This window comes from Aquarana catesbeiana, linkage group LG02 (genome assembly GCF_042186555.1).
Source record: "Aquarana catesbeiana isolate 2022-GZ linkage group LG02, ASM4218655v1, whole genome shotgun sequence".
NCBI classification, from domain to species: domain Eukaryota; kingdom Metazoa; phylum Chordata; class Amphibia; order Anura; family Ranidae; genus Aquarana; species Aquarana catesbeiana.
The window spans coordinates 802,832,107-802,976,285 of record NC_133325.1 but is presented as its reverse complement, the minus strand read 5'-3'; positions in this window follow the sequence as shown (position 1 = coordinate 802,976,285).

The following is a 144,179-nucleotide window of genomic DNA, read 5'->3' as shown; positions in this document are numbered from 1 at the left end:
ATACTCTGCAATACTCTGCAATACCCTGCCATACTCTTCAATACTCTGCAATACCCTGCCATACCCTGCCATACTCTGCAATACTCTGCCATACCCTGCCATACTCTTCAATACTCTGCAATACTCTGCGATACCCTACCATATGCTGCAATATCCTGCCATACTCTGCCATACTCTGCAATACCCTGCCATAATCTGCCATACTCTGCAATACCCTGCCATACTCTGCCATACTCTGCAATATCCTGCCATACCCTGCCATAGTCTGCCATACCCTGCAATACCCTTCCACACTCTGCCATATTCTGCAATAGCCTGCCATACTCTGCAATACTCTGCCATACTCTGCAATACCCTTCCATTCTCTGCAATACTCTGCAATATCCTGCCATGCTGTGTATTACTCTGCAATACCCTGCCATACTCTGCCATACTCTGCAATACCCTGCCATACCATGCCATACTCTGCAATACCCTGCCGTACTCTGCCATACCCTGCCATACTCTGCCATACCCTGCCATACTCTGCAGTACTCTCCAATACTCTGCAGTACCCTGCCATACTCTGCAATACCCTGCAATACTCTGCAATACTCTGCAATATCCTGCCATACTCTGCCATACCCTGCCATACCCTGCCATACTCTGCAATACTCTGCTATACTCTACAATACCCTGCCATAAGCTGCAATACCCTGCAATAATCTGCAATACCTTTCCATACTCTGCAATACTCTGCCAATACCCTGCCATACTCTGCCATACTCTTTAAAATCTGAAATACTCTGCAATACCCTGCCATACTCTGCAATACCTTGCCATACTCTGCTATACTCTGCAATACCTTGCCATACTCTGCAAAACCCTGCCATGCACTGCCATACTCTGCAATACCCTGCCATACTTTTCAATACCCTGCCATATTCTTCAATACCCTGCCATACACTGCCATACTCTCCAATACTCTGCAATACCCTGCCATACTCTGCAATACCCTGCAATACTCTGCAATATTCTGCCATACTCTACCATACCCTGCCAAACTCTGCCATACCCTGCCATACTCTGCCAATACCCTCCCATACTCTGCAATATTCTGCCATACTCTTCAATAACCTGCAATACTCTGCAATACCTTTCCATACTCTGCAATATTCTGCCAATACCCTGCCATACTCTGCAATACTCTGCCATACTCTTCAATACTCTGCCATACTCTGCAATATCCTGCCATACTCTGCTATACCCTGCAATACTCTGCAATACCCTGCATTACTCTGCAATACTCTGCCATACTCTGCAATACCCGGCCATACCCTGCCATACTCTGCAATACCCTGCTATACTCGGCAATACCCTGCAATACTCTGCCATACCCTGCCATACTCTGCAATACTCTGCAATATCCTGCCATACTCTGCAATACCCTGCAATACTCTGCCATACCCTGCCATACCCTGCTATACTCTGCAATACTCTACAATACCCTGCCATACTCTGCAATACCCTGCAATACTCTGCAATACCTTTCCATACTCTGCAATACTCTACAAATACCCTGCCATACTCTGCAATATTCTGCCATACTCTACAATACTCTGCAATACCCTGCCATACTCCGCCATACTCTGCAATACCCTGCCATACCCTGCCATACTCTGCAAAACTCTGCAATACCCTGCCATACTCTGCAATACTCTACATTATCCTGCCATACTCTGCAATACCCTGCCATACTCAGCCATACCCTGCCATACCCCACCACACTCTGCAATACTCTGCAATACCCTGCCATACTCTGCCATACCCTGTCATACCCTAAAATACCCTGCCATACTCTGCCATACTCTGCAATACTCTGCAATACTCTGAAATACTCTGCAATACCCTGCCATACTCTGCTATACTCTGCTATACCCTGCCATACTCTGCAATACCCTGCCATACTCTGCAATACTCTGCAATACCCTGCCATACTCTTCAATACTCTGCAATACCCTGCCATACCCTGCCATACTCTGCAATACTCTGCCATACCCTGCCATACTCTTCAATACTCTGCAATACTCTGCGATACCCTACCATATGGTGCAATATCCTGCCATACTCTGCCATACTCTGCAATACCCTGCCATAATCTGCCATACTCTGCAATACCCTGCCATACTCTGCCATACTCTGCAATATCCTGCCATACCCTGCCATAGTCTGCCATACCCTGCAATACCCTTCCACACTCTGCCATATTCTGCAATACCCTGCCATACTCTGCAATACTCTGCCATACTCTGCAATACCCTTCCATTCTCTGCAATACTCTGCAATATCCTGCCATGCTGTGTATTACTCTGCAATACCCTGCCATACTCTGCCATACTCTGCAATACCCTGCCATACCATGCCATACTCTGCAATACCCTGCCGTACTCTGCCATACCCTGCCATACTCTGCCATACCCTGCCATACTCTGCAGTACTCTCCAATACTCTGCAGTACCCTGCCATACTCTGCAATACCCTGCAATACTCTGCAATACTCTGCAATACTCTGCAATATCCTGCCATACTCTGCCATACCCTGCCATACCCTGCCATACTCTGCAATACTCTGCTATACTCTACAATACCCTGCCATAAGCTGCAATACCCTACAATAATCTGCAATACCTTTCCATACTCTGCAATACTCTGCCAATACCCTGCCATACTCTGCCATACTCTTTAAAATCTGAAATACTCTGCAATACCCTGCCATACTCTGCAATACCTTGCCATACTCTGCTATACTCTGCAATACCTTGCCATACTCTGCAAAACCCTGCCATACACTGCCATACTCTGCAATACCCTGCCATACTTTTCAATACCCTGCCATATTCTTCAATACCCTGCCATACCCTGCCATACACTGCCATACTCTCCAATACTCTGCAATACCCTGCCATACTCTGCAATACCCTGCAATACTCTGCAATATTCTGCCATACTCTACCATACCCTGTCAAACTCTGCCATACCCTGCCATACTCTGCCAATACCCTCCCATACTCTGCAATATTCTGCCATACTCTTCAATAACCTGCAATACTCTGCAATACCTTTCCATACTCTGCAATATTCTGCCAATACCCTGCCATACTCTTCAATACTCTGCCATACTCTGCAATATCCTGCCATACTCTGCTATACCCTGCAATACTCTGCAATACCCTGCATTACTCTGCAATACTCTGCCATACTCTGCAATACCCGGCCATACCCTGCCATACTCTGCAATACCCTGCTATACTCGGCAATACCCTGCAATACTCTGCCATACCCTGCCATACTCTGCAATACTCTGCAATATCCTGCCATACTCTGCAATACCCTGCAATACTCTGCCATACCCTGCCATACCCTGCTATACTCTGCAATACTCTACAATACCCTGCCATACTCTGCAATACCCTGCAATACTCTGCAATACCTTTCCATACTCTGCAATACTCTACAAATACCCTGCCATACTCTGCAATATTCTGCCATACTCTACAATACTCTGCAATACCCTGCCATACTCCGCCATACTCTGCAATACCCTGCCATACCCTGCCATACTCTGCAAAACTCTGCAATACCCTGCCATACTCTGCAATACTCTACATTATCCTGCCATACTCTGCAATACCCTGCCATACTCAGCCATACCCTGCCATACCCCACCACACTCTGCAATACTCTGCAATACCCTGCCATACTCTGCCATACCCTGTCATACCCTAAAATACCCTGCCATACTCTGCAATACTCTGCCATACTCTGCAATACTCTGAAATACTCTGCAATACCCTGCCATACTCTGCTATACTCTGCTATACCCTGCCATACTCTGCAATACCCTGCCATACTCTGCAATACTCTGCAATACCCTGCCATACTCTTCAATACTCTGCAATACCCTGCCATACCCTGCCATACTCTGCAATACTCTGCCATACCCTGCCATACTCTTCAATACTCTGCAATACTCTGCGATACCCTACCATATGCTGCAATATCCTGCCATACTCTGCCATACTCTGCAATACCCTGCCATAATCTGCCATACTCTGCAATACCCTGCCATACTCTGCCATACTCTGCAATACCCTGCCATAGTCTGCCATACCCTGACATAACCTGCCATACTCTGCCATACTCTGCAATACCCTGCCATACTCTGCAATACCCTTCTGTCACGGAACGCCCCACACTCCGCTTGAGTGCTTCCGTCATATACCACTTCCTCCAGTCTGTATACAGATAACAGATATTCCAAGCCCTCTGAGCATCAAGACAAGGCGACACTTGCTTCACTGCTACCATGAACTCACTTTATTCAGAACCAGAATACAGTCTTATATACACAGGCGAAGATTACTCTAACAATACAAACGTAACCTAATTAACCTAATTAACATGAGCTCCAATAGGAGTCGTTCCGTCTCCTACATTGTATAGAGGACAATGTGATCAGCTCATTCAATTAACACACATTACCATAAACATCAACACAGGGTTAATTAGAACAAACAACAATGAGTTGAATACCTTTAGAACCTAGACTAAACTTATTTACAGTAAACCCATTATAGCTGACATCAGACAGGTGAGTGGAGATGATGACATTAGCATCTCCTCACAGGATGTGTCCCAACAGTATAATTCAGTCTTATCATTCTAATATGGCATATAACGGGTTCCAGAGTCTGTGTGTTTTGGGGGGACATGGAGCTGAATCCAAAGTAACACCAACCCCAGGGTCCCCAGGCATACAGCTCACAGAGAGCACCATTCCCCCAAATGCTAGGGCCCATAATCAGTGGGCAACAGGCTTGCATACAGTCCTCTCCAACAGCCTCCGTCCCGGCCAGGTCCGTGACATTTCTCCCCTTTCGGCAGGAGACTAACACAGGAGGAGACCCCAGACGGGTTGACTCCGAAGTTAGTAAACAGCTCCAGTCCTCTACTGCCTGTACCCACACCGTACCCCAAATAAATTATTCCAAACAGAGTATCACTCACCCAGCCAACCTCTCTGTCATGCTGTTGGGGATCTGGGCCCACTGCCCAGCATCCCTGGAGTATACAGGTGGAGACTGAAGTCCCATCCACCTTCACAGGAAATCCATCCTCTGTTAGTTGAGGGCAGAGTCCAGCAGTCCTTGGCCCTGTTGCCAGCCCTTCTGCTGGAAACCCCACACCATCTGTTCCGGCTAACTGTTGGAGAGGGAGGCCGACTGCCCCGCCTCCCTGGAACTCTGTAGTTGTTGCCGGTGCTGGGCAGAGGTTGGTAGCACTCTGCCCTGTTGCCAGCACTTCTGCTGGGGACTCCGCATCCTCTGCTCTGGCTAACTGTTGGGGCAGGAGGCTGGCTTCCTCCACTCCAAACTGTGTAGCTGCCATTGGGGAGGTGAGCCGGCTGCTTCCTTTTCCATTCCCTCATCTGGCTGCTGGGACGACATGTCGATGGTACTGTCTCCCAGGTACACGGATCTTTGCTGGGGAGGAAAGCCCACTTCCTCCACCCTGGCCAACTGTTGGGGAGGGACAACACACACCTCCTCTCCCTTCTCCCCCTGTATCTGCTGCTGGGAAGTGATTGCCATCTTCTCAGCCTGAGCCTCCACAATTGCTGCAGGTGTGGGGCAGAGGTCTTGGACCCTCTGTCCAGTTGCCAGCACTTCTGCTGGGGGTTTGCCAGGTGGTTCTTCCTCTACAGAAACGTCTATTAAATCCCCAGTCTCTGGAATTGGTAAAAGTGTGGGACAGAGGTCTTGGACCCTCTGTTCAGTTACCAGATCTTCAGTTGGTATTTCCTGATAGTCCCAGGCAAAGGGAGCCCAGCCCTGGCACTGAGCAATGTCTAGCAGCCGTCTGTAGGCGATCTCTAGCTCCCATTCCTGAACGGCCAGAAACTCCAAATCTTCCTGTGCCCAGTGCACTTCCGAAATGTTCAGTAGCCCATCTCTGAAATCCATGATTTCGTCCACCCGCCGCTCCAAATCACTCCCAAAGTTAGGGTCCCCTGTCAGCTTCACAAACAACAGTCCCAAGCCGCCGTAGCTTAAGCCTTCCGTTGGCCTGTCATCCGCTATCCAGGGACATGCTTGGGATACATGCCACCGGAGGGCTCTTTAGCTCTCATCCAGCTTTATCTCTGCCCAGACCAGCCTGCTTAATTCAGCTGTCTGCTTCTTGTGTGGTTTTTCTCCCAAAAACCGCACCCGCAGTCCGTACTGCGACCAGTACCTTTCCTCGATGGAGGGGAGAACTTTTCCCTGGTGTCGCTGCTCACGGGCTAGCGCTTCCTTCCAGAGTTTGCAGCGAATAGAATCACACCATCCCAGCAGGACCTGCTCCGATACTGGTCCTCTGTGCTGTATCTGCATCTCTCGCAACCTCCTTCTGAATTCCTCATCCATGGCGGCTGGTATCTGTACCTCTCCTCTCCTGCTATCTGGACCTTGGATCCAGATGGAAGTTTGGATGTCCCAGACTGTAGAAAGCTTTCCCGCTGCTTGCCACCAATGTCACGGAACGCCCCACACTCCGCTTGAGTGCTTCCGTCATATACCACTTCCTCCAGTCTGTATACAGATAACAGATATTCCAAGCCCTCTGAGCATCAAGACAAGGCGACACTTGCTTCACTGCTACCATGAACTCACTTTATTCAGAACCAGAATACAGTCTTATATACACAGGCGAAGATTACTCTAACAATACAAACGTAACCTAATTAACCTAATTAACATGAGCTCCAATAGGAGTCGTTCCGTCTCCTACATTGTATAGAGGACAATGTGATCAGCTCATTCAATTAACACACATTACCATAAACATCAACACAGGGTTAATTAGAACAAACAACAATGAGTTGAATACCTTTAGAACCTAGACTAAACTTATTTACAGTAAACCCATTATAGCTGACATCAGACAGGTGAGTGGAGATGATGACATTAGCATCTCCTCACAGGATGTGTCCCAACAGTATAATTCAGTCTTATCATTCTAATATGGCATATAACGGGTTCCAGAGTCTGTGTGTTTTGGGGGGACATGGAGCTGAATCCAAAGTAACACCAACCCCAGGGTCCCCAGGCATACAGCTCACAGAGAGCACCATTCCCCCAAATGCTAGGGCCCATAATCAGTGGGCAACAGGCTTGCATACAGTCCTCTCTAACAGCCTCCGTCCCGGCCAGGTCTGTGACACCTTCTATACTCTGCAATACTCTGCAATAACTTTCCATACTCTGCAATACTCTGCCAATATCCTGCCATACTCTGAAATACTCTGCCATACTCTGCAATACTGTGCAATACTCTGCAATACCCTGCCATACTCTGCAATACCTTGCCATACTCTACTATACTCTGCAATACCCTGCCATACTCTGCAATACTCTGCAATACCCTGCCATACTCTGAAATACCCTGCCATACTCTGCCATACTCTGCAATACCCTGCCATACTTTGCAATACTCTGCAAAACCCTGCAATACTCTGCAATACACTGCCATACCCAGCCATACTCTGCAAAACCCTGCCATACTTTGCAATACTCTGCAATACTCTGCAATACCCTGCAATACTCTGCAATACCCTGCCATACTCAGCCATACTCTGCAATACTCTGCAATACCCTGCCATACTCTGCAATACCCTGCCATACTCTGAAATACCCTGCCATACTCTGCCATACTCTGCAATACTCTGCAATATCCTGCCATACTCTGCCATACCCTGCCATACCCTGCCATACTCTGCAATACTCTGCTATACTCTACAATACCCTGCCATAAGCTGCAATACCCTGCAATACTCTGCAATACCTTTCCATACTCTGCAGTACTCTGCCAATACCCTGCCATACTCTGCCATACTCTGTAATACTCTGAAATACTCTGCAATACCCTGCCATACTCTGCAATACCTTGCCATACTCTGCTATACTCTGCAATACCCTGCCATACTCTGCAAAACCCTGCCATACACTGCCATACTCTGCAATACCCTGCCATACTTTTCAATACCCTGCCATATTCGTCAATACCCTGCCATACCCTGCCATACCCTGCCATACTCTCCAATACTCTGCAATACCCTGCCATACTCTGCAATACCCTGCAATACTCTGCAATACTCTGCCATACTCTACCATACCCTGCCATACTCTGCCATACCCTTCCATACCCTGCCAATACCCTCCCATACTCTGCAATACTCTGCCATACTCTTCAATACCCTGCAATACTCTGCAATACCTTTCCATACTCTGCAATACTCTGCCAATACCCTGCCATACTCTGCAATACTCTGCCATACTCTTCAATACTCTGCCATACTCTGCAATATCCTGCCATACTCTGCTATTCCCTGCCATACTCTGCGATACCTTGCCATACTCTGCTATACTCTGCAATACCCTGCCATACTCTGCAAAACCCTGCCATACACTGCCATACTCTGCAATACTCTGCCATACTTTTCAATACCCTGCCATATTCTTCAATTCCCTGCCATATCCTGCCATACCCTGCCATACTCTCCAATACTCTGCAATACCCTGTCATATTCTGCAATACCCTGCAATACTCTGCAATACTCTGCCATACTCTACCATACCCTGCCATACTCTGCCATACCCTTCCATACTCTGCCAATACCCTCCCATACTCTGCAATACTCTGCCATACTCTTCAATACCCTGCAATACTCTGCAATACCTTTCCATACTCTGCAATACTCTGCCAATACCCTGCCATACTCTGCAATACTCTGCCATACTCTTTAATACTCTGCCATACTCTGCAATATCCTGCCATACTCTGCTATACCCTGCCATACTCTGCAAAACCCTGCATTACTCTGCAATACTCTGCCATACTCTGCAATACCCTGCCATACCCTGCCATACTCTGCAATACCCTGCTATACTCGGCAATACCCTGCAATACTCTGCCATACCCTGCCATACTCTGCAATACTCTGCAATACCCTGCCATACTCTGCAATACCCTGCAATAATCTGCCATACCCTGCCATACCCTGCTATACACTGCAATACTCTACAATACCCTGCCATACTCTGCAATACCCTGCAATACTCTGCAATACCTTTCCATACTCTGCAATACTCTGCAAATACCCTGCCATACTCTGCAATATTCTGCCATACTCTGCAATACTCTGCAATACCCTGCCATACTCCGCCATACACTGCTATACCCTGCCATACCCTGCCATACTCTGCAAAACTCTGCAATACCCTGCCATACTCTGCAATACTCTACATTATCCTGCCATACTCTGCAATACCCTGCCATACTCAGCCATACTCTGCCATACTCTGCAATGTTCTGCAAAACCCTGTCATACTCTGCCATACCCTGCCATACCCCACCACACTCTGCAATACTCTGCAATACCCTGCCATACTCTGCCATACCCTGTCATACCCTAAAATACCCTGCCATATTCTGCAATACTCTGCCATACTCTGCAATACTCTGAAATACTCTGCAATACCCTGCCATACTCTGCTATACTCTGCTATACCCTGCCATACTCTGCAATACCCTGCCATACTCTGCAATACTCTGCAATACACTGCCATACTCTTCGATACTCTGCAATACCCTGCCATACCCTGCCATATTCTGCAATACTCTGCCATACCCTGCCATACTATTCAATACTCTGCAATACTCTGCAATATCCTGCCATACTCTGCAATACCTTGCCATGCTCTGCTATTCTCTGCAATACCCTGCCATACTCTGCAATACCATGCCATACTCTGCGATACCCTACCATATGCTGCAATATCCTGCCATACTCTGCCATACTCTGCAATACCCTGCCATAATCTGCCATACTCTGCAATACCCTGCCATACTCTGCCATACTCTGCAATATCCTGCCATACCCTGACATAACCTGCCATACTCTGCAATACTCTGCAATACCCTGCCATACTCTGTAATACCCTGCCATACTCTGCCATACTCTGCAATACCCTGCAATATCCTGCCATACTCTGCCATACTCTGCAATACCCTGCCATACTCTGCCATACTCTGCAATACCTTGCCATACTCTGCCATACCCTGCCATACACTGCCATACTCTGCAATACTCTGCAATATCCTGTCATACTCTGCAATATTCTGCCATACTCTGCCATACTCTGCAATAACCTGCCATACTCTGCAATACCCTTCTATACTCTGCAGTACTCTGCAATACCATTCCATACTCTGCAATACTCTGCCAATATCCTGCCATACTCTGAAATACTCTGCCATACTCTGCAATACTGTGCAATACTCTGCAATACCCTGCCATACTCTGCAATACCTTGCCATACTCTACTATACTCTGCAATACCCTGCCATACTCTGAAATACCCTGCCATACCCTGCCATACTCTGCAATACCCTGCCATACTTTGCAATACTCTGCAAAACCCTGCAATAGCCTGCAATACTCTGCAATACCCTGCCATACTCAGCCATACTCTGCAATACTCTGCAATACCCTGCCATACTCTGCAATACCCTGCCATACTCTGAAATACCCTGCCATACTCTGCCATACTCTGCAATACTCTGCAATATCCTGCCATACTCTGCCATATCCTGCCATACCCTGCCATACTCTGCAATACTCTGCTATACTCTACAATACCCTGCCATAAGCTGCAATACCCTGCAATACTCTGCAATACCTTTCCATACTCTGCAATACTCTGCCAATACCCTGCCATACTCTGCCATACTCTGTAATACTCTGAAATACTCTGCAATACCCTGCCATACTCTGCAATACCTTGCCATACTCTGCTATACTCTGCAATACCCTGCCATACTCTGCAAAACCCTGCCATACACTGCCATACTCTGCAATACCCTGTGTCACGGACCTGGCCGGGACGGAGGCTGTTGGAGAGGACTGTATGCAAGCCTGTTGCCCACCGATTATGGGCCCTAGCATTTGGGGGAATGGTGCTCTCTGTGAGCTGTATGCCTGGGGACCCTGGGGTTGGTGTTACTTTGGATTCAGCTCCATGTCCCCCCAAAACACACAGACTCTGGAACCCGTTATATGCCATATTAGAATGATAAGACTGAATTATACTGTTGGGACACATCCTGTGAGGAGATGCTAATGTCATCATCTCCACTCACCTGTCTGATGTCAGCTATAATGGGTTTACTGTAAATAAGTTTAGTCTAGGTTCTAAAGGTATTCAACTCATTGTTGTTTGTTCTAATTAACCCTGTGTTGATGTTTATGGTAATGTGTGTTAATTGAATGAGCTGATCACATTGTCCTCTATACAATGTAGGAGACGGGACGACTCCTATTGGAGCTCATGTTAATTAGGTTAATTAGGTTATGTTTGTATTGTTAATTGTAATTAGCTCCAGCTATTGTGTTTATATTCCTGTGACCACAAGTCTGGGCAAAAGGTCATGTCTCAGCCACCTAGGCTGTATAAAGGATGAGATAATTAGCTCATGTTAATTAGGTTACGTTTGTATTGTTAGAGTAATCTTCTCCTGTGTATATAAGACTGTATTCTGGTTCCGAATAAAGTGAGTTCATGGTAGCAGTGAAGCAAGTGTCGCCTTGTCTTGATGCTCAGAGAGCTTGGAATATCTGTTATCTGTATACAGACTGGAGGAAGTGGTATATGACGGAAGCACTCAAGCGGAGTGTGGGACGTTCCGTGACACCCTGCCATACTTTTCAATACCCTGCCATATTCTTCAATACCCTGCCATACCCTGCCATACCCTGCCATACTCTCCAATACTCTGCAATACCCTGCCATACTCTGCAATACCCTGCCATACTCTGCAATACCCTGCAATACTCTGCAATACTCTGCATTACTCTACCATACCCTGCCATACTCTGCCATACCCTTCCATACTCTGCCAATACCCTCCCATACTCTGCAATACTCTGCCATACACTTCAATACCCTGCAATACTCTGCAATACCTTTCCATACTCTGCAATACTCTGCCAATACCCTGCCATACTCTGCAATACTCTGCCTTACTCTTCAATACTCTGCCATACTCTGCAATATCCTGCCATACTCTGCTATACCCTGCCATACTCTGCGATACCTTGCCATACTCTGCTATACTCTGCAATACCCTGCCATACTCTGCAAAACCCTGCCATACACTGCCATACTCTGCAATACCCTGCCATACTTTTCAATACCCTGCCATATTCTTCAATACCCTGCCATATCCTGCCATACCCTGCCATACTCTCCAATACTCTGCAATACCCTGCCATACGCTGCAATACCCTGCAATACTCAGCAATACTCTGCCATACTCTACCATACCCTGCCATACTCTGCCATACCCTTCCATACTCTGCCAATACCCTCCCATACTATGCAATACTCTGCCATACTCTTCAATACCCTGCAATACACTGCAATACCTTTCCATACTTTGCAATACTCTGCCAATACTCTGCCATACTCTTCAATACTCTGCCATACTCTGCAATATCCTGCCATACTCTGCTATACCCTGCCATACTCTGCAATACCCTGCATTACTCTGCAATACTCTGCCATACTCTGCAATACCCTGCCATACCCTGCCATACTCTGCAATACCCTGCTATACTCGGCAATACCCTGCAATACTCTGCCATACCCTGCCATACTCTGCAATACTCTGCAATACCCTGCCATACTCTGCAATACCCTGCAATACTCTGCCATACCCTGCCATACCCTGCTATACACTGCAATACTCTACAATACCCTGCCATACTCTGCAATACCCTGCAATACCTTTCCATACTCTGCAATACTCTGCAAATACCCTGCCATACTCTGCAATATTCTGCCATACTCTGCAATACTCTGCAATACCCTGCCATACTCCGCCATACTCTGCAATACCCTGCCATACCCTGCCATACTCTGCAAAACTCTGCAATACTCTGCCATACTCTTCAATACTCTACATTATCCTGCCATACTCTGCAATACCCTGCCATACTCAGCCATACTCTGCCATACTCTGCAATGTTCTGCAAAACCCTGTCATACTTTGCCATACCCTGCCATACCCCACCACACTCTGCAATACTCTGCAATACCCTGCCATACTCTGCCATACCCTGTCATACCCTAAAATACCCTGCCATATTCTGCAATACTCTGCCATACTCTGCAATACTCTGAAATACTCTGCAATACCCTGCCATACTCTGCTATACTCTGCTATACCCTGCCATACTCTGCAATACCCTGCCATACTCTGCAATACTCTGCAATACCCTGCCATACTCTTCGATACTCTGCAATACCCTGCCATACCCTGCCATATTCTGCAATACTCTGCCATACCCTGCCATACTCTTCAATACTCTGCAATACTCTGCAATATCCTGCCATACTCTGCAATACCTTGCCATGCTCTGCTATTCTCTGCAATACCCTGCCATAGTCTGCAATACCATGCCATACTCTGCGATACCCTACCATATGCTGCAATATCCTGCCATACTCTGCCATACTCTGCAATACCCTGCCATAATCTGCCATACTCTGCAATACCCTGCCATACTCTGCCATACTCTGCAATATCCTGCCATACCCTGACATAACCTGCCATACTCTGCAATACTCTGCAATACCCTGCCATACTCTGTAATACCCTGACATACTCTGCCATACTCTGCAATACCCTGCCATACTCTGCCATACTCTGCAATACCCTGCCATACTCTGCCATACCCTGCCATACACTGCCATACTCTGCAATACTCTGCAATACCCTGTCATACTCTGCAATATTCTGCCATACTCTGCCATACTCTGCAATAACCTGCCATACTCTGCAATACCCTTCTATACTCTGCAATACTCTGCAATACCTTTCCATACTCTGCAATACTCTGCCAATATCCTGCCATACTCTGAAATACTCTGCCATACTCTGCAATACTGTGCAATACTCTGCAATACCCTGCCATACTCTGCAATACCTTGCCATACTCTACTATACTCTGCAATACCCTGCCATACTCTGAAATACCCTGCCATACTCTGCCATACTCTGCAATACCCTGCCATACTTTGCAATACTCTGCAAAACCCTGCAATACTCTGCAATACACTGCCATACCCAGCCATACTCTGCAATACTCTGCAATACCCTGCCATACTCTGCAATACCCGGCCATACTTTGCAATACTCTGCAATACTCTGCAATACCCTGCAATACTCTGCAATACCCTGCCATACTCAGCCATACTCTGCAATACTTTGCAATACCCTGCCATACTCTGCAATACCCTGCCATACTCTGAAATACCCTGCCATACTCTGCCATACTCTGCAATACCCTGCCATACTCTGCAATGCTCTGCAATACTCTGCCATACTCTGCAATACTCTGCAATACTCTGCCATACTCTGCAATACCCTGCCATTCTCTGCCACACTCTGCAATTCCCTTCCATACTCTGCCATACCTTGCCATCCCCTGCCATACTCTACAATACCCTGCCATGTTTTGCAATACCCTGCCATACCATGCCATACTCTGCAATACTCTGCCATACTATGCAATACCCTGCCATACTCTGCAATACTCTGCCATACTATGCAATACCCTGCCGTACTCTGCAATACCATGCAATAACCTGCCATACTCTGCAATACCCTGCCATACTCTGCAATACCCTGCAATACTCTACAATACTCTGCCATACTCTGCCATACTCTGCCATATTCTGCAATACCCTGGCATACTCTGCAATATCCTGCCATATTCTTCATTACTGCTCTGTCATATTGTGCAATACCCTGCCATACCATGCCATACTCTGCCATATTGTGCAATACCCTGCCATACCATGCCATACTCTGCAATACTCTGCCATACTATGCAATACCCTGCCATACTCTGCTATACTCTGCTATACCCTGCCATACTCTGCAATACCCTGCCATACTCTGCAATACTCTGCAATACCCTGCCATACTCTTCGATACTCTGCAATACCCTGCCATATTCTGCAATACTCTGCCATACCCTGCCATACTCTTCAATACTCTGCAATACTCTGCAATATCCTGCCATACTCTGCAATACCTTGCCATGCTCTGCTATTCTCTGCAATACCCTGCCATAGTCTGCAATACCATGCCATACTCTGCGATACCCTACCATACGCTGTAATATCCTGCCATACTCTGCCATACTCTGCAATACCCTGCCATAATCTGCCATACTCTGCAATACCCTGCCATACTCTGCCATACTCTGCAATATCCTGCCATACCCTGACATAACCTGCCATACTCTGCAATACTCTGCAATACCCTGCCATACTCTGTAATACCCTGACATACTCTGCCATATTCTGCAATACCCTGCAATATCCTGCCATACTCTGCCATACTCTGCAATACCCTGCCATACTCTGCCATACTCTGCAATACCCTGCCATACTCTGCCATACCCTGCCATACACTGCCATACTCTGCAATACTCTGCAATACCCTGTCATACTCTGCAATATTCTGCCATACTCTGCCATACTCTGCAATAACCTGCCATACTCTGCAATACCCTTCTATACTCTGCAATACTCTGCAATAACTTTCCATACTCTGCAATACTCTGCCAATATCCTGCCATACTCTGAAATACTCTGCCATACTCTGCAATACTGTGCAATACTCTGCAATACCCTGCCATACTCTGCAATACCTTGCCATACTCTACTATACTCTGCAATACCCTGCCATACTCTGAAATACCCTGCCATACTCTGCCATACTCTGCAATACCCTGCCATACTTTGCAATACTCTGCAAAACCCTGCAATACTCTGCAATACACTGCCATACCCAGCCATACTCTGCAATACTCTGCAATACCCTGCCATACTCTGCAATACCCTGCCATACTTTGCAATACTCTGCAATACTCTGCAATACCCTGCAATACTCTGCAATACCCTGCCATACTCAGCCATACTCTGCAATACTTTGCAATACCCTGCCATACTCTGCAATACCCTGCCATACTCTGAAATACCCTGCCATACTCTGCCATACTCTGCAATACCCTGCCATACTCTGCAATGCTCTGCAATACTCTGCCATACTCTGCAATACTCTGCAATACTCTGCCATACTCTGCAATACCCTGCCATTCTCTGCCACACTCTGCAATTCCCTTCCATACTCTGCCATACCCTGCCATCCCCTGCCATACTCTACAATACCCTGCCATATTTTGCAATACCCTGCCATACCATGCCATACTCTGCAATACTCTGCCATACTATGCAATACCCTGCCATACTCTGCAATACTCTGCCATACTATGCAATAACCTGCCGTACTCTGCAATACCATGCAATAACCTGCCATACTCTGCAATACCCTGCCATACTCTGCAATACCCTGCAATACTCTACAATACTCTGCCATACTCTGCCATACTCTGCCATATTCTGCAATACCCTGGCATACTCTGCAATATCCTGCCATATTCTTCATTACTGCTCTGTCATATTGTGCAATACCCTGCCATACCATGCCATACTCTGCCATATTGTGCAATACCCTGCCATACCATGCCATACTCTGCAATACTCTGCCATACTATGCAATACCCTGCCATACTCTGCAATACTCTGCAATACCCTGCAATACTCTGCAATACCCTGCCATAATCTGCAATACTCTGCCATAATCTGCAATACTATGCAATACCTTGCAATATCCTGCCATACTCTGCCATAATCTGCAATACCCTACCATACCCTGACATACTCTGCAATACCCTGCCACACTCTGCCATATTCTGCAATACCCTGCCAAACTCTGCAATACTCTGCCATACTCTGCAATACCCTTCCATACTCTGCAATACCCTGCAATACTCTGCAATACCCTGCCATGCTCTGCCATACTCTGCAATACCCTGCCATTCTCTGCCATACTCTGCAATACCCTGCCATACCATGCCATACTCTGCTATACCCTGCCATAGTCTGCCATACTTTGCAATACACTGCCATACCCTGCCATACTCTGCAATACCCTGCCATACTCTGCAATACTCTGCCATACACTGCCATACTCTCCAATACTCGGCAATACCCTGCCATACTCTGCAATACTCTGCTATACTCTACAATACCCTGCCATAAGCTGCAATACCCTGCAATACTCTGCAATACCTTTCCATACTCTGCAATACTCTGCCAATATCCTGCCATACTCTGCAATACTCTGCCAATACCCTGCCATACTCTGCAATACTCTACCATACTCTTCAATACTCTGCAATACTCTGCAATATCCTGCCATACTCTGCAATACCCCACCATACTCTGCAATACCCTGCAGTACTCTGCAATACTCTGCCATACTCTGCAATACCCTGCCATACTTTTCAATACCCTGCCATATTCTTCAATACCCTGCCATACAGTGCCATACCCTGCCATACTCTGCAATACCCTGCCATACTCTGCAATACCCTGCAATACTCTTCAATACTCTGCCATACTCTACCATACCCTGCCATATCCTGCCATACTCTGCCAATACCCTGCCAATACCCTGCCATACTCTGCAATACTTTGCCATACTCTTCAATACCCTGCAATACCTTTCCATAGTCTGCAATACTCTGCCAATACTCTGCCATACTCTTCAATACTCTGCAATACTCTGCAATATCCTGCCATACTCTGCAATACCCTGCCATACTCTGCAATACCCTGCAGTACTCTGCAATACCCTGCCATACTCTGCAATATCCTGCCATGCTCTGCCATACTCTGCAATACCCTGCCATACTCGGCAATACTCTGCAATACTCTGCCATACCCTGCCATACTCTGCAATACTCTGCAATACCCTGCCATACTCTGCAATACCTTGCAATACTCTGCCATACCCTGCCATACTCTGCAATGCTCTACAATACCCTGCCATACTCTGCAATACCCTGCAATACTGTGCAATACCTTTCCATACTCTGCAATACTCTGCAAATACCCTGCCATAATCTGCAATACCCTGCTATACTCTGCAATACTCTGCAATACCCTGCCATACTTTTCAATACTCTGCAATACCCTGAATTACTCTGCCATACCCTACCATACCCTGCCATACTCTGCAATACTCTGCAATACCCTGACATACTCTCCAATACTCTCCAATACCCTGCCATACTCTGCAATACCCTGCCATACTCTGCAATACTCTGACATACTCTGCAATACCCTGCCATACTCTGCAATACACTGCAATACCCTGCCATATTTTTAAAACTCTGCAATACCCTGCATTACTCTGCAATACCCTGCCATACCCTGCCATACTCTGCCGTACTCTGCAATACTCTGCAATACTCTGCAATACCCTGACATATTCTGCAATACTCTGCAATACCCTGCCATACTCTGCAATACCCTGCCATACTCTACCATATTCTGCCATACTCTGCAATACTCTGCAATACCCTGCCATACACTTCAACACTCTGCCATACCCTGCCATACCCTGCCATACTCTGCCATACTCTGAAATACCCTGCCATACTCTGCAATACCCTGCCATACTCTGCTATACCCTGCCATACCCTGCAATATCCTGCCATACTCTGCAATACTCTGAAATGCTCTGCCATACTCTGCAATACCCTGCCATACTCTGCAATACCTTGCCATGATCTGCAGTACCCTGTAATACTCTGCCATACCCTGCCATATTCTGCAATACCCTGCAATACTCTGCAATACCTTTCCATACTCTGCAATACTCTGCCAATACCCTGCAATACTCTGCCATACTCTTTAATACTCTGCAATACTCTGCAATATCCTGCCATACTCTGCAATACCCTGCCATACTCTGCAATACTCTGCAGTACTCTGCAATACCCTGCAATACTCTGCCATACCCTGCCATACTCTGCAATACCCTGCCATACTCTGCAATACCCTGCAATACTCTGCCATACCCTGCCATACCCTGCCATACTCTGCAAAAGGGATGAGCCGAACACCCCTCTGTTCGGTTCGCACCAGAACATGCGAACAGGAAAAAAGTTTGTTCGAACACGCGAACATCGTTAAAGTCTATGGGACACGAACATGAATAATCAAAAGTGCTAATTTTAAAGGCTTATAGGAAAGTTATTGTCATAAAAAGTGTTTGGGGACCTGGGTCCTGCCCCAGGGGACATGGATCAATGCAAAAAAAAGTTTTAAAAAAGGCCATTTTTTCAGGAGCAGTGATTTTAATAATGCTTAAAGTCAAACAATAAAAGTGTAATATCCCTTTAAATTTCGTAGCTGAGGGGTGCCTATAGTATGCCTGTAAAGGGGCACATGTTTCCCGTCTTTAGAGCAGTCTGACAGCAAAATGACATTTCGAAGGAAAAAACCCATTTAAAACTACTCGTGGCTATTGCATTGCCGACAATACACATAGAAGTTCATTGATAAAAACGGCATGGGAATTCCCCACAGGGGAACTCTGAACGAAAAATTTAAAAAAATACACTGCCATGCTCTCCAATACTCTGCAATACCCTGCCATACTCTGCAATACCCTGACATACTCTGCAATACTCTGCAATACCCTGCCATACTCTGCAATACTCTGCCACACCCTGCCATACTCTTCAATACTCTGCAATACTCTGCAATATCCTGCCATACTCTGCAATACCTTGCCATACTCTGCTATACTCTGCAATACCCTGCCATACTCTGCAATACCCTGCCATACCCTGCCATACTTTTCAATACTGTGCAATACCCTGCATTACTCTGCCATACCCTGCCATACCCTGCCATACCCTGCCATACTCTGCAATACTCTGAAATACTCTGCAATACCTTGACATACTCTGCAATACTCTACAATACCCTGCCATACTCTGCAATACCCTGCCATACTCTGCAATACTCTGCAATTCCCTGCCATACTTTTCAATACTCTGCAATACCCTGCATTATTCTGCCATACCCTGCCATACTCTGCCATACTCTGCCATACTCTGCAATACCCTGCGATACTCTGCAATACCCTGCCATATTCTGCTATACCCTGCCATACCCTACAATATCCTGCCATACTCTGCCATACTCTGCAATACCCTGCCATAATATGCCATACTCTGCAATTCCCTGCCATGCTCTGCAATACTCTGCAATACCCTGCCATACTCTGCAATGCTCTGCAATACCCTGCTATACTCTGCAATACCCTGCCATGCTCTGCAATACCCTGCCATACTCTGCAATACCCTGCCATACTCTGCCATACCCTGCCATACCCTACAATACCCTGCCATACTCTGCAATACTCTGCAATACCTTTCCATACTCTCCAATACTCTGAAAATACCCTGCCATACTCTGCAATACTCTGCCATACTCTGCAATACTCTGAAATACTCTGCAATACCCTGCCATACTCTGCTATACTCTGCCATACTCTGCTATACCCTGCCATACTCTGCAATACCCTGCCATACTCTGCAATACTCTGCAGTACCCTGCCATACTCTTCAATAACCTGCAATACCCTGCCATACCCTGCCATACCCTGTCATACTCTGCCATACACTGCAATACCCTGCCATACTCTGCAATATTGTGCCATACTCTGCCATACTCTGCAATACCCTGCCATAATCTGCCATACTCTGCACTACCCTGCCATGCTCTGCAATACTCTGCAATACCCTGCCATACTCTGCAATACCCTGCAATACCATGCAATACTCTGCAATACCCTGCCATACCCTGCCATACTCTGCAATACTCTGCCATACTCTGCAATACCCTGCCATACTCTAACATACTCTGCAATACTCAGCAATACCCTGCCATACTTTGCAATACCCTGCCATACTCTGCAATACCCTGCCATGCTCTGCATTACCCTGCCATACTCTGCCATACTCTGCAATACCCTGCCATACTCTGCAATACCCTGCCATACTCTGCCATACTCTGTAATACTCTGCCATACTCTGCAATACCCTGCCATGCTCTGCAATACCCTGCCATACTCTGCCATACTCTGCAATACCCTGCCATACTCTGCCATACTCTGTAATACTCTGCCATACTCTGCAATACCCTGCCATACTCTGCAATACCCTGCCATACTCTGCAATGCTCTGCCATACTCTGCAATACTCTGCAATACCCTGCCATACTCTTCAATACTCTGCAATACTCTGCCATACTCTGCCATACTCTGCAATACCCTGCCATACTCTGCCATACTCTGCTATACCCTGCCATAATCTGCCATACTCTGCACTACCCTGCCATGCTCTGCAATACTCTGCAATACCCTGCCATACTCTGCAATACCCTGCAATACCATGCAATACTCTGCAATACCCTGCCATACCCTGCAATACCCTGCCATACTCTGACATACTCTGCCATACTCTGCAATACCCTGCAATACCCTGCCATACTCTGCAACACCCTGCCATACTCTGCCATACTCTGCAATATTCTGCAATACCCTGCCATACTCTGCAATACCCTGCAATACTCTGCAATACCCTGCCATACCCTGCCATACTGTGCAATATTCTGCCATAACCTGCCATACTCTGCAATACTCTGCCATACTCTGCAATACTATGCAATATCCTGCCATACTCTGCAATACCCTGCCATACTCTGCAATACACTGCCATACTCTGCCATACTCTACAATACCCTGCCATACTCTGCCATTCTCTGTAATACTCTTCCACACTCTGCAATACCCTGCCATACTCTGCAATAACCTGCAATACTCTTCCACACTATGAAATACCCTGCCATACTCTGCAATAACCTGCAATACTCTGCCATACCCTGCCATACTCTGCAATACCCTGCAATACTCTGCAATACCTTTCCATTCTCTGCAAAACTCTGCAATACTCTGCAATATACTGCCATACTCTGCAATACCTTGCCATACTCTGCTATACTGTGCAATACCCTCCCATACTCTGCGATTCCCTGACATACTCTGCAATACTCTGCAATACCCTGCCATACTCTGCAATACCCTGCCATACTCTACCATATTCTTTCATACTCTGCAATACTCTGCAATACCCTGCCATACTCCACCATATTCTGCAATACCCTGCCATACCCTGCCATACTCTGCAATACCCTGCCATACTCTGCAATACTCTACAGTATCCTGCCATACTCTGCAATTCTCTGCCATATTCTGCCATACTCTGCAATGTTCTGCAAAACCCTGTCATACTCTGCAATACCCTGCCATACTCTGCAATACCTTGCCATACTCTGCTATACTCTGCCATACTCTACCATACTCTACAATACCCTGCCATACTCTGCCATACTCTGCAATACCCTGCCATACTCTGCCATACTCTGCAATACCCTGCCTTACTTTTCAATTCTCTGCAATACCCTGCCATACTCTGCAATACCCTGCAATACTCTGCAATACCCTGCCATACCCTGCCATACTGTGCAATACTCTGCCATAACCTGCCATACTCTGCAATACTATGCAATATCCTGCCATACTCTGCAATTGTTTGCAGAGGCATTCGATCCTCAGTCCTCTGAGTCACTAAGGATTACATGATCCTCAACCACCTCCTCCCAGCCATGTACAACTCCAAGGGTTTCTGGGGACCGAAAACAATCCCTTGAAGACTGCTGCTGATGCTGAGTGTTATCCTCCACCGCCATGCTGACACAATCCTCCTCCTCTTCTTCTTCATATGTGATCGGCCGGCCCGCAGGAATACTATCTGGATAAAGGGGGCCTTGAGAGGTAAGGAAGTCCTCCTCTTCGTCCTGCTGTTCTGCCTCAAGTTCCCTGTCCATTATTCCATGAAGCATATGCTCCAACAGGAAGACAAGAGGGACAGTATCACTGATGCATGCACTGTCACTGCTCAACATCCTCGTGGCCTCCTCAAATGGGGAAAGGACAGTGCATGCATCCTTGATCTGTAGCCACTGGCTTGGGGAAAAAAAACAAGCTCACCTGACCCTGTCCTGGTGCCATAGTCGCATAGGTACTCATTGTTGGCCCTCTGCTGCCTGTGCAGCCACTGCAGCATGCCAATGTTGAGTTCCACCTGGTGGGCATGTCACAGATTAGGCGGTTCTTGGGCAGGTTAAATTCCTTTTGGATTCAGACAATAAATGGGATAGATGGCGCTCCCTACAGGTGGTTATGCCGGACGTAGACAGGTAAAACAAGGGGAGGGGGGAAAGAAAGGGGGAGCCAGAGTGCTGACCCAACAATGAGTATACCCCACCTATATGCAGAATATATAATCCCACCTTCAAGAAGAGTTACCAGTGTTGCAAAGCCTATGTACAATAATCTAATAGAAGTGCAGTGCAGCTTTATACAATCCCAGCTACCATTAAACTCCGTTAGTATAAAAAATATATAAAATAAAAAATTAGTGATGTAGAACCATAAAATGTGCCGTAAAGTGGCTATTAGGCTTGTGATCAGCGTCAGATAATCAGTGTTTGATAAAGTGCAATATGCGTAATAGCTTTATGGTGATGCTCCTAGTGGTTAGCTGGTAGTATTACCTCCAGATACCAGAAATAAACCAATAAATTGCAAACGATAAATAATTCCCACAGATATAATAAATCACCATATATAACCAACTTAAATGAGCCGCTTAAAGAACCGCACTCTGCGGACAAGCTAAAAAGTCCATAAACATTATATAAAAGCAAGCGTCACATATAAGTTTTCATGTAGCAGTCCATAAGTTGTGCATTAAGTGTTCTTCAAAAACTGTGATGTGTACACCGATCACGTGTACACATCACTTTGAGAGGCTGAACATTTTGGAAAGCCTAATAGCCACTTTACGGCACATTTTATGGTTCTACATCACTAATTTTTTATTTTATATATTTTTTATACTAACGGAGTTTAATAGTAGTTGGGATTGTATAAAGCTGCACTTCTATTAGATTATTGTACATAGGCTTTGCAACACTGGTAACTCTTCTTGGAGGCGGGATTATATATTCTGCATATAGGTGGGGTATACTTATTGTTGGGTTAACACTTTGGCTCCCCCTTTCTTTCCCCCCTCCCCTTGTTTTTCCTGTCTACGTCCGACATAACCACCTGTAGGGAGCGCCATCTATCCCATTTATTGTCTGTATCCTGTCTGGAGAACCCCTAGGGGAGCTCCATTAAGGGAGGCAGCATACCTACTCACTGTCCCAAGAGCAGTCATCACATATATTTTAGTAAATTCCTTTTGGAGGTCAGCGAGCCGAGCACTGGCATTATATAACCTGCGGAAATGCACACAGACTTTCCTGGCCTGCCTCAGGACATCCTGTAAGCCCGGGTACCTGCCCAAGAACCGCTGCACCACCAAATTAGGGACGTGACCCAAACAGGGCACATGGGTCAGTTGTCCCTGTCAGAGGGCGGAGAGGGGGTTGGTGCTCTTATCGCAAACCACCTTTCCTGGCTTAAGCTGGGGTGGCATCAACTACCTCTGAACCTGCCCCTGCAGAGCTGACAGAATCTCTGCCTCAGTGTGGCTCCTGTCCCCCAAGCACACCAGCTCAAGCACCACATGGCATCTTTTTGCCTGCGTGCTTGCTTAGCCCCTTGAACACATTCAGAGCACCGCTGGTTAAGAGGACAAATCAGCACAGGAAGAGGCCATGGAGGAGGAAGAAAATGAGGGGGTGGAGGAGAGAGGTGTGTCAGAATTACCAGTAGTAGAATTTTGGAGGCGTGGTGGCGGAACAACCTCCAACACTACTGAGCCCTGTCCTGCATCCTTCCCAGCTGCCAGAAGAGTCACCCAGTGCGCGGTGAAAAATAGGTAATGTCCCTGTCCATGCCTGCTGGACCATGAGTCAGCGGTAATATGCACCTTACCGCTGACCGCCCTGTCCAGTGAGGCCAAGACATTGCCTTCCACATGCCGGTAGAGAGCCGGAATCACCTTCCATGAGAAAAAGTGGCGTTTGGGATCTTGCCACTGAGGAACTGCACATTCCACAAACTCATGGAAGGGGGCAGAGTCTACCAACTGAAAAGGCAGCAGTTGAAGTGCTAGCAATTTAACCAAGCTGGTATTCAACCGCTGGGCATGTGGATGGCTGGGAGCGAACTTCTTTCGCCGGTGCAGCAGCTGGGGCAGGGAAATTTGCCTGGTACAATCTGACGTTGGTGTACTGATAGTAGATTGCCCGCAAGTACTTGGCCGTGACACACCTAATTCTACACCTTCATTCCTCTCAGTGTAGGTTTCAGAGAGGACTGAAGGTATAGTGGGGTTGGAGATCCCAGCTGATGAGGAGCAAGGAGAGGTCCTCTTTGTACTTTGGTGTGGGTCTTTTAGGTATGCTTGCCAATGGACTGCATGGGAGTTCGACATATGTCTGGTCAAGCATGTGGTGCCCAAACGGCTGCTGTTTTGGTCACGCTTGATATGCTTCAGACATATTTTGCAAACAGCAACGGTGCGATCTGCTGCACACATCTCAAAAAAGGCCCACACCAAAGAACTTTTGAAAAACACAGTCAGCAGTGCCCTTACAGTTTTGTGGCACCAGCATCACCACCACCACCACTGCCTAAGGCCCAATTTTTCTGCCCCTGTTTAAAAGTGGCAAGTAATTACAATTCTTGATATAATATTTCACAGCAGGGCCTGTTCCTGCACCCACCAAGAGTAACTGTGAGGGCTTACATTGTTCTGGGCAGGTCGTATAGTATATACAGGCGGTCCCCTATTTTCAAACATCCGACTTGCAAACAACTCCTACTTACAAACGGAGGGAGACAACAGGAAGTGAGAGGAAATCTACCTCTAGGAAGAGAAATTCTCTCCTGTAAGAATTAATATGGGAAAACGGTGTCTCCACTGATGCTTTATCAGTAATCCTTGTTTCCCTAATAACCCAAAATTTTCAAAATCCATTTGTCATTGGGACAGAAAGTGAGGTGAAATCTTCTGAACAAGGGCACTGACAGCAAAACAAACATTACAGGGGTGATAACCCTTCCCTATGTTATCCAAAAAAGCTTAAAGATAGATTTTTTGGCTGGAGCTACACTTAAAAAATGTACCTGTTCCGACTTACAAACAGATTCAACTTAAGAACAAACCTACAGTCCCTGTCTTGTTTGTAACCCGGGGACCGCCTGTATACTTCTGTTCAGAGTATATAGGGCCTGGGGCCCCACGCCTTTTTTTTGTTATTTGGGTTCCCCTTAACCACTTAAGGACCGCCTAACGCCGATTTACGTCGGCAAAGCGGCACGGGCAGGCAAAATCACGTACATGTACGTGATTTGCCTCCCACGGGTGGGGGGTCCGATCGGACCCCCCCCCGGTGCCCGAGGCGGTCCCGTTCTGTTCCCCGGCCATCCGAGATGAGGGGGAGGCCATCCGTTCATGGCCCCCCCCTCGTGATCGCCGCCGGCCAATGGGAACATTCCTTTGCTGCTGTATGCTAAACAGCAGCAAAGGAAATGATGTCATCTCCCCTCGGCTCGGTAGTTTCCGTTCCAGCGCCGAGGGGAGAAGACATCAATGTGAGTGCACAACACACTACACACACAGTAGAACATGCCAGGCATACAAAACACCCCGATCCCCCCCCCGATCACCCCCCGATCCCCCCCCAATCACCCCCCCGTCACAAACTGACACCAGCAGGTTTTTTTTTTTTTTTTTTTTTCTGATTACTGCATAGTGTCAGTTTGTGACAGTTACAGTGTTGGGACAGTTAGTATTAGCCCCCTTTAGGTCTAGGGTACCCCCCTAACCCCCCCTAATAAAGTTTTAACCCCTTGATCACCCCCTGTCACCAGTGTCGCTAAGCGATAATTTTTCTGATCGCTGTATTAGTGTCGCTGGTGACACTAGTTAGTGAGGTAAATATTTAGGTTCGCCGTCAGCGTTTTATAGCGTCTGGGACCCCCATATACTACCTAATAAATGTTTTAACCCCTTGATTGCCCCCTAGTTAACCCTTTCACCACTGATCACCGTATAACTGTTACGGGTGACGCTGGTTAGTTCGTTTATTTTTTATAGTGTCAGGGCACCTGCCGTTTATTACCGAATAAAGGTTTAGCCCCCTGATCGCCCGGCGGTGATATGCGTCGCCCCAGGCAGCGTCAGATTAGCGCCAGTACCGCTAACACCCACGCACGCAGCATGCGCCTCCCTTAGTGGTATAGTATCTGATCGGATCAATATCTGATCCGATCAGATCTATACTAGCGTCCCCAGCAGTTTAGGGTTCCCAAAAACGCAGTGTTAGCGGGATCAGCCCAGATACCCGCTAGCACCTGCGTTTTGCCCCTCTGCCCGGCCCACCCAAGTGCAGTATCGATCGATCGCTGTCACTTACAAAACACTAAACGCATAACTGCAGCGTTCGCAGAGTCAGGCCTGATCCCTGCGATCGCTAACAGTTTTTTTGGTAGCATTTTGGTGAACTGGCAAGCAAGCACCAGGCAGCGTCAGGTAAGCGCCAGTAGCGCTAACATCCACGCACGCACCGTACACCTCCCTTGGTGGTATAGTATCTGATCGGATCAATATCTGATCGGATCAGATCTATACTAGCGTCCCCAGCAGTTTAGGGTTCCCAGAAACGCAGTGTTAGCGGGATCAGCCCGGATACCTGCTAGCACCTGCGTTTTGCCCCTCCGCCCGGCCCGGCCCACCCAAGTGCAGTATCGATCGATCACTGTCCCTTACAAAACACTAAACGCATAACTGCAGCGTTCGCAGAGTCAGGCCTGATCCCTGCGATCGCTAACAGTTTTTTTGGTAGCGTTTTGGTGAACTGGCAAGCACCAGCCCCAGGCAGCGTCAGGTTAGCACCAGTACCGCTAACACCCACGCACGCAGCATACACCTCCCTTAGTGGTATAGTATCTGAACGGATCAATATCTGATCCGATCAGATCTATACTAGCGTCCCCAGCAGTTTAGGGTTCCCAAAAACGCAGTGTTAGCGGGATCAGCCCAGATACCTGCTAGCACCTGCGTTTTGCCCCTCCGCCCGGCCCAGCCCAGCCCACCCAAGTGCAGTATCGATCGATCACTGTCACTTACAAAACGCTAAACACATAACTGCAGCGTTCGCAGAGTCAGGCCTTGATCCCTGCGATCGCTAATGCCGCGTACACACGAGCGGACTTTCTATCCTACTTGGTCCGGCACACTTTCCGACGGACTTTGTCCGCCAGGTGCGCCGGACTTTAAAACGAACGGACTTGCCCACACACGCCGGGATTTTCCGGCCACGCCCCCTAAAACGTCACAGTCCCAACATGCCCAGGGACTGTGACATCATATGGGGGCGGGGTCTCCGCCTATATAAGTCACAACGCAGCCCTCAGAAACCAGTCCAGCCGGAGAGAGCGTCGTGTCAACATCTGGGGGAAGAGAAGAGAAGCCAAGCCAAGCCAAGAAGCCAAGAAGCCAAGAAGCCCAGAAGTCCGGACCTCCGCTCGCAATAGAGCTACATGAAGAGAGCGGAGGGGCCGGCCGAAGACCTGCGACACCGGGAGAAGAGGCCGGAGAGCGGAGAAGAACCAACCGGACGCCGAGAGAAGATGAAGCGGAGGGACCCCCGAAGCCGGAAGAAGACCCCCGAAGCCGGAGGAAGATCCCCCCCCGGAGCTGTTTAATAAAATATTTTAAAAACCTGTGTGGTGTGTTTTATTACTTACACTTTTTTCCTAGGTAAATGGGTAGGGGTACCATGTACCCCATACTCATTTACATAGGGTGGGGGGCCGGGATCTGGGGGCCCCCTTATTAAAGGGGGCTCCCAGATTCCGATAAGCCCCCGCCCGCAGACCCCGACAACCAACGGCCAGGGTTGTCGGGAAGAGGCCCTTGTCCTCATCAACATGGGGACAAGGTGCTTTGGGGGGGGGCGCAGGGCGCCCCCCTCCCCCAAAGCACCCACCCCCCATGTTGAGGGCATGCGGCCTGGTACAGTTCAGGAGGGGGGGGCGCTCGCTCGTCCCCACCCCCTTTCCTGACCGGCCAGGCTGCGTGCTCGGATCGGGGTCTGGTATGGATTTTAGGGGGGGCCCCACGCCGTTTTTTCGGCGTAGCGGGGTTCCCCTTTATAATCCATACCAGACCTAAGGGCCTGGTATGCCCCGCGCTCGCCGCAATAGGAAGATTTGTTTTTCCTATTGCAGCGAGCGCGAGATGCAACACCATGCCCTCGTGTTGTATTTGGTCTGTCGGACCAGCCTACACACGAGCGGGCTTTCCGTCGGACCAGCACACACACAAGCGGACTTTCCGCCCGAAACTGAGTCCGACGGAAAGATTTAAAACATGTTTCAAATCTTGGTCCGGCGGGCTTTTGGGAAAAAGTCCGCCGGAAAAGTCCGCCGCCGCCCACACACGGGCGGATTGTCCGGCACACTCTGGTCCGCCGGACCAAGTATGCCGGAAAGTCCGACCGTGTGTACGCGGCATAACAGTTTTTTTGGTAGCGTTTTGGTGAACTGGCAAGCACCAGTGGCCTAGTACACCCCGGTCATAGTCAAACCAGCACTGCAGTAACACTTGGTGACGTGGCGAGTCCCATAAGTGCAGTTCAAGCTGGTGAGGTGGCAAGCACAAGTAGTGTCCCGCTGCCACCAAAAAGACAAACACAGGCCCGTCGTGCCCATAATGCCCTTCCTGCTGCATTCGCCAATCCTAATTGGGAACCCACCGCTTCTGCAGCGCCCGTACTTCCCCCATTCACATCCCCAACCAAATGCAGTCGGCTGCATGAGAGGCATTTTCTTTATGTCCTCCCGAGTACCCCTACCCAACGAACCCCCCCAAAAAAGATGTCGTGTCTGCAGCAAGCGCGGATATAGGCGTGACACCCGCTATTATTGTCCCTCCTGTCCTGAAAATCCTGGTCTTTGCATTGGTGAATGTTTTGAACGCTACCATTCACTAGTTGAGTATTAGCGTAGGGTACAGCATTGCACAGACTAGGCACACTTTCACAGGGTCTTCCAAGATGCCATCGCATTTTGTGAGACCCGAACCTGGAACCGGTTACAGTTACAAAAGTTAGTTACAAAAAAAGTGTCAAAAAAAATATATATATATAAAATAAAAAAAAATAGTACACACGAGCGGACTTTCTATCCTACTTGGTCCGGCACACTTTCCGACGGACTTTGTCCGCCAGGTGCGCCGGACTTTAAAACGAACGGACTTGCCCACACACGCCGGGATTTTCCGGCCACGCCCCCTAAAACGTCACAGTCCCAACATGCCCAGGGACTGTGACATCATATGGGGGCGGGGTCTCCGCCTATATAAGTCACAACGCAGCCCTCAGAAACCAGTCCAGCCGGAGAGAGCGTCGTGTCAACATCTGGGGGAAGAGAAGAGAAGCCAAGCCAAGCCAAGAAGCCAAGAAGCCAAGAAGCCCAGAAGTCCGGACCTCCGCTCGCAATAGAGCTACATGAAGAGAGCGGAGGGGCCGGCCGAAGACCTGCGACACCGGGAGAAGAGGCCGGAGAGCGGAGAAGAACCAACCGGACGCCGGGAGAAGATGAAGCGGAGGGACCCCCGAAGCCGGAAGAAGACCCCCGAAGCCGGAGGAAGATCCCCCCCCCGGAGCTGTTTAATAAAATATTTTAAAAACCTGTGTGGTGTGTTTTATTACTTACACTTTTTTCCTAGGTAAATGGGTAGGGGTACCATGTACCCCATACTCATTTACATAGGGTGGGGGGCCGGGATCTGGGGGCCCCCTTATTAAAGGGGGCTCCCAGATTCCGATAAGCCCCCGCCCGCAGACCCCGACAACCAACGGCCAGGGTTGTCGGGAAGAGGCCCTTGTCCTCATCAACATGGGGACAAGGTGCTTTGGGGGGGGGGCGCAGGGCGCCCCCCTCCCCCAAAGCACCCACCCCCCATGTTGAGGGCATGCGGCCTGGTACAGTTCAGGAGGGGGGGGCGCTCGCTCGTCCCCACCCCCTTTCCTGACCGGCCAGGCTGCGTGCTCGGATCGGGGTCTGGTATGGATTTTAGGGGGGGCCCCACGCCGTTTTTTCGGCGTAGCGGGGTTCCCCTTTATAATCCATACCAGACCTAAGGGCCTGGTATGCCCCGCGCTCGCCGCAATAGGAAGATTTGTTTTTCCTATTGCAGCGAGCGCGAGATGCAACACCATGCCCTCGTGTTGTATTTGGTCTGTCGGACCAGCCTACACACGAGCGGGCTTTCCGTCGGACCAGCACACACACAAGCGGACTTTCCGCCCGAAACTGAGTCCGACGGAAAGATTTAAAACATGTTTCAAATCTTGGTCCGGCGGGCTTTTGGGAAAAAGTCCGCCGGAAAAGTCCGCCGCGCCCACACACGGGCGGATTGTCCGGCACACTCTGGTCCGCCGGACCAAGTATGCCGGAAAGTCCGACCGTGTGTACGCGGCATAACAGTTTTTTTGGTAGCGTTTTGGTGAACTGGCAAGCACCAGTGGCCTAGTACACCCCGGTCATAGTCAAACCAGCACTGCAGTAACACTTGGTGACGTGGCGAGTCCCATAAGTGCAGTTCAAGCTGGTGAGGTGGCAAGCACAAGTAGTGTCCCGCTGCCACCAAAAAGACAAACACAGGCCCGTCGTGCCCATAATGCCCTTCCTGCTGCATTCGCCAATCCTAATTGGGAACCCACCGCTTCTGCAGCGCCCGTACTTCCCCCATTCACATCCCCAACCAAATGCAGTCGGCTGCATGAGAGGCATTTTCTTTATGTCCTCCCGAGTACCCCTACCCAACGAACCCCCCCAAAAAAGATGTCGTGTCTGCAGCAAGCGCGGATATAGGCGTGACACCCGCTATTATTGTCCCTCCTGTCCTGAAAATCCTGGTCTTTGCATTGGTGAATGTTTTGAACGCTACCATTCACTAGTTGAGTATTAGCGTAGGGTACAGCATTGCACAGACTAGGCACACTTTCACAGGGTCTTCCAAGATGCCATCGCATTTTGTGAGACCCGAACCTGGAACCGGTTACAGTTACAAAAGTTAGTTACAAAAAAAGTGTCAAAAAAAAAATATATATATAAAATAAAAAAAAATAGTTGTCGTTTTATTGTTCTCTCTCTCTCTATTCTCTCTCTATTGTTCTGCTCTTTTTTACTGTATTCTATTCTGCAATGTTTTATTGTTATTATGTTTTATCATGTTTGCTTTTCAGGTATGCAATTTTTTATACTTTACCGTTTACTGTGCTTTATTGTTAACTATTTTTTAGTCTTCAGGTACGCCATTCACGACTTTGAGTGGTTATACCAGAATGATGCCTGCAGATTTAGGTATCATCTTGGTATCATTTTTTTCAGCCAGCGGTCGGCTTTCATGTAAAAGCAATCCTAGTGGCTAATTAGCCTCTAGACTGCTTTTACAAGCCGTGGGAGGGAATGCCCCCCCCACCGTCTTCCGTGTTTTTCTCTGGCTCTCCTGTCTCAACAGGGAACCTGAGAATGCAGCCGGTGATTCAGCCAGCTGACCATAGAGCTGATCAGAGACCAGAGTGGCTCCAAACATCTCTATGGCCTAAGAAACCGGAAGCTACGAGCATTTTATGACTTAGATTTCGCCGGATGTAAATAGCGCCATTGGGAAATTGGGGAAGCATTTTATCACACCGATCTTGGTGTGGTCAGATGCTTTGAGGGCAGAGGAGAGATCTAGGGTCTAATAGACCCCAATTTTTTCAAAAAAGAGTACCTGTCACTACCTATTGCTATCATAGGGGATATTTACATTCCCCGAGATAACAATAAAAATGATTAAAAAAAAAAAATATGAAAGGAACAGTTTAAAAATAAGATAAAAAAAGCAGAAAAATAATAAAGAAAAAAAAAAAAAAGCACCCCTGTCGCCCCCTGCTCTCGCGCTAAGGCGAACGCAATCGGCGGTCTGTCGTCAAACGTAAACAGCAATTGCACCATGCATGTGAGGTATCACCGCGAAGGTCAGATAGAGGGCAGTAATTTTTGCAGTAGACCTCCTCTGTAGATCTAAAGTGGTAACCTGTAAAGGCTTTTAAAGGCTTTTAAAAATGTATTTATTTTGTTGCCACTGCACGTTTGTGCGCAATTTTAAAGCATGTCATGTTTGGTATCCATGTACTCGGCCTAAGATCATCTTTTTTATTTCATCAAACATTTGGGCAATATAGTGTGTTTTAGTGCATTAAAATTTAAAAAAGTGTGTTTTTTCCCCAAAAAATGCGTTTGAAAAATCGCTGCGCAAATACTGTGTGAAAAAAAAAAATGAAGCACCCACCATTTTAATCTGTAGGGCATTTGCTTTAAAAAAATATATAATGTTTGGGGGTTCAAAGTAATTTTTTTGCAAAAAAAAATAACTTTTTCATGTAAACAATAAGTGTCAGAAAGGGCTTTGTCTTCAAGTGGTTAGAAGAGTGGGTGATGTGTGACATAAGCTTCTAAATGTTGTGCATAAAATGCCAGGACAGTTCAAAACCCCCCCAAATGACCCCATTTTGGAAAGTAGACACCCCAAGCTATTTGCTGAGAGGCATGTCGAGTCCATGGAATATTTTATATTGCGACACAAGTTGCGGGAAAGAGACACATTTTTTTTTGCACAAAGTTGTCACTAAATGATATATTGCTCAAACATGCCATGGAAATATGTGAAATTACACCCCAAAATACATTCTGCTGCTTCTCCTGAGTACGGGGATACCACATGTGTGAGACTTTTTGGGAGCCTAGCCGCGTACGGGACCCCGAAAACCAAGCACCGCCTTCAGGCTTTCTAAGGGCGTAAATTTTTTATTTCACTCTTCACTGCCTATCACAGTTTCGGAGACCATGGAATGCCCAGATGGCACAAAACCCCCCCAAATGACCCCATTTTGGAAAGTAGACACCCCAAGCTATTTGCTGAGAGGTATAGTGAGTATTTTGCAGACCTCACTTTTTGTCACAAAGTTTTGAAAATTGAAAAAAGAAAAAAAAAAATGTTTTTTCTTGCCTTTCTTCATTTTCAAAAACAAATGAGAGCTGCAAAATACTCACCATGCCTCTCAGCAAATAGCTTGGGGTGTCTACTTTCCAAAATGGGGTCATTTGGGGGGGTTTTGTGCCACCTGGGCATTCCATGGCCTCCGAAACTGTGATAGGCAGTGAAGAGTGAAATCAAAAATTTTCACCCTTAGAAATCCTGAAGGCGGTGATTGGTTTTCGGGGCCCCGTACGCGGCTAGGCTCCCAAAAAGTCCCACACATGTGGTATCCCCATACTCAGGAGAAGCAGCTAAATGTATTTTGGGGTGCAATTCCACATTGGCCCATGGCCTGTGTGAGCAATATATCATTTAGTGACAACTTTATGCAAAAAAAAAAAAAAAAAGTGTCACTTTCCCACAACTTGTGTCAAAATATAAAATATTCCATGGACTCAATATGCCTCTCAGCAAATAGCTTGGGGTGTCTACTTTCCAAAATGGGGTCATTTTGGGGGGTTTTGTGCCACCTGGGCATTCCATGGCCTCCGAAACTGTGATAGGTAGTGAGGAGTAAAATCAAAAATTTACACCCTTAGAAATCCTGAAGGCGGTGATTGGTTTTCGGGGCCCCGTACGCGGCTAGGCTCCCAAAAAGTCCCACACATGTGGTATCCCCATACTCAGGAGAAGCAGCTAAATGTATTTTGGGGTGCAATTCCACATAGGCCCATGGCCTGTGTGAGCAATATATCATTTAGTGACAACTTTATGCAAAAAAAAAAAAAAAAAAAGTGTCACTTTCCCACAACTTGTGTCAAAATATAAAATATTCCATGGACTCAATATGCCTCTCAGCAAATAGCTTGGGGTGTCTAATTTCCAAAATGGGGTCATTTTGGGGGGTTTTGTGCCACCTGGGCATTCCATGGCCTCCGAAACTGTGATAGGTAGTGAGGAGTAAAATCAAAAATTTACACCCTTAGAAATCCTGAAGGCGGTGATTGGTTTTCGGGGCCCCGTACGCGGCTAGGCTCCCAAAAAGTCCCACACATGTGGTATCCCCATACTCAGGAGAAGCAGCTGAATGTATTTTGGGGTGCAATTCCACATAGGCCCATGGCCTGTGTGAGCAATATATCATTTAGTGACAACTTTTTGTCAATATTTTTTTTTTTTTTTTTGTCATTATTTAATCACTTGGGACAAAAAAAATAAATATTCAATGGGTTCAACATGCCTCTCAGCAATTTCCTTGGGGTGTCTACTTTCCAAAATGGGGTCACTTGGGGGGGTTTTGTACTGTCCTGTCATTTTAGCACCTCAAGAAATGACATAGGCAGTCATAAACTAAAAGCTGTGTAAATTACAGAAAATGTACCCTAGTTTGTAGACGCTATAACTTTTGCGTAAACCAATAAATATACGCTTATTGACATTTTTTTTACCAAAGACATGTGGCCGAATACATTTTGGCCTAAATGTATGACTAAAATTTAGTTTATTGGATTTTTTTTATAACAAAAAGTAGAAAATATCATTTTTTTTCAAAATTTTCGGTCTTTTTCCGTTTATATCGCAAAAAATAAAAACCGCAGAGGTGATCAAATACCATCAAAAGAAAGCTCTTCCGGTTCCGGCGCCGCATGGAGTAGCTGCACCCTTTATCAGCTCCCGCTCTGAGGACGCCCAAACCAGCCTACAAAACCGGCCCAGAAGCCAGAAACCCCCCTCAACCACCTCGGGCACCTGTACCCGCTCTATGGACCGATTCGTGGAGGTCCGCGGCTCCCGCTCCAACACGGCCCTGACGGCGCCGCCGGCCCTGCCGCAAATCGAGGCCCCGGCTTCGGCCTGCACGGAAGTCTACACAGGCGCGCAGCAGCAGCATCAGTACACGGCGGAGATGGAAGTAAGTGGAAGCACAGCTCCACACACATCCCTACAGGCATCCCCTGCCCAGCCACATTCTCAGGCCTCCTCTCCTCAAGTACTCTCTCCACAAGCCTTCTCCATGCCAGCTACATCCCCACAGCTCGCCGGGGACCACAAAACTGAACGCATTGCACAGGCAGTGGCAGCACTTCTGTCCCCCATGATATCTGCCTCGGTAGAAAAGGCTGTTAATGCGGGGATGAAACAGATAAAGGCCCAGCTAGGAGAACACAACACTAGGCTAAACGAGCTAGAACATCGCCAATCAAGCATAGAAGAAGAGTTGTATCAAGCTCAAGCCACGGAACAAGCACAAGACAAAACCAACCAATACATTATCCAAAAACTCGACGATTTGGAGAATAGGTCCAGAAGGAGCAACCTGCGATTCGTGGGGATTCCCGAATCTCTCCAAGCATCTGCCCTAATGGACTTTTGCTCCCAACGCATACCTGAGGCGCTAGGCCTAACAGGCCCTTGCACGGTGGAACGCGCTCACAGGATGGGGTCATATAGTGAAGAACGCAAGAACCCCCGGCCCATCATAGCCAAATATCTGAACTACTCTGACAAGGCTCTAATTCTTCAAAAATTCCGACAATCCCGCTCGCTTCAAATCGACGGGGTGAGGGTCCTGATTTTTGCTGACTACTCCATCGAAGTCTCAAAAAAGCGCAAGGCCTTCCAACAGATATGCTCTGAACTCTTTAAACAACAGATCAAATTTACTCTGGCATTCCCGGCTATCCTACGCCTCAAGACACCCAACGGGGACCAGCTATCTTTCCAGGAACCCTCAGAAGCAGAAGCCTACATGCGGTCTTTGCTCCCCAACGCCCAACAACACACCCCGTCGAAAGGCACTTCAATCAACCGCTCCCTGGATCAACGCAGCCCGCGCAAAGACTCCCCCAAGCGATTCAGACCCTCGGTTCCGGACCAGCATCGCTACACCCACCGCTGAACAGAAACCAGAAACCTACCTTCACCTGGTTTCCACCATCTTCTTTTTTGGACAGTAAATTTTCTGTCCCCCCACAGGTTCCACATATCCTCTGTTCCTCACCAACACGTAATGTATAATGTCTCTTATACATATGTTTGTTCTTCCATTTTAAACGTTTTTCTCCTTTTAGGATTCATCCTAGCAAGTTACAATTTTTAAGTGTTTTTCTCTACATCCTCCTGGCTTCACTGTGTGCGGACAACCACTCCCCTCTCCCCCTCCCCCATGTATGCGACCCCTTGGTGTCCATATAAACATCTGTCTCACGGCCAAGGGCTCTCTGGGGCTTTATCATTACTGTCCCGAAATGGGAGTTGACCCTCACAGTGACTCCATGCGGAAAAAAGCGAAGTTTCCATGTTCATTTGTTTTATTGGTGATACTCTCCCCTATGTTGACTCTCCTACAGATTAACCCCTCTCCCCATCTCCCCTCTCTCCCACACAGCCCTAGCCAACTCAAATCCACCTCCTTTTTTCTATCCCTCCCATACAACAACATCAAGCCCCTGGACACAACTGGCACTCTATCACACCTACCTCACAATAGTAAACCATACTTAACAGCACATACCCCCTTTCGACCCCCCTGATATGAAAATAACTTCATGGAATGTAAAGGGTCTAAGATCCCCCCAAAAGAGAATGAAAATCCTAAGGCATCTCAAACGTCTCAAAACTGATATAGCACTAATACAAGAATCACACCTACCAGCTTCAGATTTTCATCGCATGCAGAAACTATGGGTAGGCACTGTGCTAGGCTCAGAGGCAGCAGGACGCAAAGCTGGCGTTCTCCTGCTCATACACAAGAACCTCCCGTGCACAGTCCTGTCTGTGAAAAACGACGCTCAGGGGCGTCTGATCACGGTCCACATCAAAATAGGCTCCAAAGAACTACTCATAACTAATGTATATGCACCCAATAACCCAGGCAGACAATTTTACACTGAATTATCCAGTTGGATACTAAATAACCCACATCTCCCTCATCTAATCGGAGGAGACTTCAATGACATCATCCATCAGACAGACGACAGATCTTCACAAAAACGTCCAAAACAGGGCACTAACCCACCACCTCCTTCCCTCCTGGCCAGCACTATGGAATCCACACATTTCCAAGATCTTTGGCGTCTTTCCCACCCAACAGACAGGGAGTTCACTTTCTACTCCAACCCTCACAAAACATTCACCAGGATAGACTACCTCTTTGGCTCTGACAACATTCTCCCCTACCTCCAGAACTCCACCGTCCACGACATAACTATCACAGACCATGCCCCTATTGAGGTGACACTGGACAATCTAGACCTACCCCCACACCCCAACTTATGGCGGTTCCCATCTTATCTACACAACAACACTGACTTCCAAAACTACATCTCTGACGCATGGGCTGAATATTCCTCCAATAACGCCCCACACATACACAACCCCAACCTATTCTGGGACGCTGGTAAAGCTTTCTTAAGGGGCCGTATCATATCGTATGCAACCTCTTTTAAACGTAACACCCTAACTAAATACAAAGAGGCCAGCTCACGCTTACACCAAGCACAACGAGAAATGTACATTAATGATTCCCCAACAACACGCTCTGAATGGCAGACAGCGAAGAGGGAATTTGACACTTGGGTAAACACCTTAGAAAACACCAAGAAGGCCCATTTAGATGCCACATTCCATAAATTTGGAAACAAAGCAGGAAAACTCCTATCTAGATTATGCAAAGGTCCATATCGCCCCACTCACATCACATCCCTACGTGACAAATCAGGCGCCCTACACGCCACTCCACTTTCGATTAACAAAGTCATGCAAAAATTCTACTCCACTCTTTATGCCCCAGACCCCATAGACAAACCTACTGCGCACGCTTTTCTAGATAAAATAACCTTACCCAAACTATCCCCAACACAATTAGAAACCTTAAACGCACCTATCACCATCCCTGAAATATCGACAACCATTCGCAACTTAACCCTGTCCAAAGCCCCAGGCCCAGATGGATTCACCAGCGAATTCTTCAAAACCCTACAACCCCTACTAGAACCTACTCTCCTCCAAGTATATCAACATATATGGACAGGGGGTGCATACCTACATTCGGGGAACCAAGCCATCATAAAACTACTGGCAAAAAAGGGTAAAGACCCCCTAGAACCGGGTTCATACAGACCCATATCACTTCTTAACCTAGATGTGAAAATCCTCTCAAAAATCGTTGCCACTAGACTAGCAGATATTATGCCCTCCCTTATCCACCCCGCCCAGTCAGGTTTTATTAAAGGACGTACGGCCACCCTTAACATCCGCAAAGTCATGCTGGCCCTAGAACATGCAATGCATTACCCGAACACCGATCATGCCATTATCACGCTAGACGCGGAAAAAGCTTTCGATAACGTCAGTTTCGATTGGTTATCCATGACAATGACGGCAATAGGATTCACTGGCCCCTTCAAACATCTAATTACTGCCATGTACACAGCTCCGACAGCAAGGTTAGTGGCAGCAGGCCTGCTATCAGAAGAAATTCACCTCCATAAGGGCACGCGCCAGGGCTGCCCCCTATCGCCACTCCTCTTCAATATAGCACTAGAACCACTCTCCAGATATCTAACGACAGTAGCCCCACTACATGGCTTAAAGATAGGCCCACATAACCTACACACCTCACTTTTTGCAGATGACGTCCTTATATTTTCAGCCAACCCTACATCAGATATGCTAACCATAAAAAACGTATTCGATGAATTTCGCTTATGCTCGGGCCTCCGTATCAATTACAGCAAAAGCGAAATTCTTCCCATCGGCACTCACTCCACACCAAAATGGACCCAGCAATCAATCTTCCCTGTTGCTAAATCTCACATCACCTACTTAGGAATAAAAATAGGAAAACTCCCTTCTTCACTATACCACCTCAATTACCCTCCTTTATTGTCAAAAATAACTCAGGAACTAAATACCTGGATGGATCTGCCCCTTTCGCTTTTGGGAAGATGTCATTTAGTGAAAATGGTCAGTTTTGCAAGATTACTCTACCCAATGCAAACCATCCCATTACTCCTCCACCATAAAGATGTGACCTCCCTTAACAACGCTATATCTAAATTTCTATGGCAGAACAAAAGACCACGCATTGCTTTTAAAAAACTTTATCTTTCCAGACGCGAAGGGGGCATTAGTCTCCCTCATGTTAGAATGTATAATCTTGCATGTTTGCTAAGAACAAGTCTAGACTGGATAACCCAGTCCTCTCGTTACTCAAACTTCTCTCTGGAATCTGCCATGGCCCATCCCTACTCACTAGTAGCCCTCCTACACTGCAGATGGAAGTCGGTCCCCCATCCCCACCAACATAATCTCCTATTAAGAGATACAGCAATAGCCTGGAGAGAAACACGAAAGATCCTCAAGCTATCCCCTTTTGTGTCAATACACCTCCCGATCCAAGGAAATCCAGCATTCCCGCCGAGTTTAGAACATAAATCTTTCAAAACATGGGAACAAAAAGGTTTAACGAAATTCTCCCTCCTCTGCAACACCCAGACGGGTCAACCATTACCCTTTGCTGATATCGCTGAATCCTTCACTCTACCCTCCACACATATCTTCCACTATGGGCAATGTATCAGCTTCCTAAAGGAGGCGTGCAATCACAACGAAAAAAGGTTCCAACCAAACGTCACGGATCTAATGATAATGAGCAATGCTTACAAAATCTCAGACATATACAAACCACTCCTCAACAAGTCCTCTCCACCTCTCTCTTCATCCTCAATCAAAAACTGGAACAAAGACTTCCCCGATCCAAACCTAGTAGAAAAAATCATCCAAGGGCTCAACGCTGTACAAAAGCTAACACCCAATGAAATATGGAGAGAAACACAACTGAAAATAGCCCACAGAGCATACATGCCTTTCTCAACCTCGAAAACTGACAAAAACAAAGCTCTTTGCCCACATTGCAACCATCAGAAACCATCCCTAGCTCATCGTTTCTGGCACTGCTCCTACATTTCCGCCTTCTGGGACCAAGTTCTTGCCTACATATTTGAAGTGACCCTAATCAAACTACCCAAGGATCCTCTGCTTCTTATCTTCGGCCACTGGGACTCAATTCTACTACCCTGGTCCAAAACCGCCACCACCAGGGACGGCTCCCCAAAAAACCCGAAAGAAATCACATCACATAAAGGGTGGTCCTTGACTTGCCTATTAATCGCAAGGAGAACCATTTTGAAAAACTGGATTACACCAATAAGCCCCAATATCTCTCAAGTCAAACGGGACCTCATGCATCTTCTATACAAGGACCGCCTAAACACGGACTTCAAGCACAAACAAAAAATCTTCAGAACATTTCTACTTCAAATGGCTCGCCTTCATGCGATCATCTCTCTCACAAGCGGAAATAGCAAACATCTCCTCGTCCTCCTTTTCCTACTACGATCCCTCCCATCCGCTGCCATCTCAAGACCACAACCGATGCCACACTCCTATCCCTGGCACCAACCGACCCTTTGCCAATGCAAATGTAAATGGGATTACTGGATAATTCTGCATGGCTTTACAACTTACCATAACAACTCTCTTACTCTTTCCAGGGCTCCCCCCCCCCCTACACTCAACCAACCAACCCCCCCCCCCCAGTTTTCGTATTTTCTTTATTATTTTTCAAGTTCAATTATAATATGTACTCAGGGTTTTCAAACAGATCCATCCAGGTATCCAGGTACCCACTAACTGTTATCATTTATTGAAATGCTATGTACAGGTACACACGCTCCAAGCAGCCTCCCTACATGGGTATATATACCGGAAACCCTCCCACGTCTTAAAAATTTAGTTTACAAATAAGTAACCCTTTTATTTTGTTACTTCCGTTTATGTCACAATTACATACTGTACACTATACTGTATATTTTTTTTGTATTCTCTGAAAATTCAAATAAAAACTTTTTGAAAAAAAAAAAAAAAAAAAGAAAGCTCTATTTGTGGGAAGAAAAGGACGCAAATTTCGTTTGAGTACAGCATTGCATGACCGCGCAATTAGCAGTTAAAGCGACACAGTGCCAAATTGGAAAAAGACCTCTGGTCCTTAGGCAGCATAATGGTCCGGGGCTCAAGTGGTTAATATCCATACCAGACCCAATGGTCTGGTAACGGGCTGGTGGGGTTACCTATGTCGTATTTCTCAATGATCTTCATCTATATTGCCGGGACCCGACATTACATTACAGCCGCAAGCAGTTTTAAATGACTTTTATTCCTTTAGAGTTGTCATTATGTGCAGGGACTGTTCTAAACATGGGAAAACTGTGCCACTTTGCAAGTATACTATAAACACCCCCAGGCACGATATTTAAAGGAATATTTCACTTTTATTGTTTCACTTCAAGCATTATTAAAATCACTGCTCCCGAAAAAACTGCAGTTTTAAAACTTTTTTTGCATTGATACATGTCCCCTGGGACAGGACCCAGGTCCCCAAACACTTGCAGAATCCAAAAACCGAAAGATCTGACATAAACAAATGCTTTATTTTCATTTTCGTTGTGACAACAGTTTGATATAGATAGGAGATTCGACATGATGCTGACAATAGCGATCTGTGTCCATCGAACCTGTGGTCGAATGTGCCTAACCTTAACTCTATTAGTTCAAGATTATTCTACATAGAGAGAAAAGATTCAACATTATAGAGACAATAGCAAAAAAGGTCGAATGTGCCTAACCTAACTCTATTAGTCCAAGATTATTCCACATAGAGAGAAAAGATTTGACATGTAGATTGGATGAAGCAGTCGCCGTGAGCGAACATTTATGGTCAAATGCTCCGCCCATAGGCTATAGCTGAATTCTAATGTTGGTTGACTAGTAATAATAATTAATAAATATAATTATTACTAGTGTCATACAATATTAGAATTCTACTATAGCTTGTAGGCGGAACATTCGACCGGAAATGTACGATTGCGGCGTCGTACAGTTTAGCTGCTCCGTCGAATCTTCTTAGAACATTCGACAGACACCATAAGCCTTCAATGACAGATTCGATCTTAATTATTTTGGATTTTTGGACGAACACATTTTTTAAAGAAACAAAATAAATTAAAAACGAATTTCGGGAGTAACTAAATAAATGTATTTTTCGGACGAAAACAAAATTCGTAAAACGAAATATTTCGGTGTGCACATGTCTAGCGCGTACCCCTTTGCCTGAGCACAAGCGCTCACATGCATTGGTGACAGGTGTTTGCACCATAAGGGCTATTTAAACTGGGCCAGTGCTCAGGATCAGAGCTGCATTATCTTCAGCCTCCTGTGTATCCTCTGAACCTGAGATTATGTATCCTGATTCCAGTTTCTGACCCGGCTTGTCTTGACTACTCTTTGAACTCTGCCTGCAGTGACCTCGGCTTGTCCCCTGACCTCCGCTTCTGTCTGCTTCATTAGCTCCTGCTTCACTGATTGGTTCCAGACCCGGCTTGTTTCCCGACCACGCTCCTGTCTGTGCCCTCTTATCATTCCATTGTGTCTGTGTATGACCTGACCTGCCTGACTCTGCCATTCTGCCTGCTGTCACCGGTACCTGCCTACCACCCTGCTGTTCTGGCTCGCCTACAGTCTTCTACAAGCAACTGCTGCCTTTGAGCTGCCTCCCGGCTCACTCGCTTACTGAAGCCTTCTGATGACTTCACCTGCCTAGCATAGACACCTACCCTGCTGCTACAGGCACTTGTGCCACTCTGTACTCCTGCACCTCTTGTCTACACTATCAGGGCCCCCCCGCCGAGTCAGAGGTGTAAGAGAGGCATTACTCATCATATCAGGCTATGCTACCAGGCATGTAATCATCACAAGAAGATCTGAGATGTTTAGAGCTGTGAAAAGCTGGAAACTCCGCTCACAGATCTCACCGTTAATATGCCCGATATATAAATTACTTTCTGCTGGTTCACCACTTTGAAATCCACGAAGCTTAATAAAAGAGGAAACACAAGTTTTGCAATGTAGAATCTTTTTCCTGTTTGTGTTCTCTATAATGCTATAACTTCTCATTATTTCACAAACAGACCGCACACCATGACTGCAGTGATGTGTCCCCTCTGTGTTCTCCTGTGGGCTCTTCTCTGTCCAGCCAGAGGTATGTAAGAACATAAAGAGGTGATAATCATAGGTGTGCGCAGCCTATTGCATTAGGGTGTGGACCTCAAAGCTCCAACACATATGCGTTTGACATATTTACCGGCCTCTTCCCCGCTCTCCATCCTGAAACAATGGGAGGAAGGGGGAGCAAGGGAGCACATAGGAGACCCAGGCAACAGAAGGAAGAGGAACAGGGAAATGGGGGTGGCGGGGGTGGCATATATTAGTTCCAATCCCATATATTTTCCTCCTGTGGCAGCTGAATGTTGACAAAAGGGAGAGGAGAAGCCTACTTTCAGCTGCTGCAGGAGGAAAATACAGATCGGTTCCACTAAATTCCACCCACGCCACCTCTCCTGTCCAGGTTCTGAGGGTCAGCAAGGAAGGGTTGTGGTTGTAAACCCCAGAATTGTAAACCCCAGAATTAGGGTGTGCCCAGGCACACCTGGCACACCCCTTGCGCACGCCTATGGTGATAATACAGTATATTATTATCAGACAGAGTACAAATCATAGATACTCCTGTTATATAGAAGGGATACATAAGTGATAATTGTTTGAAAATTCAATGGTTTATTTCCAGCCCCAGTCCCAGCACAGAACAGTTCACAAGGTACTTGCAACAGATGACAAAATCCAGCAGAATATGTGTAAATATTACAATTAACAGCAGCCGTCAGAGTCCAATTTGTCATTCATGTCATAGCAAGTGAAGAGGCACTACACCATCCAGTATAATACATCCAAACTATAATATTCATCTAGGTAGCTTCCATGTATGCAATAATGTATAACATGTTCTAGGCCTGTGCTTCCTTACTACTGTGTGTCAGCAATCAACATCTTTCTTTATATACAGCTTCTTTATTGATTGGTTTTACTAGCACCTTTGATCTAATGTGTGACAAGTTATTGCCTCCTGGCCTCGGACAGCTGCAGGTGTAAGTTTCAATTAAATTTGATCAGAGATATCCTGTATTGTTTAAAGTGGAGTTCCAGCCTTTTTTTGTTTATTAACCACTTCAGCCCCAGAAGGATTTACCCCCTTCCTGACCAGAGCACTTTTTCCAATTTGGCACTGCGTCGCTTTAACTGCTAATTGCGCGGTCATGCAATGCTGTACCCAAACAAAATTTGCGTCCTTTTCTTCCCACAAATAGAGCTTTCTTTTGATGGTATTTGATCACTTCTGCATTTTTTATTTTTTGCGCTATAAACGGAAAAAGACAGAAAATGTTGAAAAAAAATGATATTTTCTACTTTTTGTTATAAAAAAAATCCAATAAACTCAATTTTAGTCATACATTTAGGCCAAAATGTATTCGGCCACATGTCTTTGGTAAAAAAAATGTCAATAAGCGTATATTTATTGGTTTGCGCAAAAGTTATAGCGTCTACAAACTAGGGTACATTTTCTGGAATTTACACAGCTTTTAGTTTATGACTACCTATCTCATTTCTTGAGGTGCTAAAATGGCAGGGCGGTACAAACCCCCCCCACCCCAACTGACCCCATTTTGGAAAGTAGACACCCCAAGGAAATTGCTGAGAGGCATATTGAGCCCATAAAATATAACAATTTTTTGTCATATAAAAGTGATTGAATAATGATAAAAAAAAATTACTATAAGTGTGGGACTTTTTGGGAGCCTAGCCACGTACAGGGCCCCGAAAACCAAGCACCACCTTCAGGATTTCTAAGGGCATAAAATTTTGATTTCACTCCTCACTACCTATCACAGTTTTGAAGGCCATAAAATGCCCAGATGGCACAAAACCCCCCAAATGACCCCATTTTGGAAAGTAGGCATGTCGAGTCCATGGAATATTTTATATTTTGACGCAAGTTGCGGGAAAGTGACAATTTTTTTTTTTTGCACAAAGTTGACACTAAATGATATATTGCTCAAACATGCCATGGGCATATGTGGAATTACACTCCAAAATACATTTTGCTGCTTCTCCTGAGTACGGGGATACCACATGTGTGGGAGTTTTTGGGAGCCTAGCTGCTTACGTGGCCCTGAAAACCAATCACCGCCTTCAGGCTTTCTAAGGGCGTGAATTTTTGATTTCACTCTTCACTACCTATCACAGTTTGGAGACCATGGAATGCCCAGGTGGCACAAAACCCCCCCAAATGACCCCATTTTGGAAAGCAGACACCCCAAGCTATTTGCTGAGAGGCATGGTGAGTATTTTGCAGCTCTCATTTGTTTTTGAAAATGAAGAAAGACAAGAACAATTTTTTTTTCTTTTTTCAATTTTCAAAACTTTGTGACAAAAAGTGAGGTCTGCAAAATACTCACTATACCTCTCAGCAAATATCTTGGGGTGTCTACTTTCCAAAATGGGGTCATTTGGGGGGGTTTTGTGCCATCTGGGCATTCCATGGTCTCCGAAACTGTGATAGGCAGTGAAGAGTGAAATAAAAAATTTACGCCCTTAGAAAGCCTGAAGGCGGTGCTTGGTTTTCGGGGTCCCGTACGTGGCTAGGCTCCCTAAAAGTCTCACACATGTGGTATCCCCATACTCAGGAGAAGCAGCAGAATGTATTTTGGGGTGTAATTTCACATATTCCCATGGCATGTTTGAGCAATATATCATTTAGTGACAACTTTGTGCAAGAAAAAAAAAATGTGTCTTTTTCTTATTCGTCTTATTTGTCTTATTCCATGGACTCGACATGCCTCTCAGGAAATAGCTTGGGGTGTCTACTTTCCAAAATGGGGTCATTTGGGGGGGTTTTGAACTGTCCTGGCATCGGTGTGATAAAATGCTTTCCCAATTTCCCAATGGCGCTGTTTACATCCGGCGAAATCTAAGTCACGAAATGCTCATAGCTTCTGGTTTCTTAGGCCATAGAGATGATTGGAGCCATTCTGGTCTCTGATCAGCTCTACGGTCAGCTGGCCGAATCACCGGCTGCATTCTCGAGTTCCCTGTTGGGACAGGAGAGCCAGAGAAAACCATGGAAGACGGTGGGAGGAGGGGGGGACATTCCCTCCCACTGCTTGTAAAAGCAGTCTAGAGGCTAATTAGCCGCTAGGATTGCTTTTAGATGAAAGCCGACCGCTGGCTGAAAAGAATAAAACCAAGATGATACCTAAACCTGCAGGCATCATTCTGGTATAACCACTCAAAGTTCAGCAACATACCAGTACGTTGCTGGTCCTTGTTGGGCATATATTGTAATCTTTTTTTTCATGCAGCCTGTGGGCTGAGCGGAAAAAAGAGATTGATCTGTGGGTATGCCCACCATTAGAATACCTCCCTTCATCCACCCACTTCTAATGATGGGCATACATGCACCGTTTATATATGCCGAAGCATGGGGGCATCCGCCCCAAAAGTTAGGAGCAAATCGCTCCTCCGCCCCTGCTGCCCCCACGCTTCAGCATATATGCTCTTTTTTTAACTGTGGTGGTGAAATCACCTCCTACAGCACTGGAATCACGGCTTTATGTATCGTGGGAGCAAATGCTGTTGCTGTCAAAATAAATAAATCCACGCTGCAACTGAATGGCGTACCTGCTAAGCAAATGATGATTAACAATAAAACAAAGTAACATTACAGTATAACAGTAAGACTTACCATACCTGCAAAGCAAATACAAAAAAACAAAACATTTTTTAACGCAACCTGTGCCTAAAATATATATATATGCCGAAGCATGGGGGCATCCTCCCGCAAAAGGTAGGAGCAAATCGTTCCTCCGCCCCTGCTTCCCCCCATGCTTCGGCATATATATAAGTATGTAACTGTGGTGGTGAAATCACCTCCGACAGCGCTGGAGTCATGGCTTTATGTATCGTGAGAGCAAACGCTGTTGCTGTCAAGATAAATAAATCCGCTCTGCAGCTGAATGGCGTACCTAAAAACAAAAAAAATGGTCAACAATAAAACACAGTAAACGGTAAAGTATCAAAAATTGCATATCTGAAAAGCAAACATGATAAAAAATAATAACAATAAAACATTGCAGAATAGAATACAGTAAAAAAGAGCAGAACAATAGAGAGATAATAGAGAGAGAGAGAGAGAACAATAAAACGACAACTATTTTTTTTTTTTTATATATATATATTTTTTTTTTACTTTTTTTTTTTACACTTTTTTTTATAACTTTAACTTTTCTAACTGGTACCAGGTTCGGGTCTCTCAAAATGCGATGGCATCTTGGGAGACCCCGTAAAAGTGTGTCCTAGTCTGTGCAATGCTGTACCCTACGCTAATACTCTGGTGTATGGTAGCATTCAAAACATTCACCAATGCAAAGACCAGGATTGTCAGGACAGGAGGCACAATAATAGCGGGTGTCACGTCTATATCCGCGCTTGCTGCAGACACAACATCTTTTTTGGGGGGCTCGTAGGGTAGGGGTACTCGGGAGAACATAAGGAAAATGCCTCTCATGCAGCCGGCTTACTGCATTTGGATTGGGAAGGGGAGGTGAAGCACTGTCTGGAAACAGAAGGGCTCTGACGATCTCTTCCTGGAATTTAAGGAAGGATCCAGTCCATCCTGAAGCTCTGTATAGCACATAAGCGTTCAGCAAAGCCAATTGAAATAAATAGATAGACACTTTTTTATACCAGCGTCTGGCCTTACGGGCAACTAGGTACGGTGCCAACAACTGGTCGTTGAGGTCCACCCCTCCCATATTTTGGTTATATTCGTGGACACAGAGGGGTTTCTCCACAACACCAGTCGCTGTAGTAATTTGGACCGTCGTGTCTGCATGAAGGGAGGTAAGAACAAAAACATTCTTATTATCCCTCCACTTCATAGCGAACAAATGATTACACTGCAAGTAGGCTCTCTCCCCCAGCCTAAGACGGGAATCTACAAGCTGATGGGGAAAGCCCTGGGGATTAGGTCGCACGATGCCACATGCTCCAATCTGATGATCAAAAAGGTGACTAAAAAGTGGCACGCTCATGTAATAATTGTCCACATATAAGTTGTACCCCTTTCCGAATTAGGGTGACACCAAGTCCCACACAATCTTGCCAGCGCTTCCTATTTAGTCAGGGCAGTTTGTCGGCTCTACGTGACTATCCTTTATCTCGTAAACCATAAAACTACATGTATAGCCATTGGCCCTGTCACAGAGCTTATACATCTTGACCCCATATCTGGCACGCTTGCTGGGAAGATACTGTTTGAATGACAAGTGGCCAGAAAACTTAATCAGGGACTCATCAACGCAGACAACTTGATGGGGAGTAAACAAGTCTGCAAAACATTGGTTAAAGTGGTTTACGAGGGGCCAGATTTTGTAGAGCCGATCGCATCCAGGATCTCCACAAGGACGACAGAGTTCATTGTTGTTGAAGTGCATGAACTGCAAAATCTGCTCATATCGCGCCCTGGTCATGGAGGCAGAGAACACGGGCATATGGTGAATTGGGTCAGTGGACCAATATAACTGCAACTCACTCTTTTTGGTTATGCCCATGTTGAGGGAAAGGCCCAGAAAGATCTTAAATTTGGAGACCGTAATTGGTTTCCAATCTCTGGCAAGGGAGGACTGGGGAATAGTGGCGATGTGTTGACCAGCGTACAAATTGCTTTGGTCCACAATAGATCTATAGAGATCTTCTGTGAAAAACAGCGAATAAAAATCAAGTGACGTAAAATCAACTGTTTCCACCTGAATGCTGGGTTGGCCAGCGAATGGGGGAAGTACGGGTGCTGCAGAAGTGGTGGGTTCCCAATTCGGTTTGGCGAATGCAGCAGGAAGGGCACTATGGGCACGATGGGCCTGCGTTCATCTTCTTGGTGGCAGCGGGACACTAATTGTGCTTGCCACCTCGCCAGGTGGAACTGCACTTATGGGACTCGCCACTTCACCAAGTGTTACTGCAGTGCTGGATGTACAACCAGGGTGTACTAGGCCGCTGGTGCTTGCCAGTTCACCAGAAGGAATCGCGGTGCACGTACTTCTCTGCTCCATACGAGAGCCCTGCTGTTCTTGCACCTCAACAGCAGAAGAAGAAGATCGGGGTCTGGTACGCCTGACCTTGGCAGGGACCACAACTCCGTCATCAGAGCTATCTGTCATGGAGCCGCTGTCCTCTACAGGATCATATTCTGAGCCTGAATCTGACAGATGAGTGACTTCCTCTTCACTATCTGTCATGCTCAGAAACGTGTGAGCTTCTTCACTAGTGTACCTTCGATTTTACATTTTGGGCTCTAAATTTAGTCGTACACTAGTGAGATTCCCAGGTAAAAAAGCTCCTGACTGTCAGCGACTGTAGCAAAACGCTACTAAAAAAACTGTTAGCGATCGCAGGGCTGGGCCAAGGGGCAAAACGCAGGTGCTAGCAAGTATCTGGGCTGATCCCACTAACACTGCGTTTTTGGGGACCCTAAACTGCTGGGGACGCTAGTATAGATCGGATCAGATATTGATCCGTTCAGATACTATGCCACTAAGGGAGGTGTATGCTGCGTGCGTGGGTGTTAGCGGTACGGGAACTAACCTGACGCTGCCTGGGGAGACGCAGACCCTATTTGACCCTAAAACTTAACTTATATCACCGCCGGGCGATCAGGGGGTTAAACCTTTATTAGGTAATAAACGGCGGGTGCCCTGAAACTATAATAAACAAACTAACTAACCAGCGTCACCCATAACACTTATACGGTGATCACTGGTGAAAGGGTTAACTAGGGGGCAATCAGGGGGTTAAAACCTTTTTTAGGTAGTATATGGGGGTCTCTGACGCTATAAAACGCTGACGGTGAACCTATATACTTACCTCCCTAACTAGCGTCACCTGTGACACTAATACAGCGATCAGAAAAACGATCGCTTAGTGACACTGGCAACAGGGGGTGATCACGGGGTTAAAACTTTATTAGGGGGGGTTAGGGGGGTACCCTAGACCTAAAGGGGCCTAACACTAACTGCCCTACCACTTATAACTGTCACAAACTGACACCAATGCAATAATCAGAAAAAAAAACTGCTATTGGTGTCACTGTGACAGGGGGTGCAGGGAGGTGATCGGGGGGTGATGGGGGGTGAAAAGTGTGCCTGCGTGTTCTACTGGAAGTGTAGTGTTGGTGCAACTCACATTGATGTCTTCTCTCCTCGGCGCCGGAACGAAAATACCAACACGAGCAGAGATGACATCACTTCCTCCGCTTCTGTTTACATTACAGAAGCCAAGGAAGCATTTCATTCGCCAGGAGCGATCGCAAGCAGGTGGCCATGAATGAGTGGCCTCCCCCTCACCCCTGATCGCTCCTGACTAGAATCCGACCACCGCAGGCACTGGGAGGAGGTCCAATCGGACCCCCCGCCCGCGGGCAGGCAGGGACGTACAGGTAAGTCCTTATGCCTGCCTGTGCTATTGTGCCGATGTACATTGGCATGCAGCGGTCAGCAACTGGTTAAAAGTCAGCAGCTACAAAAAGTGTAGCTGCTGACTTTTATTAAACAGATACTTACCTGTCCCACGGTCCAGCAATGCAGCCGCACAGAGTCTCTCTCCTCTCCCCCTCCTCTCCTCCATTGACACTGTGGGCACCAGGCCTTGACAGCTTGTGGCTTTACGGCCGGGCGCGCACTGCGAAATGCGCAGGTCATGCTGCGCTCTCCCAGTGGACAGGCAATCTTCTGGGACTTGTCACGTGTCCCAGAAGATTGGCAAGAGGGAGGGGCCGCCTATAAGGAGAGGAGGAGTCGCCTAGGTGGCCCATAGGTGGAAGCAGGAAATGGGACAGGAAGTTCCACTTAAAACCAAGCACCCACTCCCCCCCCAAAAAAATTACATGCCAAATGTGGCATGTAAGGGGCGAGGAGTGCTTAAAGCGGAAGCTCAACTTTTGGGTGGAACTCCGCTTTAAGACAAAATCACATTCCTAAAGCGGAGTTCCGCCAATTTTTTTTTTTTTTAAAGTCAGCAGCTACAAATACTGCAGCTGCTACCTTTTAAAATAAGGACAGTTACCTGTCCAGGGCGCACGCGATGTCGGCACCCAAAGCCGATCTATCACTCGGCTCTCGGGTGCTGCCGCCGCCATCTTCAGTAAGGGAATCAGGAAGTGAAGTCTTGCGGCTTCACTTCCCGGTTCCCTACTGCGCATTCGCGACTCGCACTGTGTGTACCCACTGGTCCCTGCTGTCTTCTGGGACCTGTGTGTCTCTCAGAAGCCAGCAGGGGGGGCAGAGAAGGTGCCGGAAGTGGCATAGATACCCATGGGTGGCTCGGGTATCTATGCCCAGAAGTGGGAGCAAAATACCTGTATTAGATAGATAAATGCTCCCCCCTCCCCACTGAAAGGTGCCAAATGTGACACCGGAGGAGGGAGGAACTGGAAAAGCGGAAGTAAAATTTTTGGGTGGAACTCTGCTTTAACTACCCTTGAGTGGGTAAACAAGCTCCCCTTTGAAAAAATGCTATTTACCTTTAAACAAATACTCAATAAATACAGTGCCTTGGAAAAAGTATTCATACCCTTTGAATTTTTCCACATTTTGTCATGTTACAACCAAAAACATAAATGTATTTTATTGGGATCTTATGTGATAGACCAACTCAAAGTGGCACATAATTGTGAAGTGGAAGGAAAGTGATAAATGGTTTTCAAAAGTGTTTACAAAAAAAATCTGAAAGTGTGGTGTGCATTTGTATTCAGCCCCCTTTACTCTGATACCCCTGACTAATAGCGGCGCCATTTCCAGAGGACAGAGACACTGGCAATGCATCATGGAACATGTAGTCCGGGATGAGGAAGTGACAACATTGGCCAGGCCAATCTGGACCACAGGACACAGAATGCTGTGTGCACAGAACAGCCTGCTGGGAGAGGAAATAAAAGGGTGGGTGTGGCCTATTGTCGCTCTCTCTGGACGCCATTCTGACCCTGCCAGCAGGAGGTCTGTATGACAAGGAGTGAAAGTCTGCGGCCTACACAGCAGAGAGCCAGATCATCAGCCTCAGAGGGACCTCAGAGGACAGCATCGCTATTCTAGCAAAGTGGACCGGCCTGCGTTCCAGATCACCTGGGTACACCTGCATTCCAGTCCACCGGGAGTTGCAGCGCGGCGTGGCAGCACCATTTCCACAGGACAGAGACACCAGGGAATTCCAGCTGGAACCCTCCATCCATCTGATGTCCGTAGTGGTGAGCGGGCACAGCCCATTGTGATAGTGATAACAGTGTTTTCTGAGTAATTCTTTTACAGACTGGCTGGTGATACTTGTAGTTCCACAAATGTGAATCTACTACTTCACAGACCTCACACAGCAGGCACTTTGGGCCTATTCTTCCCCATTGTGCTCTAAAGTCAGTACTGTAATCAACTTCTTAATGCAGTTAAAGAGGAACATACATGTGATAATACTTCTTCCGACAAAGCACCAATTAGTTCATCTTTGTTCTCCTTTTTTTTTCCCTACTTTGGATTATAAATTACACTGCAGTATAAACAGGCTAGCTGAAAATATCCTGAATTGAAGGAACACTTATCATTTCCTCTTTGCTATACACCACTACTTTGCATTCTATTGCTAAGTCATTGAATTGCAAACCTAGGGGGAGCCAATCTGTAGGATATTGTCCAATTTACATTGTGGTTAATATATGCGTATGTCTATCACTGTTTGCTGGTCTATGTGTTGAGGTCTCAGAGGGAAGGTATCCAGTACATGTGTTGCAGGTGTTGGATATTTGTTTCTCTGTCTACCTGTCCACATAGGTTTAGTAGTGGATTTATGTTAAGCACCTTTGTATATCAGTTATGAGAAATATTTTCTGGTAAACTCAAGCTGTGTTTTACTCATGCCATTCTTTGTGTTCATTTTATCTCAGTAAACATATCTGAGTGGTTCAGTGATTCTGTGTGAGTTTCTCAGTACTAACGCAACATTGCAAGATGGAACCCAAGGTATCAGAGGTAAGAGAGGATTTTCAGAGTCGAAGTAACCAGTGGGGTATAGAGTCTATTAGCAGTCCCCACAGGGGTTCCGCTACATTTGGAGGTCCCACCAAGATACCACATCTGGGACACCCGAGCAGATCAGTTGACATTTCCAGGGTGGAAGAAAAACATAGACCCAGCCACTGCTGTCGAGTGGAGTCGGGAGTATGGAAGTCGTTTGGAGCAAAACACAGTTCTGAGGCTACCAGGAGTCCGGTGGTTTGACAGGGGAAGTGCGACAGTTGATGAGGAAGGCTGCCCCAGAACAAGGGTCCTACCTCTTAGACCTGAAACATGAATTTGATGAGGACTGCACATATGTCCTGTTGGAATAAAAGGAGAGTATTCCGGCGGAGTTTCAGAAGAGTGTTGTGAGCCTAACAGAAGGCCTGGATGGTCAAGTGATCCCAGTGCAGTTGCTGGAGGAAGAGGATGAGGATTCCCTTCCATCGCTACCAGTAAGTATTGTTGCAAACGGCCCAGTTGCAGGCAGTCCAGTCGCAACCGGCCCAGCTGTAGGAAGCCCGATGGCAGGAATGCCTCCTGCCTCTTTTTATACTGACATAAGTCGTTTAGTCGAGAGCCTGATAAAAAATCATGCCATCTCTGCTAATCAAGGGTATAGGAGACTACAGATCTTTTCAGATCGTGTCCCTAGACCCAAAGGGGAAGAAGTTTGACAGCTGGATGTATCAGGCCATGCAGGCAATGGAGGAGTGGAATGTGTCAGAAACGGTGAAGAGACAGCAAATTAGTAAAAGCCTCCGCAGTCCAGCAGCAGATGTTATTCGAAGCCTAAAAAGGGGAAAACTGGATTGTGAGGCTATGGATTATATAGAGGCTTTATATGCAGTTTACGGAAGGGTAGAGAAGCTACCGGATTTATTGTACAAGTTTGAACATACCCACCAGTAGAGAGGAGAGAAGTTGTCCGATTATGTTGTCCGGGTGGATCGGATCCTGCATCAGATTATCTTGAAGAAGGGGATTGACCCTCGGGAGGCGGACAGAGTCAGGTTAGATCGGATCCTACAAGGGGCTAGGCCAAATCATCTAATTGTGCTCCGGTTACTATTGAAGGGCACACGGGCGGCCCCTTCCGACCTAGAGCCGATGGGGCTGGTGAGAGAAGAGGAATCCCTCCTGGATGAATAGAATCAGGAAGCTCGGCTCATGGTGAAGGGTGAGACCCACCCCAGAAGGCAGCACAAACAACCCAAGTGGATACCAGTGTGGTGGAAAGTGATTACACACCAAGTACTTGATGTCTTTTTTTGGTGCATCTCTTTTTAGAACAAGCATCATCACATTTCCTCACTCCAGCTTTTATCTTTTCTTCTTGTCTTCAGGAATCTCATCACCTTTTCTCCATTCTTATTATATGGACATTTCATTATCTTTTTGATCCTTTCATTCTTTTCACCCTGGATACATGTTCTATATCACATTCATACTGTGGTTATGTGTTCACTCTATATTACATCTCCCTCTTCTTTACACTATTATGGTTACACACCACTAATTTTATTTTACAATATAGAAACCCCATCAACAATTTTATGAAGATTTTTTCACCCATACACATCCCTTTGGGGACTGCGTTTGTTCTCCTGGTTCTTGCTTGGGTCCTTTCCTCAGCTCCCATGCTAGACATACCTATCTGGCCGACCCCCGGCGGTTGACATTGCACGGTCCAAGTATCGGCTCTTATGTGAGTATTTTCAGTTACGGCTGGTTGTCTGTTTATTTCACTATTTTTCCACCCCCCCAGTTGGCAGATACATCAAATTATATTTGCGATTTTTATCCCCCTTTAGAACATCGATGCACTTGCTCCTGATGAATGGATAGAAGTCCATGAAACGCGTCAAGCTAATTTTTGATGCATCCATTTCATATTAATGATTTTAGATGGTTTTACTGTTGTACCAACTTTGGTAAAATGTCAAAGCCTACCCCATCTGGGGGATTTTTATGTACAATATTTATTCTCTGTGTCGTGTTGGTTATAATATGTATATTGATATTTCATATGCTCATATGCTATCATGCATGTCATATGGGTTGATTCATGCCATTATTTGGTCCAATAATTATAAAAATATTTATATATATATATATATATATATATATATATATATATATATATATATGGATTTATTTGGCTCCACCACACGCACCTCATTTAAAGTCCCACCCCCCATTTTTGCTTCGCAACCAGGGATGGAGGCGCAAACCTTCCCTTGCGTCTCATTTAAAGTCCCAATTATTCCCTCCTTTGTGAGTTCAAGTTCAAGGTACAGGTACAGCAAGCTTTGTTGCATGTTATGGAGGCTCAGGCAAAAGCACAGGCTGAGCAGACGGGCATCCGGAAGTACTACAAGTGTGGGACCCAGGACACTTCAAAGCTCAGTGTCCACAGAAGGAAGTAAGTGCTGAGCTGTTGGTGGAATTGGTGAAGATATTACAGAAATTATTCAAAGATCAGCAGGCGGGAGACTTCAGGGGGTCTCATTGAGGGAGGCAACTGAGAACCCCAATCAGAAACAGAGCTCCAGAATGGAAAGGAGGAAAAGGGCCAGAAGGAGGCCACAGAAGAAGAGTGTGACACACTTACCCTCCCCGTATTTACAGTCAAGTAAGCCGGCACCGGGGTTAGGGATCTGGTCACAGAGGGTCAATCCTTTGTCATCACCTAGGGCCACGGTTAGGTCCTATCAGAACACACCTAAGAAAGATTGCAAGCTTAGTTCAACCAGAGACAACCCAGTATCACCACCTAGGGTCACGGTTAGGTCCCCACAGAGTACGCCCAAGAGGGATTGCAAGTCCAACCCCACCCAGGACAATGCTGCAAGCTTCCCAGAAAACTAGTGGGGCCGTCCCCAATTGTGCCTGTATAAATAGAGGGTGTCTATACCAGAGCCTTACTAGACACTGGGGCCCAGGTCACGCTGTTGTATCGAGACTTCTACGACAAACATCTGAGTCACATACCTCTATGTAAGCTTGAAGAACTGGAGATCTGGGGAATTGGGACTGCTAAATGCACATATGACGGCTACATCCCTAGCCAAATATCATTCGGGCCAGAAGTTGTCAGGAAAGAGGAGGCTTTCGACACCTTGGCCGTCGTGCGCCCCAGACCACCCGGGGGCCGGGCGAAACTCAATACTGGTAGAAACCAATACTGACTTGGTAAGAAGACTGTTATCATCAGTACTGGGAGAAGACGGGTCCACTAGGAACAAAATCCACCCTCAGCTACTGAAGGCCTCTCGGCGAGTGGCAAGGGAAAAGAATGCTTCTGAAGGGGGAGTGGGGCACTTGTGGAAATTGGAGGCCAAGGAGAGGGTGTTACAGCCTGAGGAAGTTGCCCATGTGAAGGCCACCGTCAGGCTGACTTGGGACCAACCAGGCCCCTTTGTGGTGTTGGAAACAGATGAACGACCCAGAGATGCTGGACTGGAAATGGTCCCTGAGGGATCTGTCTAGAACAGGGAAAAGAGTGCCTATTAGCTTGAGGAATGTGACAGATCAACCAATCACGCTGGGGGCTTGTATGCTAGTGGGACAGGTGAGTGCAGCCACTCCTGTATTCCCTGAAGAAGCCAAGGATTCGAAGAGTGGTCAGCAGTTGCAGAGGGAGTTCCAGCGCTGTGCTGAAGTTTTATCTCCTGCTTGGCAGAAAAGGATGAGGTCCCAATTGATGAGATGGGAGAAGATCTTTTCCAAGGACGATTTTGATGTGGGATGTACTAGGAGTGCTCAACATAGAATCCGGCTGCAGGAGGACAAACCTTTTCTAGAGCGAGCCAGAAGGATACCTCTCAGTGATTTGGAAGATTTACAAGAGCAGTTGGCGGAGTTGAAGAGGTCAGTAGTCATTCAGGAGTCCAGGGGTCCTTATGCATCCCCCACTGTAGTGGTGAGGAAGAAGAATGGGGCGCTACATTTGTGTATCGAATACCGGACTTTGAACCAGCGTACCATCCCGGATTAGTACACAACACCCTGCATTGAGGATGCCCTGCAGTGCCTTACTGGAGCTAAGTAGTTTACTGTGCTTGATTTGAAGAGCGGGTATTATATCCCCATGCACCCGGAAGACCAAGAGAAGACGGCATTCATTTGCCCTTTGGGATTCTACAAATTCAGCCGAATGCCTCAAGTTTTGTTGGAGGCCCCCTCGACCTTTCAATGGCTAATGGAAACTAAATGGAAACAGTAGGGGATATGAATCTTGTGAAGGTGCTGGTGTATCTGGATGACATCATTGTGTTCGGAAGAACGCTAGAAGAGCATGAAACTCGGCTGGAAAAGGTGTTCTCCCGCCTCCATGAAGAAGGATTGAAGCTGTTGTTGGAAAAATGCCAGTTTCATAGAACCTCGGTCGCCTATTTGATTCATGTTGTCTCTGCCGGAGGGGTTGCTACAGATCCACAGAAGTTGGAGGCTGTTACCACCTGGCCTAGGCCAAGGACTGTAACTGAGCTAAGATCTTTCCTGGGATTTTGTTCCTACTATCGACGGTTCGTGGCTAACTTTGCCAAGATTGCCCGGCCTCTCAATGAGCTGTTGCAAGTGGCCATGGGAGAGGGAGAAGATGGAGTAAAAACTAAGAAGGGTGGTGTTCGCAAGAAGGGAGAGTCAGTCCATGGACAATGGACCCCTCAATGTGAAAGAGCATTTTGGCAGCTGAAGAAGAGTCTTACAGAAGCCCCGGTCCTAGCTTATGCTGTCCCTGGCCTGCCCTATGAACTTCATGTGGATGCCAGTAGAGAAGGGTTAGGTGGCTAGCAGCCTTGGCAGGGTCCAGTTCAGTTTGAAGTATCGGCCTGGTGTTTGAAACCAAGATGCAGATGCTTTGTCCTGCAGGCCTCATCGGAAGGAAGAAGAGCTGGAAGGATGGGCCTATGTAACTGAAGAAGGTGTGTGGGCTTTGTGTCAGGGCATGGCCGAGAAGATGAAGGGAGGTGTGGTTGCTGAATATATTGGGGTTCATCCCTCTGAAATACCAAGGCGCTACTGTGTTTTGACACAAGTGAGAGGAGAAGGCCTACCCCAGTTGACAAAGAGAGATTTGAGGAAAGACCAAGAACAGGATCCATTAAGCCATCTGGCTATCCAGGCCCTGAACAAGCAGAATCCCGGATTATTGCTGAAAAGCCTTATAAAGGGAGCAAAGACCCTACACAGGGAATGGAACCAACTGCAACTAAAAGATGGAGTGTTGTATAGGCGCGGCCCTTCGGGGGGATAAAGAGAAGAAATGGCAATTGTTCCTTCCGGAGAAGCATCGCCCCACTGTTCTGATGTCCCTGCATGATGATCACGGTCATTTAGGAACAGAAAGGACATTTTGCTTGATAAAAGATAGGTTCTACTAGAGAGGGGAGGTAGAAAGCTATTACCACTCCTGTTTCACTTGTATTTAACGTAAGACTTTGCCAGTTAGGGCTTCCCCAATGGGTCACTTGCAGAGTCAGGACAGGAGCCATTAGACCTGGTTTGCATTGACTTTCTGTGCCTGGAACCTGATACAGGTGGAAGAAACAGCATCTTGGTAGTGACCGATTACTTTACCCGCTACGCACAGGCCTATCCTACCAAAGATCAAAAAGCAAGCACTGTGGCTAAAGTTCTTGTGGAAAAGTTTTTCGTCCTCTCTGACCAGGGAAGAGATTTTGAGAGTCCACTAATTCATCAGTTGTGTACTTTACTACATATACTACACCATATCACCCTCAGGGGGATCCCCAGCCTGAACGATTCAATCAAACTTTGTTAAATATGTTGGGAACTTTGCCTTTAGAGAAGAAGCAGCATCCCACAAGTCCCTAGACCTGTGTCATCACCAGGAAAAAGGAGGATTGAAAGGGAGGAAGAAGTGGAGGCTGTAGTGACTGTGCCTTTTTGGTTGTGGCCAGGGCGGGACTGGCCGACCAGGATATCGGGAAATTTCCCAGTAGGCCGCCTGCCCTGAGGGCCGCTTTGAGTGGTGAGTGCAGCGCTCTCCTCCTTCTGTCCGCTCATAATAGTATGTCACAGAGCTGGGTCTGTGTGCAAAGTCCCGCCCCCCAGACCAGCTCGTGTGATAGTCTTCTATATGGAACACTGATTGAATCAGTGTTTCGCCTATCACACGAGCCGGTCTAGGGGGGCGGAACCTTGCACACAGACCCAGCTCCGTGACATACGAGCAGAGGGAGCAAAGGGAGGAGAGCGCTGTGTTATCCAGAAAATGGTGAGGCTAACATTAGTGGGCACAGAGGCTGCAATTGGTAGGCACAGAGGCTGCAATTAGTGGGCACAGAGGCTGCAATTGGTGGGCACACAGAGGCTGCAATTGGTGGGCACATTGAGGCTGCAATTGGTGGGCACAGAGAGGCTGCAATTGGTGGGCACAGAGGCTGCAGCAGTGGGCACACAGAGGCTGCAATTGGTGGGCACAGATAGGCTGCAATTGGTGGGCACAGAGAGGCTGCAATTGGTGGGCAAAGAGAGGCTGCAATCATGGGCACAGTGAGGCTGCATTGGTGGGCACAGAGAAGCTGCATTGGTGGGCACAGAGAGGCTGCCTTGGTGGCCACAGTGAGGCTGCATTGATGGGCACAGTGAGGCTGCATTGGTGGGCAAAGAGAGTCTGCCTTGGTGGCCACAGTGAGGCTGCATTGATGGGCACAGTGAGGCTGCAATGAAGTGAAGCTGCATTGGTGGGCACAGTGAAGCTGCATTGGTGGGCACAGAGAGGCTGCATTGGTGGGCACAGAGAGGCTGCATTGGTGGGCACAGTGAGGCTGCAATCATGGGCACAGTGAGGCTGCATTGGTGGGCACAGAGAAGCTGCATTGGTGGGCACAGAGAGGCTGCCTTGGTGGTCACAGTGAGGCTGCATTGATGGGCACAGTGAGGCTGCATTGGTGGGTACAGAGAGGCTGCCTTGGTGGCCACAGTGAGGCTGCATTGATGGGCACAGTGAGGCTGCAACGATGGGCACAAAGAGGCTTCAAAGATGGGCACAGAAAGGCTGCATTGATGGGCACCATGAAGCTACAATGATGGGCACAGTGAGGCTGCACTGATGGGCACAGTGAGGCTGCACTGATGGGCACAGGGAGGCTGCATTGATGGGCACAGGGAGGCTGCATTGGTGGGCACAGGGAGGCTGCATTGGTGGGCACAGTGAGATTGCATTCATGGGGGCACTGTAAAGCTGCATTTGATGGGCAGAGTGAGGCTGCAATGATGGGCATGGCAAGGCTGCATTGATGGGCACCGCAAGGCTGCATTGATGGGCACGGCGAGAGTGCATTGATGGGCACAGTGAGGCTGCATTGATGGGTACCATAAAGCTGCATTTGATGGGCACAGTGAGGCTGCAATGATGGACACAGTGAGGCTGCATTGATGGGTACCATAAAGCTGCATTTGATGGGCACAGTGAGGCTGCAATGATGGGCACAGTGAGGCTGCAATGATGGTTACAGTGAGGCTGCATTTCATGGGCACTGATGAGGCTGCATTGATCTCTTGTATCATGTTTGCAGTCTCTGACCATTTTTAGTATGATGTCCTCAGTCTCTAACTATCTCCTGTACCATGCCCACAGCCTCTGACACCTCCTGCATCATGTCTGCAGCCTCTGACATCTACTGTATCATGCCTGCAGCCTCTGACCATCTCTTGTGTCATGTCCGCAGCCTCTGACCATCTCTTGTATCATGTTCCCAGTCTCTACCCATCTCTTGTATCCTGTCCTCAGTCTCTAGCCATCTCTTGTATCATGTTCTCTGTCTCTAGCCATCTCTTGTATCATGTCCTCAGTCTCTAGCCATCTCTTGTATCATGTCCACAGTCTCTAGCCATCTCTTGTATCATGTCCTTAGTCTCTACCCATCTCTTGTATCATGTCCACAGTCTCTAGCCATCTCTTGTATCATGTCCTCAGTCTCTAACCATCTCTTGTATCATGTTCAGTCTCTAGCCATCTCTTATATCATGTCCACAGTCTCTAGCCATCTCTTGTATCATGTCCTCAGTCACTAGCCATCTCTTGTATTCTGTCCTCAGTCTCTTAACATCACTTGTATCATGGCCTAAGTCTCCAATCATCTTTTGTACCATTTCCGTAACCTCTGACCATCTCTTGTCTTATATCATGTCTGCAGTCTCTGAGGGGGAGTCTGGAGAGGAGTTAAGAGTGGCATGCCGCCAGGATGAGAGTCATGCGAGAAGTTAGACGTGTGTGGACTGTAGAGAGGAGACTATAGGATAAAACCAGACGCACCAACCTGGAGCTGTCTAACTGAGCCCTGCACAATGCACCTGAGAGGAGGTCAGTGACAGCGCCGCCAGGCAAGTCTAAGGGGGGTCCCCCCCCCCACGTTCCTGGGGTGCCCCTTGAAGATTGACCAATTTTACCACTTTTAACTTGATTTTGCATATATATATATATATATATATATATATATATATATATATATATATATATATATATATATCTATGTGCTTTCATATCTGCCTTCTATGTATATATATATATATATATATATATATATATATAAAATACACTCTTCAAATGTGCTTTAAAATGCATGGTTTTCCCTTTTTAATGAACAAGGAAATAATGACATTATGATGGTTATGATGTTGGGCTGGTATAATAATGCTATGGGCTGGTATGACATTTTTTCCAGGGCTGGTTTTTATTTCCAGTCCGGTCCTGGTTGTGGCTTGCAGAGAATGATCCAGAGTCTAGCATTTTAAAAGAGAAGGAGAAAGGAGAGTGTCACCAAGAAAGACAATCAAAATAACTAGGACGGTAGACCGGTCTCTTGGCCCAGAACTGGAAAAGCTGCCACCCTTCAAATGAACTGATGGGATCAAAACTGAAAGAGTTACCCCTGAGCAAGAAACTGGGGATTTGATAGACTTCTCTGGTGAACTTTTACCAGTTCCTGAAACAAGTTGCTCTACTGAAGTAGAAGGCCTCTGCCCAGAAAGGGAGACTATAGATTGTCAAGAGAACTCCTCTATACCTCTGGAGGGGGTTAATGTTTCATGCCCCACATTGAGTCCCAAACCTGTAAGTGTGGATCTTTCAATGGAGCCTGATGTTCAAAACAGTGCCAATGAAACAGCAGAAGACTCTATACAGACTGCTGGAAAATATTCCCCAGTGTGGCTGAGACAAAATGTGCATCCTCCCAAAAGACTCACCAATGACACGTTGGGAGAGAGCTCTGAAGAACTTATTCATACCATTCACAGTCCAGCTCCTAATTCTACACCCCCTACTGTTAATTGGGTGGGGGGCGACTCTGCTCTAACCTCTGACACCAATGGGTGGGACACAGCAATTGCCCTGGCCTGTTCAAAAAATGAGTTTGAATTAACTGAAAATGTGTATAGATGGTTCCAGAGGAATCCAGAAGTGTGTCAATATTTGTTAAATCTAGATTGTGGTTGGTGTTGTTATAAAAATCACTAATGATCCCCTTTTTCCCTCTCACTAAGTTTAAAATGGATTTCTCCATATCTTTGGGGACCAAAGACTTCAAGTGGGGGGAGTGTGCAGCCAAGGTTTGCTACTGTTGTTATCATTAAGGGACATTTTGATGGTTTCACGTATGAGTTTGGCTCCCTCTAGTGCAGGGGTCGTCAACCCCCAGGCCGTGGCCCACTACCGGGTCATAGCGTGTCTGCAGCCGGGCCGTGGCGGGTGGCATGACTTTGTAAGATGGGCGGACGGGTGAGAGAGAGCCTGGTGGGTCTGCTGGGTCAGGAAATAAAAGGGTGGGTGTGGCCTATTGTTGCTCTCTCTGGACGCCATTCTGACCCTGCCAGCAGGAGGTCTGTGTAACAGGGAGTGAGAGTCTGCGGCCTACACAGCAGAGAGCCAGATTGTCAGCCTCAGAGGGACCTCAGAGGACAGCATCGCTATTCCAGGAAAGTGGACCGGCCTACGTTCCAGATCACCTGGGTACACCTGCATTCCAGTCCACCGGGAGTTGCAGCGCGGCGTGGCGGCGCAATTTCCACAGGACAGAGACACCAAGGAATTCCAGCTGGAACCCTCCATCCATCTGATGTCCGTAGTGGTGAGCGGGCAAAGCCCATTGTGATAGTGATAACAGTGTTGCTAAGTAATTCTTTTACAGACTGGCTGGTGATACTTGTAGTTCCACAAATGTGAATCTACTTCTTCACAGACCTCACACAGCAGGCACTTGGGGCCTATTCTTCCCCATTGTGCTCTAAAGTCAGTACTGTAATCAACTTCTAAATGCAGTTAAAGAGGAACATACATGTGATAATATTTCTTCCGACAAAGCACCAATTAGTTCATCTTTGTTCTCCTTTTTTCCCCCCTACTTTGGATTACAAATTACACTGCAGTTTTAACAACAGGCTAGCTGAAGATATCTGGAATTGAAGGAACACTTATCATTTCCTCTTTGCTATGCACCACTACTTTGCATTCTATTGCTAAGTCATTGAATTGCAAACCTAGGGGGAGCCAATCTGTAGGATATTGTCCAATTTACATTGTGGTTAATATATGCGTATGTCTATCACTGTTTGCTGGTCTGTGTGTTGAGGTCTCAGAGGGAAGGTATTCAATATATGTGTTGCAGGTGTTGGATATTTGTTTCTCTGTCTACCTGTTCACATAGGTCTTGTAGTGGATTTATGTTAAAACGGAGTTCCACCGAAAAATGGAACTTCCGCTTTTCGGAATTCTCCCCCCTCCGGTGTCACATTTGGCACGTTTCAGGGAGGAGCAGATACCTGTATAATACAGGTATTTGCTCCCACTTCCGGGCATAGATAGCTGAGCCACCAGCGGCTATCTACGCCACGTCCGGCGCCTCCTCCGTCCCCCCCGCTGCCTTCTGGGAGACACACATGTCCCAGAAGACAGCAGGGACCAGTGGGATTGAGCAACGCGATTCGTGCATGCGCAGTAGGGAACCAGGAAGTGAAGCCGCAAGGCTTCACTTCCTGATTCCCTCACCGAAGGACAGATTGGCTTCGGGTGCCGACATTGCAGGCGCCCTGGACAGGTAAATGTCCTTATTTTAAAAGTTAGCAGCTGCAGTATGTGTAGCTGCTGACTTAAAAAAAAAAAAAATCAGCCAAACTCCTCTTTAAGCACCTTTTGTATATCAGTTATGAGAAATATTTTCTGCTAAACTCAAGCTGTGTTTTACTCATGCCATTCTTTGTGTTCATTTTATCTCAGTAAATATATCTAAGTAATTCAGTACTACTGTGTGAGTTTCTCATTACTAACGAAGCATTGCAGGATGGAACCCAAGGTGTCAGAGGTAAGAGGGGATTTGCAGAGTTGAGGTAACCAATGGGGTATAGAGTCTATTAGCAGCCCCCACGGGGGTACTGCTATATGTAATTTAATATCAGTATAAATACAGCTGTTCTGTAAAGCCCTCAGAGGTTTGTTAGAAAACCTTAGTGAACAAACAGCATCATGAAGGCCAACACACCAGACAGGTCAGGGATAAAGCTGTGGAGAAGTATAAAGCAGGGTTAGGTTATAAGAAAATCTCCCAAGCTTTGATCATCTCACGGAGCTCTGTTCAATCCATCATCCCAAAATAGTAAGAGTATGGCACAACTGCAAACCTACCAAGACATGGCCGTCCACCTAAACTGACCAGCCGGGCAAGGAGAACATTCATCAGAGAAGAGCCAAGAGGTCCATGGTAACTCTGGAGGAGCTGCAGAGATCCACAGCTCAGGTGGGAGAATCTGTCCACAGGACAACTATTAGACTGCTTTCACAGTGGGGCATGGGAGGCGTCGGCAGTAAAGTGCCGCTATTTTTAGTGGTGCTTTACCGTCGCTTTTGAAGAGGTATTCGGTTGCGCTTTTAACCCCCCGCTAGCGGCCAAAAAAGGGTTAAAACCACCCGCAAAGCACCACTGCAGCGGTGGTTCAGCCGCGCTGCCCATTCATTTCAATGGGCAGGAGAGGTGGAGGAGCAGTGAACACACCACTTCTTCACTTCTCCAAAGATGCTGCTTGCAGGAGTTTTTTTTAATGTCCTGCCAGTGCATTGCCTCAGTGTGAAAGCCCTGAAAGACTGCAGGGGAGCCGTTTTTTTGACCCCAGATCTCACATTAAAGAGGACCTGTCATGCTTTTTTTCTATTACAAGGATTTTTACATTCCTTGTGTTAGGAATAAAAGTGACCCAAAATATTTTTTTTTTTTAAAAACAGTGTCAAAATAAAAAAATTAAAAGTAAAATAAATAAGAATTTTTATTTTTTTTTAAAGCGCCCCGTCCCGACGAGCTTGCGCGCAGAAGCGAACGCATACGTGAGCAGCCCCCGCATATGAAAACAATGTTCAAACCACACATGTGAGGTATCACCGCGATCGTTAGAGCGAGAGCAATCATTTCAAGCACTAGACCTCTTTTGTAACTCAAAACATGCAACCTGTAGAATTTTTTAAACGTCGCCTATGGAGATTTTTAAGGGTAAAAGTTTGTCGCCATTCCACGAGCGAGCGCAACTTTGAAGCGCGACATGTTGGCTATGAATTTGTCGGTGTGACATTATCTTTCACAATATAAAAAAAAAATTGGGCTAACTTTACTGTTGTCTTATTTTTTAATTAAAAAAAGTGATTTTTTTTTTCCCAAAAAAGTATGCTTGTAAGTGCGCAAATACGGTGTGACAAAAACAGTGTAAACTCTATTTTATTCTCTAGGGTGTTAGAAAAAAAATATATATATAATGTTTGGGGGTTCTAAGTAATTTTTTTAACTTGTAAACACCAAATCTCAGAAAGAGGCTCGGTCTCTCACACATGCAATAGGAACAGTCTTGCCATTCCAGTAGGCAGGTGTTGTACCCTTATTTTGGGTGCGTTGCTTCAGGAACCATTCCTCTGCGGCACTTTCACAGGCTGGGTAACACTGCAGCCTTCTTAAACTCTTCAACAATTCCTGTAGGCAAAACAGCTTTTCTGTAGCCGGCGGTAACAGCCAACAATTTTGCACTGGAAACTGAGCTTACAGATACAGGCTTTTCCTCACAACCATTTTATTCAGCTGTAGTCCAGAATCTAGGGCATTTAAAAATACAATGTCCAACTGACCACATTCCAGGCATGTCGAACTTCTACTCCCATCTTTTATTGGTAAGCAGAGCCACTTCTATGCACTTCTTTCAGGCTAAACCATTCTTCTCGTTGCCAGGGGGGGACCACACTCCCTCAGCGAAAATTTTCCAGAGCTCTCCATCTGGTTGCACAAGTTCCTCTTGAAGGCATCTGTCATGACTCTCATCAGGAACACTTCACCATGATCCACAGATCTCATGGTTGAGCTTAGCTTTGTTGCTACGGGCAATAACATCCATCTGCTCACTCCTTACACTGAGCTATGGGTTGCTTTTCCCTTTTCCATTTGCTCTAATGCAGCCAAATGCATTTTGCACCTGTCCACAGCAGACTAACACACTGGCAGACTCTCTGGCTTGTGTAGGACTGGCTCAGGCAAAATCCCCTCCATCCATAACAGTCTTTCTTGCACCTCAACAAACCTTGCTTCCATTTTGCGTTTTGACCACCCCATCCCTGCAGTCAGGCACACCACAACTTTTTAACACAGGTCCTTTGCACAAATCAGGAATATTTTGGTTTACAATCTAATGCCCCGTACACACGGTCGGATTTTCCGACGGAAAATGTGTGATAGGACCTTGTTGTCGGAAATTCCGACCGTGTGTGGGCTCCATCACACATTTTTCATCGAATTTTCCGACACATAAAGTTTGAGAGCTTGCTATAAAATTTTCCAACAACAAAATCCGTTGTCGGAATTTCCGATCGTGTGTACACAAATCCGATGCACAAAGTGCCACGCATGCTCAGAATAAATAAAGAGATGAAAGCTATTGGCTACTACCCCGTTTATAGTCCCGACATACGTGTTTTACGTCACCGCGTTCAGAATGATCAGATTTTCCGACAACTTTGTGTGACTGTGTTTATGCAAAACAAGTTTGAGTCAACATCCGTCAGAAAAAATCCTAGGATTTTCTTGTCGGAATGTCCGATCAATATCTGACCGTGTGTACGGGGCATTAGATTGCAAGACAATGCACTTCTCCATGCAGATATCACTGCAATCACATCAGCTGCTGCACATGGCAGAACACACAGTTTCTGGCAACTCATGGTTTTTTGTGTGTGAGGATCTGGAACTCTGCCATCTTTCTATGCATCAATTCCTCCACCACCAACTGACATGTTGCGGTTTTATAGCACAGTGGTAGTGCCAAAACAATGAATTTACTCCACGCCAAAACTAGTATTTAGGCATTTTCTGCCCACTTTTATTTAAAAGAGCATCAAAAGTTCATACAGGTATGTTTTCCTTTGCAGAGCGTTCTCACCATCAGTACGAACAAAACATAACATTCAGCCACTTGGCTCTCTTGGCAGCTTTACTGCTCAGATCGGTACTTCTTGGTCTCCCTGACCATCAAACACATCCCAGTGTTTGTGCACAGATGCTGTACCTCAGCTCTGCATCTTTACTTGCAGCTCCCTAGCTGCTTTGTCCCTCATAGACTCTCTCAAGCTCGGGCCTTGGTCTGTCCTGACCTGGACACCATGGTGCATTTGAGCACCTCTCATGGCTCACTTCACACACTGACCACCTCGGGAAGGTGGGGCTCTGAGCTCTAACTCTGGCTCTTATATGAAGCCAGCACACACCTGTGCCATTAGTGTGCTTGCTTTTTACAAAATCTGGTGTAAACCTCCATTTAAACAGTGGCACGGGCTCACCCTGCCACAATATCTAGATTATATTTAGGGGCTTATTTTTGTGTGTGTCCTACATTGTTATTCAGATCGATTTTTGTGTGATTAGTTATTAGTTTTTCTCTTTAAGGATCTTTTTTCTGTTCAGTTTTATGGTACAGTGTTGATCATAACTTCTCAGTGTCCTGCTTACTACAATTTTTGGGACCACCTGTTTACCTAGGGGGGTATAAAAGAGGGGATGTGTTGGATGGTAATCTACTATAACTTAAAGGCATTGCTCACCTTTAGTACCTTTACTAAATAGTAATATTGATATAATATCAAAGGCATTTACTACATTTGTAAACTGAGGCCATGCAGATTATTGTAACCACCAGTAGAACATTGCGGGTACAATACACAGGATCTTGGAAATCTTCCCCCAGCCTCAGGTCTATATGGAGGTATGGACCTAGCTGGATGAAGTTTTGCCAAACTAGGGATCACCCGTGCACTCTCTACAAGTCCCACCTGCTGTGTGCTTGGAGGAAGCCTCCCAAAATTCAGGTAAGGAGGGGGTAGGGTGGGCTTGCTGGCCAATCACTTCCACACACTGGAATGTGCCACCTCCACCATGTATTTTGGGCTCCGCTGGCCTTGGATGTCAGTGGATGGAGTGGAGGGAGATCAGCAAATGTCTGTTCATTGATCCTCTACTGCGGTGTTTCTCAACTCCAGTCCTCAAGGCGCCCCAACAGGTCATGTTTTCAGGATTTCCCTCAGACGAAACAGCTATGGTAATTATTAAGGCAGTGAAACTGATCAAATCACCTGTGCAAAATAATGGAGAGCCTGAAAACATAACCTGTTGTGGAGCCTTGAGGACTGGAGTTGAGAAACACTGCTCTAGTGAATGAACCCGGAAGTAATGAACATTTAGTCTCTTCCTGATTCAGCTCTAACACAATCTGTGCTTAATTAGCTTCAGTGGGTTGCAGAGGTAAGATTGGGGGTATAATAACCCCCTGATGTCCCATTAGAGAGAACCGGTCACTTCCATTATGCTATCATGTATAATACTTGTTAGCCCCCTATGTGATAGTAAAAACATTATAGTAGTATTAATAGTGTTTATTTGTTGGGTTTTTTATTCATTAGTCTCATGGGATTCCATATGGTTGTACATCAATGTGCTCTATATGAGGGGAGAGGGGAGAGTACACTGTGACCTGACTGGGATCTGTATTCTGTCTATGCAGGAGATGATGTTCAGGAAAAAATATTTACCCGACTGGGATCTGACCTTCTCCTCCCCATCAGACGTCATCTCACCCTCAACCATACAAAGATGAGATGTGACCAGTTTACCTGGAACTATAAGAGATCTCCAGGACACCCGGAAGGGGGAATAGCTGAACACACGTATTGTATGCTGTCTGAGTTCAAATATCTCACCAATACAAGGATATCAGTGAATGGAAGTCTGATCATATCCAATGTGACTCTGGAGAATGACGGGATATACAGTTTGAATATATACAACTCTAGAGGGGACCATATACAGACAGTTGATTACATCATCCATGTAGAAGGTAAGTCCATCCAATCCCCACCTCCAGTCCTATCAGTGTCCTCCCCGCTCGGTGTTTATATATCCATACATTATATAGTCGAAGATCTGGGAGAGACATATGTACATGAAAACACAGACGGTGTGTGCAGATCTCATCCTTCACCTGAGCGAGGAAATCTTCACCCCCTCCCCCTGTACATATGTTGGAGAATTCCCAGCATAGGACAATTACAGCTCCGGAGACTCTTTATCTCAGGGGACTCCACCCAGAACCATTGGGGGAGGTCTCCTTTAGAATATGTCCCTGCAATGGTCAGGAGTACATTTGTTTTTGGATTTCATATGTCCAGCTATACCAAGAGGCAGAAATTAGGTAAAATTACATTGCCTGTACCTCCCAGAACTGACAGAGGCTTGACTGGTTGATTTGATTTGAACTGTTTTTTTTATTTAACCACTTCAGCCCCAGAAGATTTTATCCCTTCCTGACCAGAGCACTTTTACAATTTGGCACTGCGTCGCTTTAACTGACAATTGTGCGGTCATGCAATGCTGTACCCAAACAAAATTTGTGTCCTTTTTTTCCCACAAATAGAGCTTTCTTTTGGTGCTATTAAATCACCTCTGCGGATTTAATTTTTTGCGCTATGAACAAAAAAAAGCGTCAATTTTGTAGAAAAAACTATATTTTTTACCTTTTGCTATAATAAATATCCCCAAACCAAACTCTGGTGTGACGTCACGTCCTGGCCCCAAATTCTGCTTATCTCACACTATACCAGCAGATTTTAGCCCTCAGAAGAAAGGGAATTTGTGACTGGAGATGGAAGAGCTAAATGGGTAAATAATGTGCAGGGTACCAGGTACACAGCATCTGGCATTTATTTAAGTATTTCTGAGATCAGGGCCATTACCAGTAATAGGGTCAGCAAATGTTATAAGGCGACAGTGGTTCCCTAACCTTCCTCCTTAAAAGAGGGTTCATATACTATTTGAAGGTCTTGTTGAGGTCATGCCTGGTGACTCTCTCATATGGTCATGTCCTCACCTGGCCCGCTGTCATTGTGTGATGATAATCTGAGCTTCTTCTATTTTCCATATTTACTGGACGAGTTATTAAATGGCTGTGACTGTCCTGTTATACTGACACTGCTCTACTGAAGATCTGACTGGGTTTGATATATAATATTATTATTCTGTACAACTCTCTCTTTGTATCCCATTATCTCCATTTAGGAGAAAGTCGGTCTGAGATGTGGTCAGGTTGGGGTCACTTCCTGTCACCCAGTGCGGTCTTTGTCCTCTACACTGCGCTCTTCATCTTTGTAGTCAATGACCTGAGGAAAATGAAGAATGAGAAGAATCAGAGTGAGAGGAGGATGAGGAGAAGGGATCAGATGGAGGTGGAAATGGAACCAACATTTTAACTACAAAAATTGAAACATCTACTGTGCTGGGTTTGTAGATTTGCAACCTTTTCCCAGCTCATATAGGTCATTTCTCTTTTTAACACTTGTTCAGCCAGTAACTTATGTAACTAATGGGCCTTTTACCTTCTTTGGACATTAGTGAAAGCCACAAAATGGTGTCAACCCAGGATAAAATTCTTGAGAAGAAATGAGTAACTGCTTAGCTTCTGGACTCTACCTCCTATAGGGAATTCCATGTATAATGCTCTCAGTCTCCTCCCAGTCTGGGATGGGATCTTATTACCTATGCTGATTTACTTTACTTATAAACCTCTGAATTCAACGTAAGGATCCGAACATTTTGCTCTTTTCATTGTTTTCACACATGTGTTAAATAAAGCTTTGTTCACCATAACAAGGAGTCTTTTGTTCCTGGAGATGGGTTTGGTCCTCACTGTCAAAACACTAAATGGTGCCCCATGTGAGGATAGCCTGACTCATGGGCGTAGCATCAGAGGTCTCAGGGGTTGTAATTGTGACCTCACCCCTTGCTCCAGGGGGCCCACCGCTTCGCTCCCTGCTGTCATATTACATTTGATTTCCTTCGCAAAATCCCATAGCTGGAGTCCAGCTCCAATCCGCCTTGTGTCCCCCAATGCCCCAGCCACTTCTATAATCCAGTAATCAGCTTCCAGTTGTTTACCTTTATCCCCAGTTCACACCCTTCCTCTGCTCTTTTTGGCTGGGGACATGTCATTTCTAGGAGGGGGGTGAGGGGGAGAGGTCATGTCATTACTAGGATGGGGGGAGGTCATGTCATTACTAGGATGAGGGGAGAGACAAGGTCATGCCATTACCAGGATAGGGGAAAGGGGCAAGATCATGTGATTACTAGGATGGTTACTACAAAATATTTTGAATTACCCTCTCAATATGTACACAATCTCTGAAATAACTCTTTAGCCACATGGAGTATATTGGCACGTAATGGTAGTATCTTCGAGCCTAATTGGAGTATTTGGCATGCAGTGGAAGGGGCGGGTAGTAGTGGGGGGCCCCAGGACAACTTTTGCATCGGGGCCCACAAGCTTCAATCTACGCCTCTGGAATGACTACTTGGATGACCAGTGATTCAGATGTGGAGAGCAAGGACAAACCAGGCTACAGGTGCCAATTGTGAGCATTACTTTCTTATTTTTGTTTGTTTTCACCTCTGTCCTCCTCATCTGGTCTGAACGCCTAAAGCCGGCAATACAATTATGCAAATTTGTCTGGTTTAGCAGGGACCGGCTGAATTTTGTATGGGCAGGCTAGTTGCACAAAAGTATCGATTGACTTGTGTATAACCACCCTGCCTGGAGTTCCCGAACAATCATTTGGCAACACTGATCATTGTGTTCTGATGGAAACTGAGGCTCCCCACCATAAGAACACAATAGCACAGCAGGAGTGATTCCTTCATCCACCTCAAATGTGTGGATGAACGAATCGGATTATTGTATTTCGCTCAACCCGATGGTTGAATGAATTTTTTTTTATCAATGTATGGGCTGCCTAAGTCTGTTCTGAACTAGGGATGAGCCGAACTGCCCTGGGTTTGGTTCAAGCAGCGTTCATAGAACTTCAGATGCCAAAGCTGAACCTTATTGAAATCCAAATCTGTCAAATCAAAATCGCCCATTTTCTGGAAAAATAGGCAAATAGCTGTAAAAAATAACATGGGAGGTGGGCACTGCCCTGGGGAACCTGTACTAATCCAAATAGGAATTTTAAAAAATTCCATTCAGTCAGTAGCAGTGAAGCCCATCTGCCTTCTAATTTAAATAAAGGCCCACAGACCCCTCCAAATAACCCCTAAAGTACAATTTGTGAGGCCCTCGGAGGGGTTTATGTGTTTTTTTTTTTTAGAATCCATCAATGACATTTCATTTGCCAAGATTTTAAACTGTATTATTTTTCCTTGTATATGTCACTTTTGTAGAATACCCCCAAATTCACACCAGACCCTTTGAATCTGATATGGATTTTAAGAAAGTACTCCACGCCAAAATAAATGAAATGTATGAGGTCCCCCAGACATCCATCTGAAGCTTCTAAGCATGTAAACTGGCCCCCATGGCAAAAAAAAACTCAATTTTGATGAGGCCAGGGGCATGGGTGGGGAACCCCAAATACCAGCCCCCCACATTAATGAGTAACATGAAAGTACATTGGCATATTCTCCATGGATGCATTGTGTGCTGGCAATATGGGCCCCAAGAAGATGGGACCCACTGTGCCCTCACATACTGCACAGCAATAATTATGGGGAAATTCTGTTTGGTTCTGTGCCTTTGCTGCAGCTGGAATTGTTACTTGCAGGAGAGCCCACGCTAAGGATAAAAAGAACCACCATGAGGAAGGTGACATCTTTAGACCTGATGAAGTGTTTGGGTAGGGCCACCAGGTGGGTAAGGCCACCTTAAGTATGGCTATTATAGCAGCTAACTGTCAAGGGTGTTTTCTGAAAGCAGTGTGACTTTGGGCAAACTCATAAGCTGGGCGCTCCTGCCTAAGAAAAAAAAACTGTGGTGCACTTTGTATACAGTGCCTTGAAAAAGTATTTATACCCCTTGACATTTTCCACATTTTGTCACGTTGCAACCAAAAACGTAAATGTATTTTATTGGGACTTTATGTGATAGACCAACACAAAGTGGCACATAATTGTGAAGTGGAAGTAAAATGATAAATGATACAAATAATATGTGAAAAGTTTTGGGGGGGGGCATTTGTATTCAGCCCCCTTTACTCTGATACCCCTAACTAAAATCTAGTGGAACCAATTGCCTTCAGAAGTCACCTAATTAGTAAATAGAGTCCATCTGTGTGTAATTTGATCTCAGTATAAATACAGCTGTTCTGTGAAGCCCTCAGAGGTTTGTTAAAGAAACTTAGTGAACACACCTGTAACGCTGTTGTCCGTGGATGTTATGCAAATTATCATGCTGTCAGATTTTATTGGAGCTTGTCATGGGGATAGGTAATAAAGGATAAAAACAAAATTATATTATCTGGAGCTTCTTTCTTTATCTGAGTACCTATTGGAGATGAGATACAACCCTGACCATCTCCACCATGTGGATGACGGCCATTTAAAACATCTTAAGGCTTGATGTTTTTTACTGTCTGGTGAGTGAGAACCCATAAGGAGAGTTTGACGCACGGCTTGAGGATTTTGGTGTGAGATGCACTTCTACAATTCCACATTAGGATCACTACCTGTGTCTTTTGGACTTGTTATCACCATCTGTCATTCACCCTTCTCATATGTTATTACTGTATAAAAGCTAGTCATAATAATTCATGACAGTAGCGCTGCTATAGTATTTAGAGGTACTCACTGAGGTACCTGCAGACATTTTACTATTTTGTGTGTAAAGAATATTGGCATGCATTAAAAAGGGGATAAAATGATAATTCTCCCGCTCTACAAGACTCTGGTCCAGCCACACCTGGAATATTCTGTCCAGTTCTGGGCACCAGTCCTCAGGAAGGATGTACTGGAAATGGAGCGAGTACAAAGAAGGGCAACAAAGCTAATAAAGGGTCTGGAGGGTATTAGTTATGAGGAAAGGTTGCAAGCACTGAACTTATTCTCTCTGGAGAAGAGACGCTTGAGAGGGGATATGATTTCAATATACAAATACTGTACTGGTGACCCCACAATAGAGATAAAACTTTTTCTTGGAAGGGAGTTTAACAAGACTCGTGGCCACTCATTAAAATTAGAAGAAAAGAGGTTTAACCTTAAACTACGTAGAGGGTTCTTTACTGTAAGAGCGGCAAGGATGTGGAATTCCCTTCCACAGGCAGTGGTCTCAGCAGGGAGCATCGATAGCTTCAAGAAACTATTAGATAAGAACCTGAATGACTGCAACATACAGGGATATACAATGTAATACTGACATATAATCACACACATAGGTTGGACTTGTGTCTTTTTCAACCTCACCTACTATGTAACTATGTAATACAAATGCCCCCCCCCAACTTTTCACATATTTATTTGTAAAGAATTTGGAAAACCATGTATCATTTTCCTTCCACTTCACAATTATGTGCCACTTTGTGTTGGTCTATCACATAAAATCCCAGAAAATACATTTACATTTTTGGTTGTAACATGACAAAATGTGGAAAATTTAAAAGGGTACGAATACTTTTTCAAGACACTGTATCTAGAATGAGCAATACTCTGAGGACATTGGAGCCATTGGGAGATCATTATCTCCGCTCTGTAGAATCGGTATCTGGCCCTTCCCAGATGTCATTCCCGGTTGGACGGCACGCTCTCTCCCATTTCTTTTTTCTCCTTTTTTCCTTCATTCCTTTTCAGTGTTTCACTTTCATGATGAGTTGGAAGTTCTCATTCTTTGTCCTTGCTGCTTTTTTCAGCCCTGAACACCAAAATAGTTCATACTCCTCCTTCTGGTGTATAGCCAGGACTCTACCGTTACATTGCTGACTATATGGCATTGGCCCTGTGCCCAGAGGACTCTTCTTCAGAACTGATTGTATCCTCCTATGTCCTCAATTTCCAGAACACTGTTGAAAAATTACTGCAATACTGAATGCTTTGTCCTTCTCAAAAGAATTATCACTCACAATGTTCTTCAAGCTGGGCTTGAAGTGTCTAATTTTTTTTATTTTTTATTTTTTTTACTTGAATGTCTCACTGTATTTTACTTTGTCATCGATTGCGAAAACCTGATAAAAAGACAGTTACATAAAGAATTTTTAACCTTCAATTATGTTAGAATTTTTAAAGGCATTGTACAATTTCAGGTGTGTTAGTCATATAATTCGGTATTAGTGAAGTTCTGTTTGCTGTCTTGTTTGTTTCCTTACCTTGTAATGATGGATCACGTGTTGTGTCTGCAGTTTGTGAACATCACCCCAGATCTGATCAAAATACTCACTCCCCTAGAGTATGAGGTGTGAACAGAATGGTACTGAGTTTGAAAACCACCCCATCCCAGTTGGGGTATTGAGACCTTAGTGAGATTGTGTCTCCTACAGGCAGAGCAATCCCACCCCATACATTTTTGCTACCGAGAAAACTGCATTTTTTTTGCATTGGGTCTCCCAAACCCCGAACATTCCAGGAGCATATAGTTAACTTTTTACCTGCATACTATTAACCAAAAAAAAAACAAAATTAATTGTGTAATTTCTATAAACATTGAGTAATCTTTTTGGTGTCCATTACCTCTTTTTCTTTCATCTTTCATTTTTGTTTCATCCAAAAGATGTAAATGAAGAAAAAAAATACCAAAAGAAAACAGTGCTAAAAAAAAAAAAAGATGCCAAATAATAGTCCCAGAAAATAAAGTGTCCTTATTTGATAATAGAAAACGGTGAATGAACAAGTGTTGGAATCCCTCTGATATTCTGTGCAAATACAGCAATGTAAACGGTGACTTTTCTTCCGTGCAAGTATAGCATCTTAGTATAGTATCTTCAGTGTAATAACACCTCAATGAGAGATGGCCCCTTACCTTTCCACTGTAAGGTAACAGCGTGTACATAAAGCAAATGCAGATTCTTGCAGTGGATCCCTCTGCCGGCTTCCGATCAATGGCGCGGCGTGGCGCGGGGTTCATCTAAACAGCCTTGTGTCCTGGTCAGTAGTTTGGGATGATGTATATACATCTCTCAGAGGTAAAATATATGGCATGGGAAGTTCTCCCAGATAGGTGCATAAATCATATGGAGAAAGAAGAAGGGGTCCTAGATAGTGTAGTATATAAAAATATAGATTTTTTATTCAATAAATCCAACTGCGGTACTCACATTTAAAAACAAGGTGAATACTAAACACCATGAGCAGCGAGCTCGCATACTGACGTCACTTTCGGTGCCTGTCTGTTCCGACGCGTAGCGTCACGATCACATGACTTCATCAGGGAACAAAGGCAGGCAATGGAAGTGTCTTTAAATAGCCTTAGTATGTAATTCAATCAGCAGCCATTTTCTAGTAGTCCAATGTTAATTAGTATGGCGCCCATTTTCCTATGGATGTATGTTATAGTCTACTTATAAGTGGACATTTTCTTGTAGCTTAATGTTAAATGGATGGTGACATGGCCATTTTCCTATAGATATTTCTTAATACCCACATACGGCCAAACTCGTGTAGTTCACCATTCCTAACATGCTAATGGACATTGATAAATGATCTGAGACAAAGCAGCTATCTAGGGATATAAACAGTATCTAATCTTAAGGCTAAATACATTAAAAATATATAAAAGAAAATGATCTGTGAACACAGCCCAATAAAGATGAAAATAAAACACATAACTAAAAGAAGTGTGTATATATTTTGTTGTTATCCTATCTCAGCCCACCCATTCCTGTAGCCACCATGGAGGTGTTTCCTTCATGGAAAAAAGACAAGTAAATTTAAATGAAGTTTTTAATGCTTCGAACACCAATACCTAAAATGGCAATCTGGAAAGCCTAATGAGGAAACTAGGCCACAATTTGGAAAAGAAAGTGAGTCTATGGTGGGATACGACCACTTTTGAACAATACCTTAAGGACAGTATATTTCCTAGATGCCTGAGGTGGGACATCCAACCCAAGGATGGGCTGGTAGATCAAAAATCCATTGACAAATAGTTTAAGTTCTTTAATGAGAAGGGCCTAGAGCTACTGACATTTTTATTGAAAAGGAAGCAAAAAATGTTAAGAAAGATTGATCAAATCATAGGAGAAGTAAAGGGAGAAATAGAGGTCCATAAAGAGACAGCTGATTTTACTGCACTCATGGCCCAATTAAACAAGGATCGTATGAAGAAAGATAAAGAAGTGCAGCTAAGAAAAAGTAAAAAATACACAAGCGATATCAACGATTTTAAAACAGACTAAGTCTTCAAATGGCAAAGCCAGCTGGGGAACCTGGACCCCATCTCTACCCACTCTACACCAGAAAAATCAGTGAGAGTCCATCCACAGCATACCAATACGGTATCTGACCAAAACATGACAAATAGACCCTACCAGGAACAGTATCCAAGAAATAGGAATAGAGTTGAAACTCCAAGGCATCAGAGACATGATGAGAGATCTGGTAATTACAGCCATCAGACTCTACATCATGCATATAGAAGACCTCCGTATAACGACCAAACTCCCCAAAATAGATGGAAGAAGCCACAGCACTGGAAAAACAACAGAAAGCCAAACAATGGAAACAATAACTAGAATAGACCATAGATACAAGGGGACCACCATATGAGACATATGGACAATGAGGAAGAAGCCCTATATCCAACTATGACTACGGGAATAGGGACAGAAGCCGCCCACCTCAGGGTCCCCATTGTCTCCATGAATGCAGTGAGATACCAACGTATAATTATTATGCCCCCCTGAGGAACCGACATGAAGAAGTAAGAGATGATAGATATTTCCAATCACAATATTCGGATTCTAAGTATAATAGGTCTTTTTTAGGACGGGGTACAGAAAACTATCCATCAAGGAGATTGGATGAAATGAGAGGAATGAGAAGAAGTCCAGAAAGAAGAGGGGACAGCGATCAGGGAAGAGACAAGTGAAAAAAAAAAGAGTAAAAGGAGAGGGTTTTTAAAAATTGAGTGGTCAACCACTGTCACAAGAAGACATTGGAGTGCTGGATAAAGGGTTAAAATATGCACCTACAAAAAACCTTGATGAATTTCAAACCTATATAGGGATCCAGAAATGCATTAGAAAGTTGAATATCAAGAAATACATGGTTGGTAATCCAGCTAAATCTAAACCTCCATTGATAAATGATGAAACCCTACACAGAAAATGAAGGTATAAATCAATATTTAATCCCCCAATTAGCAACAATAAACATATTGAAGTGTTCAAGAAAGTAGTTTTACAAGATCTAAAGGATCTGAAAATCGAGAAGAAGGAAGAGCCGAACTACATCAAAAGTGGAATTCGGAAACTTAAAAAAAGGAAAGATGTTATAATCCGGCCAGCGGACAAGGGAGGGGGGATAGCGATCCTCTCCAAAGAACAGTACAATGCTGATATGATTAAACTACTTAAAGACGAATGTACTTACAGCCGCTTACTTAGAAATCCCATGTTCAATACTAGAAAAAAAGGGGCTAAATTCCTTATACCAGAATTGTGTTGTACACCCATTATACACTCGCTACCGAAAATACATAAAGATAAGATTAACCCACCCCCTAGAGCGATAGTTAAAGGTAGGGATGAGCCCGACGTTTGAGTCAAGGCAAATTCGAAAGCCGCGGAACACCCTTTAAAAGTCTATGGGAGAAATCAAAAGTGCTAATTTTAAAGGCTTATATGCAAGTTATTGTCATAAAAAGTGTTTGGGGACCTGGGTCCTGCCCCAGGGGACATGTATCAATGCAAAAAAAGTTTTAAAAATGGCCGTTTTTTCAGGAGCAAACCCAAAGGGCCTGGTAATGGACTGGGGGGATCCCATGCCATTTTTTTCAATGACTTTTATTTGTATTGCCGAGACCCGACAATTCACTATAGCATTAGCGCTATTACTTTTAAAGGACTTTTTTTCCTTTAGAAATGTCATTTTGTGCAGGGACTATTCTAAACATGGGAAAAATGTGCCACTTTACATGCATACTATAGACACCCCCCGGGTACGAAATTTAAAGGAATATTTCACTTTTATTGTTTTACTTTAAGCATTATTAAAATCACTGCTCCCAAAAAAACTGCAGTTTTTAAAACTTTTTTTTGCATTGATACATGTCCACTGGGGCAGGAACCGGGTCCCCAAACACTTTTTATGGCAATAACTTGCATATTAACCTTTTAAATCAGCACTTTTGATTTTCCATGTTTGTTTCCCATAGACTTTAACGGTGTTCGTGTGTTCAAACACATTTTTTGCCTGTTCGCATGTTCTGCTGCGAACAGAACCGGGGGGGTGTTCTGCTCATCCCTAGTTAACTGGATAGATTCCCTTACTGCTAGAATAGGCCAATATATAGATCACTACCTACAGCCAGCCGTACAGAACACTAGAGCCTATCTAAGGGACACCAAACAAATGATACAAGTTTTAGATAGGATACCAAATGAAGAAGGCCCCTGGATTATGGCTACAGCAGATTTCTCCTTGCTGTACACCATAATATTTAATCATCAGGCATGTGAAGCTATCAAATGGGGCTTAAGAACACATACCACATTGCCCTGTACCCAGAGAAAGTATCTTGTCAAATGTCTTGATTTTTGTTTGAAGAACAGCTATTTCTGTTATGATCGTGAATGCTACTGGCAAAAAACAGGAGTCACCGTGGGAGAAAAATTTGCACCTAGTGTAGCTGGCCTTTTTATGGCTCAATGGGAAGAAGAAACTGTTTTCACAAAAACACCTACAGAACTTGTCGTCTTTAAAAGATATATCGACGACATGTTCATTTTATAGAAAGGCAAACAGAATAATCTGGTGTATTTTTTGGAAAGACTGAACAATAATGACGGAAACATCAGACTGACCTGGGATATCAGCAAGAAAACTATAGCCTTTCTAGACTTGGAAATTATCCAAGAAGGATGCACACTCACTTCAAAAACACACTTTAAGAATATAGTAAAGAACAGCTGTCTCCCAGTGGAGAGCTGCCACCACAGAAATTGGCTATGCAACATCCCGAAAGGTCAACTAATGTGCCTAAGGCCTCATTCTCATGAGGCAGATCCGCTTCCATGGAGTCCACCTCTATCCGCCAGCTCTTCGGGAGATCTCTCTGTTGATCTCCGCTGAGCTGGTGGATGACAGGTCCCTCTCTGCACACTGAGCGGGGAGGGCCTTGTTGAGCACCGCTTGTTTCTATGGAGAGATCGGATGAAAATGGACAGCATATCCGTTTTCATCAGATCTCACCCGTGCCGATCCGCCAGCGACGGATGCGAACGTAGGGCCATCCGTCTGCTTTTAGCGGGTCAGATGTCAGCGGACATCCGTCGCTCCATAGACTAGCATGGAGAACCCGTTCAGGTCCGCCGTCAAAACCGACAGTGTGAAAGGGGCCTAAGATGAAACTGCACCCGAAAAAACGACTTCCTGATTCAAGCTGACAAAGTCAGTCATAGGTTCGTTAAGAAAGGCTATGATAGCCAATATGTAAAAAGAAAAATAACAGAGGTAGCTGAAATGGACCGCAAGGAACTGATTAAGGATAAGAGTAAACAGATATCCAGGATAGATACACTACCTATTATCCTTGACTACAATACACAGTATAAAAAAGTAGAAAAAAATCATAAAACAGCATTGGCATATACTTCTAACAGATAGACATCTTGAAGATGTATTATCGGGTAACCCGAAATTTATATACAAAAGCGTCCCCACGATCCGCGATAAGATTGTCAAGAATATACCAGATCCACCGTTGAGGAGTTAGATGTTTTTTACGGGTAAAGGTTTTTTCCGTGTAAGCGCTGTTTTGCCTGTACAAAAACTGAACTACCTAACGAAAAGATATTTAATTTCATATCCACTAGTACAGGAAATACATATGAGGTGAAAGAATTCATAGGATGCAGTACTGAGGGGGGCAGTTTACGTCTTGGAATGTAGCTGTGGGCTACAGTATATTGGATGTACGAAAAGACCTCTTAAAGTACGAATTAAAGAACATGTACAAAATATCCTGAAGGGATTCCATAAACATGGTGTCTCAAAGCATTTCGCTGCATGTCCTAATAAGGACTCTACCCACTTGAAGTTTTGGTGGTTTGAACCATACAAAAGACATTGGCGAGGTAGCCATAAAGTGAGGACCCTCAGCCAATTGGAATCCAAATGAATTTTTAGAATGAACACATATGCACCTTGGGGGTTAAATATTGAGTTCGACCTTAATTGCTTTATCAATGATTTTTAACATGGGGAGCCCGTACCCCAACCCTTCCCTCACTCTTATATCCATTTGCATTTATGTTATCCTTCTCTCGTCCATTTTATTCTCTATTAATCTTATTTCCTTTTATACATATAGTTTGTGTATATTTTCACTTGCTGTATATATTTTTCAGTTTTTTTTTGCTTACTCCGATATGTCTCTTTTTAGTATTTTTAACATATTTATCTGTACTTGTTCTTCATTCATCTTATTTTGTCACTGCCATTACTTCCAGTGTCCCGGTATATTCCTTTGCCCGGCATTTAATATTTAGAGCGATATATACACACTTCTTTTAGTTATGTGTTTTATTTTCATCTTCAGTGGTCTGTGTTCACAGATCGTTTTCTTTTATATATTTTTTAATGTATTTAGTCTTAAGATTAGGTATTATTTATATCCCTAGCTAGCAGCTTTGCCTAAGATCATGTATCTAATATCCATTAGCATGTTAGGCATGGTAAACTACACAAGTTTGGCCGTACGATTGGGTATTAAGAAATATCTACAGGAAAATGGCCATTTCACCTCCCATTTAATATTAAACTACAAGAAAATGGCCGCTTATGATTAGACTGTAACACTAGGGTCATCAACCCCTGGGCCGTAGTGTCTCTGCAGCCGGGCCGTGGTGGGCGGCATGACATTGTAACGCGGGCGGACGGGTGAGAGAAAGAGAGCCCGGTGGATCAGAGAGGCAGGCGGGCTGGCGAGGACTTGCAAGCCCCCACCTGGCCACTGCCCAAGCCTTAAGGGTTGTTTTGGTAGGTTGCGCAAGATTGTCATATGCCCGATGTCCCCTATAGACTAAGTTACCCAGCTCTCGGAGCGATCCAAGAACCACCGCCTCTAGGCATACAGCTGCATTACTCTTGGAAAGGACATACCACCATCTGACTGTGACTCACAGCGTGCAGAATGTCGGAGGTGCGGCGGGGAGCAAAAAGATGACATGATCTCCCTCTGCCCGCCTAGCATCACCACTCTTCCGGCCTCACAGCATGTGGAATGTTGGAGGTGCGGAGGGGAGCAGAGAGATGATATCATCCCTAACCGCCCACCCCGCATCTCCGCTCTCCTTCCGTTACTCAAGAACGACCATTGAACCAGTGCCACCAATGAAGTGACAATCCACATCTGGTGGCACTGGCAGGTGATGTGGCAAGTGGCATTCCCCATCTGGTGTCACTGGCAGGTGATTTGGCAAGTGGCATTCCTCATCTGGTGGCAAGCAGCGGCCCTAAAAGTGCTACAACTGAACAAAAACATCACGATTAAGCCTTCGGACAAAGGTGGGAACTTGGTGGTGATGGACAACAGCCAGTATGAGACCATGGTGTTGGCGTTGGTCCAAAATCGTGAATGGTACCGCAAGGTGTCATCCAACCACCTTGCCCTAATGACTAATCGTTATCAGCATCTAACTGGCTCGGCTTATCGCAAAGGCCTTATAAATAAATCCACCTGGGAATTTCTGAATGTTTCCTCCCCACGAACACCAACTTTGTATGCACTCCCCAACATTCACAAAAACCCCATGAAATCCCTGGGCCATTCTATCGTCTCGGGCAATGGTAATCTCACCGAAACTGCTAGCCAGCTAATTGATGACTTTCTAAGACCCCACGTTGAGGGATTGGTGTCCTACCTTCAGGACACCAATGATCTTCTACGCGCCCTTGATGGAATCTCTATTTCTGGGGGCTCGTGGTTAGTGGCCGTCGATGTGGAGGCCCTTTACAATTCTATCCCCCATCTCCTGGGTGTTGGCATTGTGGAGGGCTTTATTTCTGAGAACCCGAAGGCTTCTCATCAGTATAACAGATTCATTCTGGATCTGTAATTATTTATTCTTTCCAACAATATTTTTCTTTTTGGTGGCTCCCACTACCTCCAGATACAGGGAGTGGCTATGGGGACCAAATGCACCCCCTCTTATGCCAACCTGTATCTGGGGGGGTGGGAGCGTGAATTCTTTCATAGGGATTACATGCAAAACTACCTTGAACTACCTTGAACAAATCGCTGTATGGAGAAGATTCATAGACAATATCTTCTTCATCTGGACGGGTACTAAGGATTCACTACTTTCTTTCTTGGAGAGTCTTAAGATTAACAACTTTAATCTCAAATTCACATTTGAGTTGAGCCAACAAAACCTCACTTTTCTTGATATCCAAATTCTAGTCAATCCTGAGGGAATTCCCTGCTCCATGCCACCAGTTCCCACCCCACTCCTCTCATCTCAAGGGTGCCCTTTGGACAGTACTTGCGAATCAGGCGTAATTGCAATGCTGACTCGGATTTTGAAAGAGAAGCTTGTCTGCTGCGATCACGCTTTCTTAAGCATGGCTATAGCAAAAAATGCCTCAAGAAAGCTTATCTTAGGGCAAAAAACCATTATAGAGCTGCCCTTATACATGACCCGAAACCAACAAGAGTCAACCCTGGTGTTCAACTCATTACTAGTTTTTCCAGCCAACACCAGCAAATACGTGAAATTCTAAAAAAATATTGGTACTTGCTGATGGGGGATGAAAGGGTTGCTAAGCACTTAAAACCTCATCCGGAGATTACCTTCTGGCGATCTTGTTCCCTGAGGGACTCTCTTGTACATAGAGTTCATACGAATTCGAATGCCGCAGAACACCCTTTAAAAGTCTATGGGAGAAATCAAAAGTGGTAATTTTAAAGGCTTATATGCAAGTTATTGTCATAAAAAGTGTTTGGGGACCTGGGTCCTGCCCCAGGGGACATGGATCAATGCAAAAAAAGTTTTAAAAACGGCCATTTTTTCAGGAGCAGTGATTTTAATAATGCTTAAAGTCAAACAATAAAAGTGTAATATCCCTTTAAATTTTGTACCTGGGGGGGTGTCTATAGTATGCCTGTAAAGGGGCGCATGTTTCCCGTGTTTAGAACAGTCTGACAGCAAAATGACATTTCGAAGGAAAAATTCCATTTAAAACTACCCGCGGCTATTGCATTGCCGACAATACACATAGAAGTTCATTGATAAAAACGGCATGGTAATTCAACACGGGGAAACCCCGAACCAAAATTTAAAAAAAAAATGACGTGAAAGTCCCCCTAAATTCCATACCAGGCCCTTCAGGTCTGTTATGGATTTTAAGGGGAACCCCGCACCAAAAAAAAAAAAAAACGGCGTGGGGTCCCCCCAAAAATCTATACCAGACCCTTATCCTAGCTAGGGATGAGCCGAACACCCCCCTGTTCGGTTCGCACCAGAACATGCGAACAGGAAAAAAGTTCGTTCGAACACGCGAACACCGTTAAAGTCTATGGGACACGAACATGAATAAACAAAAGTGCTAATTTTAAAGGCTTATATGCAAGTTATTGTCATAAAAAGTGTTTGGGGACCTGGGTCCTGCCCCAGGGGACATGGATCAATGCAAAAAAAAGTTTTAAAAACGGCCGTTTTTTCAGGAGCAGTGATTTTAATAATGCTTAAAGTCAAACAATAAAAGTGTAATATCCCTTTAAATTTCGTACCTGGGGGGTGTCTATAGTATGCCTGTAAAGGGGCGCATGTTTCCTGTGTTTAGAACAGTCTGACAGCAAAATGACATTTTGAAGGAAAAAACTCATTTAAAACTACCCGCGGCTATTGCATTGCCGACAATACACTTAGAAGTTCATTGATAAAAACGGCATGGGAATTCCCCAAAGGGGAACCCCGAACCAAAATTAAAAAAAAAATGACGTGGGAGTCCCCCTAAATTCCATACCAGGCCCTTCAGGTCTGGTATGGATATTAAGGGGAACCCCGGCCAAAATTTAAAAAAAAAAATGACGTGGGGTTCCCCCTAAATTCCATACCAGACCCTTCAGGTCTGGTATGGATTTTAAGGGGAACCCCGCGCCAAAAAAAACAAAAAAAAACGACGTGGGGTCCCCCCAAAAATCCATACCAGACCCTTATCCGAGCACGCAACCTGGCAGGCCGCAGGAAAAGAGGGGGGGACGAGAGTGCAGCCCCCCCTCCCTCCTAAACCGTACCAGGCCACATGCCCTCAACATTGGGAGGGTGCTTTGGGGTAGCCCCCCAAAACACCTTGTCCCCATGTTGATGAGGACAAGGGCCTCATCCCCACAACCCTGGCCGGTGGTTGTGGGGGTCTGCGGGCAGGGGGCTTATCGGAATCTGGAAGCCCCTTTAACAAGGTGACCCCCAGATCCCGGCCCCCCCCTGTGTGAAATGGTAAGGGGGTACATAAGTACCCCTACCATTTCACGAAAAAAGTGTCAAAAATGTTAAAAATGACAAGAGACAGTTTTTGACAATTCCTTTATTTAAATACTTCTTCTTTCTTCTATCTTCCTTCATCTTCTGGTTCTTCTGGTTCTTCCTCCGGCGTTCTCGTCCAGCATCTCCTCCGCGACATCTTCTATCTTCTTCTCCTCGGGCCACTCCGCACCCATGGCATGGGGGGGAGGCTCCCACTCTTCTCTTCTTCTTTTCTTCTCTTCTTCTCTTCTTCATTTTCTTCTCCGGGCCGCTCCGCAATCCATGCTGCCATGGAGGGAGGCTCCCGCTGTGTGACGGCGCTCCTCGTCTGACAGTTCTTAAATAACGGGGGGGGCGGGGCCACCCGGTGACCCCGCCCCACTCTGACGCACGGTGACTTGACGGGACTTCCCTGTGACGTCACGGGGAATGCCACAGGGAAGTCCCGTCATGTCCCGTGCGTCAGAGGGGGGCGGGGTCACCGCGTGGCCCCGCCCCCCGTTATTTAAGAACTGTCAGACAAGGAGACGCCGTCACACAGCGGGAGCCTCCCTCCATGCCAGCATGGATTGCGGAGCGGCCCGGAGAAGAAAATGAAGAAGAGAAGAAGAGAAGAAGATGAAGAAGAAGGGAAGAGCGGGAGCCTCCCCCCATGCCATGGGTGCGGAGCGGCCCGAGGAGAAGAAGATAGAAGACGCCGCGGAGGAGATGCTGGACGAGAACGCCGGAGGAAGAACCAGAAGAACCAGAAGAACCAGAAGATGAAGGAAGATAGAAGAAAGAAGAAGCATTTAAATAAAGGAATTGTCAAAAACTGTCTCTTGTTATTTTTAACATTTTTGACACTTTTTTCGTGAAATGGTAGGGGTACTTATGTACCCCCTTACCATTTCACACAGGGGGGGGGCCGGGATCTGGGGGTCACCTTGTTAAAGGGGGCTTCCAGATTCCGATAAGCCCCCCGCCCGCAGACCCCCACAACCACCGGCCAGGGTTGTGGGGATGAGGCCCTTGTCCTCATCAACATGGGGACAAGGTGTTTTGGGGGGCTACCCCAAAGCACCCTCCCAATGTTGAGGGCATGTGGCCTGGTACGGTTCAGGAGGGAGGGGGGGCCGCACTCTCGTCCCCCCCTCTTTTCCTGCGGCCTGCCAGGTTGCGTGCTCGGATAAGGGTCTGGTATGGATTTTTGGGGGGACCCCACGCCGTTTTTTTTTTTTTTTTTTTTGGCGCGGGGTTCCCCTTAATATCCATACCAGACCTGAAGGGTCTGGTATGGAATTTAGGGGGAACCCCACGTCATTTTTTTTTTTTAAATTTTGGCCGGGGTTCCCCTTAATATCCATATCAGACCTGAAGGGCCTGGTATAGAATTTAGGGGGACTCCCACGTCATTTTTTTTTTTAATTTTGGTTCGGGGTTCCCCTTTGGGGAATTCCCATGCCGTTTTTATCAATGAACTTCTAAGTGTATTGTCGGCAATGCAATAGCCGCGGGTAGTTTTAAATGAGTTTTTTCCTTCAAAATGTCATTTTGCTGTCAGACTGTTCTAAACACAGGAAACATGCGCCCCTTTACAGGCATACTATAGACACCCCCCAGGTACGAAATTTAAAGGGATATTACACTTTTATTGATTGACTTTAAGCATTATTAAAATCACTGCTCCTGAAAAAACAGCCGTTTTTAAAACTTTTTTTTGCATTGATCCATGTCCCCTGGGGCAGGACCCAGGTCCCCAAACACTTTTTATGACAATAACTTGCATATTAGCCTTTAAAATTAGCACTTTTGATTTCTCCCATAGACTTTTAAAGGGTGTTCCGCGGCATTCGAATTTGCCGCAAACACCCCAAATTGTTCGCTGTTCGGCGAACTTGCGAACAGCCAATGTTCGAGTCGAACATGAGTTCGACTCGAACTCGAAGCTCATCCCTAATCCTAGCACGCAACCTGGCAGGCTGCAGGAAAAGAGGGAGGGATGAGAGTGCGCCCCCCCTCCTGAACCGTACCAGGCCACATGCCCTCAACATTGGGAGGGTGCTTTGTGGTAGCCCCCCAAAACACCTTGTCCCCATGTTGATGAGGACAAGGGCCTCATCCCCACAACCCTGGCCGGTGGTTGTGGGGGTCTGCGGGCGGGGGGCTTATCGGAATCTGGTAGCCCCCTTTAACAAGGGGACCCCCAGATCCTGCCCCCCCCTGTGTGAAATGGTAAGGGGGTACTTACCCCTACCATTTCACTAAAAAACTGTCAAAAATGTTAAAAATGACAAGAGACAGTTTTTGACAATTCCTTTATTTAAATACTTCTTCTTTCTTCTATCTTCCTTCATCTTTTTCTTCTTCTGGTTCTTCTGGTTCTTCCTCCGGCGTTCTCATCCAGCATCTCCTCCACGGCGTATTCTATCTTCTTCTCCTCGGGCCGCTCCGCACCCATGGCATGGGGGGGAGGCTCCCGCTCTTCTCTTCATCTTCTTCTTCATCCTCTTCTCTTCTTCCTTCTTCTCTTCTTCATTTTCTTCTCCGGGCCGCTCCGCACCCATGCTGGCATGGAGGGAGGCTCCCGCTGTGTGACGGAGTCTGCTCGTCCGACGTTTCTTAAATAATGGGGGGCGGGGCCACCCGGTGACCCCGCCCCACTCTGACGCATGGTGACTTGACGGGACTTCCCTGTGACGTCACGGGGAATGCCACAGGGAAGTCCCGTCATGTCCCGTGCGTCAGAGGGGGCGGGGTCACCGGGTGGCCCCGCCCCCCATTATTTAAGAACCGTCATACTAGAAGACGCCATCACACAGCGGGAGCCTCCCTCCATGCCAGCATGGATGCGGAGCGGCCCGGAGAAGAAAATGAAGAAGAGAAGAAGAGAAGAAGGAAGAAGAGAAAAGGATGAAGAAGAAGATGAAGAGAAGAGCGGGAGCCTCCCCCCATGCCATGGGTGTGGAGCGGCCCGAGGAGAAGAAGATAGAAGATGCCGCGGAGGAGATGCTGGATGAGAACGCCGGAGGAAGAACCAGAAGAGCCAGAAGAACCAGAAGAAGAAAAAGATGAAGGAAGATAGAAGAAAGAAGAAGCATTTAAATAAAGGAACTGTCAAAAACTGTCTCTTGTAATTTTTAACATTTTTGACAGTTTTTTAGTGAAATGGTAGGGGTAAGTACCCCCTTAACATTTCACACAGGGGGGGGCCGGGATCTGGGGGTCCCCTTGGTAAAGGGGGCTTCCAGATTCCGATAAGCCCCCCCGCCCGCAGACTGCAGACCCCCACAACCACCAGCCAGGGTCGTGGGGATGAGGCCCCTGTCCTCATCAACATGGGGACAAGGTGTTTTGGGGGGCTACCCCAAAGCACCCCCCCAATGTTGAGGGCATGTGGCCTTGTACGGTTCAGGAGGGGGGCAGCACTCTTGTCCCCCCTCTTTTCCTGCGGCCTGCCAGGTTGCGTGCTCGGATAAGGGTCTGGTATGGATTTTTGGGGGGACCCCACGCCGTTTTTTTTTTTTTTTGGTGCGGGGTTCCCCTTAAAATCCATACCAGACCTGAAGGGCTTGGTATGGAATTTAGGGGGACTCCCACGTCATTTTTTTTTTTTTAATTTTGGTTCGGGGTTTCCCTGTTTTGAATTCCCATGCCGTTTTTATCAATGAACTTCTATGTGTATTGTCGGCAATGCAATAGCCACGGGTAGTTTTAAATGGAATTTTTCCTTCGAAATGTCATTTTGCTGTCAGACTGTTCTAAACAAGGGAAACATGCGCCCCTTTACAGGCATACTATAGACACCCCCCAGGTACGAAATTTAAAGGGATATTACACTTTTATTGTTTGACTTTAAGCATTATTAAAATCACTGCTCCTGAAAAAATGGCCGTTTTTAAAACTTTTTTTGCATTGATCCATGTCCCCTGGGGCAGGACCCAGGTCCCCAAACACTTTTTATGACAATAACTTGCATATAAGCCTTTAAAATTACCACTTTTGATTTCTCCCATAGACTTTTAAAGGGTGTTCTGCAGCATTCGAATTTGGCGAACTTGCGAACAGCCAATGTTCGAGTCGAACATGAGTTCGACTCGAACTTGAAGCTCATCCCTAATAGTCACTTTGAAAGTTATACAAAAATTGCCAGTGAGACCAATAAAGGTAGCAGACCTTGTCATCATTGCAACTTTTGTAGATTTATTTTGGGGGTACGAAGCTTACTGCTTCCGAATGGTCATCTCTTTAGACCTAACTTTGCAGTAACATGCCAATCAGTAGGCATTGTATACATCATGCAATGTGAATGTCAAACGTTCCACATTGGCAAGACTAAGCGACCTTTCTTTTGCCGGATAAGGGATCACGTTTCCTTGATACAAAAAAAGAGAATGGAAACCCCCATCAGCCGCCATGTTGGCTGCCAACATAATTTCAACAGCAGCTGTCTGAATTTCTTTGCCCTTGAACACATCCCCCTGGTGACAGGGGAGGAGACTATGATAAATTACTCCTTCAAAAGGAGGCTCGTTGGATACATGAATTGTCAGCTTTGAAATATCCGGGCATGAGTGACGCATTCAGCTTTAAACCTTTTTTGTAAATATATTATTATTATTTTACTAATATATATATATTTTTTTTTTTCACTTTTTAATTTTATGCTACCATTTTTCTTTTCTCCTCTCTTTTCTGCATACGTTTCTTGCCTCCTCTGAATATTTATACCTACGGCAAATATTTTTCAGGTTTATTTGTATGTACATTATGGCTTCTTATGCAATAACTCCCTACTGGGTTGATATTATTACCTTACAGGCTGTCTTTACCTTAATAATTTAGTTAGTTTTTTCAATAATACTTCATTATAAATGTGGTTCCTCATTTATGGTTATTTCTGTCTATCCAGGTCCACACGGTGCACCCAATCCAACGAGTGAATAATCAATCGCTCCTCCATTGGGAGCCTTAGAGATGTTAGTCCCTTTTGCAGCATTCTCAATTGACGTCCGCATCCCGGCGGTGATGTCAGACGTCTGACATCACCGCCGGGATGGAGGGCTTATAAAGGCAGTTAGACACCGCATATCTTCTGTCTCAGGCACCACACCACAGGGAGAGTGTGGATCGCTCCATAGCCTGCCTGCCTGCCTTTTGATCTCCTCAAGTAAGTGTCTCATATGCAGCCATGTCAAACTGTGACTTGAACTGCACCTAATAAGCCTTTCTAACTGGTGCTATGTTTTCATTGTCTTTATTTAGAATCTGCTGCATGGGAATTCCATCCCTGCCCTATTCCTTAATCCCTGTCACCTGACCAGGGCTCCTCTATAATGTGTTGATCCACTATTGCCACTGCATTCATTGTGTGCTAGGAGGCGTTTTTCACTTCGAGTAAATAATTATTGATTCTATTCTAAAAACTCTTTTCCTCAAACCCTAAGCCAAGGGGGGCGCCCTGTTCCATTCCTGTATTAATTGTTGATAAACTTTATTATTTAAGGATATACAAAACTTTATATCCCTCTGTGGCCATATCAAGACAGAAAATCCATATTATGAGAGCCTGTATATTTAAAGTACTGCAGCTAGCTATATTATCCAAATCTCAATGTATTGCCTGAAAACGACAGCTTGGTAAGACTACGAATATCAATACCTTATTTCTCTTGTATACATATTTTGAAATATATTTAATATTGCCCTATGCATGTATGATTAAAAGTGTACACTTATTCCTATATATCACGTTGCTAAACCTTACTGGTGCTAGCTTTTCTCTTTGTTAATTGATTTAATTTAATGTCTCATATATGTCTTTTTTATTCATTGTCTAGAGCCCACTACAATCCTTGCCATAAACTCCTGCAGAAGCTCATATTAGAGCGAACAAGTCGAGCAGCAGATTGTTACGGAATTAAGTGGCTCTGTCTCTATGTGCCCATGAAGGGTTTAATTATTGTGATTGATGTATTATCTTTTTATGATGGGGTCTCATTCTCTAGGGAATTAACTTTCAATAAAATTAAATTTTTTATAATTATAGCATACATGCTTTTCTACCTTTTTGTCTAGTATTTCTAAGCACCTTAAAAGTCCCTGGAGTGTTTGCTTTAAACCCCCTCCCCCATTTTCCCAAGCAGAGTGGCAAGTGACATTCCTCATCTGGTGGCACTGGCAGGTGACGTGGCAAGTGGCATTCCTCATCTGGTGGCACTGGCAGGTGATGTGGCAAGTGGCATTCCTCATCTGGTGGCAGGCAGCATGGCAAGTGGCATTCCACATCTGGTGGCAGGCAGCGTGGCAAGTGGCATTCCTCATCTGGTGGCGGGCAGCGTGGCATTCCTCATCTGGTGGCAGGCAGCATGGCAAGTGGCATTCCACATCTGGTGGCGGGCAGCGTGGCATTCCTCATCTGGTGGCAGGCAGCGTGACAAGTGTTCTCATCTGGTGGCAGACGACATGGAAAGTGAAAAGCTGCATCTGGTGGCAGATGACATGGCAGGCAACGTCGCAAGTGACACACTCAGGGCTCCCACTGATTCTGCATTATGGTGAGTTGAACTATTTCATTTTAATATTAAAATGTAATATAATAAATAATGCGCTTCAATCATTCTGACACCATACCAACCATGGTGCTGTGATGATTGAAGTGCCAACGGCAGAACACCAGCTATTTCCCCGATAAATTGCCCGCAAAAAATCTTTTACCCTCCCACATGTGCGTACATCCCCCCTCGCTGTGGCATAATAAGTGAAGCTTAATATGTAAACTTTTTTTTTAACTTCAAAATGTTCCTTTATTGAGACAAAAAGTCAAAGCATGATACAACATTTGTCCAAAATGGACCAAGTCAAAAAGAGACAGTAAAGGTGAGTTTTCATACAAGGAAAAATGTGTACATCAACTATGTGACATTTTACATCTATACAATGGGATTCCCTCTATTTCCGCTTATTCAAGAGCCAGAGCAGGTATTGCACCCCTATTTATCAGGTTTCTCCCGTCAGGGGTTACTCCTGCCTACGCTGTCCATGGCTGCCAAATTGTATCACATTTCTTTAAAGTTCCTGTTAAGGTATGTTAATTTGTATAGTGGAAGCACAGCATTTATTGATTTCTCCCAGGATCCCACCGTGGGGGAAGAGGGGGCATTCCAATGCAATACAATTTCCCTCTTCGCATAGTAGAAGAGGTAGGTTAGTAGTAATTTGGTGTATATGGGCCTCTGATCTTCATCCTGGATAGCCATAAGCGCCAGTTCCGGGGACACAGGAAGATTCAGTTGGAGGCGGCCATTGACAGAGTCCACTACCTCAGCCCAGTATCTAGCAATTTTGGGGCAGCTCCAAAACATATGGAAGTATGTGCCTACGCTATTCTGGCACCGGGGACAATCCTGCAATCATTGTGGGTATACCTTGTGGAGCTTCTGGGGGGTATAATAAACCCTGTGTAGGAATTTGACCTGTTTCAACCCTTCTTTTGAGGATATCAATAAAGCAGTACTATCTGCCATGCAGTCATCCAAGTCCTCTCTATCTAGGTCAGGTATGTCTGTTTTCCTCTGATCCCAGAGTCTGTCTACCTTAGTGGAATCAATTCTCAACAGGTCTAGGTATAAAGCAGATAGGGGTTTTTGCAGTTGCTCTTGGGCCAACAACTCCTCAATGGGGTCCATAGTCAGTCTAGGTGGTGTTGGGAATTGGGCCTGGGTAGCATGGCGTAGCTGGAGGTACCTGAAGTACATCCACCCTGGTAGATGATAATTATTTTGGAGAGTCATAAATGGCAATATGGCACCCACTGTAATAATGTCCCTGAGCATTTTGATACCATGTCTAGCCCAAATCTGTGGATCAGGCACTGTCCTAATATGCGGAAGATTGGGGTTCCCCCAAAGAGGACAGAAAGGCCCTGCCTGGCCACAAGCCCCTGCCTGGCCACTGCCCAAGCCTTAAGGGTTGTTTTGGTAGGTTGCAGAAGATTGTCATATGCCCGATGTCCCCTATAGACTAAGTTACCCAGCTCTCGGAGTGATCCAAGAATCACTGCCTCTAGGCATACAGCTGCATTACTCTTGGAAAGGATATACCACCATCTGACTGTGACTAGAACCGCTGCCCAGTGGTAAGTTTGGTAATTTGGCAGTGCTAGGCCCCTGCAACGGACAGGGAGTGTCAGGGGATATCTAGCTAGTCTGGGGGTCCCTCCCCCCCAAATGGAGGAGCCCACACATCTGTCCACTTCTGCAAAAAATGAGTTGGGTATCCAGGTAGGGCTGTTTGCGAAAAACATATAGAAATTTGGGAAGATACAGCATCTTCAGAAGATGTATGCGGCCCATAAGGTTCAGAGGCAGGGAGGCCCATGAGGCACACCTGGTCCAAAGTTGGGACAGGACCGGAAGCAGATTAAGGTCAATGAAGCTTGTCAGCTCCCTTCAAACCTGAATACCCAAGGACTTGAATTGATCCACCAAAAGTAAAGGTACCTCTATGCTAGGATCTCGGACCTGGGGGTCCAGAGGGAAGATAATTGATTTGGACCAAATTTTTTTTTTTCCACTTCAGCGAAAATTTTTCTGAGAGACATTATATCAACTTTGTATGTCAAAATTTATCTCCTCTCATTTTTCACATCATTGTGAATTATTTCTGTCTTATCTTTATTAATTTTCCCATCATATTTGTTTGTTTAAGTACAAAAATCAGAAAAATAAGAAAAAAAAAAAATAAAGCTCCAAAATATGTAACTACCACTATGCCTTTATTCCATCTCAGTCCCTTTTACCCCCCCTTCCCCCCTCCCCTCTTTTATGTCTGGTTTACTCCTTCTTATATTATATGTCATTTTAACTCTGTACCTATTGCTTCCTTCATCTTGTTTAGATATATATCCGAGGTTTTATATTTTTTCCATCCCTCCCAGAGACTATTCTGCTTATTATCTCCTCTTTCCCTGCTTCTCAGCAGGTCCATTTTATAGTAATAATCTATTTTCTCAAACCATTCTCTAATGTCTGGTTTTCCACTTTTTTAGCCAATATCTTGGGATCAGACCCTTAGCGGCATTCAGAAGACTCTGAACCATTGATCTCATATATTGTTTCCTTGTTTTTTTATAGTCATGGAACAGACAGGTCCATATGTTTTGTTCTATTTTTTCGCCGGTTATTTCCCCTATGTTTTTTAGTATTTCATTCCAGTAGTCCACTATTATTGGGCATCCCCACCATAGATGTGTCATCGTTGCTTTTTGACCACATTTTCTCCAGCACAGAGGTGTTTTTTCTTGCTGATATTTATATGTTCTTACTGGTGTCAAGTACCATCTTGCTACCAGTTTGTAATTCATTTCAACGGTCCTCATATCCCAGGCATTATTGTATCCCATTTCTATCATTTTTTCCACTCTTTGGTCTTCAAGTTTTAGATTCATTTCTCTTTCCCATTGTTTTATGAACTCAGGTCTTTCTTGTCCATCCAGATCTGCAAATATTCCATATATTCTTGATAGCCCATTTTTCAATGGTGTTTTATTGAAACAGAGCTTTTCCAGTGGGTTTAACCACTTAACAACCGGCCCATAGCCGAATGACGGCTGCAGGGCGGTTGCTTAACTCTGGGAGGACGTCATATGACGTCCTCTCAGAATTCCCCTCTCGCGCGCCCCCTGGGGCGCGCACCCGAACACATCCATGACCGCCGGGTCCTCAGGACCCGGCGCATCACGGATCCCGGTAAATGGCCGCTGATCGCGGCCATTTACCATGTGATCGCGCCGTCAAATGACGGTGCAATCACATGTAAATAGACCGGCGGCGTCTGATGACGCGGGTTCCTCTCCTCCCCTCCTGTGTACCGATCGGTACACTGTGGAGGAGAGGGAGATGGATGGATGGCTGCAGCGCTGTGGGCTGGTTGTGTAGTGCCCACAGTGCTGCACAGAGACATCCAGCCATCCATCCATCCATGCTCAGCCATCCCCACTACTCTGCAATACTCTGCTATGCCCCACCTTACTCTGCAATACCCCAATATTACTCTGCAATACCCCCACATTACTCTCCAATACCCCCACATTACTCTGCAATACCCCACAATACTCTGCAATACCCCACAATACTCTGCAATACCCCACAGTACTCTGCAATACCCCGCAATACTCTGCAATACCCTGCAGTACTCTGCAATACCCCGTCGTACTCTGCAATACCCTGCCATACTCTGCAATACCCCGCCATACTCTGCAATACCCCACCATACTCTGCAATACCCCGCCATACTCTGCAATACCCCACCATACCCAGCCATACCCTGCCATGCTGAGCCATGCTCGGCTGTACTCGGCCTCTGTATGTGGCCAGGCTGTGGAAGTCTCACACATGTGGTATCGCCGTACTCAGGAGGAGTAGGAGAATCTATTTTGGGGTGTCATTTTTGGTATGTACATGCTATGTGTTAGAAATATTGTATAAATGGACAACTTTGTGTTAAAAAAAAAAATGCGTTTTAACCACTTCCCGCCCGCCGGCTGTCATACAACGTCCTTGACTTTGTGCGGGGATATCTGAATAAAGCCTGCAGCTACAGGCATCATTCAGATATCAGCTTTTTCAGCCGGCGATTCCCTACACCATAAGAACGATCATAGCGGCTGTTCCACTGCTTGATCGTTCTTACGGGAGGCGAGAGGGGATGTCCCCCCTCCCGCCGCACTCCGCTGCTTCTACCGACTCACTGCTACGATTGAAGCCAGGATTGTTTTTTTTTTTTTTATTTCAGGCTTCCCAGCCTAGAGGTGAGATGTGGGGTCTTATTGACCCCATATCTCATTGTAAAGAGGACCTGTCATGCCATATTCCAATTACAAGGGATGTTTACATTCCTTGTAATAGGAATAAAAATGGTCAAAATTTTTTTTTTGTAAAAAAGCATCAAACAAAAATAAATAAAGTAAAATGAACAATAAAAAAAAAAAAATTTAAAGCACCCCTGTCCCTGTGTGCTTGCATGCAGAAGCGAACGCATATGTAAGTCCCGCCCACATATGAAAACGGTGTTCAAACCACACATGTGAGGTATCACTGCGATCGGTAGAGCGAGCGCAAAAATTTTGGTCCTAGACCTCCTCTGTAACTCAAAACATGTAACCAGTAAAAAATGTTAAAGCATCGCCTATGGGGATTTTTGAGTAGCAAAGTTTGGCGCCATTCCACAAGCGCATGCAATTTTGAAAGGTGACATGTTGGGTATCTATTTACTCAGCGTAACTTCATCTTTCACATTATGCAAAAACATTGGGCTAAATTTACTGTTTTGGTTTTTGTAAAGCACAAAACTGTTTTTTTTTTCCAAAAAAAAGCGTTAAAAAAATTGCTGCGCAAATACCGTGCGAGAAAAAAAGTTGCAACGACCGCCATTGTATTCTCTAGGGTCTTTGCTAAAAAAAATATATAATGTTTTGGGGTTCTATGTAATTTTCTAGCTAATAAATGATGATTTTTACATGTAGGAGAGAAATGTCAGAATTGGGCTGGGCACTCCAGAATGCCTGAAGGTGCTCCCTGCATGTTGGGCCTCTGTATGTGGCCACGCTGTGTAAAAGTCTCACACATGTGGTATCGTCGTACTCGGGAGTAATAGCAGAATGTGGGGTGTAATTTGTGGTATGCATATGTGGTGTGTAAGAAATAACCTGCTAATATGACAATTTTGTGAAAAAAAAAAGTAAAAAAAAAAAAAAAACTTGACTTTGCAAAGAATTGTGGGAAAAAATGACAACTTCAAAAAACTCACCATGCATCTTTCTAAATACCTTGGAATGTCTTCTTTCCAAAAAGGGGTCATTTGGGGAGTATTTGTACTTTTCTGGCATGTTAGGGTCTCAAGAAATTAGATAGGCCATCAGTACTTCAGGTGTGATCAATTTTCAGATATTCGCACCATAGCTTGTGGACGCTATAACTTTCACAAAGAGCAAATAATATCCACCGATTTGGGTTATTTTTACCGAAGATATGTAGCGGTATAAATTTTGGCCAAAATATATGAAGAAAAATTACTAATTTGCAAAATTTTATAACAGAAATGAAGAAAAATTTATTTTTTTCAGAATTTTCGGTCTTTTTTCTTTTATAGCGCAAAAAATAAAGAACCCAGTGGTGATTAAATACCACCAAAATAAAGCTCTATTTGTGTGAAAAAAAGGACAAAAAATTCATATAGATACAGTGTTGCATGACTGAGTAATTGTCATTCAAAATGTGAGAGCACCAAAAGCTGAAAATTGGTCTGGTTAGGAAGGGGGTTTAAGTGCCCAGTGGTCAAGTGGTTAATTTCTCTTCTTCTCTAAGTGGATGTGGTATTGTGCTTACTAAATGTCTTAATTGACAATAATTCCATTCACTCATCTTCCATCCGTTTATTTCTTCAAGTTCCAATCGTGTTCTAATCCTACCTTTTATGGTGATATCTTTCAATTGTGGGTTTCTTATTCCTTGACCTGCAAATATTTCCTTCCCAGGGGTGAAGAAATTCGTTCCTGTGAGTGCTAATAGCGGTGAATTATGTCTCCATTCATTCTTCAAGTGTACTATATCCCAAATTTTAAAAACATTTTTTGTTATTTCATGAGTTTCCGTGTCCATTAGTCTAAACTTTCGTGGTATCCATATATTTTTGTGTAGTGTGGTTTTACTTATTGTTTTCCATTTCTACCCACTTTTTTTCACTATTTTCGTTTGTCCACTCAAACATTCGTGTCAAAACAATTGCTTTGTAATACCTGCTTATGTCTGGGGTGGCTAATCCTCCGTGCTCCCTTTTCCTTGTGATCTGTGTGTATTTAATTCTTGTTTTTTTATTGGACCAGTTATATTTTATCAAAATTGTTTTAATTGTTTTGAAAAAACTCTGTGGAATCATTACTGGCAACATCTGGATTTTGTAAATTATTTTTGGGAGAACCATCATTTTAAACATATTTACTCTTCCAATCCATGAAAGTGGTTGTGTACTTAGTTTTTTTATTTCTTCTTTAACCTCATTGATCAACGGGATATCATTTGCCTGATAGATTTTTTCAACCCTTGGGGTTACTTTGATTCCAAGATATTTTAATTCTTTTACCCAGGTAAATGGAAATTCTTTTTGTAGGGACTGGACTTCTTTTTTCCCTAATCCTATATTTAATATCTCTGTTTTTATTGGGTTAATTTTGAAGTTTGACAATTCTCCATTTTTTTATTTCTTTCAATATGTTTGGCAGTGTGAACTTTGTTCGGACATTCCGACAACAAAATCCTAGGATTTTTTCCGACGGATGTTGACTCAAACTTGTCTTGCATACACACGGTCACACAAAGTTGTCGGAAAATCCGATCGTTCTAAACGCGGTGACGTAAAACACGTACGTCCGGACTATAAACGGGGCAGTGGCCAATAGCTTTCATCTCTTTATTTATTCTGAGCATGCCTGGCACTTTGTCCGTCGGATTTGTGTACACACGATCGGAATTTCCGACAATGGATTTTGTTGTCGGAAAATTTTATATCCTGCTCTCACACTTTGTGTGTCGGAAAATCCGATGGAAAATGTGTGATGGAGCCTACACAAAGTCGGAATTTCCGACAACAAGGTCCTATCACACATTTTCCATCGGAAAATCCGACCGTGTGTACGGGGCATTACTCTTGGGTTGGTTACATACATCAAAATGTCATCTGCATATGCCATGATCTTATGTTCTTTTTCTCCAATTCTCACCCCTTTCACACCTTGGTTGTTACGAAGTGTCGCTAACAATGGTTCCAGTGCCAGTACATATAGTAATGGGGAGAGCGGGCAACCTTGCCGTGTTCCATTCTGCATCTCAATTAGAGGAGAGAGTCTACCGTTCACCTTTACCATTGCTGTCGGGCCATTATATAGGTTTGTTATCCACTTCATCATTTTTGTCCCTAGTCCCAGATGGCGCAGCGTATCCATCATGAATCCCCAGTCTACCCTGTCGAATGCTTTTTCTGCATCCAATGACAGGAATAGAGCTGGGGACTCGTTTTGCACACTCTTATGTAACATCAGTATTGTTTTTAGACCGTTGTCCCGTCCTTCTCTCCCCAGGATGAATCCAGTCTGGTCAGGGTTAATCCAGAGAGGGATTAGTTTTTTTATTCTAGTAGCTAAAATTTTAGCATATAATTTTGAGTTCGCGTTAAGCAGTGCAATAGGTCTGTAACTTGAACAGTTGGTTTTGTCCTTCCCTTCCTTTGGCAATATTGTGATATGGGCTAATAATGATTCTCCTCTTATTTCTTCTTCTTCGCTTATGATATTCAGATATTCTTGTAGCTTAGGGATCAATTGTTCTTGAAATTTTTTATAATATTTAACCGTGAACCCGTCTGGTCCTGGGCTTTTTCCTGCAGGAGTTTCTTTTAATGCCAGTTTTATCTCTTCTTGCGTTATATTTTTTTCCAGCTCTTTTAATTGCTCAAGTTTTATTTTTGGTAAATTTGCTTTTTTTAAATAGTCTTGTATCTTCTTTATTCTTGTATCATCCTCTGTATTTCCTGTCTTTTTATTGCATATAGAGAGCTAAAATATTTTTGAAATGCCACCGCTAGGGATGAGCTTCGAGTTCGAGTCGAACTCATGTTCGACTTGAACATTGGCTGTTCGCAAGTTCGCCGAACTGCGAACAATTTGGGGTGTTCGCGGCAAATTCGAATGCCGCGGAACACCCTTTAAAAGTCTATGGGAGAAATCAAAAGTGCTAATTTTAAAGGCTAATATGCAAGTTATTGTCATAAAAAGTGTTTGGGGACCTGGGTCCTGCCCCAGGGGACATGGATCAATGCAAAAAAAAGTTTTAAAAACGGACGTTTTTTCAGGAGCAGTGATTTTAATAATGCTTAAAGTCAATCAATAAAAGTGTAATATCCCTTTAAATTTCGTACCTGGGGGGTGTCTATAGTATGCCTGTAAAGGGGCGCATGTTTCCTGTGTTTAGAACAGTCTGACAGCAAAATGACATTTTGAAGGAAAAAACTCATTTAAAACTACCCGCGGCTATTGCATTGCCGACAATACACATAGAAGTTCATTGATAAAAACGGCATGGGAATTCCCCAAAGGGGAACCGCGAACCAAAATTAAAAAAAAAAAATGACGTGGGAGTCCCCCTAAATTCCATACCAGGCCCTTCAGGTCTGGTATGGATATTATGGGGAACCCCGGCCAAAATTTAAAAAAAAAAATGACGTGGGGTTCCCCCTAAATTCCATTCCAGACCCTTCAGGTCTGGTATGGATATTAAGGGGAACCCCGGCCAAAATTTAAAAAAAAAAAAAGGCGTGGGGTTCCCCCTAAATTCCGTACCAGACCCTTCAGGTCTGGTATGGATTTTAAGGGGAACCCCGGCCAAAAAAAAACGGCGTGGAGTCCCCCCAAAAATCCATACCAGACCCTCATCCGAGCACGCAACCTGGCAGGCCGCAGGAAAAGAGGGGGGGATGAGAGTGCGGCCCCCCTCCCTCCTGAACCGTACCAGGCCACATGCCCTCAACATTGGGAGGGTGCTTTGGGGTAGCCCCCCAAAACACCTTGTCCCCATGTTGATGAGGACAAGGGCCTCATCCCCACAACCCTGGCCGGTGGTTGTGGGGGTCTGCGGGCGGGGGGGCTTATCGGAATCTGGAAGCCCCCTTTAACAAGGTGACCCCCAGATCCCGGCCCCCCCCCTGTGTGAAATGGTAAGGGGGTTCTTACCCCTACCATTTCACTAAAAAACTGTCAAAAATGTTAAAAATGACAAGAGACAGTTTTTGACAATTCCTTTATTTAAATGCTTCTTCTTTCTTCTATCTTCCTTCATCTTCTGGTTCTTCTGGCTCTTCTGGTTCTTCCTCCAGCGTTCTCGTCCAGCATCTCCTCCGCGGCATCTTCTATCTTCTTCTCCTCGGGCCGCTCCGCACCCATGGAATGGGGGGAGGCTCCCGCTCTTCTCTTCATCTTCTTCTCTTCTTCTTTTCTTCTCTTCTTCTCTTCTTTGTTTTCTTCTCCGGGCCGCTCCGCAACCCATGCTGGCATGGAGGGAGGCTCCCGCTGTGTGACGGCGATCCTCATCTGACAGTTCTTAAATAACGGGGGGGTGGGGCCACCCGGTGACCCCGCCCCCCTCTGACACACGGGACATGATGGGACTTCCCTGTGGCATTCCCCGTGACGTCACAGGGAAGTTCCGTCAAGTCACCGTGCGTCAGAGGGGGGCAGGGTCACCGGGTGGCCCCGCCCCCCCCCCCGTTATTTAAGAACTGTCAGACGAGGAGCGCCGTCACACAGCGGGAGCCCCCCTCCATGCCAGCATGGATTGCGGAGCGGCCTGGAGAAGAAAATGAAGAAGAGAAGAAAAGAAGAAGTGAAGAGCGGGAGCCTCCCCCCCATGCCATGAGTGCGGAGCGGCCCGAGGAGAAGAAGATAGAAGACGCCGCGGAGGAGATGCTGGACAAGAACGCCGGAGGAAGAACCAGAAGAGCCAGAAGAACCAGAAGAACCAGAAGATGAAGAAAGAAAGAAGAAGCATTTAAATAAAGGAATTGTCAAAAACTGTCTCTTGTCATTTTTAACATTTTTGACACTTTTTTCGTGAAATGGTAGGGGTACTTATGTACCCCCTTACCATTTCACACAGGGGGGGGCTGGGATCTGGGGGTCACCTTGTTAAAGGGGGCTTCCAGATTCCGATAAGCTCCCCGCCCGCAGACCCCCACAACCACCGGCCAGGGTTGTGGGGATGAGGCCCTTGTCCTCATCAACATGGGGACAAGGTGTTTTGGGGGGCTACCCCAAAGCACCCTCCCAATGTTGAGGGCATGTGGCCTGGTACGGTTCAGGAGGGAGGGGGGGCCGCACTCTCGTCCCTCCCTCTTTTCCTGCGGCCTGCCAGGTTGCGTGCTCGGATGAGGGTCTGGTATGGATTTTTGGGGGGACCCCACGCCGTTTTTTTTTTTTGGCCGGGGTTCCCCTTAAAATCCATACCAGACCTGAAGGGTCTGGTACGGAATTTAGGGGGAACCCCACGTCATTTTTTTTTTTAAATTTTGGCCGGGGTTCCCCTTAATATCCATACCAGACCTGAAGGGTCTGGAATGGAATTTAGGGGGAACCCCACGTCATTTTTTTTTTAAATTTTGGCTGGGGTTCCCCATAATATCCATACCAGACCTGAAGGGCCTGGTATGGAATTTAGGAGGACTCCCACGTCATTTTTTTTTTAAATTTTGGTTCGGGGTTCCCCTTTGGGAATTCCCATGCCGTTTTTATCAATGAACTTCTATGTGTATTGTCGGCAATGCAATAGCCGCGGGTAGTTTTAAATGAGTTTTTTCCTTCAAAATGTCATTTTGCTGTCAGACTGTTCTAAACACAGGAAACATGCGCCCCTTTACAGGCATACTATAGACACCCCCTAGGTACGAAATTTAAAGGGATATTACACTTTTATTGTTTGACTTTAAGTATTATTAAAATCACTGCTCCTGAAAAAACGGCCGTTTTTAAAACTTTTTTTGCATTGATCCATGTCCCCTGGGGCAGGACCCAGGTCCCCAAACACTTTTTATGACAATAACTTGCATATTAGCCTTTAAAATTAGCACTTTTGATTATTCATGTTCGTGTCCCATAGACTTTAACGGTGTTCGTGTGTTCGAACGAACTTTTTTCCTGTTTGCATGTTCTGGTGCGAACCGAATAGGGGGGTGTTCGGCTCATCCCTAGCCACCGCAATATCTGTAGTCTTGTTTACCACTTCTACTTTCTCGTCTTTGATCTTTTTAATAAAATTTAAAGACTTCTTTTTTTTTACCATATTTGCAAGATATTTTCCTGGTTTATTGCCCCATTTGAATTTTTCTTGTAAAACTCTATTATACTCCCTCCTTTCTTCTTGTTCCATCCACTCCTTTAGTTGTTCTCTTTTTTGGGTTAATAACCGGTATGTTTCGTTGTTTGATTGCTTTTTATGTTTTCGCTCCAGTTCATAGATTTCCTTTATGGTTTTCTGCATATTTTTTCTTCTTTCTTGTTTTTTTCCCGCCCCAATTGCTATTAATTTACCCCTGATGACAGCTTTATACGCCTCCCAAATTGTTGCTTTCGATAACCCTGGAGTATCATTTTCCTTAAAGTATCTTTTAATCTCTTCTATTATAATTTTTTCTGTCTCACTGTCTTCAATTATATCTTCGGTGATTCTCCATGGCCCTTTCTTAGAGACTTCTCCTTGCATTTTGATTCTCAACATTACTGGGCTGTGGTCCGAGGCTGTTATTATTTCTATTTTTGTTTCTTCTATTTCTTCCAAATTTCTATGTTCAACCACGATGTAGTCCAACCTGGAATAACTTCCGTGTACAGTTGAATAGAAAGTGTAATCCTTTGTGCTTGGATGCTGAATTCGCCAAGGATCAATTAATTAATGTTCATGTAGTTTTCTTTTTAATTTCTTAAGTTGTGTTACTTCTCTGTCAATTGCTGTGGAGGTACTATCCATTTTTTGATCCATGCTAAAATTGAAGTCTCCAGCCAATACTAATTTGCCTTGTTTAAATTCCATTAGTACTTTTAATATATCAGGTATTTTTTAGGGTTTGTATTGGGACAGTAAACATTAGCAAGTGTATATTCTATCCCCTGTATGGTACTTATAATAAAGAGGAAACGTCACTCAGGGTCTACTTTTCTTTGTTCTATTAGAAAACGTAGATTTTTCCCTATTCCAATGGCTACTCCTTTAGTCCTTCTTATTGGTGAATCTCCATGATACCATGTTGGTATACTTCTAGAGTAGATTTTGGTATTTGAGTTTTGAGCAATGTGTGTCTCCTGCAAGAAAATGATTTCTGCTTTACTTTTATCTAATTCTCGGAGAATAATATTTCTCTTCCCCGGGAGTTTAACCCTCAGACGTTGTAAGACAAAATTTTTATGCTATTTGTGCTTTCCATTTTTTTTCCTTTCTCTTCCCCCCTCTCTCTTCCACCCCACCTGTCCCCCCGGTATCCCTCCCCCCGGTCCATTTAAGAGACCGGGAGGGGTGACCCCCGGGCCGACACGTGGGGTCTCCCCAACTTTGTTTCGGGGTATTTAAATAAAGGTAGCAATGTATGTAAACTAGATCTCTCCCTCCCTCTCCCCCAAACCCCACCCCCTCCCCCTCCCAACCTCCCTGGTGAGGGTGCTTTGATCCCATGGTCTCTAGAGCTGAGAGCCTTTTTGTTTTATGGGGCACAACTTTGCCCCCTCTGCTCTACTAGGTCTGAGTTGGAAATATGTTGGACGCCCTGAGCCCCCTTCTCCTGTACTCAGCTAGGGTGACCCCCTGTCTACACCATGAGTCCCTATCTCCCCTCCTGCCTCTAACGTATTTTATTTATTTGTTATCCTCTTTTTCTATTTTTCTTTTCATTCACCCTTCTCCACAGCCCACCCCCCCATAGTCCCCACCCCACAATTTAAAGGCTGTATCTCTTGTCTTTATAGACTTTTCACTCTACTGTTTGAATGCTTATTTCCTTCAAAGCTCTACTTCCTGTGTTCTATTCCTAGAGCCTAATTGCCATTGAAGGTCATTGCGTAGTGCTGTTTGATCTTGTCTATTTATATTCAATTACTGGAAGTGGGATTTCTAATTTATTGCAAAAGTCCGGAATCTCTTCTTTAAATCTTAGTCTAGCACTTCTTCCATTTTTCTTCGCTATTAAGCATGCTGGGAATCCCCAATTATATTGAATTTCCTGCTCCTGAAGAATGCTCAATAGAGGTCTTAACATCCATCTTCTTCTTAATGTTTCTTGGGACAGGTCTTGAAATATTTGTAGTCTAGCTTCTGCATATTCAATTGGTGATTTTCTCTTCAGATTTATCCAAATCTGCTTCTTTTCTTCCCATCTTTCAAAATGGACTATTATATTTCTTGGTATTTCTGTTGGGAGCCCTTGGGGTCTTTTTAGTCGGTGTGCTTTCTATTTTTATTATATTGGCTTCTTCCTTTCCCAAAATATGGTTGAAGAGATTATTAATTTTTCCTATTAGATTTTCTGCTTGTTCCACTTCCGGGAGACCTCAAATTCTCAGGTTTTTCCTTCTTTCTCTATTTTCTTGGTCTTCTATTTTATAGGATTGTTCCTGTTGTTCCCTTTTCAATATCTTTATTTCCCCTTTCAACTCTTTTATCAATTTTAGGTGCAAATCTACTTTGGTCTCCACTTCTTCCATTCTTGATAGAATATGTCCCATGTCCTTGTGTAATGTTGTCATCTCTGCTTTCAGGGAGTTTTCTAGGGCCGCAAAGATTTTTTCCATGTCATATTTTGTTGGTAACTGAAGCATGTGCTGGCCTTCCTCCTTTCCTCTTTCTTCTCCCTCCATTTCTAGTTCCATTCTGGCAGATGGCTAGTTTCTACTACTGTTTTATTCTGGCCCTTTTTCTCCTTACTATCCTTCTCTCTTGTATCTATCTGTCGGCCCTTTGTACTCGATTGCCTTTCTCCTTCTCCGTTTCCTTGCAATACGTATCTGTTCATGGGACCAGGGCTTAGGCCTAAGCTAGCCCTGGGCGATTTGGTGACTGCTCCCGCACTTCTTGTTGTTTTTCCCCTCATCCCAGCAGTTAACCAAAAGAACCCCAAATAACCACTTTTGAGTAAGTCCTTTAGGGTACTTTTTCAGGCATAAGGCCAGTTCGTCCAGTCGGCTTATTTAGCTTGTATTTCGGTCTTCACTCTAAGAACCCTTCACTAAGGACAACCAGCTCTTAATAAAAAAAAAAAACAAAGTGCTGAAATAGCTCAGTTGGGAGAGCGTTAGACTGAAGATCTAAAGGTCCTTGGTTTAATCCCGGATTGCAGCAAGTGTTGTAGTCAGCTGATTGGGACGGGGACAAGGAGGGAGGAGCCTGGTAATGGAATCATGCTGCATGCCGTGAGGAACCCACGGTCTCTCCCTCTGCCTCTGAGATGGAAGACAAGCTGATGGGGTAGCGTCAGCAGCTCTCCCTTGTCCATCCCCCCTATAGAGTTTGCTGTCTTGGTTCTCTTTTCGTCTCCATTGTTGCTTCCCTGGATAACCCCATAGCACAAGCTGGATGATTTTACCTGGCTGAGAAGGCTGAGAAGGGTGAGCCGGAGAGCAAGAGGGACGGAGGTCTCGGGTCCCGTCAGCGGTGGATGTGGGTGGAGGTTGCCGGTTTGAGACGCTATTAGCGGTTGCCGGCTTCGGAGTCACGCCGGGCTGTGTGGCGGTGTTGGAGACGAGAGTACTCTGCAGTCGGAGGAGAAGCTGGCGGGGCGGAACAAGAGCACAGCGGGTATCCCCGAGACTCGAAAAGACACCGACCAGACCAGAGCAGGCCCGGAAACTCCTGAGTAAAGCACAGAAAAGCAGCAGGATCACAAAAGCAAGTGCTGGTAAACGGATTTTCTCCAAAGTGCCTCCTAACCTATCAGGACCTTCGGGACTGCTAACGGATAAGTATTATTCTTGATTCCTTTCTGATGTTGTCTAAAATGTGTTCATAAACAAGGGAGATAAAAACTTAAGAGAGAGGTAAGGTGGGGAGTGAGAGCAGAGGACAGAAGGAAAAAGAAATGTGTAAAGAACAAATAAATGTACCACTGTTTTTGTGGGTTACAGACATATTAAGAAAAAGGCGGCGGAGGTTGATATCGGTACCCTTTCCAGGCATAAATCCAGTTTGATCTGGGTGGACCACCTCCTCCAGAACCGCAGACAGCCTATTTGCCAGGATTTTCACCAAAATCTTGGCATCCACGTTTAGGAGGGAGATCGATCTGTATGAGGAGCAGTCCTCAGTATCCTTGCCTGGTTTAGGTATCAATACCACTACCGCCATGGATTCAGGAAGTGCCTCTAGCTTGATTGAGCATAGACGGATACGAGCCGAGGAGCCAGTAGATCCTGATGGTGAGAGTAAAACTCTGTTGGCAGGCCGTCTGCCCCGGGAATCTTCCCCGCCTGGAGTTGGGAAAGAGCAATCTGGACCTCCTCCAATGTGATATCAGTCTTCAAGTCCTTACATACCCCTTTTCCAAGAGTCGGGAGAGGAACTCCAGCTAGGTACTTGGATAGCTCCTGGTGAGAGTAATCCATCCTCGAGAAGTACAGGTTCTGGTAATACTGGGCAAATCTATTATTTATGTTACTAGGGGATTTCAAAAACATCCCCTCTGAATCTTTGACTCCACCAATGTGAGTGACAGCGAACTGTCCCTTTAGCCAACCACACCATCTGGTGGCCACTCTTATTGCCGTATTCAAATATTTTTTGGGCTGTGGTGAGGAGTGACTTCTGTGTCCCTTCCACTCTACACAAAGATAACTGTCACAGCATGAATTACAAGTCCCCATAGGTTACTTGATCCGAGTGTGCTACATAAGCTGCTTCCTTTAGCCTGGCCTCATCCTCCAACCCCTCCAGAGAATATGTAGATTTCTTATGGGCTGCAGATATATGTGCCATGTACTCTCCTTTGGTCCAGACCTTGAAGGCATCCCAGGTGACCAGAGGGGTAGTAGTGTCAGCGTTATCCAGCCAATAGTGGCATATCCCTTGCTGCACTGCCTCCTGAATTCCTTCATCCTCAATACAACATCGAGACAGCCTCCACAACCTCACCCCAGGGGGGCCCAGGGACAACTTAAGTAGTAATGGGGCATGATTTGAGATTCCCCTGGGTAAAATACCAACATCTGTGATCTTCCTAAGTATAAAGTGGGATGCATAGATCATGTCAATACATGATAGGGTTTAAACGTGGTGGAGTGACAAGTGAACTGTTTGGTAGTGGGGTTAGAGTGGCGCCAGATGTCTGTCAAAGTGAAGGTGTTAGACCACTTTGCTAAGCCAGGCAACCATCAGGATACAGAATGGAGTCTGTCTAGGTCTGAGGCAGGGGTGAGGTTGAAATCCCCCATCACCAAAACGTCCTCCACCCCATAATCAATCACCATCTGCATTATTGTGTACAGCAAGGCTGGATCAGCTGGGGGGAGGTACAACCCCACCAGGACACAAGAACTGTTAGCGATCAGTATGTGGAGGATAATATACCTGCCCCCAGGGTCTGTCCTGATATCTAAGAGCTGGAAAGGTAGCTGCTTGTGTATCAGGATGCTGACTCCCCTAGAGTAAGTACGTTGTGTGGTAATGAGAACCCACCCAGGCCTTTTTAAGGCTCAGGATTCAAGAACTCAGTAAGTGAGTTTCTTGTAACACACAAATGTGAGGGGAGTACTTTCTAACATAATTGAAGACCAAAGATCTTTTGTGGGCAGAATTAAGTCCCCACACGTTCCAAGAAATTACAGATACCTGGGCAATTGCGGTGTGAGTATGCTAATTCGACATTTATAATGATCTTCAGGTGGAAGTACTCCACTCCCCCAGGGGGTTAGCCAGCACCGGTCTTCCCACTCCTCCCTGCACTGTAGTCACAAATAATAAAAGGGTGATCATGCCATAACGGAACAAACAAAATACAAAACAATTTGAACTTAAACTTAAAACTGTAAACCATTCCCAACAATGCAATCAGAACTCGGTCAGCAACGGCCGACCTTCCCTTCCTCCCACCCCGCAAATCCCACCCAAGGCAAGTCTACATGTTACCCAATTAACCTACCCGAAGTCAACCAACATCTGGAAGGTGTGCATGTATTCCCAAGAGTCAGCAGTTTTGCATTGCCTGTGCTCCAGTAGCAAACTTAGAAGGAAGAAAAGGGGTTAGTCACATGAATTGTGAGTGCTGAGAGAGCAAACATAGGAATCAAGAGATGCTACTATGATATCCTAGCCGGGTTTGTGGAAATCACCTGGGCTGTGCCAGGGGCTCAAAACTTACAGTTACTGTTATAGCAGGGGAAATATATAGAAAGCTGACAGTGTTATGGTAGTTCAACGGCCAAAGCCTAAAATGGGGGACAAACTTAGCCACCAGCAAACGGGAAGCAGCCGACTCCAGGGTAGCAGAGGAAGATAGTTCTTCTTTACCAAAGTTTGGGCAGAGTCAGGCAGCTTCATGCCGGAGGAAAACATCCAGTAGGTAAGTATAGAGAACTTTATATTCCGGCAGAAGATATGTGGTGGCACATGCCATAGTTGCAGGCTACCAGCGTGCCACCAGCAATAAGGCACATCTGTGATAGGAAGGAGTCAGCTGACCCCAAAGCCAGTAAAATAATGCTGATCTAGTATGCAAACAATGTACTCTCAGTCAGTATAATCCAAGGAACATGACCATCTAATGGAACAAACAAGTTAACAATAGTTCCGTCTTCATCCCAGAGGGGGCACAGTTTCAAGCCATTTTGCCGCCTCTCTTGGGGAGGTAAAAAAGTGTACCATTTCACCATCGATCACCCATAGCTGGGCAGGGAAAAGTACACTGTATTTAATCCCCTTAGAGCAAAGGCCCGCCTTTACAGCATCAAATGGGCGCAATAGCTTTTGAGTTTCAATGGAGAAATCCAGGAACAGCATCAGATGGTTGTTGTTGTATGTCAGCTCCTCTGCTGCTCTAGCAGCTCTTAACAGCTTGTCCTGGTCTTTAAAATTGAGGAGACGCATGATAAAGGTGGAGCCTTGCAGGCCAGGTTGTGGTGGTAGACTGTGGGCTCTCTCCACTGTGAAATAAGGGGATAAGTGGGCCGCCGGGAGCAGAGATACAGTGGGGTTCTTACCCTCAATGCCTTCCACCAGTCCCACAATTCGGATATTGTTCCGGCGGCCTCTGTTCTCGGCGTCCTCAGTTCTGTGTTCCAGCATTTTCACCCTGGATTGCAGCAAGCGGATCGCAACAGTGTTGTCTCCCACCTCATCCTCCACCTGTCCCACCCAAGTTTCAGCCGTGGTCAGCCTGGAGCGAACCTTGTCCAGGTCCTGCTGAATGAGGCCCATATCCATTTGCACCTCCTCTATTTTGGTAGTCAGGGCCACCTGGCAAGGGGCAACGGTCGTCTGGCAGGTGGCAATGTTAGCATGAGGCACCTGTTCACAGGCCTCCAGATAGCAGGGCTGATGGGGGGATTTTAGTTTTTTCCCCCTTTTCCTCGGCTGGGCAGTCTAGAAGGCATTCACCACTGTTTGAGCCAATACACAGCGTCAAATGACCCTGTTAGAAGTGGTACAGGATCAATAGAGCAGCAGAGTTTTGAGATGCACGTCTGTTCACTCCGCCATCTTGGACACACCTTAATATGTAAACTTAACCATGTCACCATGAAGAGACAAGAGGCTTACCAGAAAGCCAGCGACCGCCCTTACTCAGGGGGGTCAAAAAGGCTTATTGGATCTAAAATCCATTGGAGATACATCGTGATCATTCCCCACCAGTTCTCACAGGTGTCAGGCAAGCAAACAAATATGTGAGGGGAAGAGAAAAAATCTCCAATAGTGCAAAACTACTAAAATGGGCTTTATTGGAGAGCAAATGCAATGCTGCATGTAATGAGATGACCCACAGCCGAGTCACTCAATTACTTAGATAAAAATTCCAAATTTTATCTAAGTGATTGAGTGAACCATGACCTGGTATTAACTAAATCCTTCTCCCCCATCAGGAGCTCTGGTGAACACCAGTTAGTGCTTAGTAGGGATGAGCTGAACACCCTCCCCGGGTTTGGTTCGCACCAGAACATGCGAACAGACAAAAAATTTGTGCAAACACAATAAACACCGTTAAAGTCTATAGGACATGAATGTGAAAAATCAAAAGTGTTAATTTTAAAGGCTTATATGCAAGTTATTGCCATAAAAAGTGTTTGGGGACTCGGGTCCTGCCCCAGGGGACATGTATCAATGCAAAAAAAGTTTTTAAAACGGCCGTTTTTTCAGGAGCAGTGATTTTAATAATGCTTAAAGTCAAACAATAAAAATTAATTATACCTTTAAATATCATGCCTGTGGGGTCCCCTTAGTAAGCCTGTAAAGTAGCGCATCTTTCCCATGTTTATAACAGTACTGCAGCAAAATGTCCCCCCCAAAATCCATACCAGGCCCTTCAGGTCTGGTATAGGTTTTAAGGGAAACCAATAGCCATTTTTTAAAATGATGTGGGGGTTACGTGACATCAGAAGGGGGTGGGGTCACCCGGTCACATCACCGGGTGGCCCCGCCCTTGGCTATATAACAACTGTCACCGTGAAAAGACTGCAGTCAGTGTGACGACTCCCACGGAGGTGGAGTTTTTATGTTTTTTTTTCTCGGGACCATCGGCGCCGTGATGAAAGATGGATGGACATTGCGGGACATTATTTTTTTATAAAAGAATTTTCAAAAACTGTCTCCTGTAATTTTTACTTTTTTGACACTTTTTGGTGAATGGGTAGGGGTACAATGTACCCCTACCCATTTACATGGGGGGGCGGGATCTGGGGGCCCCCTTGTTAAAGGGGGCTTCCAGATTCCAATTATCCCCCCACCCGCAGACCCCCATAACCATCTGGCAAGGGTTCTGGGGATGAGGGTCTTGTCCCCATCAACATGGGGACAAGGTGCTTTGAGGGGGACCCCAAATCATGCTCCCCATGTTGAGGTCATATGGTCTTCCAGGTTGCATGCTCAGATAAAGTTTGGGTATGGATTTTGGGGGGGACCCCACGCCATTTTTTATTTTATTTTGGCACAGGTTTATCCTTAAAATCCATATTAGACCTGAAGGGCCTGGTATGGATTTTGGGGGGACCTCCATGCCATTCATAGAGTCTACACTGAATATCTAGTGCTACATGCATATATATATATATATATATATCAAATACACTGCCACTAACTAACCTGCCTGCCTAATCTAGCTCAATTTATCTCTGTCCATGCACTATACACGGCCACTATGTGAACAGCCTTATATAGTGTGGGGGGGTGGACTTAGTCCCACTGAGCCCTGCCTTTGGCCAATTATGGCTCTCTCAGCAGAGCCTGCTGTGATTGGCAAAAGCATGCAAGTCAGGTGCATGCTTTGGCCAATCATCATACAGCAATGCACTGCGATCTTGCAGTACATTATGGGGAGTTCCACGGTGCTAAAATTTCCTGTGAACGCCCCATAATATTAGCTGTTCAGCGACCGGGTGAACACCCAATGTTCGAGTCAAACATACGTTTGACTCGAACATCAAGCTCATCCCTAGTGCTTAGACCCCGCACCTTGAGTGACCTGCTTATGTCCTTATCCTGCTGGTAAGTGGTTGACTCCCTAATGCTATCAGTAACAATACAGGGTGCAGGGGTGCTGCCCCCTTAGTCCATGCGTCCGGCCCCTAATATGAAGGGTGTCGGATGCATGGATTCCAATGGGGTTTTTTTTTAAGCACATGATTAGAGCCTGAGGCTCTAATTGGCTTCAAAAAAGGGTGGACTCGGAGCACAGAGCACTGCACCCTGAGCCCACCCAGTTGTGTGACAATAGCAAATTAATATTCACCGTTGTTTTCCTGCTTCTTCTCCTGAGTCCAGATCAATCAGGAAGTGAGTCGTAAGACCCAATTGGCCGAGAGGAGAAGTGATCATATTGGCCGCTGAGGAGGAAGCCCCATGAAACCAGAGACCCAGGGGTGAAGCCACGGAGGAGGAAGATACTGACGAGAAGGAGGAGATGGGGTAAGTTCAGGGCAGTTGGGGGGGACGAGCGACCAACTGATTGGTGGGATGGTATTGAGATGTCTTGTTTGCCGTGCCCCCCCCAAATATACAGCACCAGCCGCCACTGAATGCTATAGCTACTGGAGCCTAACTCCAGACCGTGACAAGGCCACACACCAGACAGATTTTAATGAACATTGGAGTGTATTCATTATGCTGAAAAAGGCCTCTGAGTAATCTCAACCTGTGCACAAAATGTGTCAGATGAGGAGGTCCCCAGCAGGGACTCTCCGAGTCATGTTGTTTGGATGAATAAGCTTCCAAATTTTAAAATGTATTATGGGTTTAGTCATGTCCATGAACAGAACCTAAGCACTTATCTCTACCACAGACTTTCATAACGTAAATGAAGTAATACTTGAATATTGAATCAATTATATTCCTTTAATATGTTTTATATGATTGTAAACAGAACTCTTCTGTTGAGGTGGATGTTCTACCCAAACATTCTTATTTTATGTAACATACCAATACATAGATATAATGGCAACATTTGTTTTTCTTTTCCAGACTTTTGTCTTTTACTTGGTGATCCTGCCAGTAACACACTTTTGGTGCTGAGTTGACAACACCCACTTGCTGCACTGTATCTATGGAGGAGCAGCAATGTCACCAAAGGTAAGGAAATGAGTTGGAACTATTACATGTAACATGCTTCACAAAAATCGCTTACAATCCAAACAGAAAGTCTTATAATCTTTGCACAGATAGATTGTAAATATGACGTATCTGTCAGGAGGATACACAAGCCAGCAGACTGAATAATCCCTCTAGAAGAACTCCTGGGCACAAGCTAAAACTGATTCCCTTTTGTGCAAGAATTGACCATTGGCTAATAGATATGCGCATGCGCGAACTCGTGCGCAAACACAAGTCTTCGCGACATCCCAGTGCGCCGATGCTTGTGCGGACCTGTGGCTGATACTGGCGCCCAACAGACTACTTAAATCAAGCCAGTGCTCAGATCCAGTGCTGCCTTGTCTTCAGCCTTCTGTGTAGCTGCCATTCTGTGAACCTGTATCCTGCTTCCAGTTATCTACCCGGCTTGTCTTGACCATTCCCTTAACTCCACCTGCACTGACCTTGGCTTATCCAGTGACCATTCTTCTATCAGCTCCTTTGGCTCCTGTTCCACTGATTCAGTTCCAGACCCGGCTTGCCTCCTAACTGTGTCCTGTACCCGATTCTCCAAGCCTGTGTATGACCCAGCCTGCCTGATTTTGCCATCCTGTCTGCTGTCACCTGCACCAGCTGCCTACTAGGGATGAGCCGAACACCCCCGGTTCGGTTCACATCCAGAACATGCGAACAGGCAAAAAATTTGTTCGAACACACGAACACCATTAAAGTCTATGGGAGACGAACATGAATAATCAAAAGTGCTCATTTTAAAGGCTTATATGCAAGTTATTGTCATAAAAAGTGTTTGGGGACCTGGGTCCTGCCCTGGGGGACATGTATCAATGCAAAAAAAAGTTTTAAAAATAGACATTTTTTCGGGAGGAGTGATTTTAATAATGCTTAAAGTGAAACAATAGAAGTGTAATATTCCTTTAAATTTCGTACCTGGGGGGTGTCTATAGTATGCCTGTAAAGGGTGCATGTTTCCCGTGTTTAGAACAGTCTGACAGCAAAATGACATTTCTAAAGGAAAAAAAAGTCATGTACAACTATTATCGCTAGCACTGGCTATAATGGATTGTCAGTCCGGCAATACACATAAAAGTTCATTGATAAAAATGGCATGGAATTTCCCCACAGGGGAACCCCGAATCAAATTTAAAAAAAAAATGTGTGGGGATTGCCCTAAATTCCATACCAGGCCCCTCAGGTCTGGTATGGATATTAAGGGGAACCCTGCGCCAAAATTAAAAAAAAAAAATGGCGTGGGGGTCCCCCTAAAAATCCATACCAGACGCTTCAGGTCTGGCATGGATTTTAAGGGGAACCCCACGCCAAAATTGTAAAAAAAATGGTGTGGGGTGCCCCCCAAAAATCCATACCAGACCCTTAACTGAGTATGCAACCTGGCAGGCTGCAGGAAAAGAGGGGGGATGAGAGAGCGCCCCCCTGTGCCACTGTACCAGGCCACATGCCCTCAACGTTGGAAGAGTGCTTTGGGGTAGCCCCCCAAAGCACCTTGTCCCCATGTTGATGGGGAGAAGAGCCTCATCCCAACAACCCTTGCCCGATGGTTGTGGGGGTCTGCGGGCGGGGGGCTTATCGGAATCTGGAAGCCCCCTTTAACAAGGGGACCCCCAGATCCCCCCCCATGTGAATTGGTAATGGGGTACAAATATACCCCTACCATTTCACAAAAAAAGTGTCAAACAGGTTAAAAAAACACAAGTCCTTTATTAATTCCTTCCTCTTCCATCTTCTTTCTTCTGGTCTTTCTTTTGGTGTTCTTCTTCTTCCTTCATCTTCATCTTCTTCTTCTCCATCTTCTTCTTCCTCTGCTCTTCTCGTCCTGCATCTTCCTCCGGCTTCTTCTCTGCTCCGTCCGCATGATCCGCCTCAGTGGGAGTCTTCCGCCGTGTGACGCTTCGGTTCATCTGACATTTCTTATATAACGGAGGGCGGGGCCACCCGGTGATGTAAACGGGTCACCCCGCCCCCTCTGACAACACGGGGAAAGCCAGAAGGAAGTCCCAGTGAAGTTCCTGTGCGTCAGAGGAGGGTGGGGTCACTGGGTGGCCCTGCCCTCCGTTATATAAGAAGTGTCAGAAGAACTGAAGCGTCACGCGGCAGAAGACTCCCACTGAGGCGGATCGTGCTGATGGAGTGGAGAAGAAGCCGGAGGAAGATGTGGGACGAGAAGAGTGGAGGAAGAAGAAGATGGAGCAGAAGAAGATGGAGGAAGAAGAAGAACACAGAAGAAAGACCAGAAGAAAGAAGATGGAAGAAGAAGAAATTAAAATAAATAAATAAAGGACTTGTCAAAAACTGTCTCTTGTGTTTTTTAACCTTTTTGACACTTTTTTTGTGAAATGGTAGGCCATTACCAATTCACACGGGGGGCGGGATCTGGGGTCCCCTTGTTAAAGGGGGCTTCCATATTCTGATAAGCCCCCCGCCCACGGACTCCCACAAAAACTGGGCAAGGATTGTGGGGATGAGGCCCTTCTCCCCATCAACATGGGGACAAGGTGCTTTGGGGGGCTACCCCAAAGCACCCTCCCAATGTTGAGGGCATGTAGCCTGGTACGGTTCAGGAGAGGGGATGCTCTCTCGTCCCCCCCTCTTTTCCTGCGGCCTGCCAGGTTGCGTGCTCAGATAAGGGTATGGTATGGATTTTAATTTTGGTTCGGAGTTCCCCTGTGGGGAAATTCCATGCTGTTTTTATCAATGAACTTTTATGTGTATTGCCGTACTGACAATTAATTATAGCCAGCGTTAGCGATAGTAGTTTTACATGACTTTTTTTCCTTTAGAAATGTCATTTTGCTGTCAGATTGTTCTAAACACGGGAAACATGCGCCCCTTTACAGGCATACTATAGACACCCTCCAGGTATGAAATTTAAAGAAATATTACACTTTTATTGTTTTACTTGAAGCATTATTAAAATCACTGTTCCCGAAAAAACGGCCCTTTTTAAAACTTTTTTTTGCATTGATACATGTCCCCTGGGGCAGGACCTGGGTCTCCAAACACTTTTTATGACAATACCATGCATATAAGCCTTTAAAATGAGCATTTTTGATTTCTCCCATAGACTTTTAAAGGGTGTTACGTGGCTTTTGAATTTGCCGCAAACACCCCAAATTGTTCGCTGTTCGGCGAACGGGTGAACAGCCAATGTTCGAGTCAAACTCATGTTCGACCCAAACATAAAGCCCATCCCTACTGCCTACCTATCTGTCTACCTGCTGAAGCCATCTGACGACTTCACCAGCCCAGCAAGGACATAAGACCTGCTGCTTGCAAGACTTCCTGGCACTTGTGCGACTCGGGCTCTGCTACCAGGTACGTGATACCACAGTATCCTAGAGTCAAGGAACAGTCCAGTGCTTGTTTTTAATGTTTTATTGGGGGGATAAAACTTGGGTGGGGATAGGAATATTACGGGATGCCCACTTGACTTCAGAAACTCTTCAGGGACAAACTCCCCTATATCCAGTCTACTGTATATACACTCCTTTCCTCTCTCCTGCACAAACTTTCTTGCAGATCACAGAATAAGATGTTTAAGGATCTGACAAAAAGCACTTTGTCAGATTTAGCAAAGACCCTTTACAGGTAAAGACCCCGGGCCCATTTGATGTGTAGAGAAAGTTTGGTGTCCAGCTACATTCTTCTGGCTACTGATTCCAGAACCACCTCTTCAGGCACTGCCAGCCCACAGCTGGCTGCAGCTGCCCCCTTCACTAACCCTCCTGGCTACTTTTCACAGACTGCACATTTACCAGCCCACTCGACTGACTTCTCCTGGAGAACTTCTGGACATGCTGACTATCTCCTACTGTCCTCACACTTTCTCTTGTGCATCCAGGTGAGGATTCGTCCGTGTGTTGTAGAGGATCCCTCCAGCACCCGAGCCTCAGGCCTGAGGTCACCCCCCAGACTAGGCGGCACCCTCATGGGCCACCGACAGCCTCCCCAGCACTGATTCTTCATCTTCCACCCGACAACTACCCCTTGCTTGACTGACCCATGAGTATTTATGGAGATACCCACCCCTTGCCAGCCCACTTACTGTGGATTGGCTGGGGCCCTCATCAATACCCCAAGCAGCTCCTCCTAAACTCCACCCTACTTCTGGAAGCTTCTCCAATGTTCCAGAGAGCAGGGGGAGTTTCCAGAAGTGCTGCTTGATGAGTCATCCAGCCTTTCCGAGTTACTCAACCCGACCCAGATTCAACCCAGGCGTGGCTGTCAGCCAAGCCAAATTTACCTACTCTAACAAACTATGTACACCTCTAGTATTAGAGGGTGCACACTGACTTCATAGGTCAGTGTGCCAAGAGACATCATCCTGTGCAACTGGTGCTATTCTGACGTTCGTTACCACTTCTGCTATTTTATCATGAACAGCAAGTTAGAACAAAGAGCAAATTATAATTCTGTGTGAAACTTAGCAAATTTTCCACAGAGACGTTTGACATGATTCAGTAAGTTTACAGTGATGTTGCAAGAAGTTGAAGATTCAGCTCAAAGGTTGCCATTCTAACACCATTGTGGAGAGAGCCAGAAGGTGCTTGGCACTTTGAAAAGAAGACTTCCAGGACACATTCCAGAAGTGGAAGGAACGCTGGGAGCCCTGTATTGCTGTGCAAGGGGACTATTTTGAAGGTGATAGTATGTAAACATAGATAAATAAAGTACTTAAACAGAGCTAGTCTCCAAACTTTTTGATACCACCTCGTACATGGGGACCAAGTGCTTTGCCAGGGAGGTGGTCCCACCTGGCAAGACACCCCACAATGTTGATGGCATGTGGCCTTGTATGGTGAAGCAAGAGGGACTCTCGTATTCCCCTCTCCTGAATAGCCAGGCTACATGCTTGGGGAGCTGTGAGAACCGAGTGATCTGCAGTATTAGATCGCTCGGTTCTCAGTGTCAGAGCCGTCGGGGGAAGGATGGAGGGAGATTTTCAGTCCAGAAGCTAAGCAGTTAACCATTTCTTTTCAGGAACATTTCAGGAACATTAGCATAGGTAGATATTATTTTGTGGCTTTCACTAATATCCAAAGAAGGTAAAAGGTTCATTAGTTTCTTAAGTTACTGCCAGGTCAGACAGTTGTAATGAGTTTTATAAAGAGAAATTATCAATGTGTGCTGAGAAAAGGCTAAGCAGCTGGAAACTACATAAAATATATACAAAATGGCAGATAAATGTCTCTCACAATATGAGGGCAAAGCCTTGCAAATCTACAAATCCAGCACAGTAGATGTTTCAGTAACAGTCATCATAGTAAGTTGGTTCCATTTCCATCTCCACCTGATCCCTTCTCATTGTTCCCCTCTCACGCCGATTCTTCTCATTCTTCATCTTCCTAAGGTCATTGACCATAAAGATGAGGAGCCCGGTGTAGAGGACAAAGACCGCACCGGATGACAGGAAGTGACCCCAACGTTTTCCTAAATGGAGATAATGGGGTACAATGAGAGAGTTGTACAGAATAATAATATTATATATTAAACCCAGTCAGATCTTGAGTACAGCCATGCCATAATATGAGGACAGTCACACCGGTAACAGGGCAGAGATTCTGGTTGTCTTGCTAAGCACATAGCCGCCATTTAATAACTTGTCCAGTAAACATGGAGAATATAATATCAGATTATCAACACACAATGACAGCAGGCCGGGTGAGGACATGACCATGTGAGAGAGTCACCAGCCATCACATCACCTCACCAAAAACCCTATAGGCAAACCCAGGATGGCCTTCTTGTTGGTGTAAAATTCACAGAGAACAGTGAGAGTTTTTAGTGAAGACACAGAGCAGATTTACATCCAAATAGCCAGCCAATGACCCCCTCCCCTCCCAAACCATATAACCTCAGGACCGCATCTCCACAGACAATAATGAACATGTCTTACAGGGTTAATAAACTGATGTTATCAGCGATAAGCCAGAGCACTATTAATCAAGGTATTTCTTAACCACTTCGGAAAGGTTTTACCTCCTTCCTGACCAGGCCATTTTTTGAGATACGGCACTGCATTGTTTTAACTGACAATTGCGCGGTCGTGCGATGTTGTACCCAAATAAAATTGATGTTATTTTTTTCCCACAAATAGAGTTTTCTTTTGGTGGCATTTAATCACCTCTGTGGTTTTTATTTTTTGCGCTATAAACAAAAAAAGAGCGATTATTAAAAATAAAAAAAAATATTTTTTACTTTCTGCTATAAAATATTCTCAATAAAAAACATTTTAACCACATGCCGACAGGGCCATAGCCGAAAGATGGCTAAAGCGCTACACCCGGGAATGTCCGTGACCGTCAGGTCATCCGGACCCCGCGCGTCACGGAACGGGGTAAAGGGCAAATAACAGTGGCCTTTTACCACGTCATCACTCCGTCCATGCCCCACACTATATAAGGCTGCCGGAGAGATAGGTTGATTTAGATTAATCAGGCAGGTTATTTAGTTAGTGGCAGTGTATTTGATATATACTGTATACAGTCATTCTAATATATATATCCAAGGTGTACTATTTATAATATACACCAACTGAAGTATATTAGAAATAGTACACTACGGAATGAACTGTAGATATATATATATATATATATATATATATATCATAGGCATGTGCAGGGGGTTTGCCGGGTGTGCCTGGGCACACCTTAATGCCCAGGCACACCCCAGGATTTTCTCACTGTCACAATGTCACAATGCGTGATAACTCCAGTTTGGCACCCCTGCTTACTAATAGCGCTGCCAGTGTGACTATTTATCAGTTGAATGAAAAATTCCTGTCAGAACTGCAGCCACTGGCTGCAGAGTGAGCAACCAGGCAGCCACATTTTCCGATACTGTCTCTGTAGTCCCGGCTACAGAATCTCTGACAGCTGAATATCACTCCGCCACCTGCTATCAGGGATGCAGAGACAGGACTTTAGAGGCAGCATCGGATAATTCCTGCCTGCTTACTCCACAGCTGGTGGCTGCAGTCCTCACAGGAGTTAATAGTTACCAGAACCCACCATCATATGCTTCCTGTTGCCAAGAAAACTGTATCTTTCCTCGGTACTCGTTTTTCTGGCTTTCACACTCACAGCTCCAGTAGAGGTGGGCAGAGCAGGAAGAGATCATCACAGTGCAGTCACCCCAGAGCACTGCTTCCTGCCCAGCACACCCCAGAGCACTGCTTCCTGCCCAACACACCCCGGAGCACTGCTTCCTGCCCAACACACCCCGGAGCACTGCTTCCTGCCCAGCACACCCCGGAGCACTGCTTCCTGCCCAGCACACCCCAGAGCACTGCTTCCTGCCCAGCACACCCCAGAGCACTGCTTCCTGCCCACACTCCCTGGAGCACTGCTTCCTGCCCAGCACACCCGGAGCACTGGTTCCTGCCCACACTCCCTGGAGCACTGGTTCCTGCCCACACTCCCTGGAGCACTGCTTCCTGCCCAGCACACCCCGGAGCACTGCTTCCTGCCCAGCACACCCCGGAGCACTGCTTCCTGCCCAGCACACCCCGGAGCACTGCTTCTTGCCCAGCACACCCCGGAGCACTGCTTCTTGCCCAGCACACCCCAGAGCACTGCTTCCTGCCCAGCACACCCCAGAGCACTGCTTCCTGCCCAGCACACCCCGAGCACTGCTTCCTGCCCAGCACACCCTGGAGCACTGCTTCCTGCCCAGCACACCCGGAGCACTGCTTCCTGCCCAGCACACCCGGAGCACTGCTTCCTGCCCAGCACACCCGGAGCACTGCTTCCTGCCCAGCACACCCTGGAGCACTGCTTCCTGCCCAGCACTCCATGGAGCACTGCTTCCTGCCCAACACAGCTCTCCCTGTGGCAGACTGAAGATCTGAGAGCAATTATGGCAGCCTGCATCTTCTTCACATGTGAGTCCCGACCTTCTCTGCCTTTGTCACTTTTCTTTCAGTAAACCTTCCCTGCAAGGTGCAGGACAGGTTTACAGCTCAGTATAGTGTAATTCTTGAACATGTTAGGAATTACTGGGACTTCTACATAGATGTATTCAACAAACACAATATATCTTATTAAAATCATTATTTTTTTTATAAGATATAATGTGTATGTTAAATACATCTATGTAGCACTTCAGAAGTCCCAGTAATTCTCAACCTAGAAAAAAAATGTGGGCATTAACATCAAGGAATGGAATTCCATAATACATCCCAACTTCAGGAAAAAATAAAAAAGTCCATCCATTATATTTGTTTACGGATTATATTAACCCTTCGCTTAATGCCCTATAGACAATAACTAATGCCACGTACACACGATCGGAAATGCCGCCAGCAAAACTCCGATGAGAGCTTTTGTGCATAGAACTGTCTGTATACCTGTTGGTTTGATGTATCACACACCTCACTGTTTAACAAATGGATTCTGTATATGCTTAGTTCATTAATAAAACTGTTCTGTTTAAAAAAGTCCATCTGTGTGTGTGTGTGTGTGTGTGTGTGTGTGTGTGAGTGTGTGGGGGGGGGGGTCGGGATATACTCTTTCACTTACCTGATTCCAAGCTCTCTTTCTTCACTCAACTCCCATACAGAGACACAGGGCCAGATTAAGAGCATCATGGGCCTGGTGCTGAGGATTTTGGTGGGCCTTTTTATGGAAACAAAATGAAAATGCAAACAATTTTTGCTAAAACAAATTAAATCTACTCTCACCAGTAATATCAGCCGTGCAGCCTCTGAGCAGCAGCAACACCACCAATACCACCTGCTATGTGGTCTCTCACTAACAGCAACATAGGGCGACCACATTTCCAAACTGCCATTCAGGGACATCCCCCCCTTCCCAAAAAAAAGATGAAGGGGGGATGTAGTCTTGGGTTTGATGGGGAAATAGGTGGCGGGGGTGATTTTTCGGGCAAATGGCTGGTGTTAGCACTTAAAATCATCCTGACACTATGCTTGATATGGCGTCAGGATGATCAAATTCCATTATTTCTATTACTACATTGTAATATATAGTGAAATAGTTCAACTCATCATGATGCAGAATCAGTGGGAACCTGAGCTTGTCGTTTGCCACCATCGCCTGCCGCCAGATGCCACCCATAGCCTGCTATCAGATACAGTGTGCCACTTAACACCTGCAACCTGCCACCAGATACAGTGTGCCACTTGCCACCGGCAACCTGCCACCAGATACAGTGTGCCACTTGCCACCAGCAGCCTGCCACCAGTGACGGTGTGCCACTTGCCACCAGCAGCCTGCCACCAGATACAGTGTGCCACTTACCACCAGATACAGTGTGCCACTTGCCACCAGCAGCCTGCCACCAGATACAGTGTGTCACTTTCCACCAGCAGCATGCCACCAGATACGGTGTGCCACTTGCCACCAGCAGCCTGCCACCAGATATGGTGTGCCACTTGCCAACAGCAGCCTGCCACCAGATACAGTGTGCCACTTGCCACAAGCAGCATGCCACCAGATACAGTGTGCCACTTACCACCAGATACAGTGTGCCACTTGCCACCAGCAGCCTGCCACCAGATACAGTGTGTCACTTTCCACCAGCAGCATGCCACCAGATACGGTGTGCCACTTGCCACCAGATACACTGTGCCACTTGCCACCAGCAGCCTGCCACCAGATATGGTGTTCCACTTGCCAACAGCAGCCTGCGACCAGATACAGTGTGCCACTTGCCACAAGCAGTCTGCCACCAGATATGGTGTGCTACTTGCCACCCACAGCCTGCTACCAGACACAGTGTGCCACTTGCCACCAGCAGCCTGCCACCAGATACAGTGTGCCACTTGCCACCAGCAGCATGCCACCAGATATGGTGTGCCACTTGCCACCAGCAGCATGCCACCAGATATGGTGTGCCACTTGCCACCAGATAGTGTGCCACTTGCCACCAGCAGCCTGCCACCAGATACAGTGTGCCACTTGCCACCAGATACAGTGTGCCACTTGCCACAAGCAGCCTGTCACCAGATACAGTGTGCCACTTGCCACCAACAGTCTGTCACCAGATACACTGTGCCACTTGCCACCAGCAATCTGCCACCAGATATGGCGTTCCACTTGCCAACAGCAGCCTGCGACCAGATACAGTGTGCCACTTGCCACAAGCAGCATGCCACCGGATACAGTGTGCCACTTGCCACCAGCAGCCTGCCCCAGATATGGTGTGCTACTTGCCACCCACAGCCTGCTACCAGACACAGTGTGCCACTTGCCACCAGCAGCCTGCCACCAGATACAGTGTGCCACTTGCCACCAGCAGCATGCCACCAGATACAGTGTGCCACTTGCCACCAGCAGCATTCCACCAGATATGGTGTGCCACTTGCCACCAGATAGTGTGCCACTTGCCACCAGCAGCCTGCCACCAGATACAGTGTGCCACTTGCCACCAGCAGCATGCCACTAGATACAGTGGGCCACTTGCCACCAGATACAGTGTGCCACTTGCCACCAGCAGCCTGCCATCAGATATGGTGTGCCACTTGCCAACAGAAGCCTGCCACCAGATACAGTGTGCCACCTGCCACCAGATACAGTCAGCAGCCTGCCACCAGACACAGTGTGCCACTTGCCACCAGCAGCCTGCCACTGCCTCCAGAACTCTGCCCAGACAGATAGGAGGGACAGGGCCTGTATAGTCAATCAAATCCCTGGAGCCCCCACCCCTCCTGAGCTGGGATGGTATGGCCGTGTGTGTGTATGCCAGGAGTATTGATCAGACCAAGTTCTACAGAGGGTTGTGTGTACAAGCCTTTGGGCTCACACTGGTGTGCTGCAGTCGGCCACACTGCTTGTGTATCTGCAGTTTTAGCTGCAGTCCTATTGATATATATATCAGGTTGCAGGTTTTGCTGCATTTTCTGACAGTGCGCCAAAGATAAGATGCAGCATGCAGGAATTTTGGTGCGCTTTCAGAAAAAAACACACAACCTAATAGAAATCAATAGGACTGTGAGTAAAACGCAGGAAAACTGTGGATACACCAGCAATGGGCCAAAACATAGCAAACCAGTGTGAACCCTTCCTAAAAGCACAAGGGACCGAGCAATACCACAGGCTGAGGACACAATTCTTAACACTTTGGCTGCAGTTATAAGAGCTGCTGCTGGAGGAATAAGTTAAAAAGGAGGGGAAGGGAGATAAGAGTCACTGAGCTCACATTTGGATGGTCCCTGGAGGCTCATCACTCAGATATCTGCCAGAGTTCTGTTCATAATTTCCCACCCACTCGGCTCCTTCTTCACTACACAGCCACAGACTTCACAGAGTGAGAGAGGGGAGGGGAAAGGCAGAGCCGACTCAGCCTCTCCCATTTGTGTAGGGGTGAACTGTGCACTGTGACAATGTAATAAACACAGTGAGCAAACACAGATGCAGCCAGACACCCCTACATTTACACACAGCTTCTCCTGTCCCATAGAAGTTTATGGACAGGAGAAAATCGGCCTTTTACTGCTGACTAGTGATGGGAAGTCCGGATCTTTTAAGTGAATCGGTTCATTTCGAACTACTCACTGAAATGAACTGATTCAATGAATCGATTCTTCGGTTCTTCAGTTCACTTGCTGAGTCTACTGACAAGCAAGTGAACCAAGTCTCTGACTCAACCTTCTTAAATGATTAGAATTAAAAGAATGATTCTTCACAGAAGGTTGGCAGGTCCTGGGGACATTTACTTGTATTTAGTTCCTTGCTCAGAGCACAATACTATTGCTGTGTCAGACTGTCAGACCACAATTTGTCAGAGCAGCCAGCGTCATCCATTTTGGTGTCGCACAAAAAGCTGTGTAGATGAAAAGCGGTGATGGGCCAACTTCACAGTTAACATTGCTAGCCATCAGATTTTTCCGTAATCTTTACAGCGCATGCACAGAAAAAATTATCGTATTTTACTACCACGGGCGGGCGAAGTACCCACGGTAGTAAAATCCAATCGTTAGGCTCCTTTCACACTTGTGCCATTTGAAAGTCGTGCAATTTTTGCCACGATTTTTACCGTGACTTTGATGCGACTTGAAGAATTACCTATGTAATCTTGAGGTCTCTGCCTCAAGTCGCATCAAAATAGGACCAAAGTAATGCAGTGACTACTTTGAAGTCGCTGTGACTTGAAGACACACAGATATGAACGGTACTCATTAGAAATCATGGGGTACCACTTGTCATGCGACTTTGTAGTCCCAAGTCGCAGGACAAGTCACACAAGTGTGAAAGGGGCCTCATTATGCACTGTAAAGACTACGGACAAATCTGATGGCTAGCAATCTTAACTGTGAAGTTGGCCCATCAGAATGCAGTTCACATGCACAAAAACCCGCTTTTCGTTTACACAGCTGTTTGTGCAGCAAGATGCAATAAAGAGAACCTGTCACTTCAACAAACTATCACATAGAGGCTTGTTATCTTGACTTTGTCCTCTCTGTCTTTAAGGCTGGGTTCACACTGCTGCGGTGCGGGAACGCAGCAAATTTACTGCGGGTTCCCGCATCGCACCAACTCGCACGGCAGTTCACACTGCCATATGCAAACTGCTGGGGAGTGTCATACAATGTTAATGACACCCCCAGTTCAGCCTGCATATCGCACTGCGAACTGACAATTCGGACATGTATCGGATCGCATAGGTGTGAACACCCATGCGATCCGATTCTGGTCCGAACAAAAAAAAGGGTCCTGTGCGAGTTTGGACCAAATGCGGTGCGATATCAGCCATACTATCTGTATGGCTGATATCGCACAGCACAGACATCGCATGTGATATGAACAGCAGTGCGCTGCGAATTACATGCGATGTCTGCCACCGCAGCAGTGTGAACCCAGCCTAAAGCAGTCTGTATTGTAGTGCTGCTACCTGATCATTGATTTAGTGTATTGTTCTACTGGTGGCGACTCATGGTTCTTTCAGTGTACTATGTTCTAACAACTCCTATGATTCTTTAACTCGATAACTTGTATGATTCTTTAACTCAGTAACCTGTATGATTCTTTAACTCGGTGTACTGTGTACTCCTGACTCTTGTTTTAAGTTTGTATCCAGTTCCTGAGTGTCACTGTGCCTTGAGCATGCTGATTGGTTGCAGGGAGGGGCCGAGCTCTCTCACTCTAGGATCATATTACCAGGCCTGCTCTGCTCTGCTCTCCTATACTATGTATTGAGTGCATAGTGAACTGTTTCAAACGGATCAGTTCACTCAGATGAATCGATTCATCCAGTTCACTGAAAAGAATCGATTCAAAAGAACGATTCGTTCATGAACTGGACATCACTACTGCTGACTGGGAGGGCCGATTTTAAGGCAGGGGCCTGGAGCTGCAGCTCCATCAGCCCCTATGTTAATCCGGCCCTGCAGAGACATTAACCCTGTATGGTATGATGGAGATGCTGGAGTGCGACCACAGCCAATAACTTACATAGAAGCTAAGGGGGACACAGCAGTGGGGGGAGTGGGGCAAGGAAAAAGGTAAAGCTGAGTACACACAGATTGAGATTTGTCCAGTTCACCAGGGTCTGGATACATTTCAATCTATGTGTAGCCTTCCCTGTAAGACAGAAGCCAATCATTCGATCAGCTTCTCTTGGACAGGACTACTGAAAACCTTGTTCTTGCAGCCAATCAGCTGCAGCACTAATCAGTGTATTCTGCCGGACCGGTGGAGAGTCCCCGCTGTCAGAATATGATGTCCCAGCAAGGGGGGGATTCCTGCATCCATATCACTTATGTAGATGCAAGAACCCGTCAGCTAGTGATCTGAATAGAAAAACCTGTGCACATGTACCAACTTAAAGCAGTTGTAAACCGCAGCAGTGAAAAAAAAAACTTTCCTCTGTAAGGCAATTGCATAATGTGCTAGTATGCATCACATACTGGCACATTATGAAATACTCACCTTACAGCGAAGCCCTCTGTCAGGGCGTACATCTTCCCCGGTCTTCCTTCCAGGTTCACGGGCTCCAGTTGTATGAGTGGCCAGAGCTGCAATGATGTCACTCCCGCACATGCAGAGAGAATTTCTGAGGTGGTGAGGAGGGGTTGTATCTCCTCCACACAACCTGCTTTAACCCCTTAAATGCCACTTTGCATGGGTCGCGGTCAATGGGTGCTACACCTGCTGAAAGCAAAAGGGAGTACAATTGCAGCTGTGGTATGTGAACATGCCCAGCTGCTGCCTCTAAAGCTAAAAGATGGTAGTGGATGAGGGGCAGTAAAAGCACAGCTCAACAGCAGGGTTCTAGTGTGAACAATTAATACATTTTAAAAAATTTCTTTTTTTTTACATTTGATAAGTGTTTAATTAAAACATGTTTTAATACATTTTAAAATGTTTGTTTACATTTATTTATAAAAGCACACGCATGTGTGTTTGAGCCTTGGGGTGCACACCCTAATGCAATAGGCCGTGTACGCCTATGCAAACAATACCATTTCTGATGAAAATTTAAAACGAGTCACAATTTTGTGTGTTTTTTATTATTTCCAAATAATCATAATTTGAGCCCCAAAAATGTGATATGTGTACCAACATCAGAAATCAAAATGTAATTCCCCAAAATTTGAGGGTAACATCACTATTCTACACTCACCCACAAAGAACCACCAAATATCACAGAATAAATCAAGAAGAATAACTCTTGAGTAGGGATGAGCTTCGTGTTCGAGTCAAACCCATGTTCGACTCGAACATCGGCTGTTCGATCATTCGTTGAATAGCGAACGATATGGGCCGTTCGCGCCAAATTCGTGTGGCACGTGACGGCCCATAATTCACTTTGCATCGCAGTGCATTGCTGGCTGATGATTGGCCAAGCATGCACTATGACCCGCATGCCTGGCTAATCACAGCGCTGTCGGTAGAGAGAGCTGTAATTGGCAAAAGCCACGGTGGCTTTGGCCAATTATGGCTCAGGGAGTTTAGAACATGCCCCACACTATATAAGGCCGCCTGCGTGGCGGCCCTGTGTAGTGTGTTCCGGCGTGCTTAGAGAGAGACAGAGAGACAGTGTCATTTCATTTGAGTTAGCTAGATTAGGCAGGACAGTAAGTGAGTTAGCTGCACTTAAAGTGTATTGTGTATATATATGCATCCCAGGTGTTGTAAAAAAAAATATATATATATATATATATATATATATATACTGTATTCAGTTTAGCTAGATCCGTTCCTGTTATCTTCCTACTGACAGGCAGGCTTGTTATAGTATTTACAGCTACCTGAAGAAAATTGCTGGTGTTTTCTTGATCCTATTAGTACCACAGTCAGGCAGCTAGACTATTTACAGTTAGTGCAGTGCATCCTCCTCGCAGTGTTCAGTTAAAGCTACAAGTTAGTTTAGTGTGACCTCTGCACAGTGTTCAGCTAAAGCTACAAGTTAGTGTAGTGCTTCCTCTTCACAGTGTTCAGCTAAAGCTACAAGTTAGTGTAGTGCGACCTCTGCACAGTGTTCAGCTAAAGCTACAAGTTAGTGTAGTGCATCCTAACAGTGTTCAGCTAAAACTACAAGTTAGTGTAGTGAGACCTCTGCACAGGGTTCAGCTAAAGCTAAATGTTAGTTTAGTGAGACCTCTGCAGTGTTCAGCTAAAGCTACAAGTTAGTGTAGTGCGTCCTCCTCACAGTGTTTAGCTAAACATACAAGTTATTTTTTGCGAGCTCTGCACAGTGTTCAGCTAAAGCAACCTGTAGAAGGTTGGTGGTGTTTTACTGATCCTATCACTACCGCAGGCAGCTAAATAAGCTACAAGTTATTTTTTGGCGAGCTCTGCGCAGTGTTCACCTAAAGCTACCTGTAGAAGGTTGGTGGTGTTTTCCTGATCCTATCACTACCGCAGGCAGCTAAATAAGCTACAAGTTAGTGTAGTGCGAGCTCTGCACAGTGTTCACCTAAAGCTACCTGTAGAAGGTTGGTGGTGTTTTCCTGATCCTATCACTACTGCAGGCAGCTAAATAAGCTACAAGTTAGTGTAGTGCGAGCTCTGCACAGTGTTCACCTAAAGCTACCTGTAGAAGGTTGGTGGTGTTTTGCTGATCCTATCACTACCGCAGGCAGCTAAATAAGCTACAATTAGTTTTTTTGCGAGCTCTGCACAGTGTTCACCTAAAGCTACCTGTAGAATGTTGGTGTGTTTTGCTGATCCTATCACTACCGCAGGCAGCTAAATAAGCTACAAGTTATTTTTTGGCAAGCTCTGCACAGTGTTCACCTAAAGCTACCTGTAGAAGGTTGGTGGTGTTTTCCTGATCCTATCACTACCGCAGGCAGCTAAATAAGCTACAAGTATGTCTGGAAGGCCAACAAGGAGAAGCAGTCACAAGCCAATAAAAGAGGGCAAGCAGGCTCTGTGTCTAGAGGCAACAGTGCTGGTCGTGGACACGGTGCATCCTCATCAGCACGTGGCCGTGGGACACGCTTGGCCTTTTTTTTCGGCAGCTGGCCGCAACATGCGGAAGACTTGGTCGAGTGGATGACCAAACCGTCCTCATCCTCCTCATCCTCTCTCACCCATGCTCAGGGTACTTTGTCTGGCAAAGCACCTGCCAACGCGGCCTCTTCCTTCGGCTCAATGTCATCAGTGACTCCTTACCTAGCCCCACCATGTCCTCCTGAGGAGTCCCTCAAACTGTTTGACCACAGTGTTGGGTACATGCTCCAGGATGCTCTGATGATGATACTGAGCTAGATGAAGGCAGTAACGTGAGCATGGACAGAGGGGGTGCCCAAGAAGGACAGCAATCTGGCAGTCATGCTCCCCCTGCTGCAGCATACTGCCAGGTTTGCTCCAGTGATGAGGAGGGAGGGGATGATGAGGTCACTGACTCAACGTGGGTGCCTGATAGGAGAGAGGAGGAGGAGGCACATCAACAACGAGGCAGGATGCCCTCCAGGGGCCAGCCTAAGGGCAGCACACTCAGGGCCGGATTTCCCACAAGGCCACCGAGGCCAGGCCTCGGGGCGGCAGCGGTACAGGGGCGGCCCGGTGCCGCTCCTGCAATGACTTCTCGGCCGCCCCCCACACTAACCTAGCAGCATGCAGCGCACCCGGGCACCAGAGAGGTGGGGGCGCTGAAGCGCTAGAGTGCTCCTCTCCCTCCTCCTACTCTCTGTGTCCAGACGCGGCTCCCTCCGCTCACACCGCCGCCGCTGCTGTTTTTTTCGAGGCTTCAGCCCGTCCCCCCTCCTTCCTCCTGTCAGAGAAGGAGAGCAGCCGCCGGAGATCGGAGCGGCTGGTCTCTGTGCGGGGGGCGGGGGGGGGCGCGTGTTCTCTTGTGTCTCTCACTCCCGCCCAAGCCTGTCTCCATCTGTTCCATCTGTTCACTTATGGAGGGGGAGTTGTCCTGGGAGGGGGGGTTGTCCTGGGGCTCTGTACTAGTGAAGGGGGGGTTGTCCTGGGGCTCTGTTCTAGTGAAGGGGGGGCTGTCCTGGGGCTCTGTACTAGTGAAGGGGGGTTTTTTTTCTGGGGGGGGTTGTACTAATGAAGGGGGGGTCTGTACTAATGAAGGGAGGGGTGGTTTGTCCTTGGGGGGTCTGTGCTAATGGAGGGGGTGGGGGTTGACCTGGGGGGGGTTTGTACTAATGGAGGGGGGTTGACCTGGGGGGGTTTGTACTAATGGATGGAGGTTGTCCTGGGGGGTATGTACTAATGGAGGGGGGTTGTCCTGGGGGGTTTGTACTAATGGAGGGGGGTTGTCCTGGGGGGTTTGTACTAATGGAGGGGCGTTTGTCCTGGGGGGTCTGTACTAATGAAGGGAGGGGGGTTTGTCCTGGGGGGGGTCTGTACTAATGAAGGGAGGGGGGTTTGTCCTGGGGGGGGGTCTGTGCTAATGGAGGGGGTGGGGGTTGACCTGGGGGGGTTTGTACTAATGGAGAGGGGGTTTTCCTGGGGGGGTTGTACTAATGGAGGGGGGTTGTCCTGGGGGGGGTTTGTACTAATGGAGGGGGGGTTGACCTGGGGGGGGTTGTACTAATGGAGGGGGGTTGTCCTGGGGGGTATGTACTAATGGAGGGGGGGTTGTCCTGGGGGGTATGTACTAATGGAGGGGGGTTGTCCTGGGGGGTTTGTACTAATGGAGGGGCGTTTGTCCTGGGGGGTCTGTACTAATGAAGGGAGGGGGGTTTGTCCTTGGGGGGTCTGTACTAATGAAGGGAGGGGAGTTTGTCCTGGGGGGGTCTGTACTAATGAAGGGAAGGGGGTTTGTCCTGGGGGTCTGTACTAATGAAGGGAGGGGGGTTTGTCCTGGGGGGGTCTGTACTAATGAAGGGAGGGGGGTTTGTCCTAGGGGGGTCTGTACTAAGGGATGGGGGTTTGTCCTGGGGGATCTGTACTAATGAAGGGAGGGGGGTTTGTCCTGGTGGGGGTCTGTACTAATGGATGGGGGTTTGTCCTGGGGGGGGTCTGTACTAATGGAGGGGGGTGGTTTGTCCTGGGGGGGTCTACACCCAGGAAAGTACACCCAGGACTCCAGAGGGAGAGGGCAGTGCTGAGGGAACACCATCAGAGAGAGAACCCTGCTGCCCTGCGCCACCAGAGGGAAAGCCACACAGCCTGGTGCCATCCCTGGCAGAGAAAGGAATGGAGTCATTGCAGGAATACAGATCTGGGTGCTACCCAGCGGAGTCGCCACGGGCAATTCAGAGTGAGCTGACTCCTGATCAGAGGAACCGTTGCTGTATCGCTGGGTCAGGTGAGAGGGCCTATCGGCCATTATCTACTAATGTCCATAGGAACTGCAGTCTCTGACCGTCTCCTGTATCATGTCTGCAATCTCTGACCATCTCCTGTACTATGATTGCAGTCTCTGACCATCTCTTGTATCATGTCTGCAGTCTTTGACCGTATCATGTCTGGGGGCTCTTTCTGGTGGTGTGTGTGTGTGTGTGTGTGTGTGTGTGTGTGTGGGGTGGGCGGCATTGAAGGGCCCGGCCTTGGGGCGGCAAAGGGAGTAAATCCGGGCCTGAGCACACTGACTGCATCACACCCCAAAGCTCCGCATGTGCAGGGCGCTGCAGTCTCTGAGCGTTATTCAAAAAGTTCTTTGGTGTGGGCCTTTTTTGAGACGAGTGCATCAGATCGCACTGCTGCTATTTGTAACATATGTTTCAAGCATATCTCGTGTGGCCAAAACATCTCCCGCTTAGGCACCACATGCTTGACCAGACATATGTTGACCTGCCATGCAGTTTGTTGGCAAGCGTATCTAAAAGACCCACATCAAAGAACAAAGAGGACATCTCCTTGCTCCTCATCAGCTGAGATCTCCAACCCCACTATAACTTCAGTCCTCTCTGAGACCTGCACTGAGAGGAATGAAGGTGTAGAATTAGGTGTGTCACAGCCAAGTACTTGTGGGCAATCTGCTTTCGATACACCGACGTCAGATTGTACCAGGCAAATTTCCCTGCCCTAGCTGCTGCACCGCCAAAAGAAGTTTGCTCCCAGCCATCCACATGCCCAGCGGTTGAATGCTAGCTTGGCAAAATTGCTAGCACTTCAACTGCTGCCTTTTCAGTTTATAGACTCTGCCCCCTTCCATGAGTTTGTGGAATGTGCGGTTCCTCAGTGGCAGGTACCCAAACGCCACTCTTTCTCATGGAAGGCAATTCCGGCTCTCTACCGGCATGTGGAAGGCAATGTCCATGCCTTGACGGACAGGTCGGTCAGCGGTAAGGTGCATATTACCGCTGACTCATGGTCCAGGAGGCATGGACAGGGACGTTACCTAAGTTTCACCGCACATTGGGTGACTCTGCTGGCAGCTGGGAAGGATGCAGGACAAGGTGCAGTAGTGTTGGAGGTTGAGTCCACCACCACACCTCCAAAATGCCACTACTCTCTTCCACCCCCTCCTCTTCTTCTTCCTCCATGGCCTCTTCCTGTGCTTTGTCCTCAGAACCAGCGGTGCTCCGTAGGCGTTCAAGGGGCTACGCAAGTACGCAGGCCAAAAGATGCTATGTGGTGCCTGAGCTGGTATGCTTGGGGGGACAGGAGCCACACTAGGGCAAAGGTTCTGTCAGTTCTGCAGGGGTAGGTTCAGAGGTGGTTGACGCCACGCCAACTTAAGGCAGGAATGGTGGTTTGCAACAATGGCACCAACCTCCTCTCTGCCCTCCGACAGGGACAAATGACCCATGTGCCCTGTTTGGCTCACGTCCTTAACTTGGTGGTGCAGCAGTTCTTGGGCAGGTACCCGGGCTTACAGGATGTCCTGAGGCAGGCAAGGAAAGTCTGTGTGTATTTCCACCGGTCATATAAAGCCAGTGCTCGGCTGGTGGACCTCCAAAAGGAGTTTAACCTGCCCAAGAACCGCCTAATCTGTGACATGCCCACCAGGTGGAACTCAACGTAGGCCATGCTGCAGCAGCTGCACACTTAGCAGAGGGCCATCAATAAGTACCTGTGCGACTATGGCACCAGGACAGGGTCAGGGGAGCTTGTTTTTTTTCCCCACGCCAGTGGGCCATGATCAGGGATGCATGCGCTGTCCTGTCACCATTTGAGGTGGCCACGAGGATGGTGAGCAGTGACAGTGCATGCATCAGTGACACTGTCCCCCTCATCCACCTGTTGGAGCACACACTGCCTGGAATAATGGACAGGGCACTTGAGGCAGAACAGAGGCAGGAAGAGGAGGACTTCCTTAGCTCCCAAGGCCCCCTTTATCCAGACAGTGTTCCTGCGTGCCCGCCGATCACACAGGAAGAGGACGAGGAGGAGGGTTGTGTCAGTATGGAGGTGGAGCCTGGCACTTAGCATCAGCAGCAGTCTTTAAGGGATCAGTCCCAAGAAACACATGGACTTGTACGTGGCTGGGAGGAGGTGGCTGTGGACCATGTCATCCTTAGTGACCCAGAGGACTCCGGACCGAATGCCTCAGCAAACCTACGCTGCATGGCCTCCCTGATCCTGCAAAGCCTGCGTAAGGATCCTCGTATTCATGGTATCAAGGAGAAGAACCAATACTGGCTGGCAACCCTCCTTGATCCACGTTACATAGTTACATAGTTACATAGTAGGTGAGGTTGAAAAAAGACACACGTCCATCAAGTCCAACCTATGTGTGTGATTATGTGTCAGTATTACCTTACATATCCCTGTATGTTACGGTCATTCAGGTGATTATCTAATAGTTTCTTGAAGCTATCAATGCTCCCCGCTGAGACCACCGCCTGTGGAAGGGAATTCCACATCCTTACCGCTCTTACAGTAAAGAATCCTCTACGTAGTTTAAGGTTAAACCTCTTTTCTTATAATTGTAATGAGTGGCCCCGAGTCTTATTAAACCCTCTTCTGTGAAAAAGTTTTATCCCTATTGTGGGGTCACCAGTACAGTATTTGTAAATTGAAATCATATCCCCTCTCAAGCGTCTCTTCTCCAGAGAGAATAAGTTCAACGCTCGCAACCTTTCCTCATAACTAAGATCCTCCAGACCCTTTATTAGCTTTGTTGCCCTTCTTTGTACTCGCTCCATTTCCAGTACATCCTTCCTGAGGACTGGTGCCCAGAACTGGACAGCATACTCCAGGTGCGGCCGGACCAGAGTCTTGTAGAGCGGGAGAATTATTGTTTTATCTCTGGAGGTGATCCCCCTTTTAATACATGCCAATATTCTGTTTGCCTTATTAGCAGCAGCTTGGCATTGCATGCCATTGCTGAGCCTATCATCTACTAGGACCCCCAGGTCCTTTTCCATCCTAGATTCCCCCAGAGGTTCTCCCCCCAGTGTATAGATTGCATTCATATTTTTGCCACCCAAATGCATTATTTTACATTTTTCTACATTGAACCTCATTTGCCATGTAGTCGCCCACCCCATTAATTTGTCCAGGTCTTTTTGCAAGGTTTCCACATCCTGGTTGCGGACCTTATCTTGCCGTTGCAGAGGGAGCAGAGGATGAAACATCTTCGGGAGGCCTTGCAGAAAGGTCTGTGCAACGCGTTCCCAGAGACTGGGAGGTTACAAACTCCTGTTTCTGGACAACGTGTTGCTGAGGCTTCGGTCAGTCAAAGAAGGAGCGGTGGAGAAGGTGGCTGTCTGACCGATGCATTCAGACAATTTTTTAGTCCGCACCCCCAAGGTATGACTGGTTCCAGCAACCATCGCCAGCGTCTGTTTTGCATGGTGCCTAAGGGCAAGATCTGACTTGGACACCTTTCTCACAAAAATCCTCTGGGTTACTGGGTCTTGAGGATGGATAACTGGCACAGTATGCAATTGAGCTACTGGCCTGTCCTGCATCCAGCGTTCTTTCGGAAAGCACATTCAGTGCTGCTGAAGGCTTTGTAACCAATCACAGGGAGCGTCTGTCCACTGACTCGGTCGATCGACTGACCTTCCTAAAAATGAATCAGTCTTGGATCACCACCAGCTACCAAGCACCTGATACTGATGTAACCGAATCATTTTTTTTGAAATCTCAGATCCCTTCAAAGACTGCCTATGCTGATGCTGAGTGACTATCCTGAGTAATTATCCTCTTCCTCAATGATCACGCTGATAGCTTGTAAGAACATTTTTGGTTCTGGGCACCGCCACCAGTGCCTAAGGCCCAATTTTTCAGCCCCTGTTTAACAGGGGTGTGTAATTACAATTTTTGATGCAATACTTTGCAGCAGGGCTCGTTCCTGCGCTCCAACTAGAGTATCTGTGAGGGGTTGCAGTGTTGTGGCACCAGCACCAGTGCCTAAGGCCCAATTTTTCAGCCCCTGTTCAACAGGGGCATGCAATTACAATTCTTGATCTAATATTTCACAGCAGGGCCCATTTCTGTGCCCACCAAGAGCGAGTGAGGACTTAGAGTGTTGTGGCACCAGCACCACCACCACCACCAAAGGCCCAATTTTTCTGCCCCTGTTCAACAGGGGCATGTAATTACAATTCTTGATCTAATATTTCACAGCAGGGCCCTGTGAGGGCTTACAGTGTTGTGGCCACAACAACACCTAAGGCCCAAATTTCTGCTGAGTATATAGGGCAGGCCCCTACTTTCAAACATCCAACTTACAAATGACTCCTACTTGCAAACGGAAGGAGACAACAGGAAGTGAGATGAAATCTACCCCATAGGAAGGGAAATTCTCTCCTGTAAGAGTTAATATGGGAAAAACATTTCTCCTTTCCACTGATGCTTTATCACCAATCCTTGTTTCACAAAAAAACCCACATTTTCAAAACACATTTGTCATTGGGACAAAATGTGAGGTTCAATCTTCTGAAGAGGAGCACAGACAGCAAAACAAATGTCACAGGGGTGATAACCCTTCCCTATGTTTTCCAAAAAGCTTAAAAAAGATTTTTTTGGCTGGAGCTAAACACGTTAAAAATGTACCCGTTCAAAATTACAAACAGATTCTACTTAACAGCAAACCTACAGTCCCTGTCTTGTTTGCACCACCTGTATACTGCTGTTCAGAGTACAGAGCCTGTATACTGCTGTTTCCTTTTTTAATTTCGGTGCGGGGTTCCCCTTACTATCCATACAGGACCCAAAGGGTGTTGTAATGGACTGGGGGGTACCCATGCCATTTGTCTCACTGATTTTTTATCCATATTGCCAGGACCCGACATTACATTAAAGCCACAAGCAGTTTTAAATGACTTTTTTCCTTTAAAAATTACATTTTGTGCAGCGACTGTTCTAATCACGGGAAACACGCACCACTTTACAGGCATACTATAGACACCCCCCAGGTACGATATTTTTCCCAGCCTGACAGACTGGCATCCATCGTCACAATCTTCCAAGTAACCGGCATAAAGGATTTTCCCTTCTGCAATTTCTTGGCTACCAACCACTAACTGAGGTTCTGACAAACTTCTGGGATCAGATAAATCAGTAAGTCCAAGGCTTGGATATTCTTGTTCCAAGCCGACAAGATCCTGTTTTGCAACAGTCTTGAATGAAATTGGGCATAGGGGAATGCTTCGAATGAAGCCACCATCTTCCCCAATAATCTCATGCATAGACGGATGGAAGGATTCTTCCTCGCCTTGATCAGCTGAACTAACTCTTTTACAGCACTGACTAGGGATGAGCCGAACACCCCCCTGTTCGGTACGCACCAGAACATGCGAACAGGAAAAAAGTTTGTTCGAACACGCGAACACCTTTAAAGTCTATGGGACACAAACATGAATAATCAAAAGTGCTAATTTTAAAGGCTTATATGCAAGTTATTGTCATAAGAAGTGTTTGGGGACCTGGGTCCTGCCCCAGGGGACATGGATCAATGCAAAAAAAAAAGTTTTAAAAATGGCATTTTTTTCAGGAGCAGTGATTTTAATAATGCTTAAAGTCAAACAATAAAAGTGTAATATCCCTTTAAATTTCGTAGCTGGGGGGTGTCTATAGTATGCCTGTAAAGGGGCACATGTTTCCCGTGTTTAGAACAGTCTGACAGCAAAATGACATTTCGAAGGAAAAAAGCCATTTAAAACTACTCGCGGCTATTAATGAATTGCCGGTCCAACAATACACATAGAAGTTCTTTGATAAAAATGGCATGGGAATTCCCCACAGGGGAACCCCGAACCAAAATTTAAAAAAAAAATGACGTGGGGGTCCCCCTAAATTCCACACCAGGCCCTTCAGGTCTGGTATGGATATTAAGGGGAACCCCGGTAAAAAAAAAAAAAAAAAATGACGTGGGGTCCCCCTAAATTCCTTACCAGACCCTTCAGGTTTGGTATGGATTTTAAGGGGAACCCCGCGCCAAAAAAAAAAAAAAAAAGGCGTGGGGTCCCCCCAAAAATCCATACCAGACCCTTATCCGAGCACACAACCTGGCAGGCCACAGGAAAAGAGGGGGGACGAGAGAGCGCCCCCCCCTCCTAAACTGTACCAGGCCACATGCCCTCAAGATTGGGAGGGTGCTTTGGGGTAGCCCCCCAAAACACCTTGTCCCCATGTTGATGAGGACAAGGGCCTCATCCCCACAACCCTGGCCGGTGGTTGTGGGGGTCTGCGGGCGAGGGGCTTATCAGAATCTGGAAGGGGACCCCCAGATCCCGCCCCCCCCTGTGTGAAATGGTAAGGGATACCCCTACCATTTCAATAAAAAACTGTCAAAAATGTTAAAAATGACAAGAGACAGTTTTTGACAATTCCTTTATTTAAATGCTTCTTCTTTCTTCTTTCTTCTATCTTCCTTCATCTTCTTCTTCTTCTTCTTCTGGTTCTTCTGGCTCTTCTGGTTCTTCCTCCAGCATTCTCGTCCAGCATCTCCTCTGCGGCGTCTTCTATCTTCTCCTCCTCGGGCCGCTCTGCACCCATGGCATGGGGGGAGACTCTCGCTCTTCTCTTCATCTTCTTCTCTTCTTCATCTTCTTCTTCATCTTCTTTTCTTCTCTTCTTCATTTTCTTCTCCGGGCCACTCCGCATCCATGCTGGCATGGAGGGAGGCTCCCGCTGTGTGATGGTGTCTCCTCGTCTGACGGTTCTTAAATAATGGGGGGTGGGGCCTCCCGGTGACCCCGCCCCCCTCTGACGCACGCTGACTTGACGGGACTTCCCTGTGACGTCACGGGGAATGCCACAGGGAAGTCCTGTCATGTCCCATGCGTCAGAGGGGGGCGGGGTCACCAGGTGGCCCAGCCCCCCGTTATTTAAGAACCGTCAGACGAGGAGACACCATCACACAGCGGGAGCCTCCCTCCATGCCAGCATGGATGCGGAGCGGCCGGAGAAGAAGATGAAGAAGAGAAGAAAAGAAGTAGATGAAGAAGAAGATGAAGAAGAGAAGAAGATGAAGAGAAGAGCGGGAGCCTCCCCCTATGCCATGGGTGCGGAGCGGCCCGAGGAGAACAAGATAGAAGACGCCGTGGAGGAGATGCTGGACGAGAACGTCGGAGGAAGAACTAGAAGAGCCAGAAGAACCAGAAGAAGAAGAAGATGAAGGAAGATAGAAGAAAGAAGAAGCATTTAAATAAAGGAACTGTCAAAAACTGTCTCTTGTTATTTTTAACATTTTTGACAGTTTTTTAGTGAAATGGTAGGAAAGTACCCCCTTACCATTTCACACGGGGGGGCGGGATCTGGGGGTCCCCTTGTTAAAGGGGGCTTCCAGATTCCAATAAGCCCCCAGCCCGCAGACCCCCACAACCACCAGCCAGGGTTGTGGGGATGAGGCCCTTGTCCTCATCAACATGGGAACAAGGTGTTTTGGGGGCTACCCCAAAGCACCCTCCCAATGTTGAGGGCATGTGGCCTGGTACGGTTCAGGAGGGGGGGCGCTCTCTCGTCCCCCCCTCTTTTCCTGCGGCCTGCCAGGTTGCATGCTCGGATAAGGGTCTGGTATGGATTTTTGGGGGGACCCCACACTGTTTTTTTTTTATTTTGGTGCGGGGTTCCCCTTAAAATCCATACCAGACCTGAAGGGTCTGGTATGGATTTTTAGAGGGACCCCCACGTCATTTTTTTTTAATTTTGGCAGGGGTTCCCCTTAATATCCATACCAGACCTGAAGGGCTTGGTATGGAATTTAGGGGGAGCCCCATGTCATTTTTTTTGTAAATTTTGGTTCGGGGTTCCCCTGTGGGGAATTCCCATGCCGTTTTTATCAATGAACTTCTATGTGTATTGTCGGACCGGCAATGCAATAGCCGCGAGTGGTTTTAAATGGCCTTTTTCCTTCCAAATGTCATTTTGTTGTCAGACTGTTCTAAACACGGGAAACATGCGCCCCTTTACAGGCACACTATAGACACCCCCCAGCTACAAAATTTAAAGGGATATTACACTTTTATTGTTTGACTTTAAGCATTATTAAAATCACTGCTCCTGAAAAAACGTACATTTTTAAAACTTTTTTTGCATTGATCCATGTCCCCTGGGGCAGGACCCAGGTCCCCAAACACTTTTTATGACAATACCATGCATATAAGCCTCTAAAATTAGCACTTTTGATTTCTCCCATAGACTTTTAAAGGGTGTTCCGCGGCATTCAAATTTGCCGCGAACACCCCAAATTGTTCGCTGTTCTGTGAACTTACGATCAGCCAATGTTCGAGTCGAACATGAGTTCAACTCGAACTCGAAGCTCATCCATAGCCCCATCATTGGTGTCAGTGGGAGAAATAGTGCCTCATCATTGGCGTCAGTGGGAGAAATAGTGCCCCATCATTGGTGTCAGTGGGAGAATTAGTGCCCCATCATTGGTGTCAGTGGGAGGAATAGTGTCTAGTATCAGTGGAAGGAAAAGTGCCCCAAGGGCCGGATAAAGGCAAGCAAAGGACCGCAGTTTGGAGGTCCCTGATCTAGGAGAAGGGTTTGGTATAGATGAAGGGAATGCCCGGCCTCTTTGTTTACAGACAGAATGAAGAGGCCAGGAGCTGTCATTTACTGGCAATGTAAAATATTTTCTTTGTAAATATCAGTGTTGCTGCTTTAGGTTGTATACATCATATAGATTGGCATGACATGTGAAGGACTTAACCCCCAGTCCTCTAAGCCACCCCTTAAACATAAACTCAATTCCCTCCAAATCCTCCCCACAAATGACGTGACAAGGTGTTGGAGTAAATAGCCTTGACTGCCTTTTATTAATAAAATAACATAATTAAATAAATAACATTTTAAATAACTTTTTAAATAACTTTTTAATAATAACCTTCTCAGTACTTATTGGGGTCTTGGAGGTGAACACACCCACAGGTCACTGCAAAAAACTTCGTAAAAAACTTTAGGCTTCCAGTCACAAACCCCAGACTGTGAGACGGTACACAACCTTCCCAGTGACCTAACTTTTACCCCTTCCTGGTTAACCCCTCTTAACCGGAAAGTACATAACAAAACCCATATTACATATGGGTACCAACCATGTTATATCTCCATAACATAAATCTCCTCCTCCTCACAGATCCAAACCAATGCCCAAGCTGACTCCATATACCCCTTTTACCATAAGTACACCAGGGAGGGTGGGTGTGAATCTTTCTCCCCGCTGCTCTCCACTGACGTCACTTCCCCCTTCTTCCACCTAATCTTCCCCCAGCGTAGCCTCCCCTGCTTCCGCCACTCCCCCTTTCTTAAAGGGGTAAAGCATACAATAGCGTGACTATGCAGTCCGCACATGTCATGCTGTCCCTACGCTGATCCCCTTCTATGCTCTGCTCCAGGAACTTCTTGACATGTGAAGGACTTAACCCCCAGTCCTCTAAGCCACCCCTCAAACATAAACTCAATTCCCTCCAAATCCTCCCCACAAATGACGTGACAAGGTGTTGGAGTAAATAGCCTTGATGGCCTTTTATTAATAAAATAACACAATTAAATAAATAACATTTTAAATAACTTTTTAATAATAACCTTCTCAGTACTTATTGGGGTCTTGGAGGGGAACACACCCACAGGTCACTGCGAAAAACTTTGTAAAAAACTTTAGGCCTCCAGTCACAAATCCCAGACTGTGAGACAGTACACAACCTTCCCAGTGACCTAACTTTTACCCCTTCCTGGTTAACCCCTCGTAACCGGAAGATACATAACAAAACCCATATTACATATGGGTACCAACCATGTTATATCTCCATAACATAAATCTCCTCCTCCTCACAGACCTAAACCACTGCCACCGCACGCAAGGGGTAAAACCTTACCCTTGTGCGCACCTCCAAACCCTCAATGCACGCTGTACCCCATCCTGTAAGCCCAACACCAAGAGGTCGGTACCCACTTCAT